Source organism: Heteronotia binoei, chromosome 9 (assembly GCF_032191835.1).
Source record: "Heteronotia binoei isolate CCM8104 ecotype False Entrance Well chromosome 9, APGP_CSIRO_Hbin_v1, whole genome shotgun sequence".
NCBI classification, from domain to species: domain Eukaryota; kingdom Metazoa; phylum Chordata; class Lepidosauria; order Squamata; family Gekkonidae; genus Heteronotia; species Heteronotia binoei.
In genome coordinates, this window is record NC_083231.1 from 24,067,094 (window position 1) to 24,188,989 (window position 121,896).

A 121,896-nucleotide genomic window follows, 5' to 3' on the forward strand; every position below is an offset into this window, starting at 1 on the left:
GAGTACCCAGCTTGCTGGGGAGGGGAAAGCCACCCTAAGCCTGCTTTGGCGGGGAGGGCGGGATATAAATCCAAGGAATGAATGAAAAAATAAAAGTGTCGATGACTGGGGAAGGCAATGGCAAACCACCCTGTAAAAAGTCTGCCGTGAAAACGTCGTGATGCGACGTCACCCCAGAGTTGGAAACGACTGGTGCTTGCACAGGGGACTACCTTTACCTTTTTATACAAAATGGTTTTACAAATTTGCTTGGATAAATGATTAATGACTATAGCCTATGCTGCAGTGTAATGGCTTACTGGAAGTGGGATTCTATTTGTGTAATTGCTGTACTGCTTAATGTGTCATGTGAATACTTACGCTATGTTTGTTCTTTCTGGTGGTTCTAGACTTCTAAAATCACAGTGTATTGGTTATTGGATATCTCATTTTGTTGATTATACTGACTTTATGTGTAATGCACCTTGAGTCCCTCTAAAAATGGCAGACTATAACAAACAAACAAATATACATACAGGGCTTTTTTTGAGCAGGAATGCAGTTTAGGCTGGCTTTGCATTGGGGGTGTAGCCTGATATGCAAATGAGTTCCCGCTGGGCTTTTTCTATTTAAAAAGCCCTGCATACATACATATGTTCATACATACATACTCATTTGATTGCAGGCATCCAAGAAAAAAATCTAATGTGCATTTAGGCCCTGAGAAGCCGTAGTCAGAGAGATAAAAGTAGAGGATTTAAAAACCTGTGTGGAATAGCTATCCATTCTGCCTATTGTATTCCATGTGGAACTTTAAAAAGGAAATGAATGATAAAATTCTCATTGATATATATAAAGATCCGTTTGTGTCATTAGAGTCCAATATATTTACTTGGAAGAAAATACCATCCATTTCAATGTAACTTCTAAATAACACATTCAGGACTCGTGGGTTCAAGCTGTTACCATAGTAACCGGGTAAATGGGATTTGCTGCCATTTCTGTTCGTAAAATTTTGTAAAAAGAAAATGCACTTTTTGTTGTTGTTCTTTTCAGATATCTAAAATGCCAGCTTAATTGTCATGTGTATATATAGTAGTTTAGTCAATTTATGTGCCTGCATGGCAGTTTCAATGCACTTAAGACAAAATGGCTATTCACAATCAACTTAAACAGAATAAATAAAGTGAAACGAAAATGAGCCCATTTTGCTTGGAAACCACTATCCCTACCGCTCCCGCCTTTCCACTTGTAGTTTCTAGATCTGTGCCTTTGTTCCAGAGCTCTTGATTTTCCCATATATCTAAAAATATAATTGTTCCATATATCCAAAAGGTAATTGCTACCCTCTAATGAGTTTACTGTTAAAAACTCTCTCTTCATCAATGCAAACCCTTTTTAAAAAGAAATACTGTTTTACAAATGTCATGTTGATGACATTTTTATTGTCTTTGCAAATGGTGATAATTTGGAAGTATTTTCCCCCTAGAATAATACAATTCATCTAGGGTTGCCAGCCTCCAGGTGAGCAGAAAAGGTCCAAGAAAGTCCGTGACAAACCAGCCTCAAAATTATATCAAACTCAAAACAACAGTAAACAATTTCTTCACAACGTATATTATAAATATCTGAGTAGCAATTAATGTAATAAATAGAAGATCCCAAAAAACCTAGACCCAAAGTCCGAAAAATTCTTGACAGGCAACTCAATGCCTACTGTATTCAAACAAGGAAGTCCAGGTAGCTGTTCCAGAAGTGAATAATTCATATGAAGTCCCAAGCTTCTAAGTCCATATTTTGCAACACGCAGGCAGCATAAAATTCACCACTACGAGGTTGTACTTGTCCCCTTGCTTCACTTCCGGCTTCTAAAAGCTGCGTAGCTTTGAGGGAAAGTTCAGGCTTGATTTGATATAGACCCTCCTTATTTGTCTTTTTGGCAGTCCATGGTATCTCCAAACTCTCCTCCAAAGGAATCAACTTGCTTCCTGTCAGCTTTCTTCATTGTCCAACTTTCACACCAACACACAGAAATGAGGAATGCTGGATATGAATTATCTTAATCTTGGTTGTCAAGCGATATATCCTGACACTTAAGAATTTTTCCTAGCTCCTTCATGGCTGTCCCACTCTCCTTTGGATTTCTTGGTTTCAGTCTCCCTTTTGGTTGACGATGGAGTCACAGAATCAAAAAGCTTGATTTCTTTGTTGTCAATCTTGAAATTGTTTTGTGTTTACTTTTGTCTTCTTGATGTTCAGCTGTAATCCTGCTTTGGCACTTTGTTTTTTTTATATCATGAAGCAGTTTGTTTGGTGTGGATAAAAGAATGGATGATGCTGTTAAACAAAAAACTCTTAGCGTTGGAAGGTCATGGAAATAAATTTGGCTGGCACGCTTATATGTATTATGGGAAAAAAAAGATGGATGGTTTTTTTTCTCACCATTATATAAGAAACAACCTGTTAAATACGTGGATGAAATATAAGAAATATGGGGATGAGAGAAAGCCATTATGGATAGTGCCAGCAGAAGTAATAAAAATAACAGCTGAGATGGATGAAGAAAAGTGGTTGTCATATAACCAACTATTAAAAATACAAAGTGGCAAAATAGAATTGAAAACAGCTGAAGAACTGAATAATAAATATGATTAGTTTCAAATGCAACAAATAAAGAGCTTGGTGGAAAAGGATATTAAAACTGAAGGAATAAGAAAAGAGCAAACAGAAATAGAAAGAGTTCTGCTTGGAGATAATGAAAAATTAATTTCAAAACTATATAAATTACTTTTAAAATGGTCTATGGAAGATGAAGTAGGGGAATCTTAAATGATGCAGTGGCCAATTAATGTAAATAAAGAAATACAGATGGAAACTTGGGAATATTTGTGGAAGAATTCTATTAAGCTTTCGACTTGTCACAGTATTAAAGAGAACTGTTTTAAAATGATGTATAGATGGTATATGACTCCTAAAAAGTTGGCAAAGATGAACAATAAGATGCCAGACAGATGTTGGAAATGTAAAAAATATTAAGGTTCTTTCTATCATATGTGGTGGACTTGTGAAAGAGCAAAAAAGTATTGGCAGATGATTCAACAAGAAATTTCTAGGATCTTGGGATATGAATTTAAGAAAGTTGCAGAGACTTTTCTATTGGGATTACAAATGGAAAAATTTCCAAAAGAACTTGCTTTTAGCTGCTAGGACATTATATGCGCAGTTGTGGAAGAAAAAGAAAAAACCAGAGAAATGGGATGGGATTGTAAAAGGTTTTTTTTTTTTTTTAATTTTTAGATTTTATTGATAAGAGTAAAGAAATCAAAAGAAACAGAAAAACATATATAGAACAAAAATAACAACATTCTCAATCACCCACAAAACAAATCAACACAAACAAGTATAACATCTAACAAACAAAACACCTACCCAGCCATACACGCTGGGAGATGGAAAGGATTAAACATCTACATATTAAACAGAAAGAATGTCCCATATTTACTCAATTCCAGCATCTCTACTTTTAACCCATTTATAAACAGGATCCCATTCCTCTTGACATTTTTGGACATTGCCATTTCCTAATCTTGTAGATAGTAAATCAGATTCTGCGGCAGCCAACAGTTTGTTAATAAACTCATCTCTATTAGGAATTATGTCATTTTTCCAGTACTTAGCATATAGAATTCTAGCAGTAGTAACTATATACAATAATATTTTCAGTTTAGGAAGAGGCAAACTCTGTCTACAAATATTCAGCAAATACAATTCCGGTACATGGTTAATATGCATTTTTAGGATTTTTTGGATCCAAATATTCACCTGCGACCAATATTTTTTTGCCGCTTTACATTTCCACCATATATGAAACAAAGACCCTTTAACTTCTAGACATTTCCAGCATTTGTTAGAGTAAGAAGGATAAATTTTGGCCAACCTATCTGGTGTAAGATACCATCTATAGACCATTTTATATAGGTTTTCTTTCCATTCTGCTGGTTTCAACAATTTTAAGTTTTGCTTCCATAATCTTTCCCATTCTTCCAAATCTATATTGTAGCCGAAATCCTTCAGCCAGCGGATCCATGCTTCCTTCACAACCTCATCTTGCATCTTAATTTGAAGCAGCCAGTCATATACCTTAGAAATTATCTTTTGTTTAGAGTCCAAAATAAGATCTAAGTCCAGTGGTGTGCTCGCAAACCCCTTTTCTTTGTCATTGCGAAATCTTGATTTAAGTTGGCACTGAAGCCACCAACTTAGCTTAAGAGTCTCCTCCTCGATCAATTCGTTGTGATCATTTAAAAGATAAGTGTAATCTTGCACGATATCCCAATTATACAAGTTTGGGTGAGTCAAAGCTTCAATCGGAGATAACCACTTTGGAGTATGAGTGTAGTATGAGTGTAGTAAACTTTAATTTCCTCCCAAGTCCTATTCAAGGACTTGCTTATTTCATGTCTAAAAAAGCGACCAGTTTTTGTAGGGGTATGATACCACATATAGCTATGCCAGCCTTCTCCCAGTCCAGCGCCCTCGATGGTCAATAGTTTTCTATTATCCAATTTACACCAAGCTCTCAACCAAGCGATACAGCAAGCTTTATAGTACAAATTCCAATCCGGTAATGCTAGACCTCCTCTTAATTTACTATCTTGTAGGACTTTCAGTTTAATTCTAGCTTTCTTGCCTTGCCAAATAAAGGCCTTAGTCATGAGGTTAAGTTGTTGAAAAAATAATTTAGGCAGCGTAATTGGAATTGTTTGAAACAGAAATAGAATTCTTGGAAGAATGTTCATTTTAACTGTAGCAATCCTGCCTAGAAGAGAGATTTGTAGGTCTTTCCAGTTGGTAAGATCATTACGAAGTTCTTTTAATATTTTTTCATAGTTGTCTCTGTATAAGGATTTTAAGTCATTTGTCAGCTGTATCCCCAAATACTTTATCTTCTTTTCACATTAAAACCTGACAATTGTTCTAAGAGTTCGATTTGTTCTTTCTCGATATTTTTGGTTAAAAATTTCGTTTTCGCGACATTCAACTTGAATCCCGATACTTCTCCGAATTCTCTTAATCTTTGCTTTAAAAATACCATCGAGGAAGAGGGTTGCTCCAAGGTAAATACGAGATCATCTGCAAACGCCAACGTCTTAAACTCTACATTATTAATTCTAGTCCCTCGGATTTGGGTGTCATCTCTAATCTTCTTAATCAACGGTTCTAATGTCAAAATGAAAAGTAAAGGGGATAACGGACACCCCTGTCTCGTACCTTGTTCTATCTCTATTATATCGGTCATCACACCATTGAAGCTCACTTTGGCTATCTGTTTTGAGTAAACCGCTTCTACCATTTTGGAGAACCTTTCACCACAACCAACGGCAGACAACGTTGCTTTGATAAAGTTCCAGTTGACGTTGTCAAAAGCCTTCTCTGCATCTACAAAAATAGCCGCAAATTCCTTGTCCGAATGCTCTCTGTAGTATTCAAACAAATTCAAGAGTAACCTCACATTCTGGCTCATCAAACGTCCTGGAACAAAGCCAGCTTGGTCTTCATGGATTAATCCAGCGATTACTTTCTTCAATCAAAATGGATAAAAAATATGATGACCCTCAAAGAAAGAAGAAACATCGAAATTTATTACCTAGTACCTTTTTGAAAATGGCACATGAATTGAATTTGGTTGATGCTTGGAGGACAAAAAATCCAACTACAAGAGATTTTACTTTTTACTCCCACGCACACAAATCTTGGTCAAGAATTGATATGTTTTGGATATCTTTGGGTATGATATTGTCTGTTAACCAAGTTGATATTCTTCCCCAGTCCTACGCTGACCACAGCCCAATTGTGTTAACTTTACAGGAGCAGTCAAGAAACCCCCGTTGGTCCTTAAATTTACAAATTTTGAAAGAGCCCCAATTTTTGGATGGGGCCAAAAAAGAGATTCAAGAATTTTTTAAATTAAACTTGGAAAAAGATACAAAAATGTCAACTATATGGGATGCATTCAAAGCTTTTTTCAGAGGCCTTGCGATTAGATATTCATCAAAAAAGAAGAGAGAACAAAGGAAAGCCTACAATGAACTTATTACAAAATTGAAGCATCTTGAGGAACAGCAGAAAATTGGAAACTCAAAGGAGATGAAGTCGAGAATCATTTTTGTTCAACATCAAATAAACACTCTTTTGGCGGAAGAAATTGAGAAAAAACTGAAATGGGTAAGGCAAAATTACTTCGAAAACGCGAATAAAGTGAGTAGATGGTTGGCCTACAGGTTGCGAAAGGAGAAAGAGAAAAAAACTATAAAAATGTTGAAAAATCAAGTTCAGGAGGAAGTATTTCAAAATCTTCAAATGAAAGAAATTATTCAAGACTTTTACCGGTGTCTCTATAAAAAGCAGAAGATGGAACTACCAAAACAAGAAGAATACATAAAGACGGCAGAAATGAAACAATTAACAAAGGAACAGCGAACAAGCCTGGAATCCCCCATTTCAATACAGGAGATTGTGGACGTAATTAGACAGCAAAAGAGTAATAAAACTCCAGGTCCAGATGGTCTTCCGATTGAATTTTTTAGAGCCTTCGAAGACTCACTATTGCTGCCCTTTAAAAGAGTACTTGAAAACGCTTACAACACAGCTGAGATCCCAGATACTCGGGGATTGTAAAAGTTATGACATGGAGTGAAATGGACAAATTAACAAGAATTTTAAGAGACTATGATTTAGAAGTTTTCAAGATGGAGTGGGAAAAGTTTAGAAGATATCTAGAAAAAGAGTGGAAAGTAAAAGGGCATTGGACAATTTTTGATATTTAAATATTAGTATTTTAAGTAAATAACACCGGCGGGGGTCAAGTAATGGGGGAGGGGTGGTTAGAAAGTAACATATGGAATAGATAAAAAGAAGTTATTAATGATGCAAGAAATAGATATTGTTACCATATGTTACTAAATAAAATTGTTTTAACCCAAGCCGTATAGGGCAGGGGTAGCCAACGGTAGCTCTCCAGATGTTTTTTGCCTACAAGTCCCATCAGCCCCAGCCATTGGCCATGCTGGCTGGGGCTGATGGGAGTTGTAGGCAAAAAACATCTGGAGAGCTACTGTTGGCCACCCCTGGTATAGGGCTTTGCAGGTCAAGACCATCACCTTGAATTGTGCCTGGAAACAAAGCAGTGTAGATAGGCCAAGACCCACTCCAGTCAACATCCCAGTGGCGCCATTCTGCACCAACTGAAGTTTCTGAACACTTCTCAAGGAAATTCTATGTAAAGTGTATTGCAGTAATCTAGTCTAGAATTCTAAGCTGAGTTAGTGTGAGCTCACGGGTTTTTTAGCCTCTGGCTCACACATTTTTGTCTAAGCTCAGGAAAAAGGGCCCCAGAGCAAACTAATTTTTTCAGTAGCTCACAACTTTAATGCCAGTAGCTCACAAAGGAGAATTTCTGCTCACAAGACTCCTCAGCTTAGAGGAAGAATCGGTCTAGATGCGACCAGGGCATGTACCAGAATGGCCAGATCTTTTCTGTCCAAGGAAATCCACAGCTACATCTGGCTTGTGCAGCAGCAGGAATAGGTACAAGAGCATTCCCAGACTATGGACCTATTCCTTCAAGGGAAGTTCAACCCTATCCAGAACTGGTAGCACCATAAGTCAAGACATGGTTTACTCCGGAGTCAATCTTGCTTCCTCTTGAATTGTGTTTATGGGACTGCAGCCAAATCTAAAAAGAGGTAACTTAAACAATAAGATATTCAGAATTTAAGAAAACCTGTATTTAGGAAACAGTAATTTTATTTATTTAGAAGAAGACTGCAGATTTATACCCCGTCCTTCTCTCTGAATCAGAGACTCAAAGCGGCTTACAATCTCCTATATCTTCTCCCCTCACAACAGACACCCTGTGAGGTGGGTGGGGCTAAGAGAGCTCTCACAGAAGCTGCCCTTCCAAGAACAAGCTCTGTGAAAACTATGGCTAACCCAAGGGCATTCCAGCAGCTGTAAGTGGAGGAGTGGGGAATCAAACCCGGCTCTCACAGATAAGAGTACGCACACTTAACCACTACACCATACTGGCTCTCATTGATTTACTTCACATTATACCCCACCTTTCTCCCCAACAGGGACCGAAAACTCCTGCATTCTTCTCCCCTCCTCTTCCATTTTATCTTCACACCAACTCCCTGAAGCAGGATAGGCTGACAGGGAATAACTGGCACAAGGTCGCCCAACTGAGCTTCCACAACAGAAGGGGGAACTGAACTCGGATGCCCCAGTTCCTAGCCTGATGCTCTATCTACGCACTGACCCCTGCCAGCTCTCAGTACAGCAAATGCGGGCTAAATTTGCCAGTGCCTCATATAATTTATGTCAGGATGACAATTCTTATATAAACCTTTTTTAAAAAAAAACGAGCCCTGATTTGAAAGGACCAGCCTGTTTCGCTTTTTGCAACCGGCCGGAGAAGGGTTGACCCAAAGGCCCAGCAGCACTTTCCATATTTTGAGGACAGCCCTCCCTTTTTCAACGTAAACCCACCTTATGAATACGCATGCCTGTCTGTTTGCATTGCACACTCCAGCGCCCCTTGACTGTGTCACTGCTTAGCAAAGCCCCAGTTCCAGTCTTCCTTCCTCCCCTCCCTTGCATTTCATCCCCTGGACTAGAGAAAGGTGCTGGATCAAAGGGAGGCCCGGCAGAACCCCACGAAGGCCCGTAGCTAACCAGGGGCGCACCGGGCCTGGCTCCCTGGCAGAGAGGCCCCTCTCCCTCCTGCATGATATAATTTGTTCAGGAGGGGCACCCAGGAGCATGCCATTGAAAGGGTCCACAAATCAGCTGATTGGTGGGGTCCAGACCATGAGGGAGGGTTGGCAAGAGCAGTCAGCAGCCTGCCTCCCGCATGATTTAAAGGGCCCCCTCCCCCAGTGTCCCCTAGCTACGGGGCTGAACCCAGGGCAGCCCAACCAGCATCTGGCTGCAGCATACGTGCCCCTGACAAGCCAGAGGCTAAATTAAGCCACAGCTGCAAGCCCCGCCTCCCCAGAGTCTTCCTGCGCCTCTCCTGGTGCCGTTTTAACCCTGTGGAGGCCCACAGGCAGTCAAAATTGGGGGGGGGGGGGCTTGCAAATTTATCTCAGAGTCCGAGCACCTTCCCTGCCACCCATGGCCTCGGCTGCAGCCTGCAGGCCCCTTCTCCAAAGCTGCGGGGGAGTGGCACAGAGAGAGGCCAACTTGGTAACTACCCCAGCAGCAGCCGCACCAGGCAAATGGGGCAAAGAGCAGCTCAGTTGCTGGCTGCGCCTGCAGGCTCCGAGGGCTGCAAGCAGGGGGGGAAACCAGCCTGGGGCCCCTAAAGGCATGAGGGCCCATAGGCCAGTGCCTACTTGGCCTAATGGTTAATCCGGCCCCAGGGCGCTCTCCAGCAGCTTCTGCGGAGGCGAGGGCGCAGGAGGCGCGGAAAGTCCCCCGTTCCCCCCAAACTTCCCGGAGCACGTTTCTCTCGCGGGCGAGCGTCGCCTCGCCATCCGCCCCTGAGGGAGGCCCGGGGACGAGCGGCCAGGGGAAAGCGGAGCTCCGGCAGGCAGGCGCCGCTTGGAAGTTCGGCCCTCTGGTGGGGAATCGAGAGGGGGGGGGAGGAGGAGGCACAGGTCTTCCCCGGTTCTTCGCCGCTGCCCCCTTTCCCGCCCCCGAGGCTGGCGCCTTTGAACCTCGAGCGCGGCAGAGTGATGCCCTCCGGGTGAGACGGGCGGAGGAGCGGCATCAGCAAGCGGCGCCAGCAGCAGCAGCAGGCACATCTCCAATGCATGCGCCCGGCGGCGGCGGCGGCAAGATTGCTTCCCGGTTGCTAAGCGAGACGGAAACCCAGGCCAACCCTCCCCCTGGCTCTGAGGCCCGGCCCAGCAGACCGCGACCCTTTCCGCCCCTCTCTCCCTTCGGTCTTCTCATGCCTCTGGGCCCCCTTCTCCACAGGGGGCTTGCAGCGGCACGCGCCTTCGCGGGCCAAGCATTGGGCATCTTCTCTCTCGCTCGCTCGCTCGCTCGCTCTCTTTGGCGCGCTCCTCCCCTTGGCTCCTTCTTGCTCCCCCTCCTTTCCCGGAACCCCTGGGGCGCGTGCCAGCTGCAGCCGCCGCCTGCGCGTTTGTGCGCGTGTGTGTGTGTGTGTGAGAGAGAAAAAGCCAGCGCGAGGGAAGTGTGTGTGTGTGCGCGCGCGGGCGGGCGGCGCGTTCCGACACACATTCTCTAGACAGAACGCGCAGACTGACGGGCTGCTTGCGGCTCCGCTAACCCCCGCCTCGCGCGGCTGCTCGCCCGGCTTGCGCGCGCGCACAGAAACCTATACACACACACACAAGCGCGCATAACCACTCTGGTCCAGCTTGGGTTCGCAGGGCTGCTGCTGCTGTACCGCAGTCGCCTTTAAGCTCCCCCACCCTCAGTCTCTTTCTCTCTCTCCCCCCCCCTTCCCCCCAATTCTGGAGCTTCCTCCACTCCTCAGAGATTCGCGAGGGAAGACTCCCTCTCCTCAGCAAGTCTTCTTCTTTTCCTATTTTTCCCCCTGCTGCTCCTTTGAGCGCCTCCAGGTGCTCCCAAGGTAGGCACCCCAGTTATCCTCTCTCTCTCTCCCGTGTGAAGCGCAGAGGGTGGTGTGTGGTGTGGTGTGATGTGATGTGGGTGTCTGTATGCCTGGGTGTTTTGCCCCTTTCACCCCCTGGGGCCAGAACAGACGCTGCCTGCTTTTTGCCTTTAATAATAATAATAATATTTGGAAAAAAAAATCCTGCAACTTTGCTCTGCTGTGCTGTGACGGTGGTGGTGTTGCGATTGTGACTGGCCGTGTGGCGGTTCTTATGCCTCTAAACTGCCAAACATGGTGTGGTGTGGGTGTCTGTATGCCTGGGTGTTTTGCCCTTTTCACCCCCCTGGGGCCAGAACAGACGCTGCCTGCTTTTTGCCTTTAATAATAATAATAATATTTTTTTTTAAAAAAAAATTCTGCAACTTTGCTCTGCTGCGCTGTGACGGTGGTGGTGTTGTGATTGTGACTGGCCGTGTGGCGGTTCTTCTGCCTCTAAACTGCCAAACATGCCCAGCATTTGGAAAGAGCTTTGGTTCACAGCAGTGTTTTTTAAAAAAATCCTCAACCCTCCCTTTCAAAACTGAATTTTTGAGGATACAGTAAAGCAAGGAATAACTAACGAATTGAGTATCTTTTTTTTAAAGGGTGACAAAGTCTTGAATGTTTAAAATAATACTGTGGAAAGGAAAGGAAAGAAACATTTGATGCATCTGCTCTCATGTCACTTTTGATTAGATATTGCATGTAGAACCCAAGATCTGGGAGGAGGATGGAGATCTAATAAGTTGCTAGTGGGAGGGAAAATGCTTCAGAAACCCATGAATTTAAACTAAATAAGGTTACTTTTTGTGTGTGTGTGTGTGTTGGCTTATATTGAAAACATCACTTGGTGGAAAATGACTGAACTGAATATTTTCTCACCCCCCTTCTCTTGCATCATTAGGTTTTGCAAGGAAGCAGCGATGAAGATGAAGAGGAAAGCGATGCTCGACATGATGCAGTTGGTTCTTGTTTTCGTGGGGTGCTTGCCTGCAAGGTGAGAGAAGGGGTGCTCTTTGGATTAACACCACCAGAGATTGCATTTTGTTTCTTGTAGTTACTGCCTGCAATAAACTTATATACGTTTGGTTATATATGTACAAAACCCTGTTCTTTAAATATTGCAGTACTCAACTCAGAACAAAGTAAAGGAAGAAGTCTTGAGGTTGGTGAAATGTTCATAACTTATCCTAAACAACTCTTTTCCAAACAGGTTCATAATTTCCTTTAACAGAAGGGGGGAAGTAATCATAGAACTGTAACCGTGGTTTTGTGTTTTTTGGTGTGGGGAGGGGAGGGGTGAGTGGATCACATCTTTACTGATCCTCATTGCACTGTTCACTCGGAGAGGAAGAAATAGGTACTTCTGAAGTCCAGTAGTAAGGCAAAACATTGGCAACAATGAGGTATATTTTGCATTTGGACTTTTGGGGTGGGGAGTATTTTTGGCCAACATCATAGAACCTTGATACACTTAATCTTTAAACCTCTAGGTGGAGATAGTATACAATCCCACAATGCTGTAAAATAAAACAATAACCTGATTTATTAATCAACTTTTAAATGTTGCTTAAAGAACTGTGTTCCTAAAATGATAACACCATAGAAAGTCACTGAAGATGCATAATTGGATTGTGTTGGCTGGTCCCTGCCTTTCTGCATCCAGTTAATGGTGATTTGTACATCATTTCTCTGGTAGCCTGGCAGTTTGACTCCCCGGGATAACATGTTTCTGTATTTTCTTTCTCTGAAAATGATCTGAGCCCCAACACGGAACCATAAAAAAGCAAAACAGCTGAATTTTTTTGGCCAGGTTAACTGTCTACCTATTGTGGAATTGTCAGAATTAAATACTGATAACCTTAAAAATGTATTTGTTTTATCTAACCCCTGCAAATTCTGCAGCAGTAGTTGAGTCACTGTGGGCCTAGCTTGTTACGCTTTCTTAAGGGAGTAACAATGAAATCCCCTGCAACTGCTTTCCTGAGAGTAAGTCCCATTGAATAGACTTGGGTAGGACTCTGAGTAGACCTACTTAGAATTACTGTTGGAGAGCAATCCTAAGCAAATGCACACTGAAGTAAGTCAGTTTTTTTTTTAGTTGTGCTTACTCAGAGGGAAATGTTGTTTGAATTGCAGCCTTACTGCTGTAAAGGAGACAACATATGTAACTAAGCACAGTTTCTATTAGTGTGGTTTTCACGATGAGGCAATGATGTGATCATCAGCATTAGGGTTTGACTATCATTTTGGGATACAAACATTTTTTGCTTCCTTTAATACTTGAGTAAAATATCTGCTGTTGTGTATCATGCAAGCATTCAAAAACAGTATTTAAAACCTGAATGACAAGTTGTCTGTGAAATTCCCAATAAAATGATTATAGATTGTGAGAGAACTGTCTTGAGAACCACAGACTGCAATAATTTACATTTAAATGCTTTGTCCATACTGCTGAGTAGCTAGACAGAAGCAACATTCTGGCTCTGTTAATTGCTTAAGGATTGGTTGTTGGGGTTTTTTTGCTTATATAAAAATATTATCTTACACCTTGATTTATTTTGGCTTAGTTCAAACTGTGCCCACATTACAATAATTAATCTTGCAGAAGGATAGCATTATTTGTTCCTTTGGAGTGTAGATCAAAAATGTTATAAATATCTGCAGATCGTTTGAGAAAAGTGACAGTTAGATCATATGCTGTTGTTGTTATCATAATACTTGTATAAAAGGTGTTTACTATCAAAACTGCCGTATGGATTTCTGCACAAAATTTGGTTGCACATGCTAAGTAAGATGAAAAAGGTATGTGCAGTAGGAATACTGAAATACTTGAAGACCTTGCTTGGATTTCTGTAGCTAGGAGCAATAGCTGTTCAGCATCATCCTTAGGCAGTAGTACTTGGGTGCTTTCAGTGAAATGGGTGGAGTACTGTTAAGTTACATTTTTTCTAACTTCTTGCAAAGTAAATTTTAGATGTCCACAGTGTCATTCCTGTATTAGTAAACTTCCACCTCAACCTTTCTGTCATATGTCTTATTCTGGGAAATGGGTTGAAATAATTGTTTGCATTACTGTTATTACTGCAAGATATTTAATGGGTCTGCAAGATATTTAAGTCTGTAAATGGATGAGTTTTTGAACAAATGAAGAGTTCAGTGACCATGACACTCTGAAAGTCTATCACTCATTTGCCTTGTTTTACCCAACAGAATGTTTACAGATCTGTTGATGGAGACAGTTTTCCCTCATGCCTTGTAAGCCACAATGTCTATGTAGAAGAGGATGAGCCAGGATGATAGCATTGAAAATGTTACCTCCTGATATTCTTAACCATGCAAAAGATAATTGCTAAGGCAATAATTATCTATGCTATGTATCATAATAATGATGACCAGCAGAATTTAACTATGTTTTCAGAATTTCAGTACTTTTTACCCTTTCTGAAAATCCAACTCCTGGTTATCCAGATCTCTAGATGAACAAAATTTACTGTATGCCCTCATATTCATATCATTGCAATTTTGCTTTGTTATTTGACATATATTTGTTACCAGCTGTTCAAATAAATACATTTAATAGGACATCCTATTTATGCAAGGTTCTAATCTAAATGGCAGATCATTGGTTTAGGCAAGCCTGTAACTCATACAACTAATGATGGGCAACTGACCTGTAGTTCATCCTGTAATTAGCTTGTTTTATTTAAGCTTTCATACAGAACTCTTCGAGAACTTCAGGTTCTTGCTGGGAGTTATGCTGTTGAGTTTGGAAGCCTGGCAGCAGTGTTTCCTCTAAGCTGAGTTAGCGTGAGCTAGCTCACAGATTTTTAGACTCCAGCTCATGCATTTTTGTCTTAACTCAGGGAAAATGGCCCCAGAGCACAATAATTTATGCAGTAGCTCACAACTTTAATGTCAGTAGCTCACAAAGTAGAATTTTTGTTCACAAGACTCTTCAACTTAGAGTGAACATTGGTTGCCAACCCCGTGGAACTCCCTGCCAGCCCTTTCTGCTCATGTAGAAACATTTTTCTTTTCGGAACAAACTTACCCATGTGAGAAGGAGAGGGAAAGAAAGACAGTGGCTGCTGCTGGGGCTGTCAAGTACTTGGGTTGGGATCATATGTTGCTGCTGGGATACTTGAGAATTGTAGGTTTTTTTGTGCCCCCCAATCCACTGAACCACTGGAAGTTATATGCAGCTTTCAAGCATCGCTGTAGTTTGCCAATTTTCCCCAGTATGTATCTGTCACTCTCCCCAATCACAAATTTGTTTGTTTTGGAAAGGAGGAGAAGCAGAACAAAGTGCAGACTTGTAATGAGCCCATTCTGCACTGGGTCTGAATTTTGAAAGGAGGCCTTAGGCTTCACTCACAATGGGTTTGGAAGGCAGAGGCAAACTGCCATTCTAAGCTCTCTTCGTATGAACTTCAGATGCAGCACTGCAAAAACCAAATAAAACTCTGGTTTCCTTCATTTGTTTTCAATGAGTGAATTGCAGTTTGAGCAAGATGGAGAGAATTGCACCACTGTTGCTGCTACCTTTCTTTTCAGAAGAGTTTTTTTTTTTAAAAAGAATGACAGAATTGACGTGGTGTTCTGCCTGCTGTAGTATTCTGCCTCCAGCAGTAGCAAACCACATTATTTTCTTCTGATTGCTATATAGGATCCATGAGTAGAAAGAAAAATAAAAGTATGCACGGGCGGAATAGAATATCTAAAATAGCTGTTTGCAAAGACTTTGTTTAGTTAGAAATTTGGTGATAATCTCTTAGCTAGGCAGGAAGCAGCAGAATTTGGGGGGGGGGGGGGGGGTTTGAAAAAAGTTAATGCTTAAAGGCAAAGTTAACAGGTTCCAAACGAAAAGTTGAAAATGATTTATTCAGTAAAAGTGATGCCTTTAGGTAGTGTGTTCATAGTGCCATCCTAAGTAGGTCTACTCAAAATTTTATTCTTGTCTGTTCAGTGGGGCTTATTTCCAGGAAGATGTTCTTAGGATTGCACTGTAAATCTTTATAGACTTCCAAAATAAGAAATAGTGTTCATACCTTATTAAAAGTATGCGCAACACACTTTTGTTATTTCTTTTTTTTTTGTAAACTGTTTAGATCAGTATTGGCTGACCCCAGTGAAGATGAAGCAAAGAATATCACCATCTTTACAAGAATTTTAGACAGACTTTTGGATGGTTACGATAATCGTCTGAGACCTGGATTAGGAGGTAATGAATAAAACATATTTATATAAAATAAGAAAGAAATCTCCAAAATATTTGAATCTCAGTTGCATATTGATAATTCTGTAGGCCTTTCCTCAGCCCTGCACAAGAACATTGTTTAAAGTTTTGCTTCTAGCTCTATGAAATTTGATTCTTGACTCTAAATAGTTGAAATATCTTGTTTTGATAACGTGAACTTTGTTCTGTTTTGTGATTGTCATTTTGTTCATAATCTTCATTGGTTCATTTGGAAAAGGTTCAATAATATACGTAAGGCGATCAAGCTGAGTCATCCTATACATATAGTGAGTTAGCATATTCTTTGGAAGGGTCTGCTGTAGGTTCTTCGTTTCTGTCAACGTCAAGGCTTTATGACCATTAGCCTACCACGGAACGATTCTCTGTAACCTCAGTGGAATGTGTCAGCATCTTTTATTTTATCACTAGCATTTGTCTGGGTCAATTCTCTTTCATGAATTACCTTTGCTGGACCTCAGGACTTGGGAGATAAACCCACAAAAGCTTCTGAGATTTTGATCACCTAGGCCTTCCAAGATTTTTGTTAGTTGGTTGGTTTTGCTTGTGCTAAATTTACATTATTGCTGTTCTATCTCTGGTTTTGCAATATCCCACCCCACGGAAAAGAATGGAGCTGAAGTAGCCATGCAACTAGGTTGAGCAAGGATTTTAGCTGCATCTTATGGGGTAGCTTTTCTTCCTCTGGAAAGTGGGATGGCTCAGAAACAAAGTCAATACGGTTTAAAACATGCATGTACACATACCAAAGGAGAAATTCTATATAATAGCGTTGTGGCTAGAAGGGTTAGTTTGCTGGTAGTTTCCTCTGTGGATTTGTTGTTGTATTAAGGACTATATGACTATGTAAGGACTTCATTAAGTGCCTTAGCAAAGGAGTGGTTAGCACCTAAAGAAGTTTAAAATGTTAAATGATATCACTAAGAGAAAAAGTGTTTGTGGTAGGTATTTGTTGCCAGTGATGTCAGTCTTCGTCCAGTAGGTACCTACGACTCTCATGCCATCTCATTCCACATGGCACTCCCTAATGCAATGGATTCAGTAAGTCAGGGGATGTGGGGGAAAGCACAGTATTATAGTGCTAAGTTAGAGATGAACAAGAGAAACAGGACTTTTTTTTGTAGCAGGAACTCCTGTGCATATTAGGCCACACACCCCTGATGTAGCTAATCCTCCAAGAAGAAGACTGAAGATTTATACCCACCCTTCTCTCTGAATCAGAGACTAAGGGTGGCTTACAATCTCCTATATCTTCTCCCCCCACAACAGACACCCTGTGAGGGCTCTCACAGCAGCTACCCTTTCAAGGACAACTCCTACAAGAGCTATGGCTGACCCAAGGCCATTCCAGCAGCTGCAAGTGGAAGAGTGGGGAATCAAACCCGGTTCTCCCAGATAAGAGCCCACACGCTTAACCACTACACCAAGCTTACGGGGCTCTTCTTACAGGGCCTACTCTAAGCTCTTGGAGGATTGGCTACATAAGAGGGGTGTGGCCTAATATGCAAAGGAGTTCCTGCTACAAAAAAAGCCCTGGAGGGAAGAGTTGTCTTTTTACAAGAACAATGTAACATTTGAGTCTCCAGAAAATGTCCGACCATTTGGGAGGGATCATGGCTCAGGGGAAGAGTATCTGCTTTGCATGAAGAAGGTCCTAGGTTTAGTCTCTGGCATCTCCAGTAAGAATCAGGTTGTAGGTGATGTTAAAGAGCTCAGTCTGACACTCTGGAGAGCCACTACCAATGTTGTCTGAGTGAACACTTGACTGTGATGGACCAGTAGTCTGCATCTCAAGATTTTATGTGTGGCCTCCTGTACAAATATATAAAAACTATACATTTACCTTGTTGAAGGGGGATGATGGTACAGAAAGTACTTGTTTATATCTGGCACACTCTATAATTTCTTAATTTATGCCAGAGATAGAAAAAAATATGAATAATCTTTACTAAAAGTCTTCACTGTACTAGTAAATCCCAAAGGCTTCTGAAATGTGGAGGTAAGGAATAGTGAAAGCTTGTCTGCTCATGTTTATATATTGATGTAGGTGGACAGTATGGACCCTTGAAAACCCACCAGGTATGAGGGCAATTCCACATCTGTGGTAAAGAAAAATAATGGGATAGAGACTGATGGAGCCTAGATTGCCATCTCTTCTTGTGGGGGCTTTATAGGTATTCATTTCTCACCAGCTTTTTATACTGTTTCTACTGCTCTACTTCTAAGCAACTGAAAACAAACAAACAAAAAAACCCTAACTGTGTTTCTGTTACATGTTCATGGTAGGCTTTTGGTGTTTGGTTTATTTCAAGTTTCAGAAACCATATTTTCTGAAGAGGAGGGGCAAAATCATTGCACATAAGTATGTGAAGAGAGAGTTCCTTTGTAAAATGTTTAGTATGTCATTTAGATTTTAGAAAGAAATTTTCATTGAGTGTTCTCCCCCCACTGCAAAAAATATGGAGAACAACAGAATATGTCACTCACTGTCAACACCCCGCAACTCCAAGGGGCATTTCCTGTGTTACATAGAAGCAGGGAAAACAGAAGGGGCCTTTCACTTCTCTCTTTTTTGCCTGCTTGCCTGAAAGGTATAAACTGTCTGTAAGATTGGTTTATGGTTAGTGATGTTTTGGCTCAACAGATTTTTAAAAAGACTGTTCGATTTCTCCTTGTTTGGAATTAGATATATTGTTTAACATGTTTTGAAGGCAATGTAAAATCAATGTACTAGAAGAGCTTGAGATACCATTTACTATATTCAGTGCAAGGAATATGGGGAATGAAAGTGTTTCATGCATATACCCAGATAATAATTCGTAACACGTAGCAATCTGCAGGAATTCTGCACTAGGAGAAGAGCTTTTTGCTCCATATTATAGTTCAACTTCTTGGTTTTTACTTATGCGTAGCTGTGCAAAAAAACCACTCTCTTTTAAAATGACATTTAATTGCACAGTATAAATGTTTGCAGTTGCTTTATGACTGGCTCCAGAGAGTAGCCAGGCCTGGCATTTGCACTGGAGCTGGTGTCTTAACACTAATGTGGTTCTTGTTTTCCTGGGGAAACTGATTAGAAGGATAGAGACAGTGTAAGGTAATTTTTGGTTTATGCATTCTGCCTCTTTCAGGTCAAGGAATTCTCTGGGGGTGTCTTGCCCAAGCTTCTTCAAAATCCTGCTGAATTCTTAGCTGATGAATGATAGTATATCTTAGTGGGAATGTATACTGAGCAATATTATGAGTCCTGTTTCTAAGTTATGCATTTAGGAACAGTGTAGAAATGTATATTGTAGCAGGTGACTTGTTCAGCACAAAGTTGACTTGATTTCTAATTTCTTCATGGGGCATAAAATTCCAGGCTGCTCAGTACTTTCTCATTTTCATATCACTAGTTTTCAAAGAACCCTTGAGTTTCTTAGACGCTTATCAGAGGCTTCTCAGTAAGAAAAGCCGTAATCATGTACAAGCTTCCCAGAAAGGCAACTTATCCTCCAATACTAATACTGCCAGCAGGGTAGCATTGGCCTATTTGGGTGTATTATAGGATGCATTTCAGTTCTCAAGGGGCAGCAGCTAGGCAACAAGGAATTTGGCCAGCGCTCCCAGTGAGCAGAATGTGAGTGTGCTTCTGACCCCAGCAGTCCTAATCTTCTGTGATATTCAAGGTAAATGTACATATGTTCCTTTATAAGCAAGTTGAACTGGAAATGATCTCCTCAGAACTGAAAGTTAGAAAATTATGCAAATTTTTACATAACACGTGTTGATACAAAGCAGAATTGGACAGTACCCCCCCCCCCGGTTGTCCCTAAAATTGGTAGTGCGCATGCCAATATAGACTTTGTTTTGGTTCCTTTAATTTTTGTACACATCTGGGGACGTTATTTTTGTCTTGCCTATTTTCTTTGGCAAATTCCCCATTTTCATTTGTTTTTTTAAATAATTTTTAATGCGCTTTCTTAACATTATTCACCATTTATATGTCATTTTGGGTTATATTCCATTTTGTGCCATTCATATGTCAGTGGTTTTTTTTTTTAAAAAAACCCATCAATTTTAATAACAGTATTTCTACCAAATATATTGTAGGAGGTAGGACAGTTTTGTCCTGCATATGGAGAAGGCAGAAAGTCAGGATTGTTAAAAAATTTAGTAACATCCCTATTTTTAGTAACATCCCTATTTAAAAGCAAAGGGAAATCCCTCTTGGGCAATTATCAGCCAGTGCAAACTACATTGGTATGAGGGGCTATAGGCTCACCTTGCAGGATGAGATCATGCAAGGGGGCTGTTGAGTAATCCTCCTTACCCCTTTCCCCATGCAAAGACTTCCTGATCCTGTCTTGAAAACAGAAGGCGCTACTAGGAAGCAACAAGACTCATTTTCCTTATGCATTCTATTTCCTCAAACCTCACAAATAGACAAGATGATGGGATCAGAACAGGAGATTAATAGATAGAACAATAATTTCATCTCTGGTTTGGTGGACAGTTTAAACCTTTCTAAAATATTAAGATGCTTGTTCCATTGATACCTTTTATAGATATATTGTTTTAAAATATACAATTTTAGTATGTCATCTGAGCATCCCTCCCTGATATTGAGCAATGTGCAGAGCATACCACCACCTTTGTTCTGCAGGTGTCTTCCTGCTGTCTGCTATTTTGTTTTGTTGTTTATACCACTGTATTTCTGCACAGAACTCAATCATGCTGGAAGAAATGCAATTGCATCCTATAAAATATGTTAGGCAGATTTTTGTAACAGGGTTTATAAGGCTGTGGAAGTTTAAATTAACAGAGAATTTACATGAACTGATAGGCGCAGAGAGATAATTGAAGGCTTTTTATCTTACGAAGAAGCAACAAATCGTTACCATAGTGAAACGCTGCTTTGCTGTAGGGAGGCGTTCTAGTGCCTTACCGGTGTTCCAGGATTCCCAGATCATCTTATGTAATGCAGGAAGAAAAAAGATGATGTGGTGCAACACCACATAGAGACAGTCTCCAATCGACAAAGGGTAAACTGCTCTTAGCGTAAACTCCTGCTGCTGCATCTGCTGCAAGGAACTGGGGAGGAGGGAGTAGCTGAGTTGGATGTAGAAAGTTATGAGGCTCTGCCATGGATTTCCACACAAATGAGATAGGTAAGTGGGATGTGGATAATCATGGAGGAATCAGAGGAAGTGGATGATCACATACGCACAGGGTTTCCATTGGAGCAATGCGGCAGTCAGTCCCCTCTTTGTTCTTGTTTATTTTACTTATTTGATTTACTGCACTTATAGACATTCTTTCTTACTGAGACTGAAAGTGTATTACAAAATTAGAAAAAACAGTGGAATAAAAAATGCCATTTAAGATATGTCATAAGCCATGCAGCAGCAACAGGGTTATAAACATTAGAAAACAAGATAGTATATATAGGAAAGAGTGCAGTAAACTACAGTCTGTTCATTATATGAAAGTGCCCTCCTGACCAATTCCATTTACTATAATCCTGTAGAAACTTTGTGAATGTGTTTTTTCAGGAGCACCTTTATTTCTGACTACGTTTTTTTCTTGCCTAATGCAGGAATCCCCAGGGTGGTGCCTATGGGTGCCATGTTGTCCACTGGCCCCTTACCGGGTGTCCCCCAAGTGTTTTCAGGTAGACAGTGTGACCAGGTAGGGCTATTGCCCAGCATTACTTATGATTGGCCATAGAACATCTGATTGGCTGTGCAGATGAAAATAAGGTTGCTTTGGTGGCAACATTTGCTTTGTTTAAGTTACGCCTCTTCTTGGACTTTCTCTGGGTGTGAGAGTGGCTCCACTTCCTGTGGCAGCCATTTTGTGATTGAGCCCATGGCACTGTGTCAGAATTCCAAAGGCACCCGGAGGTTGAAAAAGATTGGGGACCCCTGGCCTAGTGAAAGACGATGAACTAGGAATGTACGCCAAAGGCACAGGACCCTTTGTTTTTAAAAACTGGGTGATTTGGCTGGGTTGATGAAATTGCTGATGTTATAAACTACCCAGCAGAAACCATCATAATGGTTGTTTAAATACATTTTTAATTTACAGGTATATCTAAGAGTGGGTCTTTAATCCTTGCTGAGAGCTTTGCCTTGCTGTTCTCTTGAAGTCTGAAATGTTATTTTATTTTAATTTTTAAAATTTAATTTACATCCCGCCCTCCCTGCTGAAGGCAGGCTCAGGGCAGCTCACAAATTAAGGGTCACGCAATCACATTAGTGTGACCAAATAAAATAACACAACATTAAAAACACAAAACATAAAAACAATTACTAAAACATCTGCGTGTGCTAATATCATGGTTTCAGACAGCGATTTAGTGGTGGTTAGTTGTTCTAAGTCTAAGAGGTCCCAGGATCACCACAGTGTGATGAGGTAAACCGCTGGTAGTATTTTTGTGGGCCAGACCCGTCGCTGCAGGTGTTGCCATCATGAAAATGCTGAGACGCTCCTTTTACTTTGTTTATTTGCATATCTTACTAATAACCTTTTGTTAATCTTTAGTCATTTGTCGTGATGTATTTTGATTAAATAAAGTTTATTTTTAATTTAAAAAAATGAAAATGCATGGCGGAAGAGTGCTATTTTGCAAGAACTGGAAGCTCTCACTTTATTTGATTGGCACATTGATTGGGTTTGATAGGCGCATCGGTGTTTCTCTAATGCTGGATGATGTGTGGTGGGCTTATAAAAGAACCACAAAGCTCACTGGGTGATCATGACCAGCCACTGTCTCTTGCTGAATATATCATACAACCAAGGTATACTTTGAGGATAGATTTATTTATTTACTTCATATTTGCCCCAGCTTTCTTCCAATGGGGATGCAAAGTGGCTGCATCATTCTCCTATTGTCCGTTTTATCTTCACAACAACTCTGTGAAGTATGTTAGGCTGAGAGTACGTGACTGGCTGAAGTTCACCCAACTAACTTTCATCCCAGAGTTAGTATTCAAACCAAATCCTAGCCTGACACTCTGTATGCTGTCCTCAGTTCCCTTTTGGGTGGGAAGTCTAAAAAGTGCCGGTAAATAAGATAACTTATTCCGTACTAACGCAGAAAATGACTTCATTGCTGCATACAGGTGATTTCTGTCCCAGTAAGAAGAAGAAGAGGAAGATATTGGATTTGTATCCCGCCCTCCACTCTGAAGAGTCTCAGAGTGGCTCACAATCTCCTTTACCTTCCTCCCCCACGACAGACACCCTGTGAGGTGGGTGGGGCTGGAGAGGGCTCTCACAGCAGCTGCCCTTTCAAGGACAACCTCTGCCAGAGCTATGGCTGACCCAAGGCCATGCTAGCAGCTGCAAGTGGAGGAGTGGGGAATCAAACCCGGTTCTCCCAGATAAGAGTCCGCACACTTAACCACTACACGAAACTGGCTCTCCTAACATTAAACACTCATTTGAAATGGTCTGCTAACTCTATTAGTTTATATGAACTTTAATCTGTTTCTAAGTATTCTAATGGGAATGCCTTGCTGTAAAACCTCAACAGAGAAAGGTGGTCTTTTTTTCTTTTCTTACTCTTAATGAAATAAACAGCTGTAGAGCTGTTTACCTAGATTCAGTCTTTGATGCAGATGTGAGGTGCATTCCAAGCCAACAAGTTGCTGCCTTATGCTTAGCGGAGGGGAAGCCTGTTGACCTATATTGTACTTCTAGCCCAGAAGGAAAATAAAGTGGACATAGAAAGATGATGGTGGACAGTCTAAAAATAGTTGATTGTTTTATTGTTAGATGGTGAAACAAAACGGGAGGCCGCCGGCTCTTTAAGATAGGTTTACCATATTTTGAAAAGCTAAAAAAGAGGACAAATTTCTGACTGATTACTTCAAATGAGTGATTACTATGATAAATCTCATTTTAAATATCCCTACTATTTAAGCTGCAATAATTGCTACTAACTAGGAATATCCCTAATCTTCCAACCCCAAAAGAGGATATTTTCATCAGCTTTTTAAAAAGAGCCCAGAAGAGGACAGATACCAAAAAAGAGGACGTCTGGTAACCCTACTTAAGAGACTAACCTTAGACTCTCCATGTTACTGTCTAAGATGTATATTTTAGAAAAAAGCTATCATGAAGGTAGAATGCCAGCAGGGGGGGTGGGGGCTTTCCGGTGTTTTGCACTGAGTGTCACGGGTATGACTATCTGCCCACAGGACAGAAGTCTTGGGTGTGTGCTCAATGCAAGGAGCTCCTGGTCCTCAGGGAACGAGGCTGAGGTGACTGACCTGGAGAAGCAGAGACAGTCAGGCACTTGGGGAAGACTCAGGGATATATTAGATGAGCCCCACTTTGAACGTGGCAGCCCCATTGCTGCCAGAGAGCATGAGGGTCGAGAGGAAACAGGGCACTGGGCTGAGGATAAGGGGAATGCGCCCTCAGTAGGGACCTCTTCTTCAGTTGGTGAGCGGGTATCCTTTCACACCAAGGAACCATCCCTGGGCAGGGAGAGAGGGGGGGGGGAGGTCTTGGTAGCTGGTATTTGATCCTTAGGCATGCAGACAGCTGGGTGGCAAAACCGCGTGCTGACCGTATGGTGACTTGCGTGCCTGGTGTGAAGGTAGCAGACATTACGTGTGTTGTAGATAGGCTGATAGACAGTGCTGGGGAGGAGGCAGTGGTCATGGTGCATGTTGGCACCAACGATGTGGGGAAATGCAGTTGTGAGGTCCTGGAGGAAAAATTTAGGCTGCTAGGCAGGAGACTTAAGGCCAGGACCTCCAAGGTAGCCTTCTCAGAAGTGCTACCTGTTCCACGTGCAGGGCTGGAGAGACAGGTACAAATTAGAAGTCTCAATGTGTGGATGAGATGATGTAGGGAGGAAGGGTTTAAGTTTGTTAGGCACTGGGGTGCTTTCTGGAACAAGCGGGAGCTGTACAAAAGAGACGGTCTCCACTTGTCCCCAGATGGAACCAAGCTGCTGGCACTTAAAATCAAAAAGGTGGCAGAGCAGTTTTTAAACTAAATCTTGGGGGAAAGCCGACAGGAGATGAAATATCTCTGGTTCGGGAGGACTCATCTCAAAGGGATGAAGGGTTAGCTGTTGCTTTTCTACTGGGTAATGGATCAGAGTTGTCCACTGAGATGGTGACAAACAGTATGGGCTGCCTGCCAAAGTCTCGAGGCAGCAGGAGGAAGATTGCGGGTCTAACCTGCCTGAGAAATTATAGATGTTTGTATACAAATGCTAGAAGTGTTCGACATAAAATAGGTGAGTTGGAATGTTTAGTGTTGGGGGAAAACATAGACATTGTGGGAATTTCAGAAACTTGGTGGAATGAGGAGAATCAGTGGGACACGGTAATTCCTGGATATAAATTATATTGGAAGGATAGGGAGGGAAGGGTTGGAGGTGAGGTGGCTCTGTATGTCAGAGAGGGTATACAGTCCAGTAAGACTGAGGTCAAAGAATTAGATTCCCTTCTAGAAATGCTTTGGGTTGAAATAGAGGTTTGGGTTGTTATCGCCCACCAAATCAAAAGATAGAGGATGGTTATAATATGATGGAAGGATTAAAGATAGTGGCTAAACGTAAAAACATAAAAACTGTGTCATAATAGGTGATTTTACCCACCCGCAGATTGACTGGGTCGATATGTGTTCAGGTTGAGAGAAAGAGATTGAGTTTCTAGATGCTCTCAATGACTGTGCTATGGAGCAGATGGTCACAGAACCTACCAGGGGTGGGGTGATCCTGGATTTGGTCCTAAGTAATGCCCAAGACTTGGTGAGAGATGTAAAAGTGATTGCACCATTTGGGAGCAGTGACCATAATGTTATTGATTTCACCATTTGTATAAATAGGGAGTTGCCCCAAAAGACCAGCACAACCACGTTTAACTTTAAAAGGGGTAAATTCTCTGAGATGAGGAGGCATGTGAAAAGGAAACTAAAAGGAAAGGTAAATACAGTCCAAACCCTTGGGGGAGCTTGGAGGCTATTTAAAACTACAATCCTAGAAGCTCAGATAAAATATATACCACAAGTTAGGAAAGGCACAAACAGGTATAAGAGAAGGCCTGCATGGTTAACAAACAAAGTAATGGAAGCTGTAAAAGGTAAGAAGGACTCCTTTAAGCAGTGGAAAGCTAGTCTAAGTGAGATTAATAAAAGGGAACACAGGCTGTGGCAAATCAAATACAAGACTGTGATCAAGCAGGCTAAGGGGGACTATGAGGAGCATATTGCAAAAGACATAAAGACCAACTATAAAAATTTCTTCAAATATATTAGAAGCAGGAAACCAGCCAGGGAGGCAGTGGGGCCCTTGGATGACCAAGGGGTCAAAGGATTACTGAAGGAGGATAGGGAAATGGCTGAGAAGCTGAATGCATTTTTTGCCTCCGTCTTCACTGTGGAAGATGAGAAGTGTTTGCCTACTCCAGAACCACTAATTTTGGAAGGGGTGTCAAAAGACCTGAGTCAGATTGAGGTGACAAGAGAGGATGTCCTGCAACTGATTGACGAATTAAAAACTAATAAGTCACCAGGTCCGGATGGCATACATCCAAGAGTTCTGAAAGAACTCAAAGTTGAACTTGTGGATCTCCTGACAAAAATATGTAATCTTTCATTGAAATCTGCCTTCGTTCCTGAGGACTGGAAGGTAGCAAATGTCACCCCCTTCTTTAAAAAGGGTTCCAGAGGAGATCCGGGAAATTACAGGCCAGTCAGTCTGACTTCAATACCGGGAAAGTTGGTAGAAACCATTATCAAGGGCAGAATGAGTAGGCACATTGATGAACACAAGTTATTGAGGAAGACTCAGCATGGATTCTGTAAGGGAATATCTTGCCTCACTAACCTGTTACAGTTCTTTGAGGGGGTGAACAAACATGTGGACCAATGGGATCCAATATATGTTGTTTACCTTGACTTCCAGAAAGCTTTTGATAAAGTTCCTCATCAAAGGCTCCTTAGTAAGCTCGAGAGTCATGGAGTAAAAGGACAGGTCCTCTTGTGGATCAAAAACTGGCTAATTAATAGGAAGCAGAGAGTGAGTATAAATGGGCAGTCTTCGACGTGGAAGACGGTAGGCAGTGGGGTGCCGCAGGGCTCAGTACTGGGTCCCATGCTCTTTAACTTGTTCATTAATGATCTGGAGTTGGGAGTAAGCAGTGAAGTGGCCAAGTTTGCAGATGACACTAAATTGTTCAGGGTGGTGAGAACCAGAGAGGATTGTGAGGAACTCCAAAGGGATCTGTTGAGGCTGGGTGAGTAGGCGTCAACATGGCAGATGAGGTTCAATGTGGCCAAGTGCAAAGTAATGCACATTAGGGCCAAGAATCCCAGCTACAAATACAAGTTGATGGGTTGTGAACTGACAGAGACGGACCAAGAGAGAGATCTTGGGGTCGTGGTAGATAACTCACTGAAAATGTCAAGACAGCGTGCGATTGCAATAAAAAAGGCCAACACCATGCTGGGAATTATTAGGAAGGGAATTGAAAACAAATCAGCCAGTATCATATTGCCCCTGTATAAATCGATGGTGCGGTCTCATTTGGAGTACTGTGTGCAATTCTGGCCACCGCACCTCAAAAAGGATATTATAGCATTGGAGAAAGTCCAGAAAAGGGCAACTAGAATGATTAAAGGTTTGAAACACTTTCCCTATGAAGAAAGGTTAAAACGCTTGGAGTTCTTTAGCTTGGAGAAACGTCGACTGCGGGGTGACATGATAGAGGTTTACAAGATCATGCATGGGATGGAGAAAGTAGAGAAAGAAGTCCTTTTCTCCCTTTCTCACAATAAAAGAACTCGTGGGCATTCAATGAAATTGCTGAGCAGTCAGGTTAAAATGGATAAAAGGAAGTACTTCTTCACCCAAAGGGTGATTAACATGTGGAATTCACTGCCACAGGAGGTGGCGGCGGCTACAAACATAGACAGCTTCAAGAGGGGATTGGCTAAAAATATGGAGCAGAGGTCCGTCAATGACTATTAGCCACAGTGTGTGTGTGTATGTATGTGTGTGTGTGTGTGTGTGTGTATTTATTGGCCACTGTGTGATACAGAGTGTTGGACTGGATGGGCCATTGGCCTCATCCAACATGGCTTCTCATATGTTCTTATGTTCTTAAGATACCATTTGGCCCTTGTTTTGTTTTGAGAAAGAGATTTAATACAATTTTTTTTGCTTACATCTTTATGTTTTCTAGCATGTGATGGAATATGTCTTTCACTGCACTTTGAAGAAATCCTTTTTACTGTTGTCTTATATAGGGACTGTGGCTTCCTTTGTGGTTCCTTATTTGCGTGGCTTTTTTGTAGCAGGGACTCCTTTGCATATCAGGCCACACACCCCTAATGCAGCCAGTCCTCCAAGAGTTTACAGTAGGCCCTGGAATAAGCCCTGTAAACTCTTGGAAGATTGGCTACATCAGGGGTGTGTGGCCTAATATGCAAAGGAGTTCCTGCTACAAAAAAGCCCTGCTTTGTGTAAACGAAGTACACAGAGCCCACAGAGCTAGAGAACAGGGGTGTGCACAATTGTTTGTGTGGCCATTCATTTTCGATTTTTAAAACCCTTTTCCTTGATTTCCATTGTCCATTTTCTTCATAATACAGATCAGTTTCCATTCATTTTAATGGGAAACACAAGATGTAATTAATTCCCCCCCCCAATTCCAGTTGAAATGAAATTCTCAGGAATTGCACTAATCACCCAAGGGATCCTTCTTTCGAAGTTTGAGGCAGATAGGAGGAAAAGGAGCACCCCCATACTAGAGGCGATAAAAATAGTAGGTGAAGGTAGTGGTTTTCTTTTTTTTTGTAACCCAAGTAAATCAGTTGGGCACAAAGAATATACATTAATAAATAGCAGGATATTTTCATATGAGTCCACCCATTCACATCTAAAGTGTGTAAATGCATGGGAGGGTAGTGATGCAGTTTTAAATATAAAATGCTTGCTAAATCCAGGGCCTTCCCTTAGTACATTGGAACATGAAACATTTTTCTTCAAGTCTAACTTGGATATCAGAAGTTAGCCAAGACAGTAGAAAGAGTACAGTGAAATGAAGTGCAAGAGATCACAAGGCTTAGTCCCCATCACCCATGTATTCAGTTTTTAAAAAATAGACCTCTTCATCTTACACCTTCTTCAGAGGAGCCATCAGTATGATTAGTGTGAACAGTTTGTTTGTTTGTTTGCTTTTAAAGATGAGACATATCAGTGTAATCCTTTTTTGTAGCAAATATTTGTGTTATCTGTAGATTGGTACATGCCCCTGTCAGTTACATATCTGCCGTATCACTCCCCTCACTATTCCTATCCCTTTGACCTTCCTGAACTCTAAACCATACAGCCACGCACCAGAATAATGTTCAAATCTGAATATCACAGAAACTTTTTACAACTAATTTATATTGAAACTGCTGCATTAACAGATGGAGCTTTTCCTGTTGATGTTCCATTAATATCTGAATGGACTTCACAACTAGAGAGGATTTACCTTCCTTGTACAGAACATGAAAAAAAAAACTTTGACTGTTTTAAGGTTTGTTATAGGTGCTACTATTGTGCTATCATCATTACAAACAGCAATATAGCAATAGGTAGTCTTAGAAAACAATCATTGCAAGAGTAGGGAAGAAAAGAAGCAACTATCGGTGCATTGCTAATAGAATCACACTCTTCTAAGTGCATCACAGTCAGTGAGTTTAGTATAGTGTAGCTCTGTTTAGCATTGCATGCACTGTGAATTTCCCAACTCTGATAGGAGAGACATATAAGATATGCATACAAATAACTCCAGGTCTTATACGCCTTTGAGGAAGAGACTATCATTAGAGGGCTTCCCTTCAGCTTTATTGCCCTTTACTCTTTTTATACCATAGACAATCGTGTACAAAAGAAGTGTGCATGCACACAAAAGCTTATACCCAGAATTAAACGTTATTGGTCTTAAAATGTTGCTTCAAACCAAAACTGAATCTAGCCTATGGAAATTACACTATTCTAAGGCCATTGATTTCAGTGGACTTAGATTGAAGTAACTCAGTAGGATTGCACAGTGATTTGTATTTTCTCAGAAAGTACTTCAGAAAGGCATATAAAGGTAGTTAATATTATTTTCATATTGCGGGTTAGAGATCAAGACAGAGGATGCAATCAGATGAGTCTTTGCCACCCCCACCCTCAAAGATGCGTGTTCAAACATGCACATCTGCCCCCCGAGCCGCATTTACCGCCTGCCTCATGTTGCAACAACTCAGCAATGGAGTAAATAGCCACTGGGAACTTCCTGGTGCCTCCCTGGCACATTTCTGTCCATCTGAACAGCCAGGGCGCACCATGCACGTGCTGCACAGGAGCAGTGGGAATGCTCTTCTGGCGTGTAGCCTGTGCCTCTCCTGGCAGCTAGATGGGGGATGTGTGATTGCTGCGGCCTGCCTCAGAAAGCAATTTAAATTTTATTAACATTTTTACCATAAAAACATAAAAATAACAATAACATACATATAGCCAATCTAATCACTATACTAGTTAGGCAAAATACATACAGTCACTTTCACATGACAGACAGCAGTATAAACTTCTGTTAAGGTACATATCTTCCAAACTTCCCCAGAGTTCAAGCTTGGGAATTATGCAAAATTCCAACATCAATTCAATATAACATAATATTCAAATACTTGAGGGGAATTTTACCCTCATTATCCTCCTTCTTATTTACATATTCAAGGAATTTAAACCATTTTTCAATAAACCAACCCCCTGCTTTAACATTCTCTTGTAGAGTGATACTGGTTGCCAACTTATCCTGTATTTAGATGTCCCAAACCAACAAGTTAACTTAAGCACTTTAGGTTTCTTCCAGCAGCTGGCTATAACTACTTTTCCTGCTAACAATAATGCCAACAATTCTTTTTGTAAAACTGTTAATTTTGAATAAGGCCAGAAGTTTAGTAGCAGTGATTCAGGAGTAAACGGAATTGTGAGCTTTTTCAAAGCTGGGAGGTCACCACAGCAACTTGCCAAGTGTGATCGCAACCCAGAGTGGTTTACCTAAGGCTGTCCAAGCATATGGAGCAAAGGTCCATCAGTAGTTATTAGCCACATCTTATTGTTGGAACTCTCTGTCTGGGGCAGTGATGCTCTGTATTCTTATATGCTTCTTGTATGCTTGTGGGGGGCACAGTGGAAGGGCTTCTAGTGCCTGGCCCCACTCATGGACCTCCTGATGGCACCTGGTTTTTTTGGCCACTATGTGACATGAAGTGTTGGACTGGCTAGGCCATTGGCCTGATCCAACATGGCTTCTCTTATGTTGTTATGTCCAGTAAATTCATAGCGGGTATGATCTGTGAAGCAGTAACTTTACAGATCACATTCTAAATGGCTTTAATCTTATGCTTGGTTTGCTGCTCAGTGCAAATGAAGGGGCATCAAGTCCATTCCTAGTATGCCCATCCTTGCATAGACTCAGGCTCCTTCTTGGGACAAATCATTGAAATGAAGGGGACTTACTTCTGAGTATATACAGGATTGAGCTTTTTAGATAACCTCTACATTGCACCAGCTCTGTGTGAGCTCCCCAATAGCACAGCAGGGGAAAATATAAAAACCACACTATTCTCTTGTCGGTTTGTTCTGAAGATAGAAGGGACACCATATTTTAGTGGCAGCAGTTTCTACTTTATGCAAACCTTACAGGATGAATGGGAGTGAAATGAGATAAGTGCTTTGCATAGATAGTACTGTAGATTTTTGAAAAAGATAGCTGATACCTCATCCGATAAACAATTCACATGATATTGACCAAGTTGGTGATATGTCAAGCCTTACAACAGCGGAATAACTTATGTACTGCGATGCCTGCATATTTCTTTCCTTGGGTTGTCACTGTGGGCCTTTAAAGCAGAGAGACAAGTTTGATGTTGTCTAATCAGCACCTAGCCAGTATATGGGAAATGACCACATAAATGTTGGCTTCAAAATCAGTAGGGCAGAATGCACTTGACATGAAAATTGGTTCCATAATAAATGTGCATGGAAGTTACTGGAAATGTTATGGTGGGGAGAACAGAAGAGTGGGGCTGATTTTGCACTCACCTTACTCCAGCCTCATGTCCGTCTTCTCCATGTGGCGTCCCCCCCCCCCCCCAATTTCCCATTATTTGCTCCGGGGCTGCAGCAAACATCGCGGGTTTTGCACAGCAAATGGAAACTGGTTTTTAGCGGTTTCCGTTTGCTGCGCGAAAACCGCGATGTTTGCTGCAGCCCCGGCACAAATAGCGGGAAGTTGGGAGAATGCCATGTGGAGAAGATGGACGTGACAGTGGCATAAGGGTGAGTGCGAAATTGGACTGGTTGACATAAGGACCTTTGGAGGCCATGTTTCCAGAGTTACAAACAACCTAACAAGGCCTGATAACAGCAGCATTTGCCCAGTTGCCCCTAAAACTGAAATGCTCATTAACACCTTCAGTGACTTTGATATTTTCCAAACAAATCATGGTCCTAAACCAGTAGTGATGAATTTTAATATCAGTGGATATAAAAATGCACATATTAGGTCTGCATGTGGGAGGTGTATATTTTTAACTCCTCCGCTGAGGAACACGTTCTGGGAACAGAAATGCACACTTCTTAGCACAAATGATTAATTTCTGCTCATGTAGTGTTTGAACATTTTAATAGATTTAAGTTCCACCTATCCATTCAGGATACACAAGGATACTGCCTTATTTCTATATAGCAATTATGTGACCACTGTTGTTTTATACAGTTACAGATATTTCCATATTGCAGTCAGTGTACATGGCATGTTACAAAGTAACATAAATAAAAAGTCAGGTTTTTGTGAAATTTCAGTAGTAGAGAAGATGGGAAAGAAAGTAGAACAGGGAGGCATGACAAAATGGATTAATATGGGCAGATGCAGTTTAATGTATTTAGACATTTGTTTTGTTATGGGATGAAGACTAAAGGATTTGACTGGTTGGGACTGTGGTTCAGTGGTAGAGCATCTGCTTTGCATGCTGCAGTTTGAACCCTAGCATTTCCAGATTCTTATCACCTTACATTGTTTATCTGGAAATATCTCTTGATACCCTGGAGAGCCAATGCCCATTATAATAGAAGACAATGCAGCTCTTAGTAGTCCAGTGGTCCTACTTAGTATACGGGAACTACATGCGTTCTTGTGACCACAGTCATTGCGGAAAAGGAAGGTCTTGTGGCTGGGATGGAACAAAAGAGATGGCACATACGAAACTGCCTTACGCTGAATCAGACAATAGTCTTTCAGAATTGACTGCTCTGACTGACAGTGGCTGTCCATGGTTTCTCTCAGGGTTTTTCATATCATTTTCTACCTGATCCTTTCATCTGGAGATGCTAGAGATTGTACCTGAGATCTTCTGCATGCAAAGCATCATGGCACAACAAAGGTAACCTAGGCAGCATATAGAAATATGTGCTAGCACATGGTTTACATTCCTCTAACTCTCCGGTGTTGAACTTATTTGTTATGAGGGCAGGATCTGTCGTAAATGGGACTTTGTGGGGCTGGGCCATGCATATCATAAAATGTAATGCCAGGTAGTGGAGATATAAACTTTATAAATGATACAGAGAAACACAATTAGAGATTTTTTTTTTAACTTAAAATAGAAACATGCTTAAAAGTCTTGTGATGTTTTGTTTAAAATGGAAAGGTGGGGGAATAGTGGGATTTGGCAATGCAGTTTTAAAAATAAAACATCAAGAAAAAACACAAGGACCACAGCAGAAACTAAAAATATAACATACTCTGAGCCTAAGAAAACATGAAATGGCTGGGCATTGGAAGCCTCTCGCCCCCCCCCCCCCCAGGTCTACTGAAAATAGCAATGGCTCTTCAGTATAATATCTCCCTTTGACTGTGAGTTCCCATGTTGGAGTACTCACTAGGCACCAGCTCGCAGGTCGATTCAGCAGAGACAAACTGGCTTAAAGCATCAACCCTTTATTTGCAAAGTCACACAGCTCCAGCAAGGAACAGCTTCTAACTAGCCACATAAAGAAAGGTGAAACGGAGCTCCAGTCTATTAAAATACATTGCAGCACAGACAAAGCTGCAAGGAAAACTTAGAAATGGACCTTAATAAGAAGTCCATTCTGCATTTTCTTTGCAGCTTTGCAAGCCCAGAATTGCTTCCTGCTTCAACTGGCAAAGACAAGGCTGAAGGAGCTGGGAATTTCAGCAGCCTTGGAGCTTCAAAGGGTGAGGACAGAAGGCGCAGGGGGGAGAAAAGAGCCCCGTGAGCCTGATTAAAACCCTGTGTGGGCTGATTCTGTCCCACAGGCCAGATATTTGACACCCCTGCTCTGTCTTAAATAAGAATGGCATAGGAATCTGCTTTGGTAGTTAATCATATTGCCTTGAATCCTTTGATATCAACGAGAGCCCTTCAGATAGCTATTACTGTATTTGTGTATCACCCTATTGTATAATTTAGCACTCCAATGGACAGGGTCTACTTCTTTTAGTACTGAATAACAGTCCCCAGTTTGCCCCATTTCAGCACAGTTTGTGTGATTCAGAAATTGGCAAAAATAAGGGAAGAGTCTCGCTGGATTTCTTAAAATGTAAATTGCAATTTGTGACAAACATTAAGCATAAGGGACTTGACAGCATCAGCCTTTGGCTGTAACCACTAATGAAGTCTATGACTTCAGTCCCCCAAATCTGTTTCTACTGAACTAGAACAAACACTTCAGGATATGTTGATTAATATTAAAATGCAACTACATAATGGAGAACAAATCAGGGAAGTGGTGGTGAGTTAAGGCAGAATTTTATCTGTGAGAGAGGTTATTCATTTATTTTATTTTTAGTTTATCACATTTATATCCCGCCCTCCCCTGGCGGGATTTATTATTATTTTATGTAATTATATCCCACATCCTTCAGTCAGATTTGGTTGTCAAGTTGGCTTAGCTTGAGCAGATGAATGCTAAGTAAGATTTACATTTGAAGACTTGTTCATATTCCTATGTTTTTCCAAATGCTATACTCAGTATTGCATGGACCAACTTTTTTTTTTAAAAAAATTATTATTCAAAAATAACAAACCATCTACATACTCAAAATTTATTATCGTCCAAAGATATAAAACATTTTGCATACAGAGGTCTATTACCGATAACGTATTTTATAAAAATAAGGATTAGAGGGGAATATTTTTGCAGCAGACAAATATTCAACAATAGGAGACCACAATGTAATAAATTTATTATCACAAAGTAGTATAGAGATGTTTTTTGAAGGAAGATGAATGCTATCCTGTATGTAAGCATGATTTTATGCTATTTTGTGTGGTCTATATTCTTCCGCAGTACTGCTCTAAGCATGAAAAGCGGCTTGTGAAATTTTGTCAGGAGAAACAATTTTGCTGAAACTATAGCATTTGCATATACAGAATGTTTCCTCCCTCCCCATTTGAATTGAGTTGACCTGAAACCAAAATACTTTCCATAGATAGTACACAGCCAGCTGTCTTCCTGATAGGACTTCAGGAAAAATATGTATGATATGTCTATTTATGTCTGAGTCTATTGGCAGACTCAGGGTTTTTTTTGTAGCAGGAACTTTGCATATTAGGCCACACACCCCTGATGTAGCCAATCCTCCAAGAGCTTACAGGGCTCTTAATACTTACAGGCCTACTGTAAGGTCCAGAAGGATTGGCTATATCAGGGGTATGTGGCCTAATTTGCACAGGAGCTCCTGCTACAAAAAAAGACCTGGCCAGACCCATTACTTTAGTCCAGGTATCAGCAACATTCTGCCTTCCAACACCTTTCGTGGTGCCTGCCAAGTGTTGTAAGAAAGTGGGTGGGGGCACATATGGCTTTTGTCTGGCAAATATAGCTTTTTGATTGGCCATTGGAAATTTGATTGGTTGCGTGGATTTTGAAAAATTTTCCTTTGGCAGCAGCACAGGATATGACAATGTAAGTTGTGGCAGCCATTTTCTACCAAGCCCAGCCTCCTGTGGCAGGCATTTTGTGACTGTGTCCACCAGCCTCAAAAAAGGTTGGGGATTCCTGCTCCAGTTGTCTAATCCTATTGACTTTTACTTCAGGCTGACAGCTTGCTTTCACATTGAGTATCTGGCTGGCACCTTCCTTTATATCCTACCCTCCTCCCTCAGATATTTTGTAAGTTTCCTTATCCCCCCAGCAGGATGCCCTGTTAGCCAAGATTTAAAGAAAACCTATCTGAGTTTGTTGTTATTAATTTTATGTTATTTATTTTATGTTATTTGTGTAATTTATATTAACTATTTTAACTATGTTGGTCTCCAACTCTAAAGGGGCCAGGCAAGTAGGCGTGAAAAACCTCAGCTGGAGACGCTGGAGAGCCATGAATGGGGCTGTGGCTCAGTGGTAGAGCATCTGCTTGGTAAGCAGAAGGTCCCAAGTTCAATCCCCGGCATCTACAACTAAAACGGGTCCAGGCAAGTAGGCATGAAAAACCTCAGCTTGAGACCCTGGAGAGCTGCTGCCAGTCTGAGTAGACAATACTGACTTTGATGGACCAAGGGTCTGATTCAGTATAAGGCAGCTTCATATATGTTCATATATATGTTCACATATATGGTCGCCCAGAGCCTGGACCAAGCTGTTCCACCAGACCTTTGGTTGAGGCAGTGGGCTGTCAATCATCCATCTGCCACATGATCTGATTGACTCCATCTATCTGATTGACTTCATCTATTCATCTCAGCTGCAGGGCTATACAATGATAAATGGTTTTAATGGTTTGATTTGTGTAATTATTGTACAATCGTTGACTGGTTTTTAATGCTTGTTGTTATCTGCCTTGAGCCTGCTTGTGGGGTGGATGGGATATAAATTAAAAGATAATCATGATCATGGCTCAAAGGAATCAGGAATTCCTTTGCATATTAGGCCACACACCCCTGATGTAGCCAATCCTCCAAGAGCTTACAATAGGCCCTGTATGAAGACCCCTGTAAACTCTTGGAGGATTGACTACATTAGGCGTATGTGGCCTAATATACAAAGGAGTTCTTGCTACAAAAAAAGCCATGATGGTGGTGATGATATAGAAGACATCCTGATTTCTGACTACTGTAGGCTGGATTTACTGACATGTGAGTGGAAAGGAAAATATATTTGGTGCTGTTGCACTAGTGCAAGCATAATTAGTGTGTAATCTAGTTCCAGGAAGAGCCCTGTGGTGCAGAGTGTTAAAGCTACAGTACTGCAGTCCTAAGCTCTGCCCACGACCTGAGTTCGATCCCCAGTGGAAGCTGGGTTTTCAGGTAGCCAGCTCGAGGTTGACTCACCCTTCCATCCTTCTGACGTCAGTAAAATGAGTCCCCAGCTTGCTGGGGGGAAAGTGTAGATGACTGGGGAAGGCAATGGCAAACCACCCAATAAAAAGTCTCTTCTGTACATGATAATCTTAAAATGTATTCAAGCCTGTATCCAGCAACCTTTTTGTACATATGAATCACACCTCAGCATTCCACAAACAAAAAATTCTTTTTTTTGGGGGGGGGGGGGGTCTTGACACTAATAAAAGCCCTCATTTTATTTTTATCTTTTTGGTGTCTGCAGAGAGAGAGGTATAGTGTTCTTAATATAGCATACCGTAAAAGATGGTCTCCTCCTGCTAATTGGTCAGATTTACAAGGGGTCTTTGCCAATATTCCCAGCTGTCTTTGGGCCGTTAAATGCATTCTACCTTGAACTTGCATAATGAAGTTCAGGCCGGGACCTTTATTATTTAGGAAAAGACTACTCTGTAATGGCCAGATAATTACAATGGATGAGCTGTGTGTTTGTACTTATTACAGTTGGTTGCTCCTACAGTTCTCTGAGTGCACACCTCCCTTCTAGCAAGCCAGTTGTCTCTCATATCTATTCTTGTGGCCTTGCATATCTGTTTTCTGTTTCTCTGAGATGGTAAGTTCTTCAGGCTAGTGATGCATTTGATCAAGAGCATGCATGAAGAAAGCCGGCCATTTCCGTTTCCTCTAACATATAAGCAATAAAGCTGATTTAAAAAAAAAAAGACAAGGATGCATTTATCTTTCAGACAGCAGGAAGCATTCCAAGAGAAATGCTTCTATGACCCTCTAGAGTTCTTGGCAGTCTGTGTAGGTAACCTTTTAGTGTTCCAGTGAGGGAGAGAATACAGAACTAAACAATATAAACACTTTTTTAAAAAGAAAAAAAATCCTGAGATGACAGGGACCGATCCCCCACTAGACTTGTTCCAGCGTCTGAGCTCCCCCCCAAAAAAACTTCTGTCCGATTTTGCACAAGCTGCTGCAGGGCTGTGTCTTGCCCTGCCTCTTTCCCACCGTAAGCAAGATCCTCTGAAAATCGGTTTCTGCTTGCTGCAAGAAAGAGGCAATGCAAGTCGCAGCTTTGCGGCAGCTCATACAAAATCAGTCAGAAGCATCGCTGGGGGCGTGGGAAAGAGCTCTGATGTTGGAACAAGCCTAGTGGGGAATTGGTCAGGGCTGGGCTTTTTTTTTTGAGCAGGACTCCAGTTCCAGCTGGCTTGGTGTCAGGGGTGTGTGATCTAATATGCAAATGAGTTCCTGCTGGGCCTTTTCCACAAAAACGCCTGTGCAGAACAATGGTGACATCAGGGGTGTGTGGCATAATATGTGAATAAGTTCCTGCTGAGCTTTTTCTACCAAAAAAGCCCTGGGCCAGGGTATCATTGCAGTAGGTGGGTGGGTGTAGCATTACTGGAGCTGATCACTTTTAAAATTTACTTCAAAAAACTAGATGGATTATTGTACGTAGCTATTCCAAGGAGATGCAATTGCCCGCTGTGATAAAGCTCAATTATCTGGACTTATCCCAACCGAATGTTTGTTTTGCCATTAGAAATACTGGATTCAAGAAAGACAAGTTTGGGAATATTTATTATAAAAATAAATAAATGTATTAAAACTTTTCCTGTCTCTCCTTAGCCATTCTTCTAAATAGGCCAGGATTTTTTCCCTCTTTACATGCCACTTTGTAAACAATCTTTACTCTGTCCCCCCCCCCCCCCCGTTTTTCCCCTCAGAGTTATTCTTGTGTGGGTTTTTTCCTGGCTTCTATGGAAAGGCGTTGGGGTTTTTTTAAGAGGTGCCGTTCCTGTGGGAAAAAGATTGCCCCTCCAGACGGCCACTCCCTCTGTCTCCTGTGTTTGGGCGAGGGACATCGCATGGATTCTTGCCTGCAGTGCCTGAGTTTCTCAAAACAGACACGCAAGAATCAGGCAGCGAAACTTTCGGCCGCGTTGGTGGAATTGGCACTTTGTCCTCCGAAGATGGCTTCGGGCCCGTCGGTACCGATGGGAGAAGCTGCAGCCCCGACAGTCACATCGGCCGATACATCGCTGATTAGGACCGAGATGCCGGTCGAGTGCGGGCGTTCCAGAAAATGACCCCCTGAAGGGTCAGTGGACACCCCAGCTAAGAAGCGTCAGGCTGACTCGGGGACCCGATCATCCTTACTGAAGAAGGCGAAATCCAAGAAAAAGCGGAAGAAGAGATCATCCCGCACTTTTTCACCTTCTCAAGACGTTTCGGCATCAACGCTGGCTGCTCCACGTAGAAAGATCTTGGTGTCTCCGCATCGTAGCCCTTCGGTGTCGAGAGGCAGTGCTTCACAGCAGTTGCGTCTATCGGCATTGGAGCACAAGATCGACTTGACTCAACGTTCCCACTCTAAGCGACATCGGAGTGAGAGCGGCTCTGTCTCGAAGGTAGAGGTGTCGGTACCGATGGAGTCGTCAGCACCGCTGGATCAGGCGAAGGGACGGAGAGAGCTCGAGCCAACCACCGTAGCTCGTCATTTCCCACCGCTTCCACCATGGGATCAGCGCCAGTGGCCTTCTCCCTACGCCTGTCCATACCCACCGTATCAATGGTACCCTCCTCATGAATTTGTTGATTGGGGCCAACAGTCAGAGGTGTCTCACCTGTTGAGGATTTCGCAGCACTCTCGGCATCGTCCGTCAGCATCGGTGTCCATCCCACCTGAGAGACGTGGTGTCATGGTGGAAGAGGTCCAGGCTTGGTCGTCCATGTTGATTCGGTCACCTGTGAGAGCTTCAATGCCGGTGCTTTCCGAACACTCGATAAGGAGGGAGTCTTCTTCGTCGGACTCCGAGGTTGGTACCGACGAGCTGGACAGGGCTTTGGAGTCTTCCCAGTGTCGCATACAGCTGAGGATCTTCTCATTTCACCATCAGAGGATCTGAAGTCGTATGGGGACCTGGTGAAGAGGATGGCACTCTCCCTCTCGGTGACACAACTGCAACCTGTTGTAGACAATACCGTATTCAACATCATGCAGTGGGATACGTCGACGGCGGTTGCCTTGCCTGTTATGAAAGTCATCTTACAGGCAGTGAAGGAACCCTGGGCGAAGCCGGCTTCTACACCTGTGTCATCAAGGAGACTGGACCACATGTACCGTGTCCAAGAGGCTGGTGCCAAATTCCTTTTCACCCACCCGAAGCCAAACTCGGTGGTTGTATCCTCCTCATCAAAGGCTTGCAAGACGCACTCCTCCCCACCGGACAAAAAGGGAAAGAAGCTGGATAATGTGGGAAGAAAATTTTATTCAGCTGTAGCGTTGGGAGTCAAGGTATCTAACTATCCTGCGTGCATGGCTAGATATCCATACTCGGTGTGGGAACAACTCACACACACCCCCTCGTCTTCCCTGAGCGAGGAGAAGAGGTCTGCTGCAAAGAAGCTGCAGAAGTAAGTAAGTAAAGTAAAATTTTATTTGTATCCCGCCCTCCCCCGCCAAAGCAGGCTCAGGGCGGCTAACAACAGCAAAAACAACAATGCATTAATAAACTATTACATTAATATACATTAAATTAACCTTAAAACCAATTAATACATTAATTAAAAACCATTATTAATCTAATTACATTAAATTGAATTACATTGAATTAAATCTAACCATAATATTATCGTTTGGCTGTAGCCAAACAACAACTGGCTGCAGCAAAGCACATGGTAGATGTGTCAGCGAAGACAATCACATCGGCTGTCTGCCTCTGCCGCCACTCCTGGCTCAGATCAACGGCTTTTCAGCAGGACACCAGGGCCTTCGTTGAAGATCTGCCCTTTGAGGGAGATGACCTCTTCAGCTCGACCACGGACAGTGCTCTTCAGGAGATGGATAAGAGCATAAAAACATCAAGGAACCTGGGTGTCCCGGTTTCTTCTAGGGCCACTAAACCGAAACAGTGGCATAAACCCTGGTCCAAGAAGCCATATCAGAAATTCTCCCCAGAACAACAGTGGAGACCTCGCTCTGCCCAACCTGAGAGTAGGTTCCCATACAGGGGGAACAATAGAAACCGCTAAGCTTCAGCCCAGACCACTGGCAAGTCTAAGCGTGCTCGCCCGCAAAAGCAGGGCCTTTGACTTTCTGGTAGCATACGTCACTGCCCCCACTTCTTCTTCTATCCGCCTTCGCCCATTTCTTTCGGCCTGGGAGTCCATCTCTACGGACAGGTGGGTGCTTTCCATCATCACGGAAGGCTACAAAATAGACTTGGCTCAGATTCTGAACCAATCTGTGGTAATCACCACACCCCCTTCCTCACCTCTGCTGGTGGAGGTGAGCAACCTCCTACAGAAACAAGCCATAGAATGGGTCCCGTTACAGGCCAGAACGGGAGGCTTCTACTCTTGTTATTTCCTGGTTCCCAAACGGGATGGGGGTCTGAGACCAATCATGGACCTTCGGAATCCGAACAAGTTTATTCTGTACTAGAAGTTCAGAATGTCCACTCTGCAAACAATTCTTCCTTTCATCAACCAAGGGGACTGGATGGCAACGCTGGACCTCAAGGATGCCTATTTCCACGTCAGCATCCATCCTGCGTTCAGGCGTTTCCTTCGGTTTGCAGTAGGTTCCTACCACTTCTAGTTCAAAGCCCTTCCGTTAGGTCTGTCCACTGCACCTCGGGTGTTCACCAAGATGATGAATGTTGTGGCTGCTCACCTCCGGCTTCAAGGGATAGTTGTTTTTCCATACATCGACGATTGGCTCCTTGTGGCGGAGTCGAAAGAAAGTTTATCCAGCCATATTACCCCCACTCTTCGTCTTCTTCACAGCTTAGGTCTGCAGGTCAGCTTGGAAAAGTCACATCTTACTCCATCATGGACAGTTCAGTTCATAGGGGTTTTGCTGGATACGAACCTTCACCGCGACTTTCTGCCTCAGCAGAGAGTGATGGACATCATCAACCTTGTCAAGCTTTTACAGAGTCGGAAGTAGGGCATGGTGCAGCAGCAGATGCTGGGGCTGATGGCGGCAACTACAAGCGTGCTGCTCTTTGCAAAGTTGAGGATGAGAGGCCTGCAACTGTGGTTTCTTCGACAGTTTCGACCCTTAAGAGACTCACCTCGGAAGAGGTTTGTAATTCTACCTGTGACACTCCAAACACTGCAGTGGTGGAAATCAAAGGACAATATTTGTCAGGGAGCTCCCTTCCCCCTACCTGCAACAACAGTGATGATCACCACAGATGCGTCTTTGTGGGGATGGGGGGCTCACATGGACTCTCTGTGTGTGGGGGGCCCTTGGCCTTCCCAATTGACTCACTGTCATATAAATTACCTGGAACTGCTGGCAGTTCACTTTGCTCTTCGGTCTTTCTGCCCCATGGTGGCGGGGAAGGTTGTTGCCCTGCTAACAGATAATACTACTGCCCTGTGTTATATCAACAGGCAGGGCAGGACAGTTTCTTGACGGCTCTGTGCGCTGGCACTGGAACTGTGGTCGGAGTGCCTGGAGTTCAACATCTTTGTGAAGGCTGTGCACCTCCCAGGGGTGCTCAACCTGCAAGCGGACTCGTTGAGCAGGGGTGCAGCTTCCCCACACGAGTGGGAGATACAGTGGTGCTTCCTTCAACCTGTGTTTCAGCTCTGGGGATACCCTCAGGTAGATGTGTTTGCCACAGCCAGAAACCGGAAGTGTCCTCTGTTTTGTTCCAGAGCGGGCACAGATCCAGAGTCGTTGGGAGACGGTCTGTTGTTCCCATGGGAAGGTCAGTTCCTATATCTGTTCCCACCTCTGCCACTTCTGACAAGAGTTGTCAACAAGATCGCAAGAGAGAGACCATGGTGCATCCGTGGTGGCCTCGGTAGAACTGGTTCCCGATCTTGCTTCAACTGGCGAGGGGGGTCTTCTACCAGTTTCCGGCGGAACCGGACCTTCTGTCGGCTCAGGACGGTCATGTATTCCATCACAACGTGCCTCACCTGAAGCTGACAGTGTGGTTCATCGATCCTGTGAGTTCTCTAGCAGAGTCCAACACATCTTCCTAAACAGCAGGAAGTTTTCTACTCGTGCTTCCTATGATAGGAAGTGGTGGAAGTTTCTTCAATTTTTAAGTTGATCCTGCAGTTTTACCCCAATGGGTGGGACTGTCGGTGATTTTTGAATTTTTGTTATTTCTGGTGGATGCTGGCCTTGCTTTTTCATCGGTTAAAGTTTATTTGGCAGCAATATCTGCATTCCATGATCCAGTAGAGGGGCATTCAGTATTTGTACACCTTCACTCTAAGAGATTTTTGAAGGGTTTGCTTAGGCTTCATCCTCCATCGAGATCACCCCCACAGTTGTGGGACTTGACTTTAGTGTTGGACAGATTGACTCGGCGTCCCTTCAAGCCAATGGCCACATGTTCGTTACAGCTTCTGTCTTGGAGGACTGCTTTTTTGGTAGCCATCACATCAACACGCCGTGCAGGGGAGCTCATGGCTATGCGTTGTGACTATCCATATCTAGTTTTTCAGGAGTCTGGAGCTCCTGATATTTTCTTTTCTCCCCAAGGTGGTTTCTCAGTTTCACCTTAAGTTAGAAGTTTGGTTGCCCATGTTTTATCCTACATCTTCCTCGGATGAGGGTGGCATGCTCTAGATGTTAAGCGTGCCTTATTGTTTTATTTGAGCCGCTCCAAGAGTTTTCGTAAGGACCAGCATTTTTTTGTTTCTTATGCTGCTCCTAAGTTGGGTTCCAGAATCTCGTCTCAGCGGCTTTCAAAGTGGCTCACTGAGACTATTAAACTGTGTTATTTGTTGGCAAAGAAGCCGTTGCCTGGGCCCATTCGTGGACACTCTACAAGAGTGATGGCGGCGTCGGTGGTGTTCCTGAAAGGTGTTTCCCTGACGGACGTTTGCAAGGCTGCCACCTGGTCCTCTCCACATGCTTTCACGAAGCACTATGTGCTGGATGTGCATGCTCAGCAAAGGACTCATCTGGGAGCTGCGGTGTTGCAAGCTGTCTCTTCTGGTTGACCGTCTTCCTGTCTTCAGGTATGTCTTGCTTGCTAATCTCCCATGAGTGTGAAGCACAGAGACCATGAAGAAGATAGACAGGTTGCTTACCTGTAACTGTAGATCTTCAAGTGGTCATCTGTGCCATTCACACTACCCGCCCTCCTTCCCCATTGCTGACAGTCTCCCTCCAGTAGGGGCTTCCAGCGGTCAGGAAGGAACTGGCGGGATCTTCGCGCTGGCGAGCATGCATACTGGGACGTTTGCGCATGCCCACTAATGCCAAGTGCGAAAAAATCCCCAGCTTTTTAGGTACCGATTCGGGGATCAGCGCAGGTGTTCTGTCCCATGAATGTGAATGCACAGATGACCACTCGAAGATCTACAGTTACAGGTAAGCAACCTGTCTACCACAGCATAAAGAATTATCCCACACAGCACTAGACACAGAGAAAAATCTCAAAACATTCAGTCCAACACTCTCCCATAAATCTCCTTTAGAAACAGCTGTTCAAGACTTAATCACAATAGTAGAGTCATTCTGTAAGCTCTCAATGGCCAGTCTTTGTCTTAAGTTCAAATTTTTCCACGAAGGGCAGAAGGAATATCTGCTGACTTCAGGTCCCTCAATACAATCTTTTCAACAGTAGCAATACATGGATCGCTCAAGGGGAAATACAAAAGATTCTTCTTAGAGAGGAAGCAGCTTTAATTTTTTAAATGAATTCTCTCGAGCCCACAGGTCTTTGCGTTGGAATTGTCTTGTTTTTTTTATAATAATAATAATATAATATCGAGTTTCTTTAAACTAGGGACCTAGGAAGCCAGCTTGTTTGTTAATTTTGCCTATAGCTTTAAGTCGTGAACAGCTGTTTCTAATTAAGGAGATTTATGGGAGAATGTTGGAGTGAATATTTTGAGATTTTTCTCTGTGTCCTGTGCTGTGTGGGATGATTCTTTATGCTGTGGTAACTTAGCTTATAGTTTGAACAATGATGTATATATTTTTGTAAATGTATCACTTTACAAAGGATTCTGTGTATTTTAGATATGTGGGCTATACCTCTTGGAAGAAGGCGGTTGCGGAAACAGCAACAAATGTGAGCGTTGTTGTTGAGGCTATTTGCAACCCCACTGTTTTAATAACTCTGTGAAGGATTGAAACTTGAAATTTCATGCGATGTATGAAGTGATGAAAGACTCCAGAGAAGATTTAAGAGTTTGTTCGGCACAGGATCTTTGACGCACTGGCACTTTAACCGACCTGCGGAGCAGGCTAAGTTGGTTTAAGCATTTGAAGTCGAACTTTGACGTGCACTCATGAACTTTTAAATTCTTGATACTTTACTGACATTGTAAACTCCCCAATTTAGATATTTGTATTGTAGAACTTAGTGGTGGTACTTATTATATTTTGAAGGAATATTATTTGAAATTGCATTATTTATGCTTTGATTATTTATCGTTATTTTCCACAGTTTTTGGGGGGATATTTCTACTGTTATGAAGCTAGCTTTAAAGCCAGATCTTTAAAAGAGCAATCAAAATATCCTAGCGCAAAATATCCTTAAATACTGTGTTTAAAGCACTGAGTCGCGGCTAGGCATCTATCTGTGAGTTTTGATACACCAATCAGTACAGCATCCAGTATGTACCCATTAAAACTGATTGATTCAGAGGAACTGCCCCCAAAACTGGGGTTGCTTTCATTAAGTAGCACTTTTCATCTTATCTCTGCCGTAGGCTTTGCACGCCTTTCTAAGATGGTTTTATGTCTGGAAAGGCTGCACAAACTGATGCAATGCTGTGCTGACCTCTAGTGACAGGAACTCCTACACATGAATCGTTATGATAAGGCAGCATGGGGTTGTTGTGAATCATCCAGGGTCCAAAATGGCTCAGCTAAGCCCACTGTATAATGAGCCAAGGGTCCACTAACAACTACTAGGTAGCATTTGTCATTTTGCCCCAGTGAAAGTCTATTGCTGAATCAGGCACCCTGTAACCACTGCAATCTGGTTGATTGGTAGAAAGCTTCCGAACTAGACATGATGCTTTTAAAAACCTCTGGTCTGGGGTCCCTGTACTTGACTCACTTTCCCCAAAGCTACACAACAACTGCAGAGAATGTCATTTTAAAAATCAGCAGTGAGGGGCAGTGGTCCAGTGGAAGAGCCTTTGCTTGGCATGCAGGAAGTCCCAGGTTCAGCATCTCTAGTTAAAAGGACCAGGCAGTAGGTGATGTGAAAAACCTTTGCCTGAGACCCTGGAGAGCTGCTGCCAGTATGAGTAGACAGTAGTGACCCTGATGGACCAGTGGTCTGGTTAAGTATAAGGCTACATGTATGTTCATGTGCAGGACCCCAGTTTTTTTGAGAATTGCAGCATGGGGTGGAAGAGGGGCCTCTGCTTTCCCCAACATCGGGGTCCCCAACCTGTTGCTGTGGGTGCTGTGGTATCCACTGACACCTTTTCTGGTGCCCACCAACTGTTTTTAGGAAGTGGGTGGGGCTAGGTAGGGCTTGGCTATTGGAGATTGGATATGCTGTGCAGATTTTTTTTTAAAAAAAAGTTGTTGCCATTCCAGCACCGTGTAATGATGTTAATATGTGACAATCATATTGTGGCTGAGTCTGTCTCTTGTGGCAGCAGGAATTCATTTGCATATTAGGCCACACACCCCTGACGTCACCATTGTTTCACACAGGGCTTTTTAAAGAAAAGGCCCAACAGGAACTTATTTGCATATTAGTTCAGACTCCCTGATGCCAAGCCAGCAGGAACTGAGTTCCTGTGCGCTCCTGCTGGCAGCCATTTTGTTGCTGTACCAACGTGCCAGAATTTATTTATTTATTTATTTATTTATTTATTTATTTTATGATTTATATCCCGCCCTTCCCAACAAGTGGCTCGGGGCGGCTCACAACATAGAACCCCACATAAATAGGGTTTAAGCATATAAACAGTTAAAATAATTAAAACATTTAAAACATTAAGGACAGCAGAAGTCTAGTAAAACCACACTTAGTTTTTTGTGCCAGCTAGTTATAGGCCAGCCGGAAGAGGGTTGTCTTACAGGCCCTGTGGAACTGAGCAAGGTCCCGCAGGGCCCTCACCTCTTCCGGCAGCTGGTTCCACCAGGAAAGGGCCATAACAGAAAAGGCCCGGTCCCTGGTAGAATTCCAACCTACAGGCTCAAAAAGATTGGGCACTCATGTCTTACAATATTTTTCCTGATACAATACTGCATGAGGAGAACTATTTCTCCCCCTTTGCACCTGAAAATATCAGGCTTAGTTTGGTCTTCTGAAACAGGTCTGTCCAGTCCTTGTTCCAGTAATTAGAGACCCCATGGCCAGATCTGACCCCTGGAATACTGGCTGCTCCTCTCAGGTGTCAAATAGCACAAGCGAAGTACTGCAGATGGAGTGTGGCAAGGGGCATCCTGGCAGAGGAGTGGACATGATTTAGTGTAGTAGTTTTATACAGGGGGGACATACACAAAGACTTGTGGAGGTAGTGATGTCATGTTCTCCCTTCCGGGGCTCTGAGTTCCTACTTTCCCTATTCTACCCTTCTACCTCTCCTTCCCCTTGCCCCCACCATATACCCAGACACCAACTAGCCAGGAGCCGGACCTTGACAGTTAGGTATAGGGATATGGTTTGGCATCCATTTTAATTTGGTGTGTGTGTGTAAAACTATTGCTCTTTAACTGTAATGCCTAGAAAACTGATTCCTTCGGGTGGTTTTATTTGTTTAAACAAGCACATAAAACCATATCTGGAGACTTTCAGAATGTAGATAGAATGTTCTGATCATCCCAGAATATCTCTTGGTCTAAGCACTTTCACATTGACATCTGTAACCTAAGAGATGGTTCTTGACTCAGAACACCTCCATTAAACTCCTTTGAAGTGTCTGTGTTATTCTAGTGTGGCAAAATCCTGCACATTGAGCTCTAGACAAATATGCTTTCAACCAGCTTACTGCATCTTACATGAGCTGAAGTTCTGATTTCCAAGTCAAATCAGACAAAGGCGATATCAAGAATGATAAATGTTTGGTATACATCTGACTATACAGGTACCCACCAAGAGCAAACATATTCCCATATATCTTATTTATTTGCAGGTTTGAAGCTTCATCTAAGAAGGATGATGGCATTCCTCATCTTGCTGACAGTGATTTGCAAATATTATGCTTGGTAGAGCTCAGATTTATTTCATATTTGCACCGTGATCCTAAATGCATTTACCAGAGATTAAGAGAATGTTGTCAAAAAAACTTTTAATGGTTCCTTTAAGGGTGACAGGTTGGTGTAAGACAAAACCACAGACAAGAGTGTTGATGTCTGAAGTCTCACAACCCCAGGGTAATGCTACTGCCAGTTCCCTTAGCTAACTTTCTAGACCAGGGGTCCTCAACCTACGGCCCGCGGGCCAGATGCGGCCCGCTGAGGACGTTTATGCGGCCCGCCGGGTTATGGCAAAATCAGACCGGAAGTGACGTTCGACCTAAACTTGCGTTAGCAACGCACACTTCCGGCACTGGGCTGAGGCGGCGGAGACAGAGTGTGAGGTGATACCGAGGTGAGGTGAGTTCCCAGGCCAGGGTGTGTGGTGTGGGGAAGGGAGAGAGATGCAGAAGACGGAGAACTGACGGCCCGCGGCTTTGTACAGTAACGGCAGTCCGGCCCTCCAACAGTCTGAGGGACAGTGAACTGGCCCCCTATTTAAAAAGGTTGAGGACCCCTGTTCTAGACAGAGACCAATTATCTAGCCCTCCTGGGTCTAAGATCAAGAAGCCAGCCCTGCAAAGTAGGACACTTGCTGCAAGTTCCAGAAAACAGTTATTCTGGTAGCTGTAGCCAATAAGAGCTGAAGTCCTGGCCTCACATTGCAGTGCCCAAATCCAAGAATGCCACAAAGTCTAATGAATTACGTTTTTTTGAAATAATGTGTTAGAATATACAATACATCAGCAGTAAACAGTGAGGATAAAATAATAAAGCTAAGCACATGTACAAACATTGTTTTCCTATCCAGTAAAGTTTCAAAGTCCAAAATTGGGGTTTTGGCTAGTATGACCCACCAAAAATGAAGAGGTATCCTAAAGACAGATGTAATCCAGACAAAGGGCAAAGCAAGAATGAAAAATCTTTCCTTTATATCCAATGAACATTGGTATGACTCTGGTTGACCAATCAAATGTACAGCAAATGATGTAACTTGACCAATCAGTTGTGTTGCTAACTGGGTGAGTTGTCATAATGAGACCATATATTCTGCAGCAGGGCCATAGCCAGCAGGGTGCCCCCTATGGAATCTGCATCACCCTCACCTAATTTCCCCTAATCTCCCCTTTCAGGTTCAAGGCCTGGCTCCTGACTAGATGGTACCTGGATACACCGCCATGCTCTGCAGCTGTATGGAGCCTAATCTTCTCCCACCCTTGGGTCCTTACAGTAACAAGATGGAATATGTATACCAACCCCCTCCCCCCTCCCTGATTATTTGCCCTTGAAACAGCTAGGCCTCCTCATCTTACTCTTTGGTCTGCTTGACTTCAGGTTCTCCGAGAAAGAAGCTTCCATGATTTTTACAAGCCTTAGCCTCAACCAACGTATCTGAATAGACGAGAGACGGCTAGGCAAGCGAGTCTCTTGACAGATGTGTCTGAGCATGTATTTTTATTTAAAATAATTAAAATATTTGTACCTTAAGTTTTTCAGGATGGTACCTGTGTCGGTCTGCAGTAGATTCAAGTCCAGTAGCACCTCAGAGACTAATAAGATTTTCAGAGTGTAAGGTTTTGAGAGTCAAAGCTCCCTTCATCAGATACAAGCAAATCTACAGTCATAGCATCATAGTCCAGTAGCACCTCAGAGACTAATAAGATTTTCAGAGTGTAAGGTTTTGAGAGTCAAAGCTCCCTTCATCAGATACAAGCAAATCTACAGTCATAGCATCATAGCATTAGAAGAGACCTCCAGGGTTGTCTAGTCCAACCCCCTGCACAATGCAGGAAATTCACAAGTGCCTTTCTCCACACGCAGCCAGTGACCCCTGTTTCATGCAATCTAGCTCAAAGCTAGGTCTACCTTCTTGTACAGCTCTACAGTGCATCTTACAACATTGTTTTAAGAATTGTGCTTTTAAAAATCCAATGAAGAACAGCACACAAAAGCTGGGGTGGGGGGAATAGTCACAGCAGCCAGAAAGGACTACTAGCCAGCAGAAGAGAAGACTCAGTCACACAAAAGTTCAGCAGTCAGGACAAGTGTTCTCTCTAAACTGAGTTAGTATGAGCTAGCTCATAGTTTTTTAGCCTCCCGCTCACCCATTTTTGTCTTAAAAAGGTAAAGGCAGTCCCCTGTGCAAGCACCAGTCGTTTCTGACTCTGGGGTGACATAGCTTTCACAACGTTTTCATGGCAGACTTTTTACGGGGTGGTTTGCCATTGCCTTCCCCAGTCGTCTACACTTTCCCCCCAGCAAGCTGGGTACTCATTTTACTTGGAAGGATGGAAGGCTGAGTCAACCTTGAGCCGGCTACTTGAACCCAGCTTCCACCGGGATTGAACTCAGGTTGTGAGCAGAGCTTCGGACTGCAGTACTGCCAGCTTTACCACTCTGCGCCACAGGGCTCTGTGTATTTTTTTTGGTCTTAGCTCTGGAAAAATGGCTCCAGAGCAAATTAATTTATGCAGTAGCTCACAACTTTAATGCCAGTACCTCACAGAGTGGAATTTTTTGCTCACAAGACTCCACAGCTGAGAGGGTGTAGTGGTCAGGACCCCATTTAATTAGTTAGGTTTGTTGCTTTATGCTTATTTCTTGGGTATGAACAGGCTTTGCTTAAGTGCAACATAGCCTTATGCTACCCCAAACACCTTTCAGGAAAATGCTTTAGCTGGGGAACACAATGTTCATGACCATACTATGAACTTTTCTGTTCACTTAGTACAAAATTTCACATACTGGTTCTTCTCTAATCGCACAGTACACATTTTTTTTACAGGTGCAATTTGAGATCTAGCCTAGTATTCCTTGTTTTTTGACCTCATGTCATGTTTCTTTAACTGATTACATTCACAAGTTGATCAGATGAAAGAACTGCATAGTGATGCAAGAAAAGGGTTTGGGGCTTTTTTGTATGGATTGAGCACTCATCACTTCACCTGTGCCATTTCAGAGTCATATTTTGAGCAACAATTTGAACTGCCTTTGGACAACCTTGTGAAGCGTGTCTCTGGAGATCATGCAACAATGCTAGAACAGTGTCACAGCAACTTAAATAATTTAGGAGGGTTTTTTTTGTTTTGTTTTTAAATACTGAGATAATTAAAATGGCATGAGAGTTGGCAGTTTCTATGAAAGCTTTGAAGTTGTTAACATTCTTCCAGCAGATACGCTTTTCAAAATTCTTGTTCTGACAGAAATGGATGAAAACTGTTTTTGAGCTTAGGGAGTCCTACCAAGTTATAGTTCAGAATTCTGCCATCTAAATAAGGTACTTCAGGGAAGGAGCCAGAGATTCGCAAACTGTAATCTGACATCTCTCTTTGTAAAGATCCTGTCTTGTTAGAAAAACAACAGCTTGAGGCGATTTCTAAGATAAATAAATTATAATTCAATTATTCTCCCCCCACTTAAGCTTGCTGTGTAGATGCAGTTCTCCTTCCTCCTATGGGGGGTTTCCCCTTTTCTCCCCAAAGGATCTCCCCCCTCAATTGTACTGGGCCCCAATGCTGTCCTTTTGCCATTGCTGAATTGGCTTCCCCTCTCTTATCAGCATTCATTAATTCATTAATGTTGTTTATAGTCCGCCTTTCTCACTGTGACTCGAGAGCGAGTCAATACAGTCAACAAGATTCAATAAACAATTAATCAGATTTGAGTTGTAGATCCAACCAGAAGTCTTGAAAACAGAACTGAAGCAAAGCATTAACTGTTAAAGGAGACATGAAATGATGCAAAATTACACAACGGGAGCCAGCCACAGCAAACTATATGCAGTAATACAGACAGCAGTCCCCAGTAATTTATCAAAGTGTGAACTTTTTGTAGCAGTGCTACCCATTGCCTGCATAGAAAAGCCCTCTTGAATAATTCAGTTTTGCATGCTTAGTGGAAAGCTAGGAGAGAGGGAGCCTTCCTGACCTCCTAAGGCAGACTGTTTCATAACATGGGGACCACAATCATTTGCATGTAGGGCTAACAAGGTCCCGCTGGGGGTGGGTTTTCCCCCAGTTTGGGGCCCCCCAACCTGCTGGCATGGAGCGGGCTGCTGGGGGGATCCCCACCCCCAAAGAGTTCCATCATTGTGCAATGTGCCAGGTGTGATGACATCACCCAGAAGTGATGTCATCACACTGGGCACTTTGCACAGGGGATGCTCTAGGATTTGGGTAAAAACTCTGTGGTACTGTAGAGTTTTTACCCAAATCCTAGAGCACCCATGTGACATGCCAAGCAGCGATGACATCATTTCTGGGTGATGTCATCATGCCAAATGTGCGAGAAACATCCTCCACTGAAGCCAAGGTCAGACTTGGCAACCTTATTTGCGTGCCATTTGGGTTTCCTGCTATATCTCAAAATGCTGCCAAACTCTGGCCTCTTCTTCTTTTTTTTGCATGACATCTGTTCATACACAGATGTAATCATCAACTTTTGGGGGGACTCCAATGAAGAATTTTTTAAAAGCCATATTTTTTGCAAACCCCATGGGAACTGTCAGGTTTGCAGAACCCTAAATCGTAGCACTGGTTGATTTTTAAAAGTTAGCCAGCTAGCCCTTGGCTATTAATTTGTTGAGTGATTTTATAGAATATATGGGTTGGATCCAGACTTAATTTTGCAATTTCCTCTGATGCTATCTTCCTACTGAACCCTCCCTCTTCATATTATTCCATATATCCCAGGAGCAGCATTTAGGAGAGCTGCAGTGAGGGGTGGGGGAGGAAGGAAAAGTCCATTATGTCATTGAGAAATTTAGTGTAGATTTATCCCAGTGTCTCTGGTAAGGATGTAAGGACATGCCATTTATTTTGCTTCTTTTCATTTTTATACCCACTTGTGAACATTTTTATCCTACCAATTTTATTTGCTAGCTTTCACATTATGCTCATTACCTTCACACTATTTTTATGTTATACACTATTTATACATGAAAAGGAGCTGATTTTAGCTGCTAGTGCAGGGGTGTTAAACTTATTTGTTACAAGGGGTGGATCTGACATAAAGAGGACTTTGTGGGGCCAGGCAATGTGTGTCATAAAATATAATAGCAGGCAGCAGAGATACAAACTTTACAAGGATACAGAGAAACACAAAGATTTTTTTTTTAAAAAAAATACCTTAAAATACAAAGTTGCAAGGAAAATGTGGAATGGATTTTCCATTAAGGTCTCTGGGCCTGGGCACAGAGACTTTAATGGAAACCGATTCTGCATTTTCTTTGTAGCTTTGCAAGTCCAGAAGAGCTTCCTGCTGAAGCAGGCAAAGACAAGGCAGAAAGAACTGGGAACTTCGGCAGCCTCAAAGCTTCAAAGGGTGAATACAGGAGGGGGAGACGGGAGAAAAGAGTGAGAGGCCTGATTAAAGCCTTGGGCTGGCTAGTTGCAGCCTGCAGGACATAAGTGACACCCCTGATCTAAGTATGGTTACTCTGGTCAAGAAAAAGATGACCAAAAATTGTCCTAAGTGTTCAGAAACTATAAAAGAAATTCCAACTTTTGAATTCTAGGTAATGAATTTTAGGGTTGCCAATCCCCAGTTGGGTCACACTTCAGGGTCATCTGAAAGTGACGGGGGATGGAAATGTCTGCTGGGCACTCCATTGTACCCAAATGTACCCATTGTACATTATTCCCATAGAGTATAATGGAGAATTGATCTGTGGGTATCGGGGGAGGGCTGTTTCTTGAGATAGAAATTTTCAGCATAGCATCTAGTGCCTCTCCTCAAAACACCTCCCACCCAAGTTTCAAAAAGATTGGACCAGGGGGTCCAGTTCTGTGAGCCCCAAATGAAGGTGCCTCATCTTTCATTATTCCAGATGGAGGCATTTAAAAGGTGTGCAGTCCCTTTAAATGTGATTGCTGGAACTCTAAAGAATTCAGTCATGCTTGTCACACCCTTGGGTTTCACCCCCAAAGTCCCCAGATATTTACTGAGTTAGACCTGGCGACCCTATTCTGGTAACATCCCTAACTTTGATTTGTATGAGAAAATGTCTCGTGCAGGAAATGACACTGTGGGTGTTTTCGCACTCACCTTCAGCCGGCGCCGCGACCCTCTTGACGACGGAGGATCTGTGCTGATTTCCCACACGAAGCGCTGGAGCAACCAGAAGAGCCGCCAATTTCCGGCGCGAAGCCCGCTCAAACGTAAATCGCCAAGAAGCAGGAAAACGCTTGAGCGGGCTTCGCGCCGGAAATTGGCGGCTCTTCTGGTTGCTCCAGCGCTTCGTGTGGGAAATCAGCACAGATCCTCCGTCGTCAAGAGGGTCGCGGCGCCGGCTGAAGGTGAGTGCGAAAACACCCTGTGAGTCACAACATATGATATAATTTATATTTATGTGGATGAAGCAACGCCAGAGATATTTCATGCAGAAGATCTAGGAATGGCATATTTTTCAGGAAGGTTATGGCTTGCCTTGAGAGGGGACATAGCTTCAGCTGAAATACAGATTCTGTTTCTTTATCATTAACTGTTTATTTTAATCTTTGTTCTTGTATTATGTGCTTACAATCACACAGGTGGAGTAAATGGCTGCAGGAGCCATGTGGAACAAAAATTGAGTGGGCAGGAAAGCAATTCCCCCACAACTTCTCAACTGCAAATTGGTCCTGTCCAGAATGACTTTTCCTGAAAATACAGAGTAATTCCATTGTGTTTTTTAAACATTCATGCGTAACAACTCGATAGACCCCAGATGCCATAGAGGTTCTCCAATCTCCACTGTAGAGCTGCAATCAAAGTAGCTAATCTGTTTTCTATGTCCCACTATTCATGTTTTCATTGGGTTGTTTAGCAGGAGGACTGCCACAGCACACAGCAATGCCTTCAGCAGTGGATGAGTTTTATATAGTATATATTAGGGTACATTTTGCTTAGGAGAGAGCCCAGCAGGATTGGCTGAAGAAAACTCAGCAAATATGTACTTGGCATAGACATAATCCAACTGGAACCATTAATGACTCCAAACAAGATCATAGCAGTTGGCGTTTATGAGCATAGTGTTTTGACTTTCTGCCAATCATTCCATCATCTCACTAGCTTTTTAATGTAAGCACACATCCTTTTTGCATGATCTGTTTCATGAAATCTCTCTGAGAGCCAGTTTGGTGTAGTGGTTAAGTGTGCGGACTCTTATCTGGGAGAACTGGGTTTGATTCCCCACTCCTCCACTTGCAACTGCTGGAATGGCCTTGGGTTAGCCATAGCTCTGGCAAAGGTTGTCCTTGCAAGGGCAGCTGTTGTGAGAGCCCTCTCAGCCCCACCCACCTCACAGGGTGTCTGTTGTGGGGAAGGAAGATAAAGGAGATTGTGAGCCGCTCTGAGACTCTGAAATTCGGAGTGGAGGGCAGGATATAAATCCAATATCATCATCATCTCCTCCTCCTCATCCTGTGGGATATTTATTTGTTTGTACATATTGCAGAGCATTCTGGGAGAGGGGGAGAGACTAGTGTTTTATCACCTAAAAGAGGTACGTGGTCCACCTGTCCTACAGAGGACAGAGATGCAGGCAGGCATGGTTATAGGGACAAGGGGAGTGGATATAGTCAGAGTCCCAGACTTTGCTTTCCCACCTGGAAATAGAACTGAGACAGCATCTTACGGCTTCCTTCCACACACATCAATAAAGAGCAAATACACATAAACAGACAATTACCAGATGTATGATAGATCAGTGGTGACAAAAAAATTAGATCATGTCACTCTGTAACACAGAACTACATAAATCTGGTTTTTTTTTTAAAGCAGCCAAGATGCACAAGTTCATACATTTAAATGTAAAACCAAGGAGGGAGAGATCCTATTTTCAAACACGGGCGTGGGGAGCTTATCCTATTTCCTTTGTTTTATCTTGCTGCGCTTTGTTCTTTTAAGCATATGTTTACCGAACCAGGCTTTGATACTAAAAATTCAGCTGGTCTAGGGGCAATGGCACACCCCCCCCCCCCCCCGTAAAAAATCTGCTAAGAAAACGTCATGATGTGACGTCACCAGGGCTATTTTTTTAGAAAAAGACCAGCAGGAACTCATTTGCAAAAAGCCCTGGACGTCACCCCAGAGTTAGAAACGACTGGTGCTTGGCACATGGGACTACCTTTACCTTTTTTAGGAGATAAATGCAGAAATCAGTGAAGGATGGCAGTTAGGGAAGGAGGTAGAGTTTAGCTCCTTTAGTCTGTGTTCTTCAGGGGTTTTTTTGTAAAAGAAACCACCAGATCCCAATCCCTTGGAATCCCAGGGAAGAAGAAGAAGAAGAAGAAATTGGATTTATATCCTGCCCTCCACTCCAAATCTCAGAGTGGCTCATAATCTCCTTTACTTTCCCCCCCCCCCAACAGATACTCTGTGAGGTGGGTGGGGCTGAGAGGGCTCTCACAGCAGCTGCCGTTTCAAGGACAACCTTTGCCAGAGCTATGGCTGACCCAAGGCCATTTCAGCAGCTGCAAGTGGAGGAGTGGGGAATCAAACCCTGTTCTCCCAGATAAGAGTCCGCACACTTAACCACTACACAAAACTGAACAAGTTCATTACATGTTTTTTTTTTAAATTCTGTTTTAATTTTTATTTCCCGACATTTTCAACATATTAAAGCAGTATCTCACATATATCAAACAGCAATTAATCTCACATTTAAAACCCACCCCCAATATGGAATTTGATCATAAACCATCCTAGGATCAGTATATCTTATATCTAATGATTATCCTTATAGCTAATTTAATAATTTACTACATTCCTTGTATTCCCATATCTTAATTGCACCATGCAACTATAAATTATACTCTATAATAATAATAATAATAATAATAATAATACTTTTTATTTGTATCCCGCCCTCCCCGCCAGGGCAGGCTCAGGGCAGCTCACAACATACGAATGTGATATACAATAAAACCATACATAATAATTACAATTACAATTATAAAATCATCATTAAATCATTAACAGCTTGTATTAAAATTAATATTGTGGTGCTATAACATGGTATATGTATTATGCTTGTACATATACCATGAAGCAATGAAAATGACAGAGGACTCAATACTTCTCTAATGTGATGTATTTAAACATCCATAGCTTTCCTCAATCAATCTCATCTTAAATTTAAACAATTAGAAATATATCAGCTGCTGGTATTCTTGGGTAGGATATCAAGGTCTATTAAATAGCTGACAATTGGAAACCATAACTCCACAAAGGGCTTCTGAGATTTGCAGGAATGCTTATTTATTTTCCCAAGGCTGCAATAGTCCCAAAGTCTGATTCTCCAGTCATTTATTGATAGTATTGTATGATTTTTCCAATGAGCTTCCAGGGCCAGTCTTGCTATTCCCAGTAGTGTTGAAAGGCATTCTGAAGCAATTTTGTTCTGGGGGATCTCACATTATGAGCATTACCTTTACACTATTTTTATGTTATACATTATTTTTTTTACAATATTTATACACAAAAAGGAGCTGATTTTAGCATCTACTGCAAGGGTGTTGAACTCATTTGTTACAAAGGCCTGTGCGATTGAGCAAGCCTTGCAAAGCAAGCTCCTGTGCGATTGAGCAAGCCTTGCAAAGCAAGCTGGTATAAATGGGACTTTGTGGGACCGAGCCATGTTGTTTGGCAGATAGTGTATCTTTACTTGTTACTCACTATCTGTCTATGGCAAGGGTGTCGAACTCATTTTTTATGAGGGCTGGATCTGACATAAATGAGACCTTGTCTGGCCAGGCCATGTATGTACCTATTTAAGATTAGGTAGCAGAGATATAAAGTTTTTAAAAGACACAGACAAACCCGACTAAAGATTTTAAGAGCAATATGCTTAAAACATTAGCAGTTGTTGGTCTTAAAGGTGCTTTCTTTGTATTTCTCCCATGGGATCCTGGGAACTGGGCAAAGGAAGCTCTGGCTCTTTCCCTCCCTCCCCAGGGGACCAGGAGGGGGAAGAGCCTCAACCAATGGAGAAAATTGAGGTTTTGCTCTGAAGCTCCTGTGCGATTGAGCAAGCCTGGCAAAGCAAGCTGTTGTTATGCAGAAGGAAGCAAGAGGGAGAAGGAAGCAAGCAAGAACTGGTTGCTGGGGGGCCTGATTCGGGCCCCGGGCTGCATGTTTGACACCACTGGTCTATGGGATGGGACTCTTGCTGGAAGAGGGATTCAGAGAATCAACCTCTTTTAAAGTACTTTTGCCCCAGCAGTGAGGAAGGGACAGGCTGCTAAGGGTTCACAGTGTCATTGATCACTGCTAGTGTGATAAGCCATAGCGGTTGCTTGAATATGAAAAAGACTTGTCTACTGCTTGGAGAAAAAAGAAAGTCTTGTCCTTTTAATATCAGCAATTATCTGCAAAAATTATCAGATGATGTTATATACCTCCATACCATGAAAGCTTCAGCAGCCCATTTCCACACATCAAGTCCACACAAAAGGACAGGACATTTTTCTCCTTTCAATGAGAGGAATGGATAGGGAATGGATAATAAGTTTGCAGGGATAGTAAACAAAGGGAGTGCTCTTAAGCAGGTCTCCTCATAAGTATGGGCTCTATTATCCATTTGGGGTTTACCGTTTACGTCCAAGAAAATATTCTTAGGATTACAATCAAAGTAACATAGTGAACACCTGTGTGGAATCTGGGTCTTCTAAGTTCTGGGCCAATGTTCCAGTCAAAGCATTTCCCCTGCACCTTTTCAAGTGCTAAAACAACTGGGATGGTGGTGGTTTGCAACCATTTTGGCACTTGATAAGGCGGGGGTGGGGAGACACAACAAGAGGACCTCAGCCTGCTGCAATGTCAGCCAGATCAGGATCAGGGCCTTGCAGCATTTTAAAATGATTTTAAAACGGCATAATCCTCATAGCAGCAACAAGGATGCTGTTATGTCTACTTTGGCTCAGAGAGTTCTAAGAAAACTGTTTAGAGAAAGAGAGAGGCAATGAATGAATGTATGATTATCTCAGTGGGAGAAATTCCAGAAACAAAAGTCATGCCGTAGCTTCTGTTAAAACAAGATTCAAAGGTGTACTCAAGATATAATTATAAAAACAAAATATGTATTTCAAGAGTATATGTTGCTTTTGTAAAACCTTAAATCATTGTCATCTTAGCAGTAGTATCAACAATCTCTTTTGTAAGCAAATGGATTTGTGCATTTGACATAAATATGTATAATTGCTTCTAAGAATATCCACGCAATGTTCAGAAACAGCAGATTAACCAAAGGCATATGTCTTCTTGCGAAATAATTACGTGTGGCTAAAATCAAAGTTGGGGGTTGTTTTTGTACAGCCCGTGTTTTAAGCAGAGAACAGGCTGAGTTTTTTGTGGAGTTTTCAGTTGGTTCACAAACTCAATTATACTTAGCTGAACAAAGCACTTTTGAGTAGACGTCGGAGGATGGTGGAAGACAGGAGGACCTGGCATGACTTTGTCCATGGGGTCGCAAAAAGTTGGACTTGACTGTGCGACTGAACAACAACAACAACAACAAGCAAAGCATATTAACATCTGAGATTGGGAGTCGGGAGAGAATACACATACAGGTGTCATACCTGGCCATATGTCCCAATGATTTGTAGAGTATGGAACACCTGACATCAGTCAACCAGAGCAAGGGGAGAGAATCAGTGAAGTCTTTCCTCAAGCCTGGCTCCCATTTATTTCTCCTCTGCACTTTCTTTGCACACATTGCACTGTAGGGGCAATGTCCAAGAAGTCTTATGACCTTGAGGCAATAGTTTATTGGTTCTAGCCTCCTTTAGTGGGAAGTTTAGACTACTAAGGGACCACTTGAAATACAGAACGGAAAAGACCAAGACTATGTCACTTTTTGCCAATGGTAGGTACTGTCTCTGAAGAGGGAGATGTCTGAAAGATGCCTTTCTTATTATCAAATCACAGCCAACTTACGGTGACAATGTAGGATTTCAAGGCAAGAGACATTCCGATGCAGTTTGCCATTGCCTAGAGACCCTAGTATTCCTTGCTGCTTTTGTCTAGAAGCAGTCTTGGTTTTAGTGCGAAACAAATATATGGGCTCTTTGTCTGCCACAACCCCTACCTTTAGTATTCATGACTTTTTCCATTTGTGTGATCCCAGGAACAGAATACCTAAGAATGGCAAGGATGTACTGTATTTCCTTGTTTTATGTCTAGTTTGAGTAGAATTCAGAGAGATAAAGAAAATAGTTTTACTAGCAATTAAAACTTATCTTCAGGAAAAATGGAGATATTGAAGCAGGTGTTAGGCAGGGAACAGCACATGGATCATTACAAAAGAGAGGAGTATGATGGCGGTTGGGGAAGAGTATTTCTCTCTGTTAAAAACATCTTTTCCACAGACAACTTTTTAAAAAATGTCTTTGTATTCTAGAAAACTATTTATTCCATGGCCAAGAAGCATAGAACAACATTTCCATTTTATGAGGGTTCTCATGTGACAGAAGCAAACATCTGGCACCCCTACCGAAGAGAAAGTGTTACTCATTGGCTGCTAACAGATGGCCGACTTAGGGTTAGGGTTAATTCAAAATTCCTCCCTACTAACACATTCTAGTTTAGTTTACAGTTTCAATGGAAATAACACACAACCACACCATTTTCAGAAAAAGTGGAATAAAATTGGCCACAACTTTTATTGATTACAGCTGTAGTAAGCCTTGACACAGCATGGGGTAAGGATCCCACTCATTGACTGACCCGCCTGCCAGTCGATGCACTGCTGGTCACCTTGGGATGGCAGGTTAGGGATTCCACTAGGGCGGAAGCCCAGGGGGTGCTCTCCCCTGCCATCTGAGTGTGAGGGTAATCCCCTGGTTTACATGCCCCCAGGTTGGGCACCTCAGTCGCCCCTCACGCCAAGATCCCTTAAGAGGATCCCCATACTCTGGAAGTGGGTACGCAGGCTGATTTTCCAGAGAATGGATCCAGCCCCATGCTGATACCGCCAAGTTGTGACAAGAAAATCGAAAAGACAAACCATATGCAACCCCTGATAAAACACCTAAATAAAGGGCTGGGAGGGTGGGCCAAGCAATCCAATGGTCAAAGAGGGCAGGAAGAGGCGGTGCTGCATCCTAAGTAGCTAGTGGCTGCCCTCTGACCCACCCCAAAGACATCCTATAGGGCCCGCATCAAGTTAGGGAGGGCCCCTGCTTCCTGTACTTGGTCTGGCCCCGCCCCTCTCCACCAGCAAAAGGCTGTCTTGCCTCTTACCCCTCCCCGTGGCCCCACAAATGGGGATCAGGGTAAATCCAGATCTCTGCTTCTTTGCAGAGGGGTGCATTTGGCTGTCCCTAAAAATCAAGCAAAGTTTCAGAGCTTGCATTTGGCTCTCCCTGGCAAGTTGGCAGCCAAGCAGAATGTTAAGAGGCAGATAGTTCACTTGTGCCCTTAGGAAGTCAGGTAATAGGGCAAATTGGAGCCAATATTTAACACCACTAGGAAGAGGAACAGGAGGGCAAGGGCTGGCATCCCAAGGGAGGAAGGCATTCATAAAGAGAAGGCAGGGTGAGGACAGTGCTTCCTCTCACTTTGAGTTGACTTCCTGTACAGTCGGATAGTCAAATTGGAATGGAAGTGTGATAACTTCGTAGGTCATTTCACTAGTTACACAATCCTTTATAATCTCTCCAGAAAAATGGAGATGCTATTTAAAACAGTGGTGCTGAAGCAGCTGCTAGTCAGACAGGGAGTAGCATATGAATCATGACAAAACAGGAGTATGGTGGCAATTGGGGAAGGATATTTGTGTCCCTTGAAAACATGTCTGGTGCAGAAAACAGTCTCTTGCAAACATATGGCACAACCTTAGTGACTCACTATCAGTTCTGTCTTTATCCCAGGATTGTAACATGGGTTGTTGGCATCTTACATCCCTGCTTCCCTCCCCTAACCCCCACTAAGAGTATCGAATTTTGTCAGATCACTCTTGTGTTATTAGTCATTTCTGATGTACACAAGGTATAATACCACACATACACACACCCTGTTTCTAAGCCATTAATGCCAGTTTGGTCTTTTGTAGCATATGTGGGGAGAAGGAACAAGAATGACAGAAGTGTACATTTTTTTTAAACAAATGAGCGGTTTTGTTCTTACTGCTCATAGATGGATGCATTCCTCTAAGCTGGAAGAGAATGAGGTTAGTTGAGCACAGGGGCGGAATTCTAGCAGGAATTCCTTTGCATATTAGGCCACTCACCCCTGATGTAGCCAATCCTGGAGCTTACAGTAGGCCCTTTACTAAGAGCTCTGTAAGCCCTTTGAGAATTAGCTACATCAGGGGGCATGGCCTAATATGCAAAGGAGCTCCTGCTAGAATTCCACTCCTGGCTGAGCATCTATACTTGATTTGTTGGTCTGGGTGTTTTGTAAGTAAGAGCACTTGGATTGCTGTGTCATGTTATGTGAATTCAAGGCCATTCAGGGCTTTGTAGGTGATAACCAGAACCTTGAATTGAACTTAGTAACTGACCGGTGACTAATGGAGTGTCTGTAGAATGGATGTGACATGCATGTTGAAACATCCTATGGGTATTGTTTGCTGGCGTTTTTTCTTTCTTTCAAACTCACTGACTATTGGGTGAATCCCAGCCATGTAAGTGTAAAAAGTATGTTTTAAAATTTTATAATGCAGATCAATTGAGTGTGAATTAGTCATTCCATCAGTCAGAAGGTCAGCAGATAACAGTATAATGTATCTGTAGTCCTTTTTGATGTGACATTTGGGGGTATCCAGCGATGTGTACTGGAAGTGCATGCTACCCAACATGATATCCACAGTCACCATTTCATCTGAGAAGAGTAGCACCATGATCCAATGTGTACATGTCATCAAATAATTTTAGTAATGTAATTATAGAATCTTTATAGGGTGTTATGAGGACAAGTAATCTGGTTTTGGGGATGTTTGTGTGCCCTTGAATTTAAGAGGGAAAGGAACATACCTGACTTTGTGGTTATAAAACTGTTTTCACTTATGGGAAAGTAATAGTTCAGTTTTATTTGTCTAAGCCGTAAACTATAACAAAAATATAAAAATGTAATATTTACTATAACATCAAAGACAGTTAAAATGAAAATAACAAGGCAAGGACAATAAACTATCAACAATAAAATACCAGTTATCTAGTTTATGGTCTATTACATGGGCTGGCCATTTTCTGTGCTAGCGAGTATGTGGATGTTTGCAGATGCCAGGCTGAGGTCTCTTCCATCATATCAAGTTTGTGTTACTGCAGTGTACTCTGTGCCTTTGGAAGCTGGCCAGAAACTTCCTGTACACTCAACAATTGCCATATCCTGGATGGTCCAGGCTAACCTGATCTCATCAGATCCTGGAAACTAAGCAGGGATAATATTACTGGATATTATTGCTGCTTACTGTTTGGGAGACCATCAAGGAAGTCCAGGGCCACTACCCAGATCCAAGCAATAGTAAACTACCTCTGAACATCTCTTGCCTTGAAAACCCTTTGGAGTCACCATTGTGACTTGACAGCAAAAACAACAACCCTTTAAATAGGTATGTTTATATACCATATAGAGTCCCGTGGTGAAGAGTGGTAAAGCTGCAGTATTGCCGTCCTAAGCTCTGCTCACGACCTGAGTTTGATCCCGGCGGAAGCTGGGTTCAGGTAGCCAGCTCGAGGTTAACTCCGCCTTCTATCCTTCCGAGGTCGGTAAAATGAGTACCCAGCTTGCTGGGGGGAAAGTGTAGATGACTGGGGAAAGCAATGGCAAACCACCCCGTAAAAAGTCTGCCGTCAAAACATTGTGAAAGCAACATCACCCCAGAGTCAGAAACGACTGGTGCTTGCACATGGGGACTAGCTTTACCTTTTTTTTTAATATACCAGATATATATATTTTTGAACAAACAAATCCTCGTGTCACCCTATTTGTGGCCTGAGGTGGTATAAACCAAAGTAAAATGCTAATAGTTGGAGCCCAAGCAGGATTACACCCTTCAGTCCATTGATTTAAGTGGATTTAAAAAGATAAAGTTGTGCAAGCATCAGTTGTTTCCGACTCTGGGGTGATGTTGCTTTCACAACGTTTTCATGGCAGACTTTTTATAGGGTGGTTTGCCATTGTCTTCCCCAGTCAAATACATATCCCCCCCCCCCAGCAAGCTGGATACTCAGAAGGATGGAAGGCTGAGTTAACCTTGAGCTGGCTACCTGAACCCAGCTTCCGCTGGGAATTCTCTAGAAAAGCTTTTGAAGGGCTATCATTGTCTTTAGGGGTTGACCTATTAAGAATGGAACTAGGCTGATCGATTAGAATTTAAAAAAACAAAAATAAAAAATGAAGTCCTAAATTACTTTCTTCAGTGGATTTAGACTTCATTGTTGTTTTTAATTCTAATAGCTCAGCCCCAATTCCATTCCTAAGGGACCTTTAGGTCAACCCCTAAAGACAATGACAGCCCTTCAAAAGCTTTTCTAAAGAATTCTATTTCACACCCTTTACAGAAAGGTAGATGCATCAGAGCCTTTCTTGTACCTCTTGGAATGGGATAGCAGAATTTGAGGGCTGCCGCTGAAAAAGCTGATGTAACGAACAAATTTGAGCAGACTTCGGAGGATGGTAGAAGACAGCCTGGCATTACTATGTCCATAGGGTCGCAAAGAGTCAGACTCGACCGTGCGACTGAACAGCAACAACGGAAAAAGTGAACAGTCACAGTTCTGACTTCATTAAGACAAGAAGCATGAAACAGAACCTGCTGTAGGGTTACAGTTGCTGCTTGCCTGGGGAGACAGGTCTGCAGGTATGAATATGGAGAAATGGGGTAGGACTGGGCACAGAGGATGTCACATTCTGTCCCAGTTCTTTACACTAGGAAGAAGCGGTTTTGTAGCCTGGATGGAAGGGGATCTTGCTGCCCAGTTAGGCACCATGAATGTCTAGGTATGAGCATTCATGTGGCAAATATAGAATGATTAACATGTGCACGCATATACACACACATGTATGTATAACATCCACAATATGGTTGCCAACTCTGGGTTGGGAAATTCTTAGATTTTTTTTGGGGGGGGAGGACCTGGGGAGAGTGGATTTGGAGAGGGGAGAGACCTCTGTGAGGTGTAATGCTATAGAGTCCACCCTCCAAAGCAGCCAATTTTTTTTTCTGGGGAAAATGATCTCTGTAGTCTGGAGATTAGTTGTAATTCTGAGAGGTTTCCAGCCCTCACCTGGAGGTTGGTAACCCTTATTCCATTATTATTGTACTTGTTGCATTTTGAAGAATAGTTCTATCTAGACCTCATAGGGAATTCATCATCCACTATAGAGCAGAATGCATTGTTGGCCTAACTGTGAAGTAAATCCTTGAAGATCATTGATCCTCTTTTAGCTCATTACCATGGCTGTGGTTGGCTGGTTATTGTAATGTATAATTAGTCTTTCTATTTAGAGTGGGGTAGCAAAAATAGGCTGGATGTCTTTGATCCTCTTTTTAAAAAAAACTTATCATAAAATACTTGGAGCTTCTTATGAGTCTTCTTTACTAGGCAAAATTTAAATTTTATTTTATATTGGAGTCACCTTTGACAATTCCGTACTGTTTTATGAATTTTTATTTTTTATTTAGTACAGTTCCATCCTGATCCAAGAACAAATCAGCTGTCTCATTTACTGCTGGCAATTCAACCTCTCTGTTACTGGGCTCAACACATTGATAATAGAAATGAAAGGGGTGGGAGTTTGGGAATAGTCCAAATCTAGAGACTAGATCCAGCCCAGAATCAAGAGTTCCAAATTTAACTCTTTAATGTTACTACATTTCTGTTAGAATAAGGTTTGTTTTTTTAAAAAAAAAATCCTGGTTGATTTATTTTCATTTCTTTGTATGTAATTGTTAAGCAGCATTGTGAGTTTGTGTTAAAAACAGAAGGCAAATTTCAGTCACACAGGCTTTGTAGTTTCTTTGCCATTTGCTTACTTTTCTTGGATCTTTCTGCCAAGTACCCACTTAGAAAGGCTTGTTCCACTGTGTATCACACAGAGGAGAGAACATCTCTCTGTACTTCCAGTATGTATTTGTGGCCTCCATATGATGTGTACCAACAATAAACTCTTAGAAATCTTTAGGGAAATTACTTGCATGCCTATTAATGCACCAACGTTTCTCGGTAGCATGGCATGCTTTACGAGAAAGCTTTGCAAAGTCTGTGTCCTCAGGCTTATTTTTATCTCCCTGTGGGGAGGGGATTATTCTAGAATTGTTCCCAGAGAGCAACAGCACCTCAACCCATACCAGGCTGTTTAAGGACTCATCACTGAAATCTTTCCTCTTACTTGTACTTTTGATTACCGCCATCTAAAAAAAGATGTTGTAGAACTAAGAATGGGACAGGGGGAAAAGCAGTTCATATGATTGGGACTTGTATTTTCCTGACAAAGAAAATGATTTGTGATTTTTAGTTTTGAAAAAAAAAGAGACAAGCAAAGGGAGGAAATGTAAAAAGATGAATACTATAGATACAGATAATGTTTCTTTTCTCAAGATGAAAGAATGACCATTCCTAATGAGGTAAAATTTAGCATCTGTGGGGGCAAATATCTGGGGTTTTCAGGAGCCCTCCCTATTTCCCATGGGTTTTATATCATTCCCTCACCCCCTACCCCACCCCTGTGCGTAAAACCCAAGATTTTAGATTTCTTTTCCAAGTCCTTAAAAAAAATAGCACACAGCAGATAGAAAGTCAAACCAAACATTGAGGAGATAGATAGTTGATGCCTGTCAAGCATGGGGCCTCATGGGAAGTGTGCTTGAGAATGTGTCTCATAATGCATGTCATAAACATATATAAATAAAACTATCTTGTCTGGAATGCTGTTTTTTATGTCCTACTCTTTTACTTGAGTGGGGGGGGGGGTTGATGGTGCTTATTTGGTGGGCCTTAGTTAAAAAAAAACGTTAAAATCCACCGTAGTGCAGTCTGGGGTCCTATAGCTGAATTGTCTACTGTGAGAGACAGGATACTCTCAGGGAAAATGTTTTCATTCAAACAATACTTAACTGATAAGATCAAGTAATAAGGTACAGTGGAGAAACCATGTTGTTCTCCTTATCTTCTTGGCTTGTTGCCCACTGCAGAGCAAGGAGTTGCTTGTATGTGGGGTCTTGCTGGCCCTTGACAATGTTGAGCTTTCATGCTCACTGGACTCAATATTTTCCCTTTGAGAACAGATTATGTGGGTGTTGCTTATCGGAGTCTGCTTCGCTTGTTCATATTTCACTCCGTTGCCCTGTGTTTTGTGGGATTTCTCAGCAACTTCTTGATCCTGTTGTCTCTGATCTTTCTGGCTCTCCAATGGGAGTTGCCCAGTGTTTGCTTGCTGGTGGATCCCCCATATTGATGGAGCTGGAAGCTGGGTGTTTGGCTGTTGTATTGCATAGAGGCTATCATGTTTTGAGGCAAGGGCAGTGAATATTTCATTGGTTTTGCTCCTGTGTATTGTTTTTCTGTGGTGTTGTCTTGATTGCCTTTCTGGACAGTGTAATTCTTACTCGTTTTCAGCTGTTTTGGATCCAGTCTGTGTTTTTGTTTTCATTCTTTTATGCCATTAAAGGTTTTGAATTTGAGTAACCATGCACTTAGGCAGTTGTTTAAAAGGATAAGGCAAATTTATGGAGGATATAGTTATTGGTCTGTCATTTATTAGAAAAAGATTCCTGGTGTTCACTGACAGGCTGTCTCTGATTGACAGTTGCCGGAAGGGGCGCTAAGCATGTGAAATGGCAATTTCCATCATGCTTTGTTTGTGAACTTGTTACAGATGTCTGACTAATAATTGAGATGGAATGTTGGGACTGGAATGGACCTTTGGCTTGCCCTAGCAGAGCTGCTGTTACATCCAATGGTGCTCACATCACCCTGTAGAGGGCAGTAGTGCACATATCTATGTCTATATTCTTTACAGCAGTATGTTAAAAATGTGTTTTAAGAACATATTTTAAGGGGAAAAACATTTTATGGTCTTTTTGTCTAATGTAAACATTACAGTAAATGGTTTCTGTTGAATAGACAGAACAACAGTTTCTGTAGCAGAAGGAAGGTGTAAGCAAAGGAAATATTGTCTGTCAGCACCTTTCCTGAACTGTAGTTGTGTCCTAATACTAAAAATACAGATTGTGAAAGAGCAGATACCATACAGCAGAGAGCAGAAATGAATAATGAAAGAATGCCCTTTGAGTATTGAAATTAGTTGAATTTGATATCAGGTTATATTAGTAAAAACATTATTCAACATTTCTGTTGCCTTTCTATGCAAAGAAGATATATATGGTGGTAGTTTCTTTAATGGTAGCCTGTTCTTACAAGAACAGAGGAGGCAACACCGACATCACAGCTAAGAAAAAGATACTATCAGTTACCTCTGCACTTGAGAGGGGACATGGCAACTCAACATTTTTAACACTCTGAGACATTTATTTGCCTGTTTTCTCTGAAATTTGATCTAAACTATAATGACATTATGAACTTAGCTTGTTATTTCTGTTTGCATCTGTTAAAACATTTCATTATATTGTATGCTTGTATGCTAATTTGCTGTTCAAACTCTGCCAGGGAGAGAGAGAGAGAGAGAGAGAGAGAGAGAGAGAGAGAGAGGGATGGTTTGATTCCATCCTGTTTGACAAAGCGTGCATGCAAATGAAAGCTCGCAGCCTGAATAAAACTTTGTTGGTCTTAAAGATGCTACTGGACTCCTACTTTGTCTCATAACTGTAGTGTTCAACCAAACTGAATTTTCTTTTTAAAATAACAGTACTTTACTTCAGCAGCATTCTGGAGCATTCCTAATTATTCTTCATATAATCATCTGCCTGAATATATATATCCATGGTCTTTTTAAGTATAAGATGAGTAACATATCCTCCAATTCCCTTGCCACAAATAGATCACACAATGCTTACAGGCATTAGAATTTCTTCATTTGAGAGATGTTATCTGGGGCAACTGAACTCACATGTCTAGAGGGAGTATCTGAACCTTAAAGTTCCTTATGTTGCTGTAATTATGGGGAATAAATCTTAGTTTGTCACTTTCATTTATAATTATTTGATATTAGTTTTAAGAATACAATTGCTCTTTTAATCTCTAAAATAATGTTTGGAAACCTCAGACAGTGAAAACATACATACATACAAACCTTATGTTACTGTTTTGGATCAGTGGTTTCTTGTGGAGATGATAGTTACATTTTTACACAAGGCATAGTATGTAAAGTTTTGAGAACTGCTGGTTTAGAATTACTCTTATTTGTAACATGATTATAGTACTCACATTTATAGTACAGATCTATCACATTTTTTTCCACTGGAATCATACCCATTGGTGGTAGCCATGGGAAGAACACGTCTATTACAAAAGCATTTTGTTTTTAGAATTGTAGTTTGTCTGGAATGTATTGAAGTTGTTTGGTCTTCGTTGGATGGGACTAATGGAGAGGGAGATAAATGCTGGAATTCTGCTCTTGTAATCTGAAGTGCAAAAAGTTTGTGGCTTGCAGAACTCCACATATTGTAATAGCATTGGCAACCAGTCTACAAACATGAAAAGGGCCCCAGTTTGCAGAAAAATGTGATTTTTTTTAAAAAAAAAAATACATTGGAGAGTTTTTTAAAAAAACAAAAATTATAAAAGGAGCACCTCTAGTTTTAAACAACAGATTACCTCAGAGGCTGTTGCTAGGCAACCATAGTATTCCAAGCTGGGTTCTTCTTAGTAAGAGGCAGGGCCCTTTCAAGGCAGGACTTCTTATGGCTAGGGTTGCCAGCTCCAGAGTGGGAAATTCCTGGAGATTTTGTGGTGAAGTCTGAGGAGGGGATGGTTCAGGGAGGGTAGAGGCCTCTGCTGGATATATAGAATCTACCTTCCAAACCAGCCATTTTCTCCAGTGGGGCACATCTCTGTCATCTGTTGTCCAGTTATTCTGGGAGCTCACCAGGTCCCACCTGGAGGTGGGCAACCCTAGGCCTGACAGCAGCCTCTGTGTGACTTGATAACCACACAACTTGAATGACTCCATGAAGCCTGTCTACTTGCTACTGTCCAACACCCTATGAAACCAGTTTGGTATGGAGATTAGTGCTTCAGAGTAGGGTCTGGGAGATGACAGGTTTGAATCCCCATCTTGCTGTAGATGCTCACTGGGTGATTTGGACCAGTCACCTACCCCACCATTTTGTTGTGTGGATAAAAAGGAGGAGAGGAGAAAGGTGAGAGGTAAATAAAGTACGTAAATGATATAGCTGATGTTGGGAGGCAGATAAAATCTAGATTGGGGAATGGCTGAGGAGGAGAGAATAGAACAGGGAACTGTGATGAATGGCTAAGAAGGAGAGAATGGGACAGGGAACTGTGGTACCGCACAGCTGAGCCATAGTTTTATAAGCAGAGGCTGCCGGGGTGGGAAGCTTAAGACAGAAGGGGAGATAAAGTTAGGTTGGCTGTTGGCTGGGATGTAGATATGGTTGCCAACTCCAGCTTAGGAAATTCCTGGAGATTTGGGGTGGCTGGGAGGGTGGAGGTTGAGGAAGTGAAGGACTTAAGAATAGCATAATATCACAGATTACACCCTGCAAAGCACCCGTTTATTCCAGGGAAACTAGGGTTGCCAACATTCTAGTGGGGACCAGAGATCACCTGAAATGACTACTACTGTTCAGTTGACAAAGATCAGTTGCCCTAGAGAAAATGGCTGCCTTGGAGGGTGGACCTTATTGCATTATACCTTGCTGAGGTCACTTACCTCGCCCTCCCAAAGTCCAAATAACCCCCATCTCCAGGAATGTCCCAACCTGGAACTGGCAAACCTAAATGAGGGAAGTAGGATTGCTAGCTCCAGGTTAAGAAATACCTGGAGATTTTTTTTTTGTGGGGAGGAACCTGAAGAGAGTGGGATTTGGTGAGTGGAATTACTGCAGTGAGGTATAATGCCATACAGTCCACCTTCCAAAGTGGCCATTTTCTCCTCATGATCTCTGTTGTCTAGAAATGATTTGTAATAGTGGGAGATCTCCAACTTCCACCTGAAGGTTGGTAACCCTAGGGGGAATTGATCTCTGTAGTTGGAAGATCTGTTGTGATTCCAGGAGATTTCCAGGCCCCACCTGAAGGTTGGCAATCCTAGAAGGAGAGAAGGAAGCAGGAAAAGGGGAGAGGCGATGGGGGCTTTCAGGAAGAGGAAAGAGGAAATCACGGGGGAGGGGAAATGAGATGCCTTGTGCAAGGCTTTGCCAGTTCCTGCTTGTGTCCACCTAACTCTTATGTAATATTTTCGCTTCTGTTGGTCTGCTTATACTTGACTTTAAAAGTATTTAGTTGTTATTATTCCAGGGATAAGTGTATACTAAATATACACCCTAAAAGCTCAGAAGCACAGACAGATTGATTTCTAGACTAATTTATTTTCTGTAAGTCATGCTTCTTACCCTTCATTTGTCCCAGTTCAGCTAGGGCAGCTCTGATGTTTAAAGTTCTGTCCTTGGGGAAACCCCAAGCTTCTTTGTGTTCTAATTTCAAAGCAGGTACCTCCCCTCCCCTTTTGCTCTATACAGGTGTCTACCAGTGCAGTCCCAAGAACACTATCAAATAGACCTGAGCAGGATTCTAAGTAGACAGTATTGCTTTTTGTGATAGTTAAAGCACAGAATGAATACCACAAATATATTTCTTCCCTGGACCGAGTATAGACTACTCTGCTGCCCAGACTGTGATGACATACAAGTACAACTCTGTAATTGTTGATTGCATCAGTATATTATTTATGCTCATATACTTCATTTATACTCTGTGTTTCTCTTCAGTGAGGACCAATATGTCTTACTTTGTTCCCCTCTCTTTCATTTTCATCCTTACAACAGTCCAGCGAGGTAGGCAAGGCTGTATATATGTGACTTTATTGGGAGTGAGCCTCATTGAATAAAATGAGGCTTATATATATATATATATATATATATATATATATATATATATATATATATATATATATATATATATATATATATATATATATTTGGACTTATATCCCTCCCTTCTCACCGAAGTGTCTCAGGGCGGCTTATAACATTATAATTTACATAGATTTGGTTTAAAAACATTTACAAATAAGTTAAAACCATAATTGATAAAACAAAATAGGAATAAAACCAGCGGTCTATAGATGCATTTTTGTTCCATCCAGAAGATGTTCTCGTCAGTTAGATGTTATAGGCCTGCCGGAAGAGGGCTGTCTTACAGGCCCTGTGGAACTGCCCTAGGTCCGCACCTCCTCCGGCAGCTGGTTCCACCAGTAAGGTGCCGTTATTGAGAAGGCCCGGTCCCTGGTGGCCTTTAGACGGGCCTCCTTTGGCCCGGGGATTACCAGCAGGTTTTGTGAACCCGATCGTAGTACTCTCTGGGGAACATGTGGGGAGAGACGGTCCCTAAGATAGGCAGGTCCTAGGCCATATAGGGCTTTAAAGGTAATGACCAACACCTTGTACTGGACTCGGAATATTACTGGCAGCCAGTGCAGGTCCCGGAGCCCCGACCCTATGTGCTCCCATCTTGGGAGCCCTAATAGCAGCCGGGCAGCGGCGTTCTGCACTAACTGCAGTTTCCGGGTCCGGCACAAGGGTAGCCCCATGTAGAGGGCATTACAGTAGTCCAACCTCGAGGTGACCGTAGCATGAATCACTGTTGCTAGGTCGTTGCGTTCCAGGAAGGGGGCCAACTGCCTCGCCCGCCTAAGATGAAAAAATGCGGACTTGGCAGTGGCTGCTATCTGAGCCTCCATCGTCAGTGAGGGCTCCAATAGTACCCCCAAGCTCTTGACCCTGCTCGCCGCTATCAACGGCGCGCCGTCAAAAACTGGCAGGGGGATTTCCCTTCCCGGGCCGCAATGACCCAAGCAAAGGACCTCTGTCTTCGCCGGATTCAGCTTCAGCCCGCTCAGCCTAAGCCACCTAGCCACCGCCTGTAGCGCCCGGTCCAGATTTTCTGGGGCGCAGGCGGGCCGGCCGTCCATGAGCAGATAGAGCTGGGTGTCATCAGCATATTGATGACAACCCAGCCCATACCTTCGGGCAATCTGGGCAAGGGGGCGCATATTTATGAGTAGAGCTGCTTAGGATTTGCTTCCTAAGACAGGCAAAGAAACATAACAAAAAAGAAGAAATATTTATGTACCTGTCTTTGTTGCTATGGATGGCAGAGAGGTGGTGGGGGGGTACAATATGTATATTCTTGTTAGAATGAAACAATATATGTGTCCTCTGGTTTCTAGTTTAATGTTGGTGGTCAGTAGTTCTAAACAGAGAGGTGCTGAGGCTTCAGTGAATGTTTGTGGTATGCTATCAACCTGGAAGCCCTATTCGTGGGGAGACTTTAATTCAGTGCTGAGTGGTGTTCCCTCTAAGCTGAATTAGCGTAAGCTAGTTCACAGATTTTTAAACTCCAGCTCAAACATTTTTGTCTTAGTAGAAGAAGAAGATGATATTGGATTATATCCTGCCCTCCACTCTGAAGAGTCTCAGAGCGGCTCACAATCTCCTTTACCTTCCTCCCCCACAACAGACACCCTGTGAGGTGGGTGGGGCTGGAGAGGGCTCTCCCAGCAGCTGCCCTTTCAAGGACAATCTCTGCCAGAGCTATGGCTGACCCAAGGCCATTCCAGCAGGTGCAAGCGGAGGAGTGGGGAATCAAACCCGGTTCTCCCAGATAAGAGTCCGCACACTTAACCACTACACCAAACTGGCTCATAGCTCAGGAAGAATGACCCCAGAGCACAATAATTTATGCAGTAGTCACAACTTTAATGCCAGTAGCTCACAAAGTAGAATTTTTGCTCACAAGACTCTGCAGCTTAGAGGGAACATTGGTGGTGAGAGAAAAACACTCTACACTTGCTTAAAGGTGCTTTCTTTATTAATATTTCTGCTTAAGAATTCTGTGCCAAGGGACTGATGCTGGACCTCAGTGTTCCTTAGTTGACCAATTGTACTCCAAATAGAATAAATGCATATTCATTGGGCATATGTATCATAGGCATTTGGCTTGTCTTACTGCTTTTCTCATTTGGACCCGCTTGCTTGCTTGCAGTTTATTGCCTGCTTTCAGCTTGAGTCTTTATTGAGTTGACGCCACCATTGTCTGACAGACTCTCCCACAGTGCTGTCCACTCCTACAGATCAGTGCCCTCATTTTTGTCTGTGACATGTTGGAAAGCATATTGCTCTACATTTCGCATTTGGAGTAAGACATAGAATAGCATTATTCAGCTGCAAACATGACATATATCCAGGTAGAGATTTTGCATTTACCATGTTCATACAAAATGATATTCCAGCTGTCATCTGCAGCACAAATGAGAAGGATTTTAACTGAGTCCCCTGTAATGATGTTTTTCCAAAGTGGCCATCCATACTTAACAAGTTGCCTATATTGTGCTAACAACAACTGTTCATGTTCTGTTTAGTGAGAAAATATGCTTCTGAACCTCTGACAGCACAAAAGGGAGGAAAAGTGTGATCTCATACTTTTTCTTTTCTTTTCTTATGCTAGACAGTACAACTGAAGTCTTCACGAACATCTATGTGACCAGTTTTGGGCCAGTTTCAGATACAGATATGGTGAGTTTCCCAAGTAAAACACTGTATTTGTTATTGTCTATACGTCCTGCAGTTCTTCCATCATGGACCTCAAGCTGGTATACATGGGTTCCCAAGACTTCTCCCATGCAACTTTGTACCTGCATACCTTTAGCAAGAGTTGCTGCATCACATGCCTTTCAATCATACCGCAGTACCAAGATAACAGATGGCTTGAGACGCATAGTCAATGTCTATTTCAGTTTTCCACCTTGCTGTAGAAAGTGTCTCATACCTCTTTAGTAACTGCAATGCAACTGTTTGTTAAATAGTTTCTGTTGCTTGCTAGGGTTTTAGTTAGAAATAATGCATGAAATCTGTATCTCTTAAAAAAACAATAAAGCATCATGCTGAGGGAGGGGTTAGATTAGGGAAGTGTGCGCTGTGTGTGTGTGCTCTCTCGCTGTTTCTCAGGTCTATTTGCCTTATGCGTGTGTTAATTTCCAAACAAGTGTTGGACTCTTGAACTCAGCAGCATTCCATTCAAGTAAAGTATTCTATCCATCATGTACCATGTGCTAGATAAACATGGGTGAAAACTGCTGAGGGGGTTGAACCTCTGAAAGTGCAGTACAGGAGAACTGACCCGGCTGCTCTGGTTTCCAGATACTATGGCATATGACCAGAGAGCACACATGGTCAACCAACTATAATAGTGAAGTTAGAATTGCCTAAGCTGCAAAAGGGGCACATAAGTATAGAGTGTGTGTTTTCCAGTTATGTGGAATGGAAGTAACTGAGATTTCTTATGGATACTCTCTCAGGGAGCTTGAAGCAGAAGAGCAGAGGTACCACGTCAGTCATTTCCTTACCTAGAATTACAGGTCCCCCAGAATTACAGGTCATCTCCAGAGTGCAAAGATCAGTTTTCATGGAGAAACTAGATACTCTGAAAGGCGGACTCTATAGCATTGTACCCCACTGAGGTCCCTATCTTCCTCAGGCTCCATCCCCAAATCTCCAGGAGTTTCCCAACCTGGAGCTGACAACCGGTGGCTGTGGTGGGGGGGGGGCAGGACCTGGCCACCCTAATCTTACCAGTGCCCACTACCAGCTCATACCAGCTTAGTTTCACCCATGGGTGGAGGCCTCCTAAACAGAGTCCCTCAACAGACAGCATTTTCAGAAACTGCAAGAGATGGCAGTGGTAGAATTTCTTTGAAAGGCACATAGAGATATCCTTACTTCATTTCCCTACAAAATAGTGGGCATTCTTTTATTGCACCAAGAGTCACCAGCTATCAATCCAGGATATGGCAGGTGTCTGAGATACCAAAGTAACACTTATAGATTTGTTTCCAGTAGTAATTACTCTTTCAACCTTGAAGAGCAAAACTCAAGCCTGACCTAGTGTCACACTAACAGAATCCAATTACAGCAGCATGGTCTGTCAGGCACAGCTGAAGACAGAAGACCCTGCAGGCAGCTTAGGACATGCCTTTTAAGTAAACTGCAGCCTGGCAGCTTGAGGAGGTTGCCATCAAGGAATCCATGAAACTCTGGGCCAGTTATAACACTTCTCATGGGGATCACGTGGAAAGCTAAAGTTAATTTCCTACTGGAGTAAAGGTTTAATTGAACATGCTGAGAGACAGAAGCCATCAATGCTGTATGGTATGCAGAAACGTTTATTTGCAATAAGAAAATATTTAGATTTGTTAATGAACATCTTATTCAATGGTTTGAGTATCTTTAATATAGGGACAGGACCTTCTCTTGATTGACCAATGGGTAGACTAAGCATACCCAGACTGGATGATCCAGGCTAGTGCAATCTTGTCAGATCTTGAAAGAAGAAGAGAAGAGATTGGATTTATACCCCGCCCTTCACTTGGATTCTCAAGAGTGGCTTACAGTCTCCTTTCCCTTCCCCTCCTGACAACAGACACCCTGTGAGGTAGGTGGGGCTGAGGAGAGCTTTTTCAAGAACTGCTCTTGAGAAAGCTGCTCTTTCAAGAACTGTGACTGATCCAAGGTCACTCAGCAGGTGCATGTTGAACCGCAGGGAATCAAACATGGTTCTCCCAGATTAGAGTCCTCACACTTAACTACTACACCAAACTGCCTCTCAGAATCAACCCTGGTTAGTATTTGAATGAGAGACCACCAAGGAAGTCTAGGGTTGCTATGCAGAGGAAAGCAATGGCAAACCACCTCTGTTAGACTCTTGCGTTGAAAACCGTATGGGGTCACCACTAGATGGTTGCAGCTTGATGGCACTTTAAATACACACAAATACAGACTAAGTATAGGAGCTTTACCAAGAAAGGGTACTGGATTGGTAACAACTGGGCATGACCAGATTTTGTCTCTGTGTGGTTTTTGGAAGTCTGCTGTGTCCTGAGTTCTTCTCCTTAATTTCAGCATAGGAAGAACTTCCACCATTAATTCTGAAACTGGAACGTGTGCAGTTTGTTCTTTATCACAAATGAACATATATTAATGTGCTCATATATTTGAGTTCTTCCAGAGTTTTTTTGTGCTGACTTTTACAGATATGCACCGGCAAAATGCCATGCAAAAAGAGAATTTTTGATAAACTGTTCATACAGATCACATCAGGATTGTTTGTTCTTTTGCAGCAGTTTAATATAGTGCACATACTTATATGTAACTTAGAGGAGTTTTTAAAAAGGCCCACATTTCAGGAACATCCTTGAGCAGGATAAAAAAAAAAATGGGTTGAAAGGGGAATTAGCTTGCTGGCAGGAAACATATTAATTGGTTGACCAAAAAGCTTCAAACAATAAAATCAGGAAATTCTATTTTCAGCATCTGTTTTAAAGTATTACTATTTAAGAGAATATGATGTACAAGATACATGAATTCACTGCCACAGGAGGTGGCGGCGGCTACAACCATAGCCAGCTTCAAGACAGGAATGGATAAGCACATGGAGCAGAGGTCCATCAGTGGCTGTTAGCCACAGTGTATTGTTGCAACTCTCTGTCTGGGGCAGTGATGCTCTGAATTCTTGTGCTTGGTGGGGAGCATAGCGGCAGGGCTTCTAGCCCCACTGGTGGACTTCTTGATCACAGTTTTTTTGGCACTGAGCGACACAAAGTGTTGGACTGGATGGACCTGATCCAACATGGCTTCTCTTATGTTCTTATGATCAACAGCATACTTATTTATAAATCAGGACCAAATGTGGTGTAGTGGTTAAGAGCAGTGGACTCTAATCTGGAGAGCCAGGTTTGATAACCCAGTCCTCCTCCACGTGCATGGAGTGACCTGGGTGACCTTGGGTCAGTCATGGTCAGAGCTCTAACTTGGGTCAGAGCTCTATCAGCCCGACTTGTCTCACAGGGTGTTGTGGGAAGAGGAAGGGAAGGAGATTGTAAGCTGCTCTGAGACTCTGAGTGAAGCACAAGGTATAAATCCAATATCTTCTCTTCTTCAGATGTCTATTATTGCTCTCCATTGAAGATCTTGCAGATACGCAATAGTCTAGGCATCAATAATGTTGTTTGTTTACACAAGGAGCATAGTTTACCTCTTTTCCTGCTGTATCTTCTCGCTTCCTTCTTCTACTACTTTTCCAATCCCCGCAGTGTTCTTTCCTTTGTCCTCTTTTTACTTGCCCCGTATTTTTTATTTTCTTGTTTTGCTGAATTTTAATGTATGCTTGTTTTTAAAACAAAATGAGAGTGGCAAAATAAATAACAATGATAAACAATATTTGAGATTAACAATTTCTGTAACACAGGTTTCAGACTATATGTAGTAATATCAAGATGATCACTGTAGTCATGGTTGTGCATTGGTTAGAAATACAAATGTGGCAACCGGTATCATATCTGACAGCCAAATGACATGTGACGTTATGGCTTTGTCACTGTATCCCTCATTGCGTGTAATTTAGCCTCAGTCTTGAGAGATGCCTTGTGTATTGGTACTGTAACACTGGGAAGGGGTTCTTTTTGTTCACACACATGTACACATGACTGTACACAATAATAATAATAATAATACTTTTTATTTATATCCCGCCCTCCCCGCCGAAGCAGGCTCAGGGCGGCTCGCAACATTACCCAATTCCGCAGGGCCTGTAAGATAGCCCTCTTCCGGCTGGCCCACAACTAGCTGGCACTGAACACTGAACATCGAATACTGAACCTGAAATTGAATTTGAATTGAGTGTAGCTTTAAGACCGCTGTATGATTTTAACGTTTATGTACATAACAAATGCCTAGATTTTTAACTATAAATTATGAAATGTTAATTTTTAATGCTTAATTTTATATTTTTATGTTAGTTTTACATGTTGTAAGCCGCCCTGAGCTACCTGGTGGGAAGGGCGGGATATAAATCTCAGATAAATAAATAAAAAAATTAAAAAAAACATATTAGTTCAATACAATACAATAAAATCATATAATTCAATAAATACTACATTATAAAACCATCGTTTAAATCAACATTCCAATTAAAATTAACATTTATGCTGCTATTTCCATGAAACCCCACTGATGATTTTAGCTCCATACTTTGCCAGACTTTTTCCTTATTGGGACTAAAAGTAAGGATGATACAATATTTGCAAAACATGTTCCCAAAAGGCCAGTTTCTCTCAAGGTGAATACTGTGTTGGATGAGCTGTTCACTCTTTAAAACCAACTGAATTGCAAGATGTTTCACAGTGGTAGTGGCTTGAACATGATGGCTGGACAGGTAGCCACCATTGGTGCATGCCCACAGTTTGCTGGCATGCTTGGATTACATATACCCCTGGATTATTGAGGGCACTCGTGGATTATTCAATATCAATTCTATTAGAAAGAGTGTGTTCATTTATTGCTTGTATGCCCATGCAATCAGTGATATTTATAATATTGTGGCATTCATAATGTTGGCTCATGCTTAGGATTGCAAGCCATGCAGCTTTTCTCCTCCACCCACCCACACTTTGACAGCACCATTTTTGCAATATATATATGTGTGTGTGTGTGTATGTGTATGTGTATATATATGTGTGCCTGTGTGTATGTGTGTATATATGTGTATGTGTGTATGTATATATATGTGTGTGTGTATATATGTATATATATATATATATACACACACACACAGAGGGCTTTTTTTGTAGCAGGAACTCCCCTGCCCCCCCCCCTCAATGTAGCCAGTCCTCCAAGAGCTTACAGGACTCTTAGTACAAGGCTCTTGAAGGATTGGCTACTTCAGGGGTGTGTGGCCTAATATACAAATGCGTTCCTTCTACTTATATATGAATTTGGCATGCAGGGGGAAGTGTAAGAACTTGTATCCTCAACATTTCTTGTGTTAACAGTTTAGAACCACACACACATTATTTGCAAATGCTGCTTGCAATTCATTCACCATTCGTTCTCAAATTCAGACAAAGAGGTGATTTGGATAAAGGCAGCCCAGTGGGGATCACTTTAGGTTAGGGTTGCCAAGTTCCCCCGGCCACCATTGTGGGACACCACTAGCTCCAGGTAGGGAAACTCCTGGAGATTTGGAGGTGGAACCTGGGGAGGACAGGGATGTCAGTGGGGTATAGTGCTTCCAAATCATCCATTTTCTCCAGGGGAACTTATCTCTGTAGCCTAGGAATGAGGTATAATTCTGGGGGATCTCCAGGTCCCACCTAAAGGTTGGCATTCCTATTTACAATTGTGGAAAGGGTGCAAGAGTAAATAGTTAACTCTTTTGCTTCCTAGCACTATGACTCAAATCCATAGCAGACTCTCCCTGGTGCTTGCTTTTTGAGGCTGACAGGCACACCAAGGAGGTCCCCAACACCCTTTGTCCCTAATGCAACTCCGTAATACATCTAGTCCCATAGTTGGCCATATCTGTAATTTTTGTTACAAAATGGCCTGTTCTCTTTAAGTCTTCAGAAATGCACATATTTTATTTGCAGTATAAGTTCCTTTTCATCACAGAAGTGTGCTTATTTTCACCAGATAAGCGTTAAATGATATGCCAGTTCAATTTGTCCAGGACAGTTCTTGTTATTGGAAGGTTTCTTATTTTAATTTCCTAGCCTCTGTTGAAATAGCACATACTGAACTTTAATAGGCATTGCGAGTAGGATGCTGGCCGTAGAGCATATGTAAGGTTTAGCTTAAGCAAAATGATTAAAGATGGCAAATTACTCCAGTGAATATCAGGATTTTTCCCATGTGGCAATGCTTTGCAGTTTGTTTTAATAGACTCATTGACTGGGAACAGTTGGCTCAATTTTTGCAATACATGTAAGTGTGAAACATGTTTGTTTCTGTTTTGTTTTTTAATCTAGAGCGCTGGGTGGAGAATGCATTTGGCAGCATTTCACACATGCTTTGCTTGGGTGTAAATGGGACCCTAAGAGACACAGCAATGGAGACTGGAATCCTGTTTAGCATTTATGAAAAGGATAGCTCTCAAGAGGGCCCTTATGGAAATGAAAATCTGTGACTCAAAATGACAGAGCCAGAGCCATTAGCCGCAGGACTGTTTGCAGATAAGTAGTCAGCTATATAAAAGTGGTTAAATGTTTATCAGTGTAGCCCTAGCACATGAACCAGCTTTTTATTTTGCTAAAAATTATATACACTAGTAAGGTAGAACAGCCAATTTCTAAAGCCACAGGGAAAACCTTTAAATGACATGTTATATACATGACATGTTATATCTTTCAGTAAAAGGTCTGAATTCATAAATAGGATTGCACACACAGATTTGAGAAAACGGAATATTAATAGCTTCAAATAGTTCCTTTTTTAAAATAACTTCACATTCTGTTTGTAAGCAGTGGGGAAAACAAATATTTTCTTCAATGAGAGTTGCTGTATGATTACCTAGGCAACTTCATTTTATCCTTTAATTTTTTAAATAGGAAGTTGGGGGGGTGGTTTGAAAGCAAAACATTGTTATTTGGTAGTATGGCTTTATTGAGTGTTCATAGCCCCCGCTTAGACCATTACTGTCAAACATGCAGCCTGCAGGACACATCTGGTCCCTACAGGGCTCCTGTCAGGCCTGCAGGCAACTGGCTATTGTCTGCTTCCTTCTCTCTCTCTTGCTTCCTGAGTCTCAGCTTGCTTCTGAATCTCAGCTTGCTTTGCCAGGCTCTCTCAATTGCACAGGAGCTACAGAGCTTGCTTTGCCAAACTCTCTCAATCACACAGCAGAGCTACTGAGGCAAGGCTCTCTTTCTTCCATTGACTAAGGCTCCTCCCTCTTCACGTCCTCTTATTTGCCCAGTTCCCTCAATCGCATGGAGAGATACAAAACACCTTTCAGATCAACAAAGTTTTATTCAAGATATGAGCTTTTTGCCTTGTTACACAGAGAGGGTATGTTTGTGTGTGTTTTGTTGGGCTTGTTATGCCAAGACTCTCCTGGGTGCAGTTGGGCTTGCCTTCACTTTATTGCCGTTTTCATGCCCTCATGATCCAGTCTTTCTCAGTAGGAAAGCATGCAAACTATTTAGATGAGGAATAACAACAAGAGAGTGAGGTGGATTAGGCTGAGAGTCTGTGTCCGAACCAAGTTCACCTAGCACATTTTCTATTATTTTTCTTTCACATTTTCCTTTTATTTTCTTTAATTGATTGAGGATTTTGAACTTAGACTTCACAGATAGTAGGCTGATACTGACCACTATACATGACTGTCTATTCTTGCACTGCCTCATAGGAGTTGCACTTATTTCTCTGGGGAAGACTATAGTATTGTAGACAAACACATAGCCCTCAATCTGTGCCATGGTGCCTTCACATAGTTTTGACCAGCACATGAAGCGACTTATGTACAAAAGCTCACAATGCCCAGACATTTCATGTTTTCCCCTTGGTCTTAGGCTCAAAGCATTGACCATGAATGTAATGTAATGTCAATAAATCAAAAGTAGGTTTGCAACTTACAGATACATACCTAAACAGCATACTCAGGATTGCTACAGCACGAACATTGTCTCCAGATTTTGATGCAGTAATTCAGAGCAAGAGATGTCAGTTGTCAGAGACTGTTACATAAACAAAATATTGTAAGAGTGCTGTTTTTAAATTTAAAAAAATCTTTAACTGTGTTTGTCTGTGCCCTTTATAAAGTTTACATCTCTGCTATCTGGCATTACATTTTATGACACACCTGGCCTGGCTTGACAAGGTTTAATTTTTGTCAGATCTGGCCCTCATACCAAATGAGTTTGACACCCCTGGTTTAGACATTTGATTGTAGGAAATGAATATTCAAATCCTTGACCACATGTAGAATTTCATGGATAGCCTTGGGCAAGTTACTGCCTGTCAACCAAACCTACTTCATATAGTGCTGAGAATCTAAAACGCTTATCCAAGGAAAGTGGGTGGTCCATATATAACCTAGATAAAGGTGCAAGTGACAGTTGAACCTTATATAAATAATTCTTTATCATATCCCCCCCCCCAGTTTGAATTCCTGTTACAGCTGTTCATTATAGCTCTCAAAAAAGAAAACGCCTATCATTGTGACAGGTGATAAAAATGGAGGGAGGAGTAATATACTACAAGGTAAAACTCCTTCCTTAGCTGCAGAAGAAGCATTTTTTAACCTTGTTCATCTCCATTCTGGTTTGTAGGCAGCTCAGTATGTCCCAAGAAACAAAAAGAGAAGCACTGAAAACAAGGTTGGCCATTTCCCTAATGCTGACCTTTCATCTACATTGCTCTACCTCTAGGTTTCAGTTTTTTGATCATAGAATGATGTGACAGAGATATAAAACTAATCCAAAAACAGGATTTTGTATCAGCTAAATGTAGGGCTCACAGTGCCTAATAAGTACCTATTTGTTTGAATGGGATGGATCTAGACTAAAATGGCAATTCCTACCGATTCCAACTTCTTGCTGCTTACCTCCCTGCCACTTGTGTTAGTCCACAGTCCATTTGTGTCATCCCCCCCACCACCTGTGTCAGTCCAATTTGCAGAGAGCAGCAGACTGTCATGAAAGAGGGGTGGCAAGAAAGTCCCCTACTGCTGATAGAAAATTTAGTTTGTATCTACAGTGCTTCTAACTTGGTCCTGAAGTGGATTTTGGCTGTCTGTGTTGCTTTTTCCTACAGTTTGTGTTTCTCCACATTCATCATGTGCACACAGGGTACCACATATTTTTCAGGTAGGGTTGCCAGCCTTCCTCCCCAAGAGCATTTTGAGAGTAGAGCCTGGGACGGGGAAATGTCACAGATATGTGATGTCAGATCCAGGTGATCATGTGGTAGAGACATCACAACATCTGTTACACTCTAGGACAGGGGTGCTGAACTCATTTGTTATGAGGGCTATATCTGACATAAATAAGACCTTGTCAGGCTAGGCCATGTGTGTAATAAAATGTAATGCCAGGTATTGGAGATATAAACTTTATAAAGGACACAGGCAAACACAATTAAAGATTTTTTAGAAACTAAAAATATGTTTATAAGATTAGCATTGTCTGTGCTGTAGCAATCTTGAGTATGCTGTTCAGGTGTGTGTCTGTAAGTTGCAAGCTTGCTTTTGATTTATTGACATTCATTACAGAAATCTCATGGTCTATGCTTTGAGCCTAAGACCCAGGGGAAAACATGAAAAGGTTGAGGATTGCGAGCTTTTGTACAAAAGCTCCTTCATGTGTTAGTCAGCCAATGGAGGAAACAGAGGCTTTGCTCTATAACTTAATTGAGCAAGCCTGTCAAAACAAGCTGCAGTGCAGAAGGAAGCAAGAGAAAAAGAAGGAATCAGGTAGTAGTGAGTTGCTCACAGGTCTGATAGCAGCCACTTGAGGGCTTGATCCGGCCCTCAGGCCACGTGCTTGACACTCCTACTCTAGGATTTTCCCAAGTCTTGATTATCTTTACCAGATGCTTTCCTGGATGCAATGTCACAGTGCTCACACCATCACATCCCCACACACACTTTTCCTCCTGCTCCATAGATCCATCATGGGGAATGGAGCATGGGAGAAAGAGGTTGCCTGCTGTGACACATCTTCTGAAATACTGTAGTTTAATTATATCCAAATAATGCACTGAGGACCCAAATAAGGTCTCAAAAAACATGCCAAAAGAAAGTTTAGGCTGAATTTTAGCAAACATTTTTATGCTTATAGAGAGATTATTGTGGTATTCCAATGCTCAGTTTCCCCAAAGAGTTACTCAAAATTGATAAAATACATTGAAGCCCCCTTCTTTTCCCCCCCAGAGTCCAAGTTGCCCTAGCTTCCTCCCTCTCCAGTTGTTTAGAACCCCACAGGCAGGCCTCAGATTCAGCAGGAGCTCACAGGAGCACAGCTCCCGAACCTTTCTGAGGGTTCCTCCTCTCCACCTACCTTGTCTATTGAATAGTAGGTACAGCTGCATAACAATCCCTGGGTTAGGAGAGTGGGCAGGCAGCCAGCCACCAGGAGTTTTGCCAGAACCCCAGCATCCCTCATTAACCCTTGGAGAAACCCATGCCACCCTTTCTCCACTTCTTATGTGATTTTGGGCAGCAGGTGGCTTGCTGGCCTTTTGACTGGGGAGGGGGCAGGCCAGAAGAGCCCCAGGTACGGTAAGTAAGGCCTGCTTGTCTGGCTGGATCTCTAGCTAGCCCAAGCAGGCCTCGCTCGCCTGGGGCTCTCCTTTCTTGCATCGGGTTGCTTTTGGCAGGAGGGTGGCATATGCTAATGAGTTTTGCTAATACAAGGAAACAAGAGGTGACTGGGTACTAGGAAAAACAAACTGGTGGGGTTACAATTAAGCCCTCTCTTCCTTCCCCATTGAATGTGCCCCTGTTGTGGGCATTCTGCAAAAGATAAATGGCTGTTGAGGCTTGATTACACATGGCCACAGGGTAATGCGTAGTTTGCCTTTCAGACACTGCTGAAAATGCTAGTTCTCTCTCTCTTTTTTCTAAATCCAGACTTCCTTTTAATAGCTGCATTGCAATTTTAGAGAGGTGCATTAGCAATAATACATTGAGTCAAAGGTGAAAGTTGGAAGAGATATAGAGGAGATGATTTCAACTTCATTATGTAGAATAATGGGCACTAACAAAAGGAAGGCAAAGTGCAAGGATAAAGCAGATCGCACCTTTGGAGATTCAGCTGTCTCATAGCTGTTTTTATGAAATGTTTAAGCTCGGTGTTGTGATGAAAAGCCCTGAAGAATTACAAAGAGGCCAGTGATGTAAATGCATTGTGACATTAGCCGGAGAGAAAAAGCTGTGTTCACTTTTAGAAAAAGAAAATAAAACTACTCCCTCCCCCAAATGCAAAACAACTGAAAAACAGGACCAAGAACTCTGAATTGTTAATCACCATAATTGTAAGCGAAAACATATAACATTAAATACTAATTTAAGCTGATAATTTCTAAATCTTCCGTTCAGTTAGGAAAATGTATAAATGCATAAAGGAGTGGTGGTGGTAGTTTCCATGCCCCACCTCGAAGTTGGCAGCCCCTTAACAGCACAGCAGGATTTGATTAATAATTGGTGCCCTTGGAAGTTTAGGTGGAGCTGAAAAAACACTGAAATTGTGCTTAGTGTTGTTGGTATTACTGTCAAAAAGAGGTCAGTAAAAAAAAATCACGTGAGTTTCAGCCTGAGGTTGACCATCTTGAGAATCATTTTCAGGGGTGTACTTGGGGAGGAAGGGGGGTAGGTGGAGAGCTTGGGTCACAAAGGAGTTCTACAGGAACACTTCTCAGAGTTTTTAGCTGAAGCTATCCAGAGAATATAAATAGGTGTTATGTATGTGGACTCAAGTGAAGACTGAATAGGGTGTTCCTGCCTGGCTCATTGGAGCCATAAGAACGGAGCCTGGGGACCTGGGAACAATGGGCAGCAGGATCCAAATCCCTGCTGCCCTGCACCAATCACGAGCTCCCCGCTGGTTTGAATGATCCAATAACGTGCTTGTGCAGGGACCCTGAGTTGTATATAGTTGGCTCCATTGGTCCAGTCTTGTTAGTGCAGTCTTCCTTATGCTGTACTCATTAAAGAGCTGATGTTCACTACCTCCTTGCCTCTTCAATGCATCGAACCCACTATATTATAATGGGTTTTTTGTTTCTTCCATGAATAGAGGCAATAAACCCCAAGATCTCATAACGAAGTTGATGTTTTTAAAAGACTAGAGATTTTGCTTTTTAAAGTATCAGATATCCTAGATACGAATGTTTCAAAACATGACTGCTAAAACCTTACTCTATGGAAGTAACCTTCCGTCCAGCTGCAGAGGTGCTTGTTTAAAATATATTGGAGGAGGGGAGGGAGCAGTAGCTTAGTGGCAGAGGGCAGGCCCTCCCACCAGGCAAACTAGGCAATTGCCTAAAGTGCCAGCCTTCTGGGGGTGCCAGATTGGGTGCCCCCCATGTGACTTGGTGACATTATCAGTGCTGGGGTGGAGGGGCGTCAGAAGTTAGCTTTGGCTAGTGTGCCAGAGAGACTAGGGCTGACCCTGCAGAGCACCTGCGTTAAATGCAGAATGTCCCAGGTTGAATTCTTAGTATGTGGCAGAGCATCATATCCAAAGGTAGGCATCATAGATCTCTACCTTACAGTCAGTTCCCTATAAGATTGCTTACCCCCTCAGTTCCCTATAAGATTGTCTACCAAAAAAAAACCCCAACCCAAAACCCTTCTACTCCAATTGCTACTGCCCTTTCGCTGCAGATCCTTTGGCTTTTGACGTCAGATTACACTGCTTCCACTCCAGTAAGAATACCAACAAGGGAAGATCAGAATGGCTCTAGGGGTTGTTAACAATTCTTTATTCTTGCATTGCCAAGCTGATCTTCTTCCACCGCCTTTCCCTTTACATGTCCCTTCCTTTGTTCACCTTGTCTTTGAGTTTGTATGCCTGACGGCAGGGCCTATATCCTATTTATCATTTATATACTGTTCCTGCCATTGCCATTGTGTTTGGAATTTGAATTGGGAGACAATTTTTTGTCTGAAAAAGCAGAATCACAGACAGCATTACAGGATTCAGTTGTCATACTTCAGTGTTGTAGACCCATATACAGTGCAGTTTTAGAAGAGTGTCATCCTCTAGGAAACAACTAAATAGGCTTTTAATCTGTCTCCTGCTGTTGCCGCCGTTCAACAGTAGGTGAAGATTTTTCTGTTTCATTTGGTGTCCCCTCAGTGATCCCTCCTTCTCAACCAATGTTTTGATTGTTGTTTTTATGTTTTTGTAAGTATTTTAGCTCCGGTTTTAATTGTTTTAATGAAATGTGTGTTTGGAGGGGTCGGTTTTAATGGTTTTAAATTGTGTTTTTATTATGTGTGTTTTGATTTGTTAGCCATTTTGGTGGTCTTTGTGAGGTAAAATACATAAAAATGTAATATACTTGAGATCATTTGCTTAAGGCTAACATTTGAAGTGTTCACATTTGATGTGTTCTTATAGGATTACCTATTGCAGAATTTCACAGGTAGGATGGAAGGTACAGAATAGAAAAGATATAGAATCATACCCACCCACTCTTCCTCATTGTCTCCTTTTACTGCTCCTTGATGTAGTCAGCGCCTTCCTGCTGGTGGCCAGCATTCTTTCATTTCTGTTCCCTCAAAGAAAGATGGAGATGCAAACTATCTTGGGGGCTTGCTTAGCTCCTGGTTAGCCCTTGCTTTCAGAACATATCTGTCATCAGTAGATATGTGCTTTGGATTGTGTTTGGTTGTCAGTGATTGAAATGCTCTGTCATATTCCACCCAGTCTTCATGGATATGCAGATACAATTGTTTTTTTTTCTTGTGGAAAATATGCCTAAAATATTAACAAGCAATGAGCAAGGATTTCAAGTAAGAAACATCTTGAGATCTAATGATTCAAATAATTCACTGATGCAACTCTTATAAAATGGTATTCACCTTGGTTTAGAGAAAAATATTTCAATTATTTATATAGAAAATTTATATCCTGTTTTTTCCCACCCAAAAAAGGGCCAAAGTATCCATCAGCATATAAAACCTCTAATACTGCTGTAACAATTGTAACAAAACAAAACAAAAACAATATCCACCATTTGCTATATTGGATATTGGATTTATATCCCGTCCTATACTCTGAATCTCAGAGCCTTCACAATCTCCTTTATCTCTCCCCCCCACACACACAACAGGCACCCTGTGAGGTAGAGAGAGCTCTTACAGCAGCTGCCCTTCAAGAACAACTCCTACGAGAGCTATGGCTGACCCAAGGCCATTCCAGCAGCTACAAGTGGAGGAGTGGGGAATCAAGCCCGGTTCTCCCATATGAGAAATATAAACCCGGCCATCCAACTTCCCATCTACAAATCAGTAATGATTCCTCATACAGTCAACACCCAGTTTAACAAATCCTTCCAAAACAAAACACATTTCCTCTAAAAGGTTGTAGAAATTAACTTTGCGTCTTCTTCTATATTTGAGAATCAAGACTCCATGCTTGGTTCAAAAAGGAAGTAATTGCTGATTTTTTAAAAAAAGACTGTGGGTCAATAATAAATGTACTTTGGGATCACTTGTGGTCCCTACTGGCATCAAACTCAATATCTGAACGTTTCCAACTTTGAGTAGAGAAATTGATTTAACAGAAAACAACAGTGTACTGTACAAAGGTCTTCTGTCCTCCATTTTATCCTCACAACAACCATTTTGAGATAGGTTAGACCGGGAGTGTGTGAGTGGGCCCAGGTCGTCCTGATTATGTCGTATTTCAGGTTTTATATGGAAGTTAGAGACAAAGAGCAGTGAGGAGGAATTTGTCAGTGAGTTGAATTTAAAGATTCACTACTTTCTCTTACTGTGCCTCCATAGCAGGCCTCGGATTCAGTGGGAGCTCACAGGAGCACAGCTCCTGAACCTTTCTGAGAGTTCCACCTCCTCCTGAGAGTTCCACCTCCTTGTCCATTGAATAGTATGTGCAGCTGCATCGCAATCCCTGGATGAGCTCCACCACCTATTTTTCTACAAAATGACCCCTGCTCCACAGTATATTGTAATAGAGAGATACATGCATTCCAAAGACTCAGATAACAGTCAGAAAAGTCTGTCTTGAATAATAGGGTTTTTTTCCGTGGGGGTGGGGGCAGGCATGGCTTTTATATTAACTGGCTCTTTTGGCTTCATCATGGACATGTTTTTGACACTTAGCTGCATTTCTATATTATGAATTGCTTTTAAATCAAAGCAAGATATAGCTAAATTAGAAAGCGTTATTATTAAATAGACGTGTGCTCGAGGTCGAGTAGATATAAAAATAATATGGAGAGCAGTTGTGCTTTTGAAAATGCCAAGTCAAGTTTGGATTGCTCTGTAAGTAAATAGATACAAAATCTTCATGATCGCTGAAGGTGTAATCCAAAGGTCACTAATGTCAACTGGAGACGTCACTGGTCTTACTTATTTTGTATAAATAAATTCAGAGTTATCTGTTGCTAGTCTAAACATATGGATTGTCCTTTCTGGTTTATTAACCATAGGGGATGAAAGAGTACTTCAGAGAAATGTACATGCAGGTAAAATGAATCAGTTCACATTGCTTTTCCAATACACCATATACAATCAGTTCACATTGCTTTTCCGATACACCATATAGAAAATAGAAGACAAGTGGGGGAGTTGGTATGAGCTATTTTGAATGTTATTTGATACCATTCAGGGCCACCACAGTGGCTAACAGAGTAAAGACATATACTTTTTAAAAATCTTTAAAACCATAAAACCAAACAAAAGCACATCATTAAAACCAAACTAAAATACACATCTAAAAACATAAAATTATTTCAGGGGCTTTTGAATATGTTTGTCTAAAGCTTCCCTGTATTGAACCCGTGATTTCATATCTTGAATTTGGGATATACTTTATCAGTGTCAGGCTGCCCAGCTGGATTCCATCTTGAAGCTTTCACAGAATGTCAACCCATAATTACTTGGTGAGGCCAGCAAGATTTCCGTTGCCTCTTTTAGTGCTCCTTTGCTTTTGAACCCATTGGATCTCAGGAAACTTCTGATTTTGACCACTATGAACCAAGGGCAGCATATGGGAAGTGGAGACAAGCATGGCTTGCATCTGATGTTTTCTCGTAGAACCTGCTCTTGCTGAGTCCAGGGTGGGCTGTAGACAACTTCTGCAGCCTGTCTTTAGGCCAGGTCCACCACAGAAGATAGTGTCCCTGTGCACTAATAAGATGAGCTTGTGCCTTTTGTGAATGTTAGGAGTCTTAGTTTTGACGTCAAAAGATAGAATTTGCGGAATGGCTCTGTGATCAAGCATCTCTGCGAAACGTGACCCATAAAGTCGACAGGCACATAAGGAGAAGACTGGAGCCTTTGGAGCCATTATTCTAGGGGCCTTGGATTTGCTTCAGCAATAAGAAGGACTATGAACTCACGCTCCAAAAGATAGTTTCAACGAGGAACCTCTCTATAAAAATTGTATGGAGCAGTGGTGATAAAATTGGTTAGAAATTTGTGTTGTGAAATCCACCCCCTTTTGAAAAAAAAAATTTCTGTACTGTGTATAAGGTATCTTTGTAAAATAAGAAAACACTCTTCAGGTTTATAAATTCTTTATTGTTTATATACACAGAGGTGTTGATTTTGGTCTGTAATATACTGTGCTGCTACTTTGTTTGTTACCTGTTTGGCACCCAGGCAAGGCTAACTTCTGCCCCCCCCCCCCAGCACTGATAATGTCATTTAGTCACATGGGAGGCACCCAGTTTGGCACCCCCAGAAGGTTAGCGCCTTAGGCCGTTACCTAGTTTGCCTAGTGGCAGGACCGGCTCTGGCTGGTCCTAATTTATAGAAGGACCCTGAGCTTCTGAGCAGGACTTATTCAGCACAAAACTGCTGAATTTGAGCTAAAGGAGAGATATCATTTATAGCGAAAGAAAAGAATGAGAAGGATTTCCCCCCTACTCCTGACTAAGGTACTCTTATTCTGAAAATGTTTCCATTCTTTCCAGACAGCTGAAACTGAAGTTCACAGTTGCATAACTAGAAGTAGCACGATGGGAATACGTACATGCAGTGCTTTTATGCATGTGCTCATATTAAAAGATAACGTTTATGCATTGCAAATTAAAAAGAAACCCCCATTCCCTCACTTTTTGCAATTAGTCTTCTATTTACTAGAAAGCCGGTCATTGCCTTAGCAACTGGCAAGGAAACTGAACTGTAGGTAACTTTGGAGTGCAGAGAAACCATTGTGAAAGAAACACATCAGCCAGTAAGATATAGTTATGTAAGCTTATCACTGTGTGCGGATTGTTTTAATGAGGGAAATAAATAAATCAACAGCAACATTTCACACTGCTTAGCGAGATTTAATATATGTGTTGTTGTTTTTTAATATATTTGTAATTATTGTAAAGGATATGTATGCTATTAAAAGGCCTGAATCAACTCTTTAACAAAAAAAAATAATTCTTAAAATTATTATGGTTGAAGATTGTATTAACTGTGGCAGAAGCCAGATATATGATTGTGTTTATATGAGTAAGCAGCTGGTGTATACATATAGCTCTAGCAACTGGTGTATATATAAATAATATTATATCCTATTTTCCTTGCTGATGTAGCTACTACATACAGCAATGTCAGCATTGGAAGAGTTGTGTGTGTTATGTGTGCATGTATGCAAATCTATCCCACTGAGAATATCTACTTAATGCAAACTGAGGAGCAGGGTCATGTACTAATTTAGCCACTTTTACTATTTTCTATTTTTAGATACTACTTTAGCTATTCTTCTGCTCTGACAGGCAAGCAAAACAGTATTTATGCATAATTCTGTTTACAAAGGAAGTACATTAGGATAAACTGTTATAAAAGGTGTTTTTAATTTGGAAATCACCCTTGTATTCTGCAGTAAGTTTTAAAAGCTATATAAAAAGCATAGTAAAACACTTATGTTTGTAAAATGGAGGTTATTACCTGTAACCATTAGTATTGATGTCTTATATTGATAGCTGGTGTCCTAAAATGAGCTCATCTACAAAGTTTCAGTTATTCATGGAACTCTTCATGATAATACTGCTGGGTACTCCAGAATAATCTCCCATAGGCAGGAGCCTACTGTATGTCTGCAAGGGGTTCCAGGATACCTGTTGTCCTCCTAAAGCAGGAGACCTCCTGTCCCTTGCTGGCCTTTGTCACCACTGTTCAGCTGAGTGGTGAGAGAAAAATGGTGGTGGTGGGGGGGAATGAGGCTGATTACTTCTGGTATGCCTGGAAGTGATATAATATTATCATCAGTGATGTTCTAGTATTTGGTCAAAACTCTATGGTTAAATCAGCAAGGGCCCCCACACAACTGGTCAGTCTTCTGCCAGTTGCCATCCTCATGCTCATAATACTCATACATAAATTCCATTCAGCAAATGCCCTACTTATCCCTAAAATTTTACTTTTGGCCCATCATTGTCAGCCTAATTAATTACTCTCTGTTCTCTGTTCTCCACTGGCTGACTCTAATTCTTCTGTGACACTCATAAATAAACCATTAATATATTAGTTCTAGGCACATTGAGAAGGTGGAGGAAGCAAGAGGTTTAGTACTTCTTTCTATTCGGCAACCAGCCAAATTCATAGTTTGTATTTTTATGTTACTTTATTTATTGTTTACTACTAGGAGGAGGAATGAGGCCCATTGAAGAGAAAAATACATTAGGCTCTAGAAAGAAGCTCTGGGCAAGTGTCCCCCCACCCTTGCTGTCTTCCCAGCCACCCAAGTGAAGGCATTCACTCCCCCCCTCCACTTCAAGGGCAGCTGATCTCTGCCATCTGGAGAGCAGTTGTACTTCTGAGTGATCTCCAGCCCTCACCTGGAGACTGGCAATAGTGGCTCCCCAGGAGGAAATGGCTGATTTGGGGGGTGCAGTGTATGGCATTGTACCTGTCTGAGGTCCCACCCCTCCTCAAACTCCACCCTCTCGAGGCTTCACCCCTTAAATCTCTAGGAATTTTCAAACCTGGGGTTGGCAACCCTATATCCTTCCCTTTATCTGCTCCTCTGACTTCAGCTTTCCATTACCTCCTCCTCTCTCTGCAGTCTCTACATAGAAAAAGGACAGTCTTTCTCCATGGGGTGGGGGGAGGACAAAGACGCTTACATCAATCTCCTCTCCTTCCTTTAATCTGCAACAAAACCTTGTGAGGTAGGTGAGGCCGGAAGTGTGTGACTGGTCTGAAATCACCGTCAGCTTCCACAGCAAGAACATGGGTCTGACAGACCCTGCTCTGAAGCCCTAAGTCCTATGCCCTCCTCAGATTCCACCACAGAATATCCAGAAATTTCCCGCCAACCTGGAACCGGCAGCTGTAGTCAGGACTGCCCCACTGAGTTCTCCCTCAGAGGCCTTTAGTGGAGATAACTTTCAGATCAACACTGTCTTTAATTTCTCCTGCTTTCACTCCCTATCTTTCTCTTTGTGTATCTGGCCTACTGCAACAGGACACAGTTTTTACCCCAGTCACTGGGTGTTTCCTTCCCAGAGGAGAATGGGGAGGAGTCCTCAGCCAATTAAGAGAAAGCTTTCCCTCCTCCCTCCCTCAGCCAATTGTTGGAAGGCTTTCGCTATGACTCTTTCCCTCCTCTGTCCCTCAGCCAGTCAAGGGAAGACTTTCTTTTTCTCCTCTGCAAAGCAAAGTTACAGGCAGCTTAGCCAATGGGAGAGGCAGCAGCTGCCAGAACCAAGGTTGGTTTCCTTTTTCTGACAAAATCAGCTTGACTGGTTAGCAACAGCGATTCAGGTGGAAGAGAGAAGTAGAGTCAACCAATGAGTTCTCCCTCAAAGCCCCCAAAATAGGACTTGAAAGGGCCTCCCTCACCAGCTTCTACTGAGAGAACCAAGCTTGGTTGTTTTTTACTGAGAGAAGCAAGGTAAGTTACCTAGCAGCAGCCGCTGCCTAGCAGTTTCCCCAGAAGGCCAATCCTCATCTCTCCTGGAGCCACCAGTGGTTGGGGGAGAGCAGAGTCAGCCATGCGACGCAAGAATGGTTGATTGAGCAATAAGGAACTGATAAGGTACTGATAAGGATAGTGCTTCCTATGGCGTTCCCACTATTATACGTGCTAATTAGAGAAAGCTAGGATTTCATTTGGCACTACTGGACCTGGAAAACTGTACAATTCTTATAAGAATGGTCCCTAGAAGAAGGATCCGAAACGGCTTGCAAAGCGGACCGATTCTCCGTTGGACCACCTGTTTTTAACACTGGACTGAAAGTAATATAGTGACTTTTAGCCACATAAGGGCAGTAGGAGCATTGAGTAACTTATGAGGTTTTAACTTGGTGATATGTACTGATAATATTAGTTTTGTATTGTGATACTCATTTTTCACAACAAGTTAAAATTGCATTTTGCACGGAGAGTTTTTTCTTTTTGTTGTGGCTTAGTCTCTTCTCCGTGGTCTTGTTTATATTGTGATTATTCAGAACTTCTGCAGAAGTTTGAATTTTTATTTACTTTATGATTATTTTCCCTTACCCCTTGCTTTTTTGGGGACTCAAAAGTGGCCCCACACGATGCTGTTTCTGTATTTAAATAGACTAATGATAATTATGATGAAGACATTTTTATTTTTTTCATCACAGGAATATACAATAGATGTTTTCTTTCGCCAAAAGTGGAAAGACGAGAGGTTAAAATTTAAGGGTCCAATGAACATTCTTCGTCTGAACAACTTAATGGCCAGTAAAATCTGGACTCCAGATACATTCTTTCACAATGGAAAGAAGTCAGTAGCCCATAACATGACTATGCCAAACAAGCTGCTACGAATCCAAGATGATGGGACACTCTTGTACACCATGAGGTACACCCCTTCATCTTTTTCTGTTCATTTTCCTGGCAGGCTGTTTACATATTAGAGCCAAGTTTTGCTCAGTCTTTCATTTCATCCATAGTGCATTTTTCATGTCTGTTAAGGAGGTGTAATGTAATGTAATGTAAAATTTTATTTATATCCCACCCTCCCCCGCCGGAGCAGGCTCAGGGTGGCCATGATGACAAAGCATGCTATCTTTTCCACATAAGCACTAGTCAGTCAGTCAGTCAGTCAGTTTATTTACGGTCACAAACCAAGTAAAAAAACCAAGAATTTAAAAGTTTCAACACAGAAGATAAAACCCATGCTATAATAAGTACTAGGATAGACAATTGTCTTAATATGTTCAGTATAAGCGCTAGATAAAGAGAAGAATTCCATCCTGCCCCCTCCCAAGGCCTTTAGCAGTATAAGGCACACACATACCACACCCGTTCTCAAAGGCTATATTTTGCAAGCACACAGTGAAATTTGTTTATACAGAGATTCCATTGCAGATGATTGGCTATCTTCAACACTAGAAAGAAAGTATGCTTAGAAGTCTGTACATATTCTATGTCCCTACTAGTGGAGTGGGTAGCCTAAGGTAATGATGGTGCTTTTATGATGTTGACTCCACAATTTGTCTCTGCTTTGATTCACTTATTTGTGTATTGTTTGATTGGCCAAAACAAACCACAACAAAGGCGTTGATTCATTTTCTCTGAAGGTATGCACATTCGACACCTGAGCAAGCAGCTCTGTATTCCTATGGAGTTTACCTGACAATTTAGAACTACATAATAATTTCATTCAAGTGGCTCTTTATAAATTTTGAGGCCCAATCCTGTGAAGGACAACGTACAAAGAATGTGTATAATGTTAATGTACAAAGAATGATGGAGGCATGATTTAAATTTTAATTAGTTTTCCATAATCACAGTTTTATCTCTGAGCCCAGCGTGAACTCTGCTAGTTTTTGTTGAATTGTTTTTCTTGACTTCTCAGTTGCAGACTGAAGTGCATATTTTGCCTTCCAGGCTTACGGTCCAGGCTGAATGTCCAATGCACTTAGAAGACTTCCCTATGGATGCTCATTCATGCCCATTGAAATTTGGCAGCTGTAAGTAACATGGCTAAACGTGTGGCCTCTGGCTAGCAAATACCTTGTGTAGTTCCACACTGCATTGTTTCACTCAGCCTTGCCAAATGAATGCTTCAGCAATGATATACTACATTATATATATTTGGAGGGTGCTATTTCTCACGCTTTAATCCTACAGCTAACTCCCTGAGTTCTTGGCTTTTCAGAATAGATTTCAGCCTACTTCATCACAAACTTTCTTGCACTGTATTAAGCAGGTTTAATAGTTGAAGAGTGATACAGCTAAGAAATCTAGCAGTAATATCAATACCTGATACAGTGTAGATATAGAATGAAATAACACAATGGCCAGAAATTTAATGAGATTCTTGAGTACATTGAAGAGACTACAGTTGCCAGATCCTATCCTAATCTCTGAGACTCATTGTGTAGGACCTGATGATGTCATGGGTGGGAGGTCCAGTGATGTCATGGGGTTGGGCTTAGTGACATCACAGTGGATAGGTGTTTAGCCATCTTCATACAACTAGGTATGTTTTCAGCTGTTCTAGTAAGCCTTTGACACACAAATAGATATGTATGACATGATATCTGTTGTAGCTACAGTCAAATAACATACCAGTTAATTGTGTGCTCAATGTAAAATGTAGTTGGGCTTTTAGTGTCAATAATTTCCTCCCATCTCCAGTTTCTTTGTGCAGTAGGTATCATACACAGGAGTGCCTAAAAGTCTTAGTAGAAGCCACATATCTACAATATACATCACCATTAGCTATCTATAGAAAACTGATTTGCTTTTGATCATACTACAAGAGCTTTGTTGATTTAATTAATATCCCTGTAGTCTTCTGTCAAAGCGATGATGTTGAACATAAGAATTTGTGGTGGGATTCAAAACTGTAGTGAAACAGTTGGATGGATATGAGAGATAACAACAAACCAATCCCTTAATTACTGGGAGATTTCTGGACTACACCTGTCTACAAATTGCTTTGAGGGAAGCAGCATAGTATAGCCTGATCTTGACAGATCTCAGAAGCTAAGGAGGGTCAGTGCTTAGATGAGAGAACAAAGGAAGGCTTTGCAGAGGAAAGCAATGGCAAACCACCTTTGCTTCTCACTTGTCCTGAATGTGGCATTTGCCATACATCAGGTGTAATTTGACAGCATTTATATATGTACATACAAATTACTTCTTTCAGCCTAGAATGTATACCATGTAGGTAGTTATATATATGTGGGGTCTGTGAAGAATATTCACAATCTTGGCAATCAGAGACGTTTCCATTATTTCTAATTCATTATACCCTGCTTCTCCTCCCAGTGGGAATCCAAAGGGGCTAACAATATACATGCATGCAAAAGTTAGAAACAGGAGAGAAGGAAAGGCTTTGAGTGTAGAGCAGGTCATCTTTTCTTTCTTGCATCTCTAGGCCACAATCCTCAGGCTGAATGCTGCTAATCATTATTTATTTAGTATCCTAGCTCATTAAAAAGTTCCAAAGATGAATAAAAGTAGCAGTAAAAGCAGCTGCAGAAAATGAGCATCAGAATCACAAAAAACAATCATTACACATCACTAAAAGCCTAAAAATATAAAAACATCTAAAGCAGACACCTGAAACTCAAAACAGTAGTTGCCAAGCGGATGGGGATATAGGGATAGATTTCTGTGAGCAAAGCAATACAGCAGACATGCCCCCTTCTCCTATCATTTCTGAGGATTAGAACAAACAGAATAGGGCTTCTGAGAATAGATCCCGACAATTGGGCAGGTTTGTATGGGAGAAAAATTAAGATATCCAACTTTAAAAGTAAGTAGGGCTTTAAAAGCCCTTAAGAGCCAGTTTGGTTAAGTGTGTGGACTCTTATCTGCGAGAACCAGGTTTGATTCCCCACTCCTCCACTTGCAGCTGCTGGAATAGCCTTGAGTTAGCCATAGCTATCGCAGGAGTTGTCCTTGAAAGGGCAGCTGCTGTGAGACCCTCTCAGCCCCAGCCACCTCACAGGGTGTCTGTTGTGGGGGGAGAAGATATAGGAGATTGTAAGCCGCTCTGAGTCTCTGATTCAGAGGGAAGGGCTGGGTATAAATCTGCAGTCTTCTGCAGTCTTCTTCTAAAACCAGCACGTTCAATTGAGCCAACAAACAAATTGGCAGCCAGTGAATATTTGTGATACACTTTCCCAATAATGTTTACTAATGAGAACTCTGGCAGCTGTATTCTGAACTGATTCGTATTTCCAAACAATCTTCAGAACAGACCAACAAGGAACAAATCAATAATCTAAACTGGATGGATAACTGTGGCCAGATCAGGCCTTCCCAGGAAGGGGAACAACTGACTCACCAGCTTTAACAAACTTCAGTTAATATCTGTCCCATTTTTATTCCAGCCTTTCTCCAAGGTGGTCAGGGCAGTATGCATGGCTTCCTTCTCTCAGTATAACTTCACATTTCTATAAGTCTGTGAGATAAGTGTCTGGCTCAGGGTCACCCAACAAGTTTCATAGCAGGGTGGAGATTTGAACCTGAGTCTCCACTGTCATAGTCTGACATTCTAACTACTACACCATGGTGGCTGTGGTATATGCTACAAGCTGCAGATAATATATGAACCACAAGAAATGGATCTAATAGCTCCCCAACCTGTCAATTTACTAATTTAGTAAAGTGCAACCCCATCTAGAACATGCTAGCCCCTCATTCTGTGGTTAGTCATTGAAAGAATGGTGTTTGAGGGGGGCACAGTGGGAGGGCTTCTAGTGTCCTGGCCCCACTGATGGACCTCCTGATGGTGCCTGTTTTTTTTTGGCCACTGTGTGACACAGAGTGTTGGACTGGGTGGGTCATTGGCCTGATCCAACATGGCTTCTCTTATGTTCTTATGTAATAACTAATCTAGTCTTATCTGGACTGATGTTAAGTTTCTTGGTCATTCTGCTTATCCAGGCATATATTCAGGCCACCCTCTGGCTCATCTGACTCTTTTGAAAAGGAGTAACAGAGTAGAATGCCATCAGCATATTGATTATTCTTTACCCCAGATTTCTGGACATCTTGTCTTAGTGGTTTCATATGTATGTTAAGTTGTAACCTTGCGTGATGCAATATTATGAACACCAAGGGGTAAAGAAGTAATCTCTCAACACCACCTCCCGGTACTAGTCTGCTATACAGGAGCAGAAATGCCAAGGCATGGTATCACTAAGACCTCTTTTCAGAAGGATACCATCCATCCAGAAGGATACCATGTTTGAAGATTCTGAAAGTCACGGACATTTTGGAGAAACAAGAGGGTTGCAGTCCTCCTGCCTCTCCCCTAGTGGTGGTTGTCAATTAGAGTCATCCAAGGCAATTTCCGTTCCAAAACCAGGTTGAAAGCTGCACTGAAATTAATCCAAATATTCTGTTTCAGTGTGGAATGATACAATCACGATTCTTTTAGGAACCTTGCCCCCAAAGGAGATATACATGACCAGCCAATAGCTGTTAACAGCACTAGCATCCTTGGAGGGTTTAATATGTAGAGAGGGTAATTATTAATATAATAGACCATTCCCTAGCTAAATTTCTGCCTTGCTGTTACTGACGTGCTAACCCTTCATATACTTTCTTTTCTAATGTACTTTATGCTAACTTCAATTCTTTGGTGGTTATTTTTATCTGAAATCTGCCACCTTGCTGCACATTGATTTCAGTGAATGACTCTATTTTTAGAGGGATTTTCCCCCCTCATGTTTTGTCTGCATTGCTGATGGTTTTATAAATTTCTGCCATCTCCTCATCCTCTTCATGCTGAGATTAATGTCACAGCAATTTAAACCAATATAGAAATGTTCACTCCTAGAACATCATGACTACCCTGTTTTACATCATGACTACCCTGTTTTACATTTTAGCACACGGGGTGCAATCTTGTTGCTCTTATGGGCGCTACCACAAAATGAGGCCCAAGGCCAATCATAAAATGGCTGCTATAGTGTTCTAGGCCAGCCACAATGGAATAAATTGTTAAGTCTTCAAGGTGCCCACATATTCCTGTTCTGAATAGGTATACTATGATATCACCATGCTTGGAACTGCCTGGGTCACATGGCACATTTTCTGGGTCCTTTTCAAAATCCAATTCTTCTTTGCCACATTTGAATGAATATGCTTGGTCTTATTGAAATTAATGTGCACCTATTCTCCCTTAATTTGTGGTGGATATTTCAGACAACCTCTTGCTGTTTGTTTGTGTAAAAAAAACAAAACATTTCCTGATCAATTTTAGTATAGAACATGTATTTTTCACTGTCAACATACTGATTTGACATTTTCTACTGAAATCTAAAGATCTCTCCCTGTTTTTGCATAGTTACCTGCAAATGATCAAAGTATATGTAGGAATATTTTTTCAAAGGCTTATTTACTATATCATCTGGAGCATCACAATTTCGAAAAGCAAAGTTTATATGTATTGGGCGATAGCTCCAATTCAACACTCCTTATGTGCTGCAAAGACTTGGGAGCAACAACTTTGCTGCTTTATACAGGTTCTGGAAAAATGCAAGCAGTCAGTCAGTGGAGTTCTTTGAGCAAAGCAAATTGTGCATATGACTCTGTAAGAATGTTTTTACCCAGGGCTTTTTTTTTTTGCAGCAGGAACTCCTTTGCATATTAGGCCACACACCCCTGATGTAACCTGGAGCTTACAGTAGGCCCTGTACTAAGAACCCTGTGAGCTCTTGGAGGATTGGCCACATCAGGGGTTCTTGCTACAAAAAAAAGAGTTCTTGCTACAAAAAAGCCCCACTCACCATAGCTTCTGTGGGTTATGATTTATATCTTTTATGTGGGTGTTGTGTTAACATTTATATTTTTCAAGTTGAAAAGACTGCATTATTTTTTGTTAATGTGCACATGTAACTATTGTCATAGACTTTCAACTGACTGTTTTTATGATGCGGCTAAGTAGAAACGTGAATATGATTGAACCAGACCTATTGCAAATCAGTGGTTTTTATCTGTGTCTCTCCCCCCCCCCCCCCAAGTATGCGTGTATGTTACTAGTTTGCATTTATAGTAATGGCCAACAGCAGTTTGATTATGTTGAACTAAAACTAGTGGTCTAACAAGTAATACTTAAAATTAACACGGCAGAGCAAGATTCAGGGTACTACAGATGAAATATATATTCATCTGCTCTTCATTTTTAGTTTACAGTTGGCTTGATCAGACTGAAATATTCAGAGCCAGAGCGAATTAGGTTACATTGTTCTTAGGACATTCTGATATTTTCATGATTTTTTTTTTAAAAGTGTCACCATATGGCCTGTTATGAAGGTAAAGGAAAAGATATCCCAAAGAACTAAAAATGTACATAATCATGTTTCATGTTTTAGATGTATTTAGATAATTATACTAACCTCACCTTTCTCCCAATGTTGGCCATAAAGTGGCTGGAATCTTTCTGCTCTCCATTTTTTCCTCACAACAAAAACCTTGTGAGGTAGGTTAGGCAAAGAGAGTGACTGGCTCAAAGTTATCCACCAAGCTTTCTTGGCAGAGTGGGGATTCAAACTTAGATCATAAGTAGATATTCTCACCAGTATACCACATGGCTTTCAAAAAGAAGGCTCTCCGTGGTATAATTATGTCTCAAACACTTTTAAAGTCAGTCTTTATCATTTAATTTCTTTTGTGGATTTAAATGGCTTTTCTCAAGGCATCTAGCAGAGCAGAAGGTAATGGATATAATCTGAAGTTGGATCCAGCACAAATTTTCCACTTGTGCTAGAGCTCTTGTGAAAGTTCTTGTGCAACCATTTCTGGGCACTATAATATTTAATGAGGAAAGTGCTAGGTTTTGCACAAGATCTTGCACAAATGGAATTTGTGTATTCTGTAACTGCAGTGAGAATGTTGGGGGAGTATGCTCTGTATTGCTTTTGCCTGCTTGCTTTCTCGTTTGTTTGTAACACATGGGCCCTGTTCAGACGCACAGTATAATCAGATGTCGCTGCTGTTTCCTTCTGGATTTAAAGTGACTGATCAGACAGCAACATCTGCCTCCCGGTATTAACTCATGGTAGCCCCCCCTCCCCCAATCCTTCTCGGAACCGGATTATTTTGTTACCTGCTCCTTTGTGGTGTTTTTTGAGTTCGCCAGTTTCACCTCGTAGTTTTCTCCATCTGGATAGTTCTGCTGCGATATTAACCACCTTCCGGATGTTTGAAGGCTGTCCCAGAGCAAAAGGAGCCTCAGACATCCAGTTTACGGTCACCATTGTTTTTTTACTACTTAGCAATATGCACATAAGGCATAACCACATAATGTTTTAACCTATGCGCATGCACATGTGCACATAATGTGCACATGTGCATAATAGTGGAGGAAAAAAAGAACTGCATGGTGCCATCGTGTGGATGGCAGAAGACGGTTTCACTGTGGAGTGATTTGAATTGCAGTATGGCAGTCTGATCGATAATATCCAGAACAAAGATATTCGGAACAGAACTGGGTCAGTTTAACACGGACTCAACATGCTGTGTGAACAGGGCTATGAAGTACTTTCTCAACCATGGTAGGGAGGTTCACATCTGGAATCCAAAGACATGATATCTCCTAGCAGAGACTGTCTTGGCACCTGCTAGCATGCAGTGGGGGGCTGGGTGAGAAACTGTAACCTTTGCTTTGCATGGGCTTTTTGGTCTTAATTTTGACAGGCTTGCAACAGCCCGGGAAGAGGGTATATAGATCTGGCTCCCGTAGGTATAGCTAGATCTGACACAAATAGTCATACCTGCTGTAATGAGTCTACCAATAAAACTTTTTCTTAATCTCAGCAAGAGGCCTGATTATTGAGGACTGCTCAGGAGCTAACACCATGGAGAGGCTATTTCACACTTCTTCATGTTCTTACATCAAGATGCTTTGAAATGTCTAAAGGTTAGGGAATGTGTCTAATCCAGAGGTTTTACTAATTATCCTGGGAGGCTTCTACCAAATCCCTCTTGGTTCTGATAAAACATCATATTTCTTTTCTTCTCGCAGATGCATATACAATTTCAGAAGTTACCTACAAGTGGACTTACAATGCATCTAATTCAGTAGAGGTGGCCCCAGATGGCTCAAGACTGAATCAGTATGATCTTTTAGGTCAAACCGTTGGACAGGAAACAAGTAAATCAAGTACAGGTTAGTAAGATGAATAAGAGATCAAGCGTGGTAAATATATATATATATATATATATATATATATATATATATATATATATATATATATTGCACTATACATATACACATATAATGTATATATAATGTATATAATGTAATGACAGTGTCAGGCTGTGCATTCTGTGAGGCAAATGAGTTTTGTGACTGATGGGGATATTGGAAGTGTGGAGCTCATACAACACCATGGGTTTGCTGTTCAAAGATTTTTTTAAAAGTAAAAACAAATCCAGCTGGTGGATGCACATAAGTCTTTCCACATGTATTAAGAACCTTTTTGGAATTTTGATCTTTGGATATCCCGATTTACAGAGCTGTTGGTTTTTAAATCTACAGTATTTTGTTTTGCAAAATTAAATTGCACTTTTCTTTTTTTAAAAAAAAAATAATCGTAGAGATGTTCATAATGATTTATAGTATTATTCATTATTTGTTCTGGGTTTTTTTCCCCACTAGGTGAATACAAAGTAATGACAGCACATTTCCATTTGAAGAGGAAGATCGGCTATTTTGTGATTCAGACCTACCTCCCCTGCATCATGACAGTCATCCTATCCCAGGTGTCATTCTGGCTGAATAGAGAATCCGTCCCTGCAAGAACAGTCTTTGGTGTGTATTATGATGGACACCTGGATTTTGTTTTAGCACAGATACACCCCTTCTTTTCAGGTGCCAGCAGCAGCACATTTAGTTCATCTCTCTTTGTTTTCTTTTAAGGATCTTTTAGGCCAGGGGTGGCCAACGGTAGATCTCCAGATGTTTTTTGCCTACAACTCCCATCAGCCCCAGCCAGCATGGCCAATGGCTGGGGCTGATGGGAGTTGTAGGCAAAAAACATCTGGAGAGCTACCATTGGCCACCCTGTTTTAGGCTATAGTATTCCAGGGAGTTAGGCAGAGGATTAGCGTATGAAAGACAAGCCTGCAGATTCAATATTCTGTTGAATTTTGGGAAAGGAAAGCATCCCTCTCATTTTTAAGGAAGTTATAATTGTGAATAGTTTTGATTTCATCTTTCTATTTTAAGCACTGTCCATTCTTATTATATACAACACTGTCCATTCTTATTTTATATATATATATATATATATATATATATATATATATATATATATATATATATATATATATATATATATATATATATATATTTTATATATATATGTAATATTACAAATGAATAGTCTTCTGGTATATGCGCATATACACACACACCCTCTCTCTCTCCAGATTTCTTCATGTGATATTGCTGTTTGCAGACAAATCCCCCATAGTGTAACACGTCAAAATCCTGTACATAACTGCAACAATATCTTGGTGTAAAGATACCCGCCTAAGGGTTTTCTGTCACTTTCCCACCTTCCTGAATACGCTGGGAAATCCCTGAGGGAAGAAAGGTTCAAGGAGAGAATACTTCCCCCCACAAGCCGCTAACTGAGGTATGGGGTAAACTAATAGAGACAAGATGGTTTTCTTTATGAATGATACAGACTGAGGAAAGTATAAACTGTGGACTTTGAGAAGTGGAGGAGGAGTTTTTAAACAGTACATACGTGTGGGGGAACAGATCGAGGCTGATTATTATGTTATACTTGTTACACTCCTTTGCCCTAACACTTCCACCAAATGTACCTCCCTCACTACCTGTCCAAGCTTTAGCTGTCAAAACTTAAGTGTCAAAATCCTGACTCCAGTTGGCTTGTGGAGCCCAATTCTCACTGGCATCTCTTTGGTTGCTCAGTGGTATTTCTTTCTCTCATACAACTTTCCCTCATTTTTTGTGTTACTGAAGGACAAAATAAATAAGATCATGGTCCATGATCAGATTTCCCAGTGGGCTAATTTTCAATACCTGTATGTTTTTCTCCATCAGGCAAATAGCAGCTCTGTAGTGTATATGATTAAGAACAGAAAAAAATGTACCATAGGTCTGATCCAGTTCAGGAAACGTGGCTGAATTTGAGTGGGTTTTTTTTTTAAAATGTGTTACAGGGGGATCCAGTCACAGATGTCGCTGAATCTTGTGTCGTTTGTTTCTTAGAGATGTGCATCCTCCTCACAAAATGTCTCGCTTGTCTTATCAAAATTATTTAGATGTTCCTTTAGAAAATTTTGCATGCCTCAACCAAATTCTTTTTTTTTTTCATTTCTTCAAATATTTTGTGTGGGAGAAATTTCCAGATTCTAACTATGGGTGGATTACAATGGCAGTTCTTGTTACAACAGACATCTTAGTGTGTGTGTATGTAGGAAGTCCTGGTGACTTTCCCAGGGATAACAGCAGCATTACTAGGAGAATAGTTGTACAAGGTATATTCAAACATGTAAGGAACTCTGTGAAATCAGATAAGAGCCAAATGTGAACTGCTCTGTGCAAATTTTTATACTAATTCCTACATTTTATACTAATTACCTACATTATGTGCATGAATAACTTCACTATTTATGTTAGAACACATCCAGTGTCAGATTAAAAAAGTATTCTAGGATACAGAATGTGTCTCATCTCAGATCTTTTCTCTTTCTCTGTTTCATTCTACTCACGTAATGTACTTAAGCAGTAGGTTACATTTAAGAACTTGGGGCAGTGAGGCAATTTTAATAATCAAGCTTTTCAGTTCCTTTCATTTATGACATCTGCTTAATGTGACTGACCTAAAGTGTCCATGGTGTGTTGTGACTGAGTGATTTGTTGTCCTTGCTTTGCTCCAATTATCCTATGCACAAAGTTTCAGTGTTGCTAATTGGATAAACCTTCAGTGTAGTCTTCCTGGAAGATGCATTTGAAAAGCATTTGCAGCTTTAGAGACTAGACATGGAGCTGGCACAGAATTTGCTTGGTTCAAGATTCCAGTTTGTTTTTGTTTTTTTGTAAGGTGTATACACCATTTGGGCATTCTTTGTGAATACAGAGAGATAACTGAAAACAGACAGTTGCCCATCCACAAAAACATGGCTGACGTGGGCCTGTCCAGACTAAGATCCTGACTAGGGGTGTGTGCTTGGTATATAGTGAGCCAAATAAATACCTAAAAAAACCCTTATTGGTAGTTTTCAAATATTTATTCAGCTGAATACAGATTGGATAATCTGATTCAGCTATTTAAATAACCATGCCTGAATAAAAGCCAATATTATTCAGCTTTTATTTGGGCATGGCTAGAAGGCATTTAAAGAGACCATGGCTTCTTTAAATGCCTTCCATTTACTACCGAGTTCAATTCACTTAGCAAGTGAAATTCTACCCTACTGGGATGCTCCCCATAGGGCATAGTGCACCTGAATAAATCTGGGTTTCCCAAATATTTACCAGAATACTGATACGATAGTGATACTGTTATTTGAAAATATTTGGGAATAGCAACATTTTTTTGGTCCAATCAGGGCTCTTTTTCTAGCAGGAGCTCCTCTGCATATTAGGCCATGCCACCCTGATGTAGCAAATCCTCCTAGAGCTTACAGTAGGCCCTGTACAAAAAGCCCTCTAAGCTCTTGGAGGATTGGCTACATCAGGGGGTGTGGCCTAATATGCAGAGGAGCTTCTACTAGAAAAAGAGCCCTGGGTCCAATAGACCCGAATTGAGGGGGGGGGGGGGATGTACACCCCTAATCCTGACACCCAGCAATAAGATCTGTACAAATCCTGGAATCACAAAATTGTGATCTAGGAAATGAGTGGCTGCAAACATGGATGCAGTCATTTCCACCCAATAGCCATAACCTGATAAACACCAGCAAGAGACCCGCAGGATTTTACCTGCCACGTAAAGTATGGAAGATGACTAATTGAATATGAATGGACTTTGGCAGTTGTGCAGACCTATTGTTTAAACTGGGCAAAATAATGGGATCCAAATGTGATTGTGGTGTAGCCAGCCAAAATGTTTTCCATCTGTCACAGGAATGTGAGTGTCATGCTTTCCAGGGTGACGTGATAGAGCTCTTTGAACTCTCCCCATCTGTGATTGAATGGACTGAAAATTTAGATATTACTATTTAGGGGGATTGCCCAGGCAGTCTGCATACCCGTTGTATCAACTTGGTTACATATTTTATATTACATGCGTCCTGTATATAACTCTGCCATACAATAAACATATAAATATATAACCATGCAAGTAAATGATGTTGTGGAACAAATTAAGTAATAGATTTTTATGTTTGTAAAATACAGGCAGATTATCTATGACAAACAAATCTATAACCTGGATCTAAGAAGCTTCATCTCTTGACAGTCCTTATTAGTGTAATATCCAACAATTTCAACTCCAGGCTGTGCTTAACTAGCCCAACTGGCTACTTCCCACTGAGCTGTTCACAGATTTGATGGTAGTAGTTCAGCCAAAACTCACTCCAGTCCATGAGGGGCAGATCCTGACTCTGTGGTAGCTTCTTGTGACAAATGCATAATCTGATTTGGCCAACAAATCTACAGTGCTCCTGCATAAATTACTTCTTGTTCTTTTATCTGCAAATATATGGTTATAGAATTGTGATGCCTAACAACGTTTGTGTTTTTTTTTTTTTGTCTTCTGTTATGGGTGTGTTAGATATGTATTTGAAGGAAAAAACTGAAAATGATCTGAGCAGACTGCGGATTTTTAATCCTTTTTCTGTAAGAAAGCAGATTTCTGACCTATCATATCACTATGCTTTTGGAAGTTATCTGAGGTTCTAAAATACTTCCATACAAACTAATGCTCTGCATGTGCTCCCAAGAGAATGGAAAATGAAACTGACCAAGCCTTTCAACAGCTAAAAAAGGGTTTGGTCAGTTTTGGGGTTTTTTAATGTTCTCGGAGAGCAGTTACCTTAATAGCTTGGAAAAAACATAACATGAAATTTTATAGATTGCCGATTGGAGATATCATAGATCAATATCTGATCTTTTGAGAAGTCCAAAAAGGAGGAAAGCCTGGTTTCATAACAAAATAGGAGTCAATTTCACCTTTAAGACCAACTTAGTTTTTTTAAGAACCTAAGCTTTCATGTGCATGCACACTTCTTCAGACGAGGAATGAGGTACAGTAAGCAGAGCCACATATAGCTGGTGGGGTTTGGAATGCCAAGTGGTACAAAGTTGAAAACCAATAGCAGAATAGTAAAATTAACAAATTCAGAAAACTTTTGATCTGGGTTAAATTAGCGTGGGAAACCATAAAACAGTAACGTGTGAGAATCCCTGTTAATTATTCTGTTCTTATAAACCTGGGTCAAAAAGAAGGCATTTCTTTCCCAGAAGTTTTTCCTGTCCAACTAATTTATCTTTTAACATGTAACATAAATATATACATCATTCTAGTTTGTCATTAGGAAAAAATACATTAAAATATAGTGGAAGATGGGTTTAGTATATGTAATAAGATAAACAGCCAATATCCCTAGTTTGAGTATGTCAATACAAAAACATTATTCTGATACACTATCCTAAAAGAGAAATACATTGGAATACAGTGGATATATCGCCTTACTTGGTGAAAGTGGGTTTAGCATATGTAATGAGATAAAAAAACAAACAAAATGTTTTTTTTTAATCTCATTACATATGCTAAATCCACTTTCACCAAGTGAGCGATATATCCACAGTATTCCAGTGTGTTTCTCTTTTAGGATAGTGTATCAGAATAATGCTTTTGTATTGACATACTCAAACTAGGGATATTGGCTGTTTATCTCATTACTATCTCATTACTCAAACTAGGGATATTGGCTGTTTATCTCATTGTCTACTCAGACTGGCTGCTGCCAGTCTGAGTAGACAATACTGACTTTGATGGACTGACGGTCTGATTCAGTATAAGGCAGCTTCATATGTTCATATATTAAACCCATCTACTACTATATTTTAATGCATTTTTTCTTATGGCAAACTAGAATCTAGGATTTTATATTATTTATATTGCTGTTTTACTGCTAAATCTGTTTTATGCCAATAAAGGCTTGCTGTTGTTGTTGCATATTAGGCCACACCCCTGTCACCAAGCTAGCCAGAACTGTGTTTCTGTGCGTTCCTGCTCAAAAAAAGACCTGCTTTTTGATAATTTGATGTTTTTCTTTTTGTGGACTTCAGCAGTTATTTTTAAAAAATTAGGTTAGCACAGCTTTGTTATCCAATGCTTGATTATTCAGAATGCTCAGTTAATCAGCATTGCCTGGCTGGCAAGCTCTTTCTCCTCAGCCACTGTAGCCCTACATCTTTGAGCAAATATATATTCCATTCCTGCTTCTCCAGGTAGGCAGCTTAATGCCTCCTGCTGTTGCTCGGCTTCTGACAGCCGTTGTTGCCAAATGATGTTGTTCTTGGGTGTGTCCTTCTCCCTTGGTCTACCTCAAGCTGTCGGGAACCAGTTCTTCTGGAGCATTCCTTAGCAGCTGAAGTGCTTGTCTTCCCACTGCATAGGAAGTCTCTATGGCGCAGGTGGAAAGGGAAGCATCCTGCCAGGCATGGGGCTGTTGCCGTAGTGTTCTCAATATGGCAGGGTTCTGTTTCTGTGAATTCTTCTGAGTAAGGGGGTGAGGCACAGCAATAAGCTTGAGTGCACAGGACATTTGATTAACTAGGAACGCCCATTTTGAATGACTTGCAGATACCAGAACTTTTACTGTAATATCAGGGGTGGCCAAACTGAGGTTCGGGAACCACATGTGGCTCTTTTACACATATTGTGTGGCTCTTGAAGTCCCCACCACCCCATCAGCTAGCTGGCTTCCTTCCTTCCTTCCTTCCTTCCTTCCTTCCCTCCCTCCCTCAAACATCTGACATTCATGTCTTGCAGCTCTCAAATGCCTGACATTTATTCTATGTGGTCTATATGGTAAATGAGACTTGGTTATAATTTTGAGCCATGAATTTCATGAATATGTTTGGACTGGACTCCTGTAATATTTCTTGGGTAGTCTCATAGGATACATTTATCATGTGTAATTTTAGTTGCCCTTGGTTCTTCATTGAAGCCTACAGGATACATCTTTCATGTGTAACTTTAGTTGCCCTTGGTTCTTGGTTCTACATCAAGCTCATCCAGTGACATTATACTAACCAAGTAATTTGTAGTCATGCTTTGAGCTACCTGTGATATGCATTCCTTTTAATTTAATTTTTCTATTTATACCCCACCCTATCTCACAAGTTTTCTGAATTAATCCTGACCAATATTTTTCTCCCACTTTTCCTATTTTTACCCCTGCAGGAGTAACTACCGTACTGACCATGACAACTTTAAGCATCAGTGCTCGAAATTCCCTGCCCAAAGTTGCCTATGCCACAGCCATGGACTGGTTCATCGCTGTTTGTTATGCATTTGTATTCTCTGCCTTGATAGAGTTTGCCACTGTAAATTACTTCACAAAAAGAGGATGGGCCTGGGATGGAAAAAGTGTAGTCAACGATAAGGTGAGTGATAATGAAACGTGTTTAAAGTTCCTTCCAATTCTAAGAAATCAATTTAGCAGCATCTCCTTTTGATAGCTTTCTATTACTGAAAAATAATTGAAGTCTTAAACCAATATAAAGACTGAGTAGATTAAAGCAAGAGCGGATGGGAAGAGAAGTTGACAGTTTGGGCACACACTTCAGCAGAAATTAAATTGTACATATGGAGTCTTTTCCATCTGTCTCTTCCTGAGGAAACAAATATTGTTCCAGAGCTTTCCACAAATTAAACTAGTGCCCATCTATACCTGTTAAACATCCAAAATAATCTCTGGCAGCATTTTATCACCCTCAGCAGTTCTTTGTGTGAAAATGAATGAATCCAAAGCCACTTCCCAGACTTATTGGAACCCTGTGGCTCATATTACACTCCCCCCGCCTCCTTACACTAATACTGATAGCTCAAGATATCATAAAATTCCATACCTGATTTTGGTAACCAGGGTGAGTGTCAGGCAGCTAGTGAATAGTAGAAAGAAAGTCACCTTATTCTTTCCTTATGAAGCGCTGCAAAGCTGTTCTGACTCTCACTTCAGAACCCAGCTCTGAAACTTTCCTTCTGGATCTTTCCACTTGAAACAAATGTTTTCTTTAAAAGAACACAAACTCCATGCATCTTTTTGGATGCATGGAGAATTATATGGGTATTTTAAAATGTTTATCCTTCATCTCTTCCAAAGTGTTAGGTCAATGTACATTGAATGATCCAGTTTTCCTCACAAGAAGTTGGCCCAGAAAGCTTCATGGTTCTGAAGAAAAACTATTCTTGCTTTTATTTTAAACTAGGAATAAGGCCCATTGTGGGAATAAATACAATGGGCTCTAGAAAGCGGCTCTGGGCGAGTGCCCTGGCTTTGGGCAATCTGCATTATAGAATCATAGACATAGTTGGAAGGAACCTCCAGGGTCATCTAGTCCAACCCCCTGCACAATGCAGGAAACTCACAAACATCTCCCCCTAAATTCACAGGATCTTCATTGCTGTCAGATGGCCATCTAGCCTCTGTTTAAAAACCTCCAAGGAAGGAGAGCCCACCACCTCCCAAGGAGGCCTGTTCCACTGAGGACATGGTTGTGTTATGGTATACCATAGAGTATGTGGTTCAAGGTGGTCATTTTCTGTAGGGGAAGTGATCTGACTTCAGCTTTCCATCTCCTCTCCTCTCCCTGCAGCCCCTACCTAGGAAAAGTACAGTCTCCAAAGTGGAGACCAAAGCAGGAGGGAAATGACCTCAGCAGGGTATAGTGACAAAGTCCACCAGGGGAACTGATCTCTGCCATCTGGAGATCAGTTGTAATTCTAAGTTGTCTCCACCCCGCAGCTGGAGATTGGCAACAGTGGTTCTTCATTAGGAAATGGCTGGTTTGGAGGGTGGAATCTATGGCATTGTACCTGTCTGAGGTCCCCCCCTCCTCAAACTCCACCCTCTCCTGGCTCCACCTCTCAAATCTGGAATTTCCCAATCCATAGAATGGTTTTCCTTCCCAGCCAACCATCACCCTACCTTTATATGCCCCTCTGACTTCAGTTTTTCATCTCCTCCCCCCCATCCTTATAGCCTCTACCTAGGAAAAGGACAGTCTCCGCAGCAGGGACCAAAGCAGCTTACATCATTCTCCCCCCCCTTTTGATTTGCACAACAACCTTATGAGGCAGGTTAGGCTGAACGTCTGTGACTGGTCCAAAATCACCCAGTCAGGTTCCACAGCAAGAACCTGGGTCTGGCAGACCCTGCTCTGAAGTGCTAACTGCTATGCCACACTGGCTGTCATGGGGGTGCTGCTGGTGAACAGTAGCAAGAAGCCAGGCCTAGTTAAGTCATGCCAGTCAGGTGACATCACATCACCCAGAGAGTGCTGCCAGGCCTAGAGTAGCCAAACATGCATCAGTACAGAACTCGATGTTACACCTTTAGATGTAAGTAAAATTTTACATTTTGGTGAGATTTTAACATCATGATCCAATGACCACTTCAGCTTCATTTGCTGTCAAAGGCATTTCACATGTCAGATGCACAGTTAAGCTGGCTTAAGTGGTTTGTAGAGCTATCAAAGAGAGGGGGAAAATCACTGAAGCTTATTTTTTTATACATTAATCCTTAAGACATGCAAAGCTGTGATACTATAGGAAATGTTTTGTGCTAACTTTGCTGGATAAAGCAGTCCTGTGCAATAAGTAATGTGGAGGCAAATTCGTCCCTGTAGACTGCTTATCAGTTGCTAATGTCTATGGGGTCCAATGATGACCTGAATGTCCATAGGCTGGCTTGTTAATCAGGCATCCCCAGGCGTCTCTGCATCCTGATTTTGCCATGTTAAATTTCAGTCACCTCAGCCAGGTAAAGGCTCTGCACAGCATCACTAAACTTTATTAGGTTGTGATGGTGGTAGGTGTAGTATCACCTGGAGCGTTCTTGGGTAGAAAAAAAAATCCAGCAGGAACTTATTTGCATATTAGGCCCCACCTCCTGACACCAAGCCGCCAGAACTGTGTTCCTGTGTGTTCCTGCTCCAAAAAAAGCCCATTTCCCTTTATTGTTGATGATTAGTGCTTCATGACGATCAAACTCTTAGATACGTTTTAGAAAAAAAATATTACTTTAGGGTTGCAGTGAAAATTTGCAGATTTTGGCTTCAGCCTCTGCTGCTCCAGTGCCACATTTTTTGTAGCTGTTCATCCATTTCTTTTTGAAATTGTCACATGAGAAGTCCAATCCAGTGATCTTGTAAGTAGTACCATGATTTAATATTAAGAATGGATGACATACTCCCAATTTCAGTTATAAATTTATACCCAATCACATTTGCCTATGTGCGGGAAATTAGACTAAGGATAAATGAAGATAAACAAATGTGAAAACTTTTTTTTTTTTGCAAGAAGTTCCAGAACCAAGGGCACACTTTTCAGTGTTGCCACCAATGACAGCAAACATCAATAGTTATTTCAGCTTGGTCTTAGTGTATTCAAGTTTGTTTAGATTCATTTTATGTATTCATTTATTGCATTTAAAAGATTTTTATCTGAAGTTTCACCCTAAGCAGGGCAACTAACTGAAAACAGAACAGTATAACAATTGTGCAGTCAGTCAGTAAAGTGTTAAATTGAAAATCCAAAACCCTCCCGTAAGGCCCCAAAGATTTTTTAAATTATGATAGAAGCCAGTTACACGGAAGTTTGGGGTTTCAAATTGTGTAAGGGAGAAAGGCTCTTTGTATGCATGTGTGTTACATAGGTTTATGCATATTCATACCAGACCTGCTATACACATAAACATGTAACATACTATCCTGAGGATTCACCTCAAGTTTTTCATTAGTGTATGGAACATGTATCATTCTCACTTCACTTAAGTCAGAAGCTATAGGTCCCTTGACTTCTGTGCACTGCACTTCTGCGGTCCATATGGCTGTTGCTAAACCTTCCATATTCTCTCTCTTTCTCTGTCTCTTCACTATACCATGGAACAAAAATAATATGCATCTGCGGGATCTATTAATAGGATGACCCAGGCATGCTATTTTCCCCCATTTTTAGATGCTGCTGAATTCTTAAATGTTGCAGAGCACAAATGTAAGATGCATTCTGTCCAGTCTGGTATTTTCTTCCAAGCAATCCAGTTGCAACATTGGCTTGCACTTTTCATTGGATCATAAATGAAAATATACTTGCATTAAGAGCTGTTTCACATGTGACTAGATGAAGAGAGGGCCAGTGGAAACCTGTGAGGATTTGCTGATTTCCCTGTTTCCCATTATTTCCCCTTTCTCTTCCGTGAAAGTCCTAGGCTTCCCAATCCCCTGATCCCAGTGGGGGAGGCACTTGTTTTCTAGGATCCACCCCGGCCACAGCCAGCTGGTGGGGTGGGGGAGCCCTGACCCCACAGCTACCTTGTGCCTTTAGATCTCTGCAGGTTTAGAAGCCTGCAAATATCTTGTGTTTTAAAGTGTGTGTATGTGCCCTTATATTTGAGCAGGAAGTGAAAGCTGCATCAGGAGGGGCCAGCAGCAGAGTCCTGTGTGTGAGAGAGTGCAGTCCATCTGCTTGCTTTGCTTTCATTTCAGACGTCTTTGTATAGGAACCAGAGCCAGTAAGGGCATGTGTGTGTGTGTGAGAGAGAGAGAGAGAGAGAGAGAGAGAAAGAGAGAGAGCAAGCATAGTCTCGGCTTGTTTTGGATTCGTTTCAGATATCTTTGTATAGGAACCTGACTATGGGATAGAGAAAAACTCCACCTCTCTTTTCATTTGCCTGTGTTAGTCTGAAGAAGCTGGTTGGATATACAGCAGCTCCTGTGCCTAAAGCCCCAATGAGATCACAGAAGTGTGTACTTGCAAACTCTTGTTTATTTTGACTGCTTTGTTAGTGTGTGTTCACTTTCATTTACTGGAATTGCAGCTGCGGGGGGACAAGGGTATGAAGACTATTCAGGGGAATCGCACTTCTGTATTTTTATTTATTTTAGGGAATGGGAAAGTCTCCTGGCTCCATCCCCAAAGTCTCCTGGCTCCACCCCCAAAGTCCCCAGGTATTTTCTGAGTTGGACTTGGCAACCCTAGAAAGCCCTCATAGCCTCTCTCCCTTTCCAGCCTCCTCCTCTCTTTTCCATCCACCAGCCAAATGATCTTTATCTCTTCCCTATCCTCAGTTTTCTGTCTTTCCCTACCCTCTGCCCAGGAAAACTATGGCCCAGTTGCAAAGTGGGGGACTTGCAAGGGGCACCCTGTTTTCCCCTGTGTCACCTTCCCTACACAATTTCCCCTTTTCCTCCACCTGGCAACCCCAATGTCTTTAGCTGTGTCTTTGTGGCTACATGGCCTGCATTGCACAAAACACACTCTTCTTCTTGTTTGATTTTAAAGCTTTTCAGATTTCTCTGCAAACCTGGGGAATCCCCCAAGTTTGCTGAAAAATCTGCTTTCCATCAGCGTGGCCCTGGTGAATATAAATATCTGCAGATGAGGGCATACTCTATAAGATATATGATGATGGACAAAGTTATCCTATTCACGACTATTATTATTCACAGCTCTTTGAAGCAGAATAGATGTGTTCAAATGTACTTCTGAAGTGTGTGCTGAACCCTTTACATGGATAATATGCAGTAAAAGTAGTGGTCTTAAGTATACTTAACTGTGAGCTGTATTGTGACCATTGCATTTAGGTAGGATTAGGCAGTGGCCATTCCTGTTGTGTTTAAATGTTGTTTTAAGCAACTCTTTCCCATTAGATTATGCCTAACTTCTTTTAAAACTCGGGAGGTTTGTTTGGAGCTTGGTTGGGGGTGAACTTCTGAATTTGACATGTCTGTCTCGGAGCCCTGACGAATCTTCCCTGAGCCACAAATCTTCACTGAATCCTTTTTCCCTTCCATCATTACATTACACGCTGAGTAAGACTGAAGGTGGACAATGGGTTGGATCCAACCCAGCTTTTCTGTGGGTGGAAAAGAGCCCCCCTGTTTGTCTGTGCTTGGGTTCATCTATACCAAGCTAAACAACTGGCTCCCATCCTGTCCCGCTCGAACCTAGCCACCGTAATCCATGCGACGGTCACCTCCAGGCTAGACTACTGTAACTCGCTCTCTGCTGGCCTACCCTTGACTTTGACCCGGAAACTCCAACAGGTCCAGATGTGGTGGCGCAAATCCTGAAAGGAACGGCATGGACAGCACACATTCTACCTGTGCTGTGCCAGTTGCACTGGCTTCCAGTTGAATACCGAGTCAGATTCAAGGTTTTGGTTATGTCTTTTAAGGCCTTGAGCGGTCTGGGACCAACTTATCTACAGGACCGCCTTCTCTACTTTGTCCCTGGAAAAGCATTATGCTCTGCAAGTAGAAATCTGCTGGTGATCCCTGGCACTAAAGAGGCCCAGCTGTCCTCAACAAAGGCCAAGACTTTTTCAATTCTGGCCTCACCAATTCTAGTGGGATGCTCTGCCAGAAGACACTAGGGCCCTATGGGATCTCATACAGTTTCGCAGGACCTGCAAGGCAGAGATATTCCGCCAGGCTTTTGTTCGAGGACAGCGACGGTTGCCGGGCTCCCCTACCCCGATGTGGCGTCTAGAAAACAGGAATTGATAGCACTTCATAACAGCTCTCATTAGGCTTGTAACCTGTTTTTAGTAATTGGTTTCAATTATTATTGTATGCAGGGGTCTTTTTCTAGCAGGAGTCCCTCTGCATATTAGGCCACGCCCCCCTGGTGTAACCAATCCTCCAAGAGCTTACAGGGCTCTTAGTACAGGGCCTACTGTAAGCTCCAGGAGGATTGGCTACATCAGGGGGGCGTGGTCTAATATGCAGAGGAGCTCCTGCTAGAAAAAGAGCCCTGATTGTATGTTTTCATTATTGTACATCTTCTAGAGCCTGGCTTAGGCCGTGATGGGGTGATTCATCAGGTTGAATAAATAATAATAATTAATGGGACTTGTATATACAAAAATTATGTGGGACAGCAGCTGTATTCAGAAAGGAAACTAGGCAACACTGAGAGAAAATGCTGACTGGATCCAGTCCATTAGTTTAAAGAAAGCTGTAGGTTGTGTGATAAACATATTAGTTCTGTGATATACACACACTTGTTTTGTCCCTATTGTGATCAAACAGGTTTTGCAGCCTGATGGAGTATTACAAAACCTTGCAGGTAGAGATGATCACAGATCAGTATTCAGCCAGGGGCAACTAATGGGTTGGATCCCATGGATCTGTTCTGCTGATGGTTGCAGCTTTCCTTCACTCCAGAAAAAGGTGCCTTCACTTGATGCAAGTGGTTGCATTGCTAGCTTCTTGCATCAGGAGAAGGTGCCCTGCAGTGAAGAAAAGTAGGTGCCACCTTAGGGGAACACAGCCACAGTGTCCAACCCAATGTTTCTATCATACCTGTTCCATCTCTCTCAAACATTATCCTCTCTCCCTCATTTGACAAATTCACTTATTGGCACCTTTTGTGCTTTTGAACTATGCCATTCATTGAATCAGTTGTGCTACTTTGGTGTAGTAGTCCTAATTCATTACAGGTGTATTTGTTAAAGAAACGCTGATATATATTTATATAATATATATACATAAAGCCAATTTCTTTTAACTGCATACCATCTTTTAACAGAAAAAAGAAAAAGCATCTGTCATTAAGAAAAACAATGCCTATGCAGTGGCAGTGGCCAATTACGCGCCAAATATCACCAAGGACTCGGTTCTCCCGACAATCTCCAAAAGCGCTACCACTTCGGAGCCAAACAAGGCAAAGCCAGAAGCCAAGCCGCAGGAAGCAAAGAAAACCTTCAACAGCGTTAGTAAAATCGACAGGATGTCAAGAATAGTCTTTCCCGTTTTATTTGGTACTTTCAACTTAGTGTACTGGGCTACATATCTCAACAGGGAACCTGTCTTACATGGGTTTGAACCAGAGCAATAAGACCTTAATTTTCTGCCGAGGGTGTATAGCATCATTATAATCAGATTTGTTTTCCTTTGTATAGCACGACTAATAACTGCTAATCAGTGAACCAATATGTACAGAATGTATATAGGTACTATGTCCGTGTATCTCCCAAACGAGGTACACAGAGTTTATTCTTGGGATCTGTAAACAGATAGCACCCATGGCAAATATAGTCTGCTCTCCTGTCCATGTGAGTTCTCCTCCTAAAGTGGGATTAGAATATGCTGAATTATATCCATACAACCATATATGGTCCTACATGACTATTTAATAACACTATTTTTTTAATTTAAAGTTTAAGATATTTTTCTATAAAAATGACTGATTCTACTTTAATGCAAAGAAGCTATCATTTAAAAGAGAGGGATTTTTTTAACAAAATGATCTTAATAATTTCTTACGGTAGCAGTGCCCATGTAAATATTATAGATGCGTGGCGAACTCAAGTATTCTCTTATTCGCAGTCTTTATGAATGCTAGTTACATTTAAAAAGCTTTTGGAATGTCAGGGTTAGCTTTCCCCCCTTCCTTTTGAGTTGAGCTTTGCTGATAAGTATTGTGGCTGGTGCTTGAGAGTCTTTCTGCCAGTGCAAGAAAACAGATGTCAACGTTAGTCCAGTTGCCAGTTCAACAGAACCAACAACTGTTTGCTCTACCAAGAGCCTTCGTCTTTTGGTCCATTGTGCAAGTGTCCTTCGAAAGTACTCGCACAATGCCGGTGGGTGTGGGAAATGGAAACTGGGCATCATCTGAACCAAGACTGCCAAACTGCAGTGACAATCAACACTGTCTGTCCAGAATAGCTGTGTTGCACCAAAGTAAAATATACAAACACTACCACCCTTGATGACTGATATTGATTCTCCAAAATCTTCCACCCCCCCCCCCCATAAAAAAACATTATTCTGCCTATATAAAATCCCTGATGTGTTTGGGATTATGAAACTCTTTGTCAAGGATAATTACAAATTATTTGAAGAGAAGCTGGGCTGATTAATAATGTCAGCATATCTCATTTACTTGGTGTTTTCCATTGACAGCCTAGTACAAAATCCCCCAGGTGGCATTCTAAGGGCTGTTTGTTCAGATTGGTGCAATCAGACAGTGGTGTTTGTCTGAGAAGCAGGACAGATCCCTCCACATAAGATGTTTCATTCTCATGGCAATGGCGTACAATCAGAAGAATTTACTTCTAAATGACCATTTAGGGTCAGGGATGTAAATAGCAAGAGCGAAGTCAATGCTTTAATTCGTTGATGTGTGGTAAGAAAACTCCTCTTCAAGTATAAATTTTGAATTTTTCAAGTGAGCAGCGAATTTTTCAAGTGACTGGCTTGTGCATGCATGTACATCTCTATACTTGATTACTGTGCACTGGATGACTTGCAGGGGAATGTGGATAAACCGATTCACTGAAAAGTATTGTGTTTTTTTTTTGAGGTGATGTGAGGAATGATCATTCTGTGCTTTTATACCTGTGATGGGTCATTCATACATGCAGGTCATTCAAAGGATGAACGAGTTCACTAAAGCTGATGGAGGAAGTGTAACTTACAGATTTGGGGTGATTTGTATTAAATACTAGATGCAGATGTATCCATGGCTCATGCAGACAATTTGCTTCCTGAAATCCTATAGAGAGCAGCATTCCAGATGCTTGATTGTGTGGTTGCAAAGCTACTCTCCAAACAAATGACACCATGTATAAGACAATGTTCAATATATATACATCTTTGAACCCTTTTAACAAGGAAATGTCTAGAAGAAATGTTCAGATATTATCCAGAGTTCAGTATACTGGAAATATAAAAATTCTTCGTTCACATTTTCCAGTTTACAGTTTCACAGAAATCTGCCTTAAATTTAAAGAAAAGGCTTCCTTCATACCATTTATGTATGGCCATAGAAGCCACTAAAACAGTTTTTTGTGAGTTCAGTTTCATGAGGGCACCCTCATGCATTTAATTATTATTGCTGCTTTTGTAAATTGCGATTTTACATTTTGCTGGCATAAATTTACAACTTTATATATTAGAAAATGATTTTGCTAAGAGGTGAAGGTTATTTTTTAAAAACACAGCTTCAGTGCATCATCGGTACTTAAAAACAAATGGAAACAAAAACGGAGCTGCTATTTGAAATTTTTTGTATGACATTTAATACTGATTGATTAACTGTCTCTCCTGGAACCTTTGCAAACGTTCCTTATGCCCCTAAAGCCCCTGTAAATCATATCACCAACATTGTATACTATATTTAGATTTTAATAATGTACTTGGCCAATCAAAAGTATTTTGATTCACATACATATTAGCAGTTATTAGTTGACCTTTTTAAGAACAACGGATATACCTTTACACTGGTGTCTTTATAGTAGAAACCGATGTAGTCATATAGTGTCATTTATTGCAGTTTTGTACAGTACTTAAGTATAGTGCATAAACTAGATATTGCAAAAGTTTAACAACACTGTATAAATATTTCTAAAATCAATTTTAAAATTACTTTAAGACGTGGAAACAAAACACCATGCACAACAATCAAAACAATATTTTTTTCATTTGCTGTTTTATTTTTTTCTGTATTTTTTTTTTCATTTTTGTCCAGTGTGATTTTTCTGGGTTTTTGCTTTGCATGAGAAATATTGACAGCAAGGTCACAAATCATTGGTTAGGCGACAGCTCTTCTGATGTTAAATCCAATACCAATATGGTACTACCTGTAATGGGAAAAGGTTGAAAGGATTTGAACCATTACTTACCCTTCCCTTGGTGTATCCCTTTAACCCCCTTGAATAAATTGCACCCATTTTCATCAAGGATAGTTGAAAAAAATGAGCACTTTATTTGAAACATTAATATAGAAAAATCCT

The 121,896-nt window shown here is 41.7% G+C and overlaps 1 protein-coding gene across 1 annotated transcript; it reads left to right on the plus strand.

Annotated features, from left to right (window-relative positions):
* The first annotated feature begins 10,553 nt into the window (after positions 1-10,553).
* On the plus strand, positions 10,554-119,194 carry GABRA2 (gamma-aminobutyric acid type A receptor subunit alpha2). Its single transcript, XM_060246304.1, has 10 exons — positions 10,554-10,585; positions 11,514-11,606; positions 15,721-15,833; positions 74,988-75,055; positions 95,616-95,836; positions 96,868-96,950; positions 103,970-104,113; positions 104,606-104,758; positions 111,339-111,541; positions 118,689-119,194. The coding sequence occupies exons 2-10, from the start codon at positions 11,533-11,535 to the stop codon at positions 118,995-118,997; spliced, it is 1,368 nt and encodes a 455-aa protein (XP_060102287.1). The 5' UTR covers positions 10,554-10,585; positions 11,514-11,532; the 3' UTR covers positions 118,998-119,194.
* Positions 119,195-121,896: the final 2,702 nt, after the last annotated feature.

Excerpts from the sequence above, each read along its gene's own strand:
- GABRA2 (XM_060246304.1), top strand. The coding sequence starts at position 11,533 with ATGAAGATGAAGAGGAAAGCGATGCTCGACATGATGCAGTTGGTTCTT. Across the intron at positions 75,056-95,615 it reads CAGTTTCAGATACAGATATG|GAATATACAATAGATGTTTT; the intron begins GTGAGTTTCCCA and ends TTTTCATCACAG. Across the intron at positions 95,837-96,867 it reads ACACTCTTGTACACCATGAG|GCTTACGGTCCAGGCTGAAT; the intron begins GTACACCCCTTC and ends TTTGCCTTCCAG.